This window comes from Phoxinus phoxinus (genome assembly GCF_949152265.1).
Source record: "Phoxinus phoxinus genome assembly, chromosome: 19".
NCBI lineage: Eukaryota > Metazoa > Chordata > Actinopteri > Cypriniformes > Leuciscidae > Phoxinus > Phoxinus phoxinus.
The window spans coordinates 13229569-13373747 of record NC_136894.1 but is presented as its reverse complement, the minus strand read 5'-3'; the positions used below and the strand labels follow the sequence as shown (position 1 = coordinate 13373747).

At 37.2% G+C, this 144179-nt stretch overlaps 9 protein-coding genes across 24 annotated transcripts in view; 7 read left to right on the top strand and 2 right to left on the bottom strand.

Moving 5' to 3' along the window:
- Positions 1 to 880, top strand: part of sema4ab (sema domain, immunoglobulin domain (Ig), transmembrane domain (TM) and short cytoplasmic domain, (semaphorin) 4Ab) — a 52915-nt gene extending 52035 nt beyond the window's left edge. For all 8 annotated transcript variants that reach the window (XM_079591464.1, XM_079591469.1, XM_079591468.1 and 5 more), the window contains one exon: positions 1 to 880. This exon is cut by the window's left edge. The gene's annotated coding sequence lies outside the window, so the exon portion shown is untranslated.
- A 2630-nt stretch (positions 881 to 3510) lies between these two features.
- LOC306987336 (uncharacterized protein) lies at positions 3511 to 12638 on the top strand. Of its 3 annotated transcripts, none has more exons than XM_079591500.1 (9): positions 3511 to 3715; positions 5103 to 5282; positions 5480 to 5596; positions 5715 to 5771; positions 6801 to 6938; positions 8502 to 8552; positions 9234 to 9347; positions 10137 to 10202; positions 11035 to 12638. In XM_079591500.1, exons 2-9 carry the CDS (start codon positions 5187 to 5189, stop codon positions 11167 to 11169), a joined length of 774 nt encoding a protein of 257 aa, XP_079447626.1. In that variant the 5' UTR covers positions 3511 to 3715; positions 5103 to 5186; the 3' UTR covers positions 11170 to 12638. The 3 variants fall into 3 exon arrangements, with proteins under 3 accessions (XP_079447626.1, XP_079447627.1, XP_079447628.1); XM_079591501.1 differs by having other exon boundaries at positions 3712 to 3850; positions 11035 to 12440; XM_079591502.1 differs by lacking the exons at positions 3511 to 3715; positions 8502 to 8552 and adding an exon at positions 3751 to 3850 and having other exon boundaries at positions 11035 to 12440.
- Positions 12639 to 24670: 12032 nt separating this feature from the next.
- On the bottom strand, positions 24671 to 31094 carry LOC306987255 (uncharacterized protein). The gene is made up of 8 exons (XM_079591366.1): positions 30901 to 31094; positions 29932 to 30113; positions 29720 to 29793; positions 28678 to 28817; positions 28347 to 28528; positions 27614 to 27769; positions 26983 to 27060; positions 24671 to 25897 (listed from the first exon to the last, which is right to left on the bottom strand). Exons 1-7 carry the CDS (start codon positions 30962 to 30964, stop codon positions 26998 to 27000), a joined length of 861 nt encoding a protein of 286 aa, XP_079447492.1. The 5' UTR covers positions 30965 to 31094; the 3' UTR covers positions 24671 to 25897; positions 26983 to 26997.
- A 1797-nt stretch (positions 31095 to 32891) lies between these two features.
- Positions 32892 to 37836, top strand: polr3gla (RNA polymerase III subunit GL a). The gene is made up of 8 exons (XM_079591584.1): positions 32892 to 33074; positions 33226 to 33353; positions 34138 to 34267; positions 35064 to 35132; positions 35796 to 35852; positions 36003 to 36073; positions 36347 to 36472; positions 36573 to 37836. Exons 2-8 carry the CDS (start codon positions 33234 to 33236, stop codon positions 36657 to 36659), a joined length of 660 nt encoding a protein of 219 aa, XP_079447710.1. The 5' UTR covers positions 32892 to 33074; positions 33226 to 33233; the 3' UTR covers positions 36660 to 37836.
- A 28228-nt stretch (positions 37837 to 66064) lies between these two features.
- Positions 66065 to 70242, bottom strand: txnipa (thioredoxin interacting protein a). The gene is made up of 6 exons (XM_079591491.1): positions 69645 to 70242; positions 68936 to 69011; positions 68699 to 68846; positions 68138 to 68497; positions 67703 to 68017; positions 66065 to 67407 (listed from the first exon to the last, which is right to left on the bottom strand). The coding sequence occupies exons 1-6, from the start codon at positions 69898 to 69900 to the stop codon at positions 67360 to 67362; spliced, it is 1203 nt and encodes a 400-aa protein (XP_079447617.1). The 5' UTR covers positions 69901 to 70242; the 3' UTR covers positions 66065 to 67359.
- A 2019-nt stretch (positions 70243 to 72261) lies between these two features.
- Positions 72262 to 130554, top strand: thbs3b (thrombospondin 3b). 2 transcript variants are annotated; one of them, XM_079591460.1, is made up of 29 exons: positions 72262 to 72375; positions 89052 to 89121; positions 89471 to 89550; positions 95949 to 96041; positions 97068 to 97250; positions 99436 to 99512; positions 99608 to 99765; positions 116796 to 117002; positions 117136 to 117389; positions 118197 to 118299; positions 119655 to 119681; positions 119790 to 119872; positions 119956 to 120007; positions 120495 to 120643; positions 123312 to 123449; positions 123635 to 123709; positions 123816 to 123968; positions 124160 to 124270; positions 124811 to 124918; positions 125083 to 125242; positions 125329 to 125447; positions 126155 to 126207; positions 126384 to 126577; positions 127163 to 127341; positions 127464 to 127512; positions 127701 to 127897; positions 129069 to 129241; positions 129387 to 129526; positions 129723 to 130554. In XM_079591460.1, the coding sequence occupies exons 1-29, from the start codon at positions 72295 to 72297 to the stop codon at positions 129776 to 129778; spliced, it is 3522 nt and encodes a 1173-aa protein (XP_079447586.1). In that variant the 5' UTR covers positions 72262 to 72294; the 3' UTR covers positions 129779 to 130554. The 2 variants fall into 2 exon arrangements, with proteins under 2 accessions (XP_079447586.1, XP_079447585.1); XM_079591459.1 differs by lacking the exons at positions 72262 to 72375; positions 89052 to 89121; positions 89471 to 89550; ... (2 more) ...; positions 99436 to 99512; positions 99608 to 99765 and adding an exon at positions 111115 to 111425.
- Positions 75216 to 83467, top strand: LOC306987327 (uncharacterized protein). The gene is made up of 8 exons (XM_079591488.1): positions 75216 to 75281; positions 77993 to 78034; positions 78124 to 78172; positions 80663 to 80814; positions 80976 to 82063; positions 82171 to 82326; positions 82424 to 82516; positions 83045 to 83467. Exons 5-8 carry the CDS (start codon positions 80993 to 80995, stop codon positions 83339 to 83341), a joined length of 1617 nt encoding a protein of 538 aa, XP_079447614.1. The 5' UTR covers positions 75216 to 75281; positions 77993 to 78034; positions 78124 to 78172; positions 80663 to 80814; positions 80976 to 80992; the 3' UTR covers positions 83342 to 83467.
- On the top strand, positions 105166 to 108882 carry LOC306986714 (uncharacterized protein). Of its 6 annotated transcripts, none has more exons than XM_079590216.1 (6): positions 105166 to 105719; positions 105821 to 105877; positions 106117 to 106211; positions 106948 to 107211; positions 107245 to 107302; positions 107691 to 108882. In XM_079590216.1, exons 1-4 carry the CDS (start codon positions 105639 to 105641, stop codon positions 107054 to 107056), a joined length of 342 nt encoding a protein of 113 aa, XP_079446342.1. In that variant the 5' UTR covers positions 105166 to 105638; the 3' UTR covers positions 107057 to 107211; positions 107245 to 107302; positions 107691 to 108882. The 6 variants fall into 6 exon arrangements, 5 of the variants coding, with proteins under 5 accessions (XP_079446342.1, XP_079446341.1, XP_079446344.1 ...); XM_079590215.1 differs by having other exon boundaries at positions 106948 to 107302; positions 107691 to 107788; positions 108740 to 108882; XM_079590218.1 differs by having other exon boundaries at positions 106117 to 106206; positions 106948 to 107302.
- A 3307-nt stretch (positions 130555 to 133861) lies between the features above and the next one.
- LOC306986686 (cyclin-dependent kinase 5 activator 1) lies at positions 133862 to 143261 on the top strand. Its single transcript, XM_079590165.1, has 2 exons — positions 133862 to 134417; positions 136644 to 143261. Exon 2 carries the CDS (start codon positions 136764 to 136766, stop codon positions 137706 to 137708), a length of 945 nt encoding a protein of 314 aa, XP_079446291.1. The 5' UTR covers positions 133862 to 134417; positions 136644 to 136763; the 3' UTR covers positions 137709 to 143261.
- Positions 143262 to 144179: the final 918 nt, after the last annotated feature.

Below are 144179 nucleotides of genomic sequence, written 5' to 3'. Positions count from 1 at the left end.
ATATCTCTAAAGCTCCACTGAACAAAGAAAGTCAAAAAGGATGAAACAACGCGAGGGTGTGTAAATGCTGACAGATTTTTAATTTTTGGATGGACTGTACCTTTAACTTTGCACCAATGCAAAAATGAAGCTTTCAAAGATGCTTTTCAAGTATTTTGTGTAATGCATAAAAAAAGTTGTGCTCATGTGTAAGTACGGGTAGTCTTATATCTCTATTGTTTGTATTTCAACATAAGAATAACTCAATGTTAAAAATAATACTCAAAAGTGTTATGTCAGTACCTCGTTCATTATTGACCACTTCACTATAACCTAATGGCAATTCACAGTAACTGCGTCAACACTGGAACTATGCACGTTTGGTTACATTTTTAGCATCAAAGTTGAGGCAAACTGAATTCTTTACAGAACAAATTGTATACAAAGAAACCTGATTTGGTCTTGTCTTAATTTTTTTAATTGGTAGTTGCTGTGTTTTGCCTTTGCACATCAGTATATTGGGCCTGATTGCTACTTCTAGGTGGGAGTGACCTAAACCAATCTTTTGTTTGTTTTCTTTCCCAGCCTGTGATTTGTCACTGAACGGTACGAATTTGAAGTCTTCATTCTGGGGAAATCCCTTGTAAATTGTGATATTGCCAAATCTGTGTTTTATCATTTCAGAATGGAGAACATGTTCTTCATAGTAGTTCAAAGAACAATTTAATTTTCTGTTTGTCTTTATAGCTGGATAACTGAGTCCCAATCGAAGTCCAATATGTGAAGTCTGTCACAGGACTAGATGCATTCCCCTGCATGCCACTGTTATTGAAAGATTCTGTTTATTTTTTTATAGCCTCCAAAAGCAGGCTGTTTTGAAAATAAAAGATATTGATTTAAAGTGTTTACTACAATTTCCTTAAAAAAAATACTTTTATTGTCCACTAGGTGGCATCAGAAGACAAAAAGTGAAAATCTATAGACCATAAATGAACTTTCAAGTGCTCTTCAACTGGTGATGTTTCAGGGCACTTTCCATATTTCTAATGTAAATGTCACATTTATTTATATAGCACTTTTTACAATACAGATTGTTTCAAAGCAGCTTTACAGAGATAACAGGAAAATGCAACAAAGTTTGTTTCTTGAAGAAAATAGCATCACAGTCCAGCTTAAGTAAGTTCAGTGATGTTTCATTTTGTTGTAAAAAAAAAAATATATATATATATATATATATATATATAGTCGATCTGGAGAAAACCGTGATGTCATCGTCCAGCTCAGTTCAGTTCTCATATAAAGGTGTCAATACATGCAGATCAATATTATTGTTGAATATTAAATTAAATGTTAAATGTATTGTCCCCAACTAAGCAAGCCAAAAGCCAATGTCAACAAAGGTGGAAAATGGCGACAGTGCCAAGGAACCAAAACTCCATCAGGTGGCAGAATGGAGAAAAAAAACGTGGGAGAAACCAGGCTCAGTCGGGGCCAGTTCTTCTCTGGCCAACGAACAAAAAGTGTATGATTATGATTATGATTATGATTCAGGCAGCATTATAGGTCAGAAGTCAGATTGAATTGGAACAATCAGAATATTATCAAGTTCCATCTGGTTGAAGATCGGAGTCACGACGGTATGGAGGCGGGTTTGTTGAGGATCAGTGCCGATGGCTGTCGTGTCGTTGAGGCTTTCACAGAGGGGAGTCTAGTTGACACAACCTCTGCTGACACTTCAGGGATGCGTTGTGGAAGTGTAGGTGCAGGTCCTCCATCTGATCTGGATACGGCCCAGATCCAGCTGATTACAGTAAACCCTGGGAAGAAACGGACAGACTAACATTAGCGTAGATGCCATTCATCTTATGATGTAACGAGTTACATAGGAAGTGTTCCTGGTTCCGGCTGACCTAATATTTATCCTAATAATAATTTAACTGATTTGAATAGTAGGAATGTATAATTGTATATGTGTATGCCAGGTTAAAGAGATGTGTTTTATAGATTTAAACTGACAGAGTGTGTCTGCTTCCCGGACAATGTTAGGGAGACCGTTCCAGAGTTTAGGTGCTTAATAGAAAAAGGATCTACTGCCAGCAGTCGATTTTGATATTCTTGGTATTATCAACTGGCCAGAATTTTGAGATCGCAATAGAAGGACTATGATGCGTTAGGAGCTCGCTCAAGTAATGGGCAGCTAAACCATTTAGTGCTTGGTAAGTAATCAGCAATATTTTAAAATTGATATGATGTTTAATAGGGAGCCAATGCAGTGTTGACAGAACCAGGCTAATATGGTCATACTTCCTAGTTCTGGTAAGAACTCCAGCTGCTGTGTTTTGAACAGCTGTTGTTTGTTTATTAAGCGTGCAGGGCAACCACCCAGTAGAGCATTACAATAATCTAGCCTTGAGGTCATGAACTAACTGTTCCGCATTTTTCATTGAAAGCATATGGTGTAATTCAGATATATTTTTAAGATGGAAGAATGCAGTTTTACAGATGCTAGAAACGTGGCTTTCAAAGGAAAGATTGGTAACAAAGAGCACACCCAGGTTTCTAACCGACGACGAAGACTTGACAGAGCAGCCATCAATTGTTAGACAGTATTCTAGGTTAGTACGTGCGGAGGTTTTTGGTCCAATAATTAGAAAAACTGTTTTTTTTTTTTTTCAGAATTAACTAATAGGAAATAACTAGTCATCCAAATTTTTATATCAGCTATGCATTCTGTTAATTTCTGGAATTGGCAAGTTTCGTCGGGGCACGAAGAGATAGAGCTGAGAATCATCGTAGCATGTTCTGAGTGAATAGCAACAGTCCTAGTACTGAGCCTTGTGGTATTCCATACTGAACTTGATCGATAAGACATCTCTTCATTTACTGCTACAAACTGATAATGGTTAGATAAGTATGATTTTAAACCATGCTAATGCAATTCCACTAATGCCAACATAATTTTCGAGTCTATTAAATAGAATGTTGTGGTCAATGGTATTAAATGCAGCACTGAGACCGAGTAACACTAATAGAGAGATACAACCACGATCGGATGATAAGAGCAAATAATTTGTAACTAATGAGAGCAGTCTCAGGTCAAGTTTTTCCACACGAGTTTTTCTTCTGTTAAACACAAAATAACATATTTAAAAAAATATTGGTAACCAGACAGTTGACGGCACCCATTGACTTCCATAGTAACATTCTTTAAAATATCTTCCACCAGAAGTAAGAAACTCATACAGGTTTGGAACAACATGGGGGAAATGATGGCAACATTTTCGTTTTGGGGTGAACTTTATTTATAGCCTACACATTTTGTATAAAAATGTGAAAATAATTGATAAAAAAAAATGATTTAACTAAATTAAATGAATGAAACATTGATTTAAAAAAAGTAAATAAATAAAAATTCTACTACATTACAGCACTGTATTGGTGAAAAAAACAATGTAACAACCCGCTGTTCTATTGTGTCGCGTGTAGATGCGAGTGAGTTTTCTGGAAGTTGCCATAGCGCTGCATCACTTTGAGTCTATCTCCATATCAATGCAGAGCACCAGCCTCCTCCTCACTGCGGTACTGCACGCAAGCCGCATGCTTCTGCTCACACACCCATACAATTAACTAGTTGTTTCCCTTCAACCACGTCGCGGATGGAATAACTGAATGCTGCACTTTCGCCTTTAAAGAGAAAATTAACCACAAAGCAACGCGTTTTACTTGAGCTGCAGAGGTAAGTGACATCACGCATGTATTGGAATGAATCTAGATTTGGGACAGGGCGTATAGGCGACGTGCGTGCGGCCCCACCTATGACAGCGCTGAAGGTTACACACGTTTAGGATTTGGAAACCAGAATAAAGCACTGGTGAGTCGCATCGTGTCTGCCGCTCGGTTTGGCGTTATTCATAGCGCAGGTAGTCTATATGCTCGCTCGTAATAAAGTTGCATGTTCTGTCATAGTGCGGGGCACTGCGGATGAGGGGAGTGATGAAGCTGCACGTTTTGCCCTATGTCTATTTTTGGATGCTACTCTGGCCTCCGACCGAGGCCAAGAAACCAATTCAAATATAATACATCATCACTTGAAAATGGGTAATACGATGCTTAGCTGAAGGTTATATGATAGCCTACATTCAACACACTTTAGCACTAGAAATAGCCTATATGTAAAGATGTGCATATACAGATTGGAAGGGTTAGTAAATCGTCTACTCTCTGCACCATAAATATATTTAAAAAAAATCATAATTCCATATATTAGTATATATATGGGGTTAGGATGGGGGATGATGCCTCCTTAAGAACAATGTGGATTCACTTAAGTTTATCATGTGTTGTATATTCGTATTAATATGTAGCCTATCTTTTTAAATGTCATTAATGTTAAATAGCCTACTAAAATTATCGTTGCCTATTAATTTTTATTTTGATAATAATTGAATAACTGATGACAAAAGAGAATACCAGTCAAATATATTCATCTGAAAGGCAAAATTATACTATGACTTTTATGCAGGCATATTAATATGCATTTAATTGCCCATATTTGAACTGAAGATGTGTCACAAATAGCAACACTATGAATGCAAATTGAATGAGTTCACTTCACTAACCTGTTGGTTTTAATGAAAGCAAAGGTGCCTGAAATGGACAGTAGATCTAATTTATGGAAATGCTGAATAATAACCCCAATTAATTAATTATTACATTTAAAGTTAGTTAGTTAGTTAGTTAGTTAGTTGGGTGGGTGGGGGGTTATCTCACCCCAAGGGTCTAATTTGATCTTTTTACATCTAAATAAAATAATAATAATAAAAACGAACTTACTCAAACTCTAAAATATGAATGTGTCCGCAAATCATTCATTATAATAGAAAAGAAAAAGAAAAGAAATATATATATATATATTCAACATAATTCAGTGTCACCAAATATTTTGGTGGGGGTTGTCATCTTTCCCCATGGTGGCATCTTATCAAATCCTCTCCTTTATGATGGGGTTAATGGAAGAACCACAATCCGTAGAGTTTTTGTAGGAACTTGTGGGTTTAATCTTGTTCCTGAGAGGCTTTTTGAAAGGGTGTTCTCATTTCTGTCTGTTTCCCCATTCACTTTAGGTTCCTCCTTCATCTAAATCCAGAGATCTCAAAGTGTATTTCTTGATCTTAGCATAGCCACATCTCAAACTGCCTGACATCAGCATGGGCATTGAGAGTCAGGGTCCCACTCGCCCTCCAGGAAATCTGACGCCAAATCAGGTCAAGGCATTTCAGAATGTGGAGCCGAAGGCGCTCGGGGTGAGCTTTACATTCAACACCGCAACAAATCGGATGTTGAATGCAGGAAATAGTGCACAGGAGCATCTTTATATACCAGTTATTTCACATGAGCCTCTTTGTTGCAAATTTTTTACAATATGAAAAATATTGAAAACTGAATGAAATCTAATGGCCTTTTGGAAACATACCAAGTTTATCTTGTTGTGTTGTTTCAGTCCATTCAGATCATTATAGGTGTCTTGTGCTTGTGTCTGAGCGTCACCATTCTTCAGCTCTATGAAGAGGTCCACTTCTCTCCTGATGTCATCGTTGTGGTAGTGATTGTTGCTCAGGTAAGATGAATGTACTAATGTTTATTTTATTTGTTTTAAAACAGGGTTTAACCTATTAATGAATCAACTTGTTGCTATGGATGTAGCAAACAATAATTGTTTAACTTGTTGTTATCAGTTGCTTGTGTCTGGATCCATTTTAATCCATACTGGAAGGTTTCCATCATTGTTTTGGGTGAGTACAAATTAAAAGGATTGCAGAACCAATGTAAATACCTACATATTTACCCAGAACCCACCCTGAACCGACCAGACAAATGTTTGGACACGATTGACTCGTTTTTTACCCTCTTAATTATTTTAAAGGTGCTCTAAGCAATGTCACACGTTTTTTAGGCCAATTTTTTGTTTTTGTCACATACAGCAAACATCTCCTTACTATCCGCTAGCTGTCTGTCTCCTGAACACTGTAAAAAAAAAACGCGGTCTCAGTAGACACCCCAGGCTCCACAAACGGCAACAAAAACAAACTGGGCTACCCGCACCACGAAACATGACAAACATTGTTCCAGCCAATAACCGACAAGAAGGGTTTTGGGGCTTAGTGTGGGATGAGGAGGAGAGAGGGTCTAGCTAGCCTCCATTTTGTTTGACAATACTTCGAATGTCAACAAGAAGTGATGGCACCTTTTAATGCACATACACAAATGATTGTTATTAGTTTTGCAAAAAAAAATCATAATTTTGGAATGTTTTGTTTTGAGAAGATAGTGAATGCTAATGTTTAAATGATTGAAATTAGATTTGTAGAAACATTTAAATAGTGCCTGTTTAGGACATCGTTGCCAAGTCTAAGGTTTTCCTGTGGAATTGAGCTACTTTTACACTGTTGCCGCTTGTTGAAGCGAACCCAGGAACTTTTTTATTTTGGAGCAGATAGTAAAGGATAGGCAGCTAACAATGACAAAGCCATCATAAACTTCTTTAAAGATTTCAAGCTAAGCTACAAAAAAGAAGCTCGAATACAATCAAGTTTTGATCTGTTTATTTATTTTTGGTCCCTATAATTCCCATACTTCCATTCATAGTTTGGTCTGATGACTATTCAAATGTGGAAAATAATCATAATAAAGAAAGTGGGTATGTCCAAACATTTGACTGGCATTATATTTCAGTCTTTTCTCAGTACTGAGTTTCCCTTTTCAATGTTTTGACGAATCACACTGAGTTAGCTGTACAGTAACCTCTGTCCCATCGTGTGAAGGTGAAAGCCACACTGGTTGCTCACCTGGTCAGTGCAGCGTTTTCCACTGCTGTTCTCGGGCTGCTGTCCCGTCACCTGCCCTACCGTCAGGACACTTACCACTGTGAGCACTGCAGGAGACTGGAGATCTACGCTGTGGTGAGCTCACAGATCTGCTACTCTGTTACTGCACTGCTGAGCAGCTTGCGTTATTGGAAGATGGATTTGTGTATTTTTGCACATATACATTGACCTGCAGATATAGATCTCACATTTCATTAATGATGAATGCATGTGGGTGTGTTTTGGGTGCAGTGGGATGGATGAAACACTGTAAAGCGGGAATGATGTGATGAACTGGCCACATCAACTTTCTTGTTACAGTTTTTTTCTTTTAAGAAATTTCCTTGATGCCTTTTCAAAGGACTGTACCGAAGTGCAAAACATAGCATCTTCAAAACTTACAATAAGAAGCATAATGATGTTCTGTCTGTCAAAAGGCCAAGTGGTTCAGATGGTTGAAGAATTTAAGAATGTGCAGTGCAGTTAAAGAACTGTTTGTCTTTTTTAACATGAAATAAGAAAATAAGATGTGCTTTCAAAATTGGAAGCTGACGTTTTAGTATTTTTTTTTTAGTATAAATTATACATATGTGATTAAACATTCTATTAATTTCTTTAGTGTGTGTTTTTTTTTTTAACCATGTGATTAAATACAGGCTTGATGAAGTGAAGGATTATGTTTTTGAAATTAATATAAAGTTCCTGAATGAAATATAAAGTGAAAAAAGACAGGTAATGTTGTTATTTGGGGTAGTGACTTATAATTTGATGTGGGTTTACACAACATACTTTATTAAATTGCTTTGAATAGGAAAGCAATTTAAGCAGTTTGCTTGGAAATATATTTTTTGGGGTATAATATTAAGGGGTTTATCAATTATTGAGAAATATAGAAAGATATGAATTGCTGACATAAGATGTACTGTAACAAAATATGTCTATTTATGTGTTCTGCTTTGTAATTTATATTGTGTCTTATATATTTATAACAGAATAGAGTAATGGATATTGATCCTTTGCACTTGGTACAGACTTTGTCTGATGCTGGAGAAAAGAATAAAAACAGTGCCCTTTCAAGGTATTTGGACAATAACACTTAACTTTTTTTTTTTTACACAAAATATTGTAGATCTGTTATGAAACATGCAAAAAGTGATCATAATGACCATTTTATAAATGCAAAAAGGGAGAGGGAGGGGGAGGGGCTATTTAATTTTTTGTGTGTATGCTATTTGTATTTATTTATTTTGATACTGTACATTTGAATTTGAGGCTGCTCATGTTTATAGTATATGTTTATATTAAAGTCCAGCAATGTCCAGCCACCTTACAATGGCTGGACATTGTAAACATACACTCTGTGTAATACCTGAAAAGAAGTGAATAGTTTTTTTCAAAAGAAACATCTTTTTATAATAGCTGTCCAATTAAGTCTGTGGTTTATGGGATTTGTCCCAATCTTAGAAGTCCAAAACCTTTCTGAGGGCACTGTAGTGTCAAGGAAGCCAAAAAACTGTAACAGTTTTTCTAAATTGACCAATTGGGTGTGCTTGCAGCAACATTTGTATATGAATAATAACTTTATAGCTATATTTGTAAAGTGAGCCAGGTCTTTGGCAAAATCCAACATGATTGTTTTTTGTGTCTGCTTTTCCAAAGCAACAATATTGTTACAGGAAGTGCACTTATACTGTCGAGAGAAATTGTAAAGTAAGTAATTCTTACCTTTATGTTTTTCTTTGTGTACATGTATGTGCTTAAATATTTGCTGATAATGCGAGAGAGAGAAAAAACAGGTACATTTCAAATAAATAAAAATTATTGTTGTTTTTAAGGTGAGAAAAATTTAGCAGAAATTCAAGCACAAAACATATAATGTTACTTTACTGTAGGTACATTTAGCCACAAATGTGACAGCCACTCTAACATTAGCCCCAAATGCCTGAATTCACCCTTTAAGGATCTGCTTGTTTTTCATTGTCTTTATCAAAAAATGATCAGTATATTTGTGTTAAGAGAGTGAATGCATGCGGAAGCAGGGTGTGGGTCATTTTGAAGATAGTTTTGTCAGTTTTGCACTTTGGGCCAGTTGTCTGAAAATGCTTCAGAATGAAAGATACCTTAAAATTATTTGCAGATGTGCTATGAAAACTCAAATGGTCACTGTTGCTAATCTTCTGTCCATCTATTTAATGTTTTATATTACAACAATACGTGCCTTACTAGTGTGCTTGTCTGCATGTTTTTAAGAGTTGATCTCTTTGGCAACTTCCAAACATGTGGACAAGCACATCAGTTTTGATAGCTGTTGTAACTATTTTGCCTTTTTAGGTAAATTGACAGATGTTATAACCACTGTCTTGTTTTTCTGTCTCTTTCGGGTGCTGTCAGCTCTTGATTGATGGCTTCTTGGCCACCTTGGTTCTGTTTCTTGTGGTGGAGTTGGTGATCTGCATTGTAACCATTTTGTTTGGACTCCGTGCTCTCGCTAAAGCTGGCGTGAAGGTAAGTTAAACACAATAGTAGAGCTCTCAATAGTAGGGTTAGAGAGAGTATGTGATGACTTGGGATATTTTGTTGTGTTTAAAGGGTTAGTTCACCCAAAAATTTAAATTCTGTCATCATTTACTCACCCTCATGTTGATCCAAACACCCCTTTCTTTAGAACACAAATGAAGATATTTGAATGAAATCTGAAAGATTTCTCTTTCCAAAACTTGGAAATGAGCGGTTTAATTCAAGTCTTCTGAAGAGACATGATCACTTTATATGATGAACAGATTTGATTTAGGCTTTTATTTATAAACATAGATCACTCAAATTTGGTAAACGGAAGTTCAAATATAAAGAACCAATGAGATTCATTCTTCTATGTCATGCCAGCATGATTGAGCTTTCGCAAGAACCAATGAGGTTTGTTCTCAAGCATCAAGCAAGTACAGTTGAGCTTCCGTTTACCATATTTGAGTGCTCTGTATATGTGCTGATCAATGTTTAAGTTAACAAAAGCTGAAATTAGAGTTTTTGGTGAATAGTCTTTCAGTGGGAGGGACAGAAATCTCTCAGATTTCATTAAAAGTAGCCTATCCGTTTGTGTTTCGAAGATCAACAAAAATCTTATTTGTTTGGAACTGTAATTGTTGTGTGAACTACCCATTTAATGCAAATAGTATGGTAAATTTGGTAGACTTCTGGTATAAATGTGATTAGCAATGTGCTCTTCAAAATTGTCTGAGAAAATCCTTTCCGTGATAAACTAATATAATACATTGATAAACTCTGTGTTTTCCACAGTTTCCTGGTTTTAGACAGCGTGCAGCTCCATCTCAGCCTGAGGCGGTCACCCCTAGCCAACCTCAGGTACACCAAGTTCACCTACATTGAGATTTAATTTAGGATTATACCTTCATTGGGTTCGAGATGGACCTAATGTGAAACTAAAGCTTGCTAGAGCTTTAAAGGCATGTTCACACCAACGAAGATAATAATGACAACTATAAAGTTTTAGTAATTGTTCTAATTCTTTGACAATAAGGAAGTCCACACAACTAAAACGATAACAGCACAGAGGAATTATATCTTTGGAAACACTGACAGCCAATCAGAATCCACTCGACTTTAAAGAGCTCAAGCATTTAAAGGGGCAGACGACGTATCTGCAGAGTGTGCTTATAATAAACAGAAAGTTATCGTCCATTGGTGTGGACGCTAGTATATCGCTATTTATATCATGACAACTCTTGGAAGAATCATGGTAATTGATATGACAATGATAATGTACTTTGTCTTGGCAGAATAGATCTGCTACGCTGTTACTGCTATTGCTGCTGCACAAATGGCACATGAAATTACTTGTAGCAGATCTATACAGGTGGAGCTGGGGAAGGTGAAGCGCCCTGCAAACTGCTACAGCAGACATTGACCAACTATTTAAATGTTGAGCAGCAAGCGCATTGGCTACAGATGCAACAGGAACCAATCACCTTGTGCCGTGTAGTTAACGATGCAATTGTCGGCAGGTTGCATTAAGGACACATCAGAATGCGCCATCTAGAGTTTCATGACAGAACTTGGTATAATCATTTTTATAGTAATCGTTCTTGGTGTGAAGGGGCCTTACTCCTTTTTTAGTTCTAGAACCTGTCAACCAATCAAACTTCTGTTTCTTCCCAATTCCATTCAAACCTTATAGGTGGAGGTGTTTGTCTCAGAGGTGGAGCCAATGTCAGAGCACGTGCCTGAACCTCAATCTGAGCCAATAGAAGAAATGCCCAGTCCTCCCACTGAACCTCAAGTGGCCCCCATTGACTCTTTAACAGACGTTTGACACTTCATGCTCATGCGATCTGTATGTATATTGTAGGGGCTTTGGTGATCAGTGAGGTTTTAGCAGCAAGGGGTTTTTATATTTTAGTGGTATATGAAATCGACATGATAGGGCTTTCAATAATATGCTTAAAAGGATGGTTCAGCCAAAAATGAAAAATCTTCATCATTCCAAACCTTTAACACTTTCTTCCAATGAAAGTGGATGGGCATATGAGTCATATAATAGCCTAGTTTTGAGAGAGTACTTTGCGAATCATTATTCATTAAAAATCTTGCTTGACTTCTGTGGTCACCGTTCACGTTAATTGTTTGTAAAAGTGTAACATTCTATTATTTTGTCCTTTTGTTTCAAAACACATGACGTGAATGTTCATTTTGGGGTGAACTATCGCATTTAACATTGCATTACCTGCTCTAAAAAGTTGCAGAGATCCTCTGTGTCTGTCAGCCGATGCACTCTTATTCACGACCAATTCGTACGTGTTTTATGAGGTGGCTAATTTGTACGAATTCGTACGATTTGTCTAAACCCCAGTGACGGGTAGGTTTAAGGGCGGGGTAAGGGGTAGGTCATACGTACGAATTCATACGAATTGGGCAACGCGTAAAATACGTACGATTTAGCAAAATTCGTACATGTGAGGTCGTGCGAATTAGCCACCACATAACATGCGTATGAATTGCCGTGAGATCGGGTTGGATATTCCTCAAATATTCAGGGTCAACCCCTAACCCTAAATATTAAAGATGCTTTTTAATTTTTTTGTATTACTATACTAAAGCATAAAAATACCATAATATGTTTGCTGAGATTTAGGAAACTATGCTATGTTTATCCTGCTCATTGCCAATTCACCCAATAGTATTTCGATACCCCAAGTTGCCAGTTGGTGGAAAACAAAGCGTATCGCAGCCATGGAAGCCAGCAAACAAACTGGGTCAGAGATTACAGATTCTATCCGACCTAAAAAGCTGGTATCCATCTAAAAATCTCTATGACCAGAGGCATATTAAAACATGAGCTCATCAACTTAGACTTGTCGCTTACCACTATCAATTGCGCTCGTTCCGGTTGCGTGTCCTCAAACTGGCAACCCGCGTGAGCTTAGCGTCTGAGAAGGATAGGGTAGGGGAAACAACTCTCTCCAATATTTTGAATTTGGACTGCAGTACCAATTTCAACCGCTAGCTGTCAATATTACATACTGAGCCTATAAACATATATAGTTAATTTAGCCTGAACCACTCAATTCACCGATTTTGTTACCTAAAAAAAAAAAAATTAAGATACAAGTTTAAAAATCTCACATTAAAAAGTTAACTGGCAGCAAAGTTATCATCATAATGTTTGCATAATGCTTTGTGATTGATCTTCTCTCTTGCATCTTTGCATATTGAATTGTGATTGGTGCATGCTTGGGTTCTTCCTTGCATATATTTAAACATTCAGAGCATTTACACTGTGCAGTTAGCCTGGCTAACGCCAGACCCAATTCTCGTTGAGACTTGGGTCTGGGAACCACATGTGCATTTTCTCGTATTTGAGGCGTGGTTTACGAATGCGCCGGCGCCGTTTATTGGGTGCTAAGAATGTCTATCAAATGCACCTGTACGTAGCTCATAGCCAATCGTTTCCATTATACCAGATAACGTATGTAGAGAAATGGTTTAACGCCAAACGCTGCTCTTTTTTCAAAATAAAATTGCGATCTAAACTACTTAGAACAATATCTAGGGCTGCATCAAAAGGTAGCTTCGCGTCTGCTGCCATGTTGAATCCATAGATACTAACAAACTGCTTAGTTGTGTCGCATAGATGTCGTCATCGTCTTGCTGCTCCCTCCCCGTTCTGTGATTGGTTCCCTAAACGAGGCGAAAATCAGGTCCATGGTTTCCAGACTGCCTTTCAGTGAGAATAAAATCGCGCTGCGCAAAGGCAGTCTGGGGAAACCCAGGTTCTCTTACGTAGAGTTCTCTCGTACTGCGTCGAAAGAACGCTACGGGAAAGTATTTCTTTGTCGAGATTGAAGCCTAAAAATTAATCCTTAATTTTGTAAACATGTAAAACGCTTTTCTGTAGCATACAACCTTAGGCGGAGCAATATCGCTCACCCATTGGCTGCTCCGCCAGAAAAGCACAGCCTATGCGAGGCCAGAGACGCTGACCAATGAGGACGCTTCGCGCCCATTCTGCGTCATCTCCCGCCGAAACAGGCGTGGCCTAGGCCTATAAATACGAGCATAGCTGTCTAACACACCGATTTTTCTTAATTCACGAAGCTGCACGCATCGTTGGATTGGATTCGAGCCGCCACAGCCGTCTGAAACAAGCACCTCAGCAGGACGCGCCTCTTACCTGAAGCCGCTGGTCATCGCCGCCTTCAGCCGCCGTTCCCTGCTGCGCTTCTCCGGCGTGGAATATCCTTTACATTATGTGTGTGTGTTTTGTGTGTGTGTTCGCCGTCGCGACACACAGTTTTTCCACCACTAAAAGAGCTGAGCGTCTTTTTCAAGATGCCTCGCACCTCCTGTGGCTCGTGTAGAGCCCCGCTCAGCGACGGGGACCACGTGCTTGTGTTTCCTGCCTGTAAGGATCACGCAGCTTCAGCTCTCGTCGATGGCGGCTGCCATCACTGTGATTGGATGCCTACGGTGACTCTGCGGACTCGCCTGGTGTTCATTACTGAAGCTGCATCTTTCCGCCCGCTGCAGTGCCGCGCCGTGAAAAGCGCCGTGCTCAGCGGAGCCCGGAACCTCCCTCCACCACGAGGTGCTCGCCGCTGCTGCCGCCAGCTTCTCCGCCCGCTTCGCTGGACTCTCTGACCGACGGACAAGGGCCGCTGTGTGCCGCCGCGTCCGTCATGGACGAGGAAGGTGAAACCGCGTCTGTGTAGGACGACTGCTATTCTCTCCTCGCTTCGGGTAGCAAGGGATGGGCGAGCTCCGAGGATCTCCCCTCCCCCGCCGCTCGTGAGCGTCGACGGAGAAAGACCAGCATCGATGCGCTTACCGGCTGGATGGCTGCTTTTCTGCAGAGGAACGTACGTTACCGTCCTCAAGACCCGCGCCTTTTTCTTCCTGAATTCACGAAGAAATCGCGGAGTCCCGGAAAGCCCCGTTTTCAGCCAGGATGCGCACTTCTGCTTCGAGGAAAGCTAACGTTACAGTGTTAAAATCCCGCCGCGGCCGGATTTCACTAAAATGTCTCGCTTGCACAGTCCCAACATACGCGACCGTGCCAGTGTATTTTGCAGTCACCAAATCGGCATCATGGCCCGTTTGCCTGCACACAAACGCCGTTTTCACGACGCCCCAGGTAAATCTGAAAATGTATTTTCTGGTGTCCCGGCCACGGCCGATGGTGTAATGTGTGTATCCGTAATGCCCACGACTCAGTGCCCATTCGTACACACAAGCACAGCCCTACACAACAGGGCTTGCACACATAAAATCGACTCTGTCGATTGTGCGTCACATGTAAGTTAGTGAACGTGCCCGCTTTTCAGTGCCCACAATCACTACACACTGTATGTCCCGTGGTTTCTGTAAAAACGAAACGAATGCACGGTCAGTCGGTTCTGATAGACAGTACTCTCTGTGCTACACGGTGTCCCGGCCACAGCCGATGATGTAATGTGTGTAACTGTATGCCCACGACCAGTGCCCATTCGTACACACAATACAGGGCTTGCACACATAAAATCGACTCTTTCGATTGTGCATCATATGTAGTGAGCGTGCCCGCTTTCAAGTGCCCACAATCACTACAAGCTATATGTCACACGTTTTCTATGAAACGAAACCGATGCACGGTCAGTCAGTTCTAATAGACAGTACTCCCCAGTGCTATAAATGTACCCGCGTTCACGCACCCACATTTATTCTCAAACATGCCGAGCCGTACGGGGCTCGCACCGCGCGCTCTCTCTCTCAGCTGAGAGAGCTGAGCGCGCGCGGGCTGCCCGCTCGATTAAGCGCGCCCCCGCATCACGCTGCAATGGCGCCCATGTTACAGCACACGACTGCTCTCGTGTCACCGCCATTTCGCGACCAGAGCCCGGTTTTTCAACCCGTGCAAGCACAGCCCCGTACAACACAGGGTCTGCACACATAAAATCGACTCATGCCGATTGTGCTTTACATGTAGTGAGCGTGCCCACTGTCCAGTGCCCACAACCACTACACACTGCACGTTCCGCGTTTTCTGTAAAAACGAAACTAACGAACGGTCAGTCAGTACACAAACACAGTGTCCCCGGTGTTATAAATGTGCCCGCCACCAAGCGCCCACGTTTATTCACAATTATAACGAGCCCTACGGGGCTCGCCCCGCGCGCTCTCTCTCAACTCAGAGAGCCGAGCGCGCGCGGGATGCATACTGTGTTAAACATGCCCCCCGCCTCACACGCCACGGCGTCCATGTTACAGCACACGGTTGCTCTCGTGTCGCCGCCATTTCGCGACCAGGGCCCAGATTACATTCAACCCCTAGTCACACGTGCAGATGCATGGGAAAGACTTCCCGGGGTCTCAGAATGGGTGCTAGAGACTATAAAAAGAGGCTATTCGCTACAGTTTCATCGACGCCCTCCCCGTTTCACGTAGAAAGTCGAAACCACGGTAAAAACAGAAGTAGCACACCTACTTCGAGCCGAAATAGCGAAGCTATTGAGCAAAGGGGCCATAGAGCCTTTATCTCAAGCTCAAAGCGAAGGGGGTTGGTACAGCAGATATTTCCTGGTACCCAAGAAAGACGGGGGTCTCAGACCCATTTTGGATCTAAGACGTCTGAACAAAGCGCTAGCAAGGCGAAAGTTCAGAATGCTCACGACCAGAAAAATCCTCGCGCAGATTCGCCGAGGAGACTGGTTTATGGCGATAGATCTGAAAGACGCGTATTTTCACATACAAATTGCGTCACGTCACAGGCGATTTTTGAGATTCGCCTTCGAGGGCCGGGCATATCAGTACACAGTCCTGCCATTCGGCCTATCCCTAGCACCTCGTACATTTACAGTGTGCATGGACGCGGCGCTGGCACCCCTGAGACTCAGAGGCGTTCGAATTCTGAACTATTTGGACGATTGGCTGATTCTGGCTCAATCGCCTTCAGAACTCGCTCACCACAGGACACTAATACTCGATCACCTCGAGTGCTTAGGTCTGAGAGTCAATTGGGAGAAAAGTTCACTGTTTCCCAGTCAAAGGATCTCCTTTTTAGGACTGGATCTGAACTCGCTATCTATGACAGCACAGCTGTCATCACAGCGCAGGCAAAATACCCTGCAAATGGCGAAATCCTTCCGCAGCGGCCATATAGTGCCGCTCAAGAGATTTCAGAAAATGCTGGGCCTCATGGCCTCAGCCTCATCGGTACTGCAGTTGGGCCTGCTGCGCATGCGCCCACTGCAGTTCTGGTTGAAAGCGCGCGTTCCGCGCCGAGCATGGTTGCACGGTCGCTATCGCCTCAAGGTCACTCAGGAATGCATTTCAGCCCTGACACCATGGAGAGCGTCAGACTGGTACCGGTCAGGTGTAAGCCTGGGGACTTCCTCGAGCCTGAAGGTGGTGTCCACGGACGCGTCCACCTCAGGCTGGGGAGCACTGCTCGACGGCAGACCGTTCTTTGGCCAGTGGGCAGAACGGGCCAAACTACCGCACATAAACTGCCTGGAAATGATGGCGGTGGACCTTGCGCTGAGGCGTTTTTGTCCCCGGATAAAAGGACACCACGTCCTGGTCCGTTCGGACAACACGTCGGTAGTAGCCTACATAAACCGCCAGGGTGGCGTGAGATCCCGAAACCTATTCAGGCTGACGGAACGCATACTGGTATGGGCCCAGCACAACCTGCGCTCGCTGAGAGCATCGCATGTGCCAGGCCACTTGAATGTAGGCCCAGACAGACTCTCACGGAACAACGTTCCTACAGGAGAGTGGTCCCTACACACGCAGACAGTGCGTCTGCTGTGGGAAACGTTCGGCAGAGCGGAAATAGACCTGTTTGCAAGCCAGGAAAACGCTCACTGCCCAGAATTTTTTTCGAAGAGCACGAACGCGCTGGCCAGTGTCTGGCCCCGCCGTCCGCTCTATGCTTTTCCTCCTGTCTCACTCCTGCCTCAAGTGCTGGAGCGGATCAAGGAAAGCGGATGCTCGGTGCTACTAGTCGCTCCATACTGGACGAATCAACCCTGGTTCCCAGTTTTGATGCGACTGAAGAGTACTGCCCCGTGGCCGGTTCCAGTGAGGAGAGACCTCCTCTCGCAGGCCAAGGGCTCGATTTTGCATCCTCGCCCGGAGCTCTGGTCCCTACACGTATGGGCCATAAACGGGTACCCGCTAACCTCCCAAAGGGAGTGTTAGACACGATCGAACAGGCTAGGGCTCCGTCTACTAGACGGCTCTACGCTTCCAAATGGTCGGTGTTCTCTGGCTGGTGTTCAGACCAAGGTCTGTCACCGCTCCAGTGCGGGGAAACGGAGATTCTCTCCTTCCTCCAAGAACTGTTGGATAAGGGAAGAACCCCATCCACGCTCAAAGTCTATGTGGCTGCCATATCAGCGTTCGTTAATCCAACGCTTGGCCATTCACTGGGCAGAAACGACCTGGTGGTCCGTTTCCTTAGAGGAGCCAGGAGGTTAAACCCTCCAAGGCCTCCTTCAGTCCCCGTTTGGGACCTTTCTACAGTGTTGAACGCTATGAAAGGGGCCAGTTTCGAGCCTATTCACTCAGTTGACATGAAACACCTGTCTTTCAAGACCGTGTTTCTTCTGGCTCTCGCTTCAGTGAAGCGTGTGGGGGATTTGCAAGCGCTCTCAGTTAGAGCTTCTTGTATGGAGTTCGGGCCAAACGACTCTGTAGTCGTGTTGAAACCGAAGCATGGGTACGTACCTAAGTCCCTCAACACACCGTTCAGGGCTCAGGTCATCTCCCTGTCGGCCCTGCCGGCCTCGGAGGACGGAAATAGCTCCCTTTGCCCGGTCAGGGCATTAAGAGCTTATGTGTCCCGCTCTGCTGTTTTTCGACAGACGGAGCAGCTCTTTGTTTCGTTCAGTGGGCGCTCTAAAGGGCGAGCCGCGACGAAACAGAGTCTATCTCGATGGGTAGTGGATGCCATTGCGCTAGCCTACGCATCTAGAGGTTTGGAATGCCCCCTGGGCATCAGAGCACATTCTACGAGAGGCATGGCCTCTTCGTGGGCTTGGTATAGTGGAATCTCGCTACAAGATATCTGTATGGCGGCAGGCTGGGCCTCCCCGTCTACATTTATACGGTTCTATAACCTAGAGGTTCCTGCGCTGCAGGCTAAACTGCTCTCGGTCTAGAAGACTATGTTTTAGTGTTCCTGCCCCGCGTTGCGGCCCAGGTCACTTCAATGTTTAAGCATCACTCACTGACATGGTGTCCCATGAGCATGCTATTACCCCTCATATATATATTTATATTAATCATATATATGTTATTATGCCCTTAGAGGCACTACTATAAAGGGATGATGCTATTTTAGCCGCTCTCCCTATACTTCTTGGGGTAGGCACTTGTATGCCAGGGCGCGCGCGCCCTTAGGTGTCTGTGTCGGTCCAAGAGCACGCACGGCGTTTTACATGGGATTCCCGTAGCGTTCTTTCGACGCAGTACGAGAGAACTCTACGTAAGAGAACGTAACCTCGGTTCTCTCTAGGAGAGGGAACGAGTACTGCGTCTCATGCCGTGTGTGCCCACGCTGCGTCGCTTTCGTGACGAAAATCGGTGTGTTAGACAGCTATGCTCGTATTTATAGGCCTAGGCCACGCCTGTTTCGGCGGGAGATGACGCAGAATGGGCGCGAAGCGTCCTCATTGGACAGCGTCTCTGGCCTCGCATAGGCTGTGCTTTTCTGGCGGAGCAGCCAATGGGTGAGCGATATTGCTCCGCCTAAGGTTGTATGCTACAGAAAAGCGTTTTACATGTTTACAAAATTAAGGATTAATTTTTAGGCTTCAATCTCGACAAAGAAATACTTTCCCGTAGCGTTCTTTCGACGCAGTACTCGTTCCCTCTCCTAGAGAGAACCGAGGTTACGTTAGTAACCGAGTACGCTACTGTGCAGTGTATTTCAATTGCAAATCAGCTCTAATGTATAGCATTTCATTTACACTGAACCAAATATATGATTAGATTTTAGACATGTGAATTTAGACGTGTGTAAATTAAATTTTACAGAGACTTAAGTAAAAAAAAAAAACTATTTTCAGGGTTTCCACGGACATGGAAAACCTGGAAATATCAGGGAATTTGAACATTGTGGTTTCCAATCCTGGAAAAGTCAGTGCTATTAGTGAATGTAGATCTTTCAAGTTATCTCTATAAATTACTTATGGAAATTCCCCAGAAAATCAAGTTCAAGATAATGAACTATAGCATTAATATTAATGCTGAAAGATCACAGCATGATTTATGTAAATTTAACAACAGCTCAAAGAATTAAAAAATATAAAAGGGAAAAATATATCTAAAAAATGCAAGCATGCACAGTTGGATCCGCTTTATGCAAGACAGTATTACCAGCTTCTGTTAACAGGATGCAAATTTTAGATATAGACTGTAAATCAGCTTTTAAACATCTTCAGCTATCAAAAACTATATTGCAGGTAATATTGTGTTAATTGAGAAATGGCATCTTACCACTGATTGCAATATTAAATACATGGACCTAACTTATCAACAAAAAAAAGCTCTGTATGATGTTAATATACATGATGTAAAATATTCCCTCAATTCATTTGGCCTCTTCAGTGTTAGTAGTAAATTGATGGCATTTACTATCTATCTTGAACTCAAATGCTCACAAGAAAATGTAAAATAGTAACAATATCTTAACAGAATAATATACTGTACACCCAAGTTGGGTTTGATCTTTCACATTCTGTTAAAAGAAAATAATAGTTTGTGTGCTCTCCAAATGTAATATCAAACAGTGGGATGAGTTCTCTGTAGATATGATGTATACTTTCTAATGTAAAGTCATTGGTGCTAGTACACTAGTAAATCTTGAAAATCCATTTCAGTGCCGGATGAGGTTGTGTGAGATCATGTTTTCATCTTGATCAAATGGAGAGAGTTAGAATAGGGGTTTTATGTGTACCCTTTGGCCCTTTCTCGGCTAACAAAATGTGTCCTAGAATTGTTTTGCTAACGTTCCCATTAAGTTATGAAAACATTGTTATTTCTGAATGTTCTCGTTCAAAATGTCTATTTTTCTTTTTTTATAAATGTATTGGCTATGTGAGTGTAAGAGAAAATATTACTGCTAATATTATGTATAAAATATATTATGTATTTTATATATTCTATGCACCAACAATCTGTGATTATTGCTTCTTATTTCACATTTGAATATTTTCAGTATAAAAAGAACCTTATAGCAGTTTGCAATGAAACCTCGAACCATCTGAAAAAGTAGTGAGTACTAAATTATGTAGCCTATAAATAAAAAATAAAAAAATGCTAATTTCTTGATAATGTTATTAAAGACCATGTATAACTTTGAACCAACATTATATTAATGTTACAGGAAGAACATTTTGTTCATAACTTTGAGAGAACGTTAGCCAAAGTTCTGAGAACAGTCCATGTTATGGTTGTTTGATTGCCATTATTGTTTCACAAGGCTTAATAGTAAAGCTAATAGTTATTGTTGTAAGCTACTTACTACCCAGACTCACAGAATGTCAATTTTATTATCTCACTATCTCAATTCATCATATGAAATTAGATGGCATTATACATAATCCAACAAAAAGTATTTTGTTTATCCACTCCATTAATACTTTCATACTTTTACACAACATCTGTATAATTTCTGTTCTGTTCATTGTCACATATTGTTTAATTGTGATCTTAAGCATGCTGCTATTACTTCAGTTTCCACTAGATGGGGATCAAAGAAATTGGTCATTGTAATAACACATTCTCATTGTGTTTGAAGTGCATTGATGTGTATTTTAGGTGCTGAATGGTCTTATTAAACCACTTTTTTTGCACCAACAATGTGATTTTAATGTTTCTTGTTTCACTTGTTTTTTTTCTTCAGTGTAGGCTATAAAAAGAACAGTATAGTAAGTTGATGTTTGTCATGGTGGTTTTGATCAAGGGTAAACGTCTCACATGATTATATTATATTATATTAATGTAGTGCTGTCAAATCATTTAATCAAGATTAATGGCATCTAACATAAAAGTTTTTGTTTAATATATGTGTGTAGTGTGTATATATATGTATGTAGGCGCTATATATATATATATATATAGCACAACTCCTGCTTGAAGCAAGTAAAAATATTGAATGATTTAATAAAGAAATATAATATATATATATATATATATTATATTTCTTTATTAAATCATTCAATATTTTTACTTGCTTCAAGCAGGAGTTGTGACGAATGGTTTAAAAACTTGAAACAGCATATACTATCTTTCTTCAGATACTTTTAAATCTTTGCACTTTGTATTATCAGCTATGATTTAATATTATGTATCATCATCTGCTTTCATCTTGAGCAAGATAATGTGTCAGCATGCCATTCATCTGACACACAAACTCAGCTTAGTTTTCTGAAAAACATACGCACACAATAAAGATGGAGAGATAAACACTTAACATACTTGAGGTTATGTAGAAACGTGGAACAGCCGATACCCTTAAGCTAAAGTAAAGGTTCCTCATTTGTGTTGATTAAATAGCCACATTGATTGATTATGCTTGTACTATTGTGAGTAGACTGTGTTCTTGACTTACAGATCCTTGTATTAAAAAACATATCCTACGTAAGCAACCTGAAGAACCTTTCAAAAGCGACAGTGATTCATCTGCCCTTGTGAAAAAAAGAAATGTACACTTTAGCGTAATTTAATACGGAAATATATACTTTAAAAGAATACACAAGTGTGAACTGAATGTAATATTTTCAGAAATTTTTATAAAAACGTATTATAGTTTACATTTAGATTAAGTGCAAAGTTGAACTTTTAGCGTGCTTTTTTTGACACAAGTAGGCCTACATATTTAAGCACATAATGTCCTGCACTCTCCTTGCCTTTTAATTTATTAATAATAAATTATCTGCAAGCAGCTTTTTTCTTAACACATTTGAAGGACACTACAAGTGCACACTCGATACGCATTCATAAGAAATGCTTTCTTTATAAATAGACTTTATAAATATAGCTGTTTAAAGGTAATCCTTTTTGATTAATAATCCACAAATAATGACTTTACACTTTTTGATTACCTTGTGACGCAAAACTGTTACTAAAGATAGAATTGGGTGCAGCACCTCTGACATAACTATTGACATTATATTGAGAGTCCGAGTTTTTTTTTTTGGGGGGGGGGGGGGGGGGGTGGATTACTCAGCACATACAGGTGAAACTCGAAATATTAGAATATCATGCAAAAGTTCATTAATTTAAGTAATTCAACTTAAAAGGTGAAACTAATATATTATATAGACTCATTACATGCAAAGTGAGATAGGCCTATTTCAAGCCTTTATTTGTTATAATGTTGATGATTATGGCTTACAGCTTATGAAAACCCCAAATTCAAAATTAGAATATTGTGAAAAGGTTTTCATAGCTGAAAACCATAATCATCAGAATTATAACAAATAAAGGCTTGAAATATCTCACTTTGCATGTAATGAGTCTATATATTAGTTTCACCCTTTAAGTTGAATTACTGAAATAAATGAACTTTTGCACGATATTCTATAAGTTCACATTTTTTTCAATAAGTTCCATATTTCGAGGTTCACCTGTATAATGAATTTGAGTGCAGGCACAGCTTACATTAAAGTATTCACTGATCCTTGACTGGTTTTATGTAGACTATACTATTTTATAATATTATCTTAAACGTGAAGGAACGTGTCATTGCAGAGGAAAACGTGGAATACTTGGAAGTGGTGTGAAGGATAATAAACTTTATTTTCTATAACGCCTTTAAAAGTTGCATCTCAAAGTGCTTTACAAGCATAACAATAAATAAGAAATGCATTAATATAAGAGAAAAGCATTCTGATACACAATACAAAATAATTGAAAAAACATATTAAACAGTTCGGCCAAATCTCTAACCGTTTCTCCTCCTAATCTCTTCCATTTCGCTTTACAGAATTCAAATGGGGGCGATAAGTTTTCTGCGCCGACTCATGCATATGATCCGCTCTGAGCATTTGATTGGACAGAAAATCTGATGAGAAGCTGAAGTGCAGAGTGATGTCATCAAAATCATTAATCCATATTGGAGGAAGAGAGACTATAAGTTTTGAAACGTTATATCTTCTAAATGCGAATTTTGTCATTGTATTGGGTGCACGTTAGCTTATATATAACATTAAGGCAAACATATACTAAAAGCCCAAAAACTTTTATTTCATGGGAACTTTAAGGTTAAAGACCTATGTAGCTGGTAGGGTGTGCCAATGAGTAAGTCAGTCTTTTCACACTTTAGACAAAGAACATTTTAAGACATCCATTTGTTTTTTTAATCTCAGAAATACATTGAGAAAGAAAGTCCACATCAGCTACATTATCATTATCAGGTTTTGAATGTTTGTAGATATGGTTTGCATTTGCATAAAGATGAAAGTTCAGACCGAGTGATCTTAACAGTTGACCATCAGGAAAAATGTAAATGCTAAAGAGTAAAGGACCCAACATGGATTCCTGAGGAACACCAGACTGCACCAATCCACCCATAGTAACAAACTGCTTAGCTTGCTATCTAAAGGTGGATGTTGGAGTATTTATTTTTCTTTTATCATCTATGTACTTTGAAATAATTACTAATTCTAACATTTAAGCTTACAATAAGTCTTATGTTGAAGAAAAATACTTGAGAGCTTAATACCACTTTAAGCAAATTAAAAGACTCGTCATCTATAAAGTAAGTGACACTAATTGAAGAGATATTACTCTTGAAACAAGCTGAGGTTAATCACTTCTGTTACTTTGTAATCTCTACCTAAACTTTTGTGCAGGTTTCTTAAGCCCAACCACAACATGTTATACAACATAAAGCTATTTATTGAAGTCCTGATGTCTTAGACCACTACAGAATATTATTCTGTTGTAGTTTTACATTACAATTATATTGTTGTCATAACAATTTGAGTTAGAAGTTGAGTTGCTTGGGTATTCCTTTTATGCTTTAATGACAACAGCAGCATGATATTATCCACAAGTTTGTGTGAAACCTGGTGATCATGATTTAAGAATCTAAAGATTATCTTGCACTGCAGTGGAAGCAAGAACATCAATGTTATAAGTGGCCTAAATAAAAAATAAAAAATAAAATTCAAGACCATGTATAATTCAATTGGAAATTGAATCTCATATTTTTCCACATGTTCTCAGACTATTGAACCCAATAACGTACATATTGCATAGTAAACAACCAGAAGACTTGTTTACATATTGCATAGTAAACAACCAGAACAGAAACAACAAATCTTGTATTGTATGCTGTATTTATTTATAATGTAATATTATTATTTTTTGCAGTAAATATTATTATTATTATTATTATTCCCACATAAAGTGTAAATGAGTGTAAATGTCCATATAGTATGAATGCAAATTACAAATGAAAGGTTTATGGATTGATAACCTTATAATCTGGAGATACATTAAAGCAAACCACTACTCTTCTTCTGTAGCCTAAGATATCAAAGAGACCGGGGCAAGTTGTCACTCGGGGAAGTGATTGCTGGATGCGTTTTATATGTCATTGCAATTCCCGTTGGCAAAACAATGGTTTTAACTTGAGTCATCTTTTACATAATTGCTGTTTTATGTATTATTTTGTTTTATAATTATTTTATTGTTTGAATAAATTTAATCGACATACCAAGTAATATCTTATGACAGAAGGTTTCAAACATTTATATTTCAAGGACCCCCAAATAGAATCATCCTTGTGCCAAATTTTAAAAGGAATCTTTTAGACCCAATTTATTTTTTGAAAAGTTAATATCATAAATCGGTTTAAAATTGTATTTGTGGAAATATTTTGTTTCTATTAAGTTGCATTTTTTTTTCTACTCATTCGTACTGTACTGTTATAGTGCTGTATTTATTCATGTATTTATTTATTTAATTTAATCTTGGCTATATATATATAAATATATTTTTTTACACTTACATTTCCCCTTTGGTTCCCCGGGCCCAAGTTTGAAACCCCCTGTCCAATAGCACATTTTAAATACATGTGTTGTGAAATAAAATAAAATAAACCTCAGATAGTATTTTCATATTTTTTAAAAATGATTTGTCTCACATAAACTAAAAATTTATTATAATAAAGTACATAATTTGACAACATGCACCACTGTAGAAAACAACATATATTAAATTGGCTGTATTTATTTTTGGCGTGATAACAGTGGAGATGTTTACAGGCTTTCTCAAGAATAAACCTAACCTGAGAAATGTTTAGTGAAGTAAAAAGTGTGACAACTAACCCCGGTGTGTTACTGAGTAAGAGATGCAAAAGTTCACAGACCCAAATCCCCATATCTGTGTGACAATAAATAAAGTTCTATCTGAGTATAATACTTATATTAAACATGGTAATGATGACAAGTCCACATTTCTAGAATATTTTTGAAGAAACCAGCATCTTCCACGAGAGAAACCGCTTTACCGCTCTGAACCTCCGTTGCGTCAGTTATTTCATGGCTCTGAAACAAAGACCACATTGTTTACATTAGTATTTATTACATAGACTTGCAACAGATATCGACATTTGATGTCGCTTTTCCTGAAATATTTCACGGAAACTTGTCAGTGTTAAAATACTAAATACCAATACTACATCAGTTGATGTTTTGAACCAGTTTCAACATACTGTTTACTTATTTTCAAGGTTTAATGTTAACAATATTACAAAGGTCAGAGAGGCACTACGTATGTATTAGGTTGTGTATTGTAAACTGTATGAAATATAGCAATGTAAATGACATGTGAAGGGTGAGTTTTAATAGCTTAAGCCACTCCCTGGACTTTGTGTTATTTTTAGTGTATTGTACAAGGTTAATGCACCAGGGTAAATAAGAAAGATAATTTCATAATTTTTTCACCACAAGCCGGACAAGCAGCTTCAAATAGTTGACACATATTGTTAAAAAATCATTACATAACTATTATTAATTAAAGCTAAATCATCACAAACAATTTAAGTAACCTCAAATAATTACTTCCACTTTACTCATCAGTTTAAAGCAATATATTTTCCCAGCGATAAATCATTGCCACTGTCTCAATATTTGACACTGCAGCAACATATTAATCGTATGTGAAAGAACTGCATTCATAGAGTTTAATCCTAATTCAATGCTAGCTTTATGAAATATATTTACTAGCATTAAAGCTCATATTTGTGTTACCATATTGTGCAAGCATTATGGTCACAATGGTAAACAGTTAATTGAATGGAGGGCTTGACCTCATGTTAACTAACCAAGTTTATGTATTTAATCTGCATTGTGTTGCTAGTGTCTCTTTGTTCATAATGAATAGATCTGCTCTCCCAGCAACTACGCATTTCCCTGTAAGCCTTCCTCTGTTAGTAACTCCAAACCTCTCCCTTGAGAAAATGTGAAACTCAATTTTTATTTTAAAGAATCATATTTGTTGTTGCATTTTTGTTGATAAATGCAGTGATTATATTGCCTATATTATATAACTTGTCATATAACTTACATTAACTTGTATATAATATATAAGTTATGGATGTCTATAATGTTGTCTGAAGTTTGTTTTATACCTCGTGTTGTGGTTATCATCTCTGAGGGTTCATCCCATACATCCCGGCTTGGCTGCCATGCTGTGTTTCCGGTTCTCCCTGTTAAAGAAACGATACAATGCTTAGAAGAGATAATAATAATAATAGAATCATAAGCATATTACACTCTAAAAAATGATATGATCAATAAGTTATGACAACATATGTTTTTTTACATTGCTTTAACTCGTCAAAATAAGTTAAGCAATTTTCAACTTTTTTTGTTATACAAGATTCAACTCATCTTTTTAAAGTCAGTTTAATGTAATTTTAGTTGAAATGACTTAACATTCAAGTTGTCTCTGTTCTGAATATTTAGCCGTTTCATTCATTGAATAAAATCTAAACAGTGAAGTTATTGAATATTGTACCGATCTACAGTATGCAAGCATATGAGGATGCACTTCACATATGTTCTGATGATCTGAACGATTCCAAAATGCACAAATCGTAGATAAAAAGATGATTTATGTTTGAAACATGAGTGAATGACTGAATCGCAATGTCTTATGCTGATGTTAACTAAATGAATTTTTAGGATAGAGGTGTGACCAAATTTCTCAATAGATTTTTTTTAACTTATATTTCAGCAGAAATGACATTCAGTTCTTACCAAGACTGGGTAGATTGGGCTTCTCTCAGGTGTGTGTGGCATATATGTGGGATTGGCAAGATGCTCTTTGAAAGATGTCCTCTGATAAGGTGCGTGTTCTATTATGTTGGTTGTTTCTTCCTTTTTGTCTTTTCTCCTACAGGACCAACAGCATATCTGGAGAGATGGAAATGAGACATCACATATAGCACAGCATCATTCTACACAAGGACCTTTTTTCCTGTTATTAACCTTGTGAAAAAGAAGGTGAAGTAAGAGTACATAAATACTTAAGTCTAAAGTGAATGTAATGTTTTGTTAATTTACAGTTAAATAAAAATGTATTCTAGTTTAAATTTAAATGCGATTATTGAATCTAAGTGTACTTTTTTGACCCACTTAACTAGGATTTAAGCACATCTTTATATGTCATTTCAAAATTGCTTTTATTATTTTTGAAATATGGATCAAGTGTACTGCTGAATGTACTGGCAAGCAATAATGCATGATAAATTCAAATATAATTTGATGTAATTTCTATTGAAACTTGTATTTCAAGTTAAGTGTATTATAAAAGTGTGCTCTTTTTTCAACATAATATATTATCAGCAATTACAGTTTCTTAACAATAATTTTACATTTTGAAATACACTATAGTGCACATTGAATACAATTAAGGGCACTTCATTGTCATGAAGGGTACTTTGTGAAACGTGTGAGTTAATAAAGCGAAGTGTAAATGTTAAGTTTTTACCAGTAGTAAGATGATGAGGAGAATCAGTATGATGACGCATGATAACACTAGCAATGCAATGGCCCAACCAGGAAGCCAATGAGAACCACTTCCTGTAAAGTGAGCAGCATTTCCAGCAAAGGGAGTTGCTGGAGCCATAGGAGTTGTGGATGTTGGAGAAAGCCAGGTAGGTGTGACTGTTTCTACATTAAAAATATATTTATAATTTAGGTAATATAGGTTAATTCTAAAATGCATATGCCAGTTTAATTCAAATTTACATTGACAGTGATAAATCAAAAGAGATCCCATTCATAATTCTGAACTTTGCCTGACCCTGATGAATACTTACCAGCAGTGTACTGTTTGTTGAGTGCAAGACCATTTGGCTGAGTATTATTTATGGCTCCCAGGAACAAATATTTGACCACAACATGGTTGATAAAAATGGTCTGAAACTGAATGCTACAGTTCGCGATCATAGGCCCGCTCCTGTAATCAAACAAACAACATTTTGCCAAATTGATTGTAATATATAATGCAGTAACATCACCCTTGTGTCAAAGAAGTATACACTTTAGCATATTTCTGAAATAATAATCTCTTTAAAAGAATATATCTAACTATTGTATGCTAATTGCAATTAAATACAATATATTATTGTATAGGCTACATTGAATTATAATTTAATTGTTATTTTACATGGAACTGACTTCATTTAAATACGTATAGTCTTTGAAATTTGGTAGATTTAAAATATGTTAATTTTAAATGTATCAAATAACAGTTAAAATGATAATCGAGTACTTTATATGTGTTTTTAGTTTATGTTAGTCAACACATTGTACGTCTTTAAAACGATTGTACGTCTTTAATGCATGACAAAAGATTACTAAATGATTTAAACTGTAGCCTATTTTATAATATAAAAAAAATTTAAAGTGCACTTTTTAAAAGTGTATTAATTATGTTAAGAAACAGTTATTAAAGTGTAGGCTACTCCTTATATTTCATTAATATTCCGCAAGTAGGCCTACACTTCTTTTTCACAAGAGCATGCACGTATTCCAACACGATCTCATGAAAGTGCGTATCTACCACGAATGTTATTTCTCGTGCCATTTATACACCAAAAAAAAAAAGTTCGTGCATAGGCTATGCTTCGCACTGAAAACCCTTGGGTAGGATTAGGGCTTAGGAGTGCATGCGTAATAGGCTACACGCCATAAGTGCGTATCATATGCACGCAAAAACTATCAATAACATTTTTAAACAACACGAGAAATAACATTCGTGGTATAGATACGCACTTTCATGAGATCGGGCTGTATATTCTCAGTTCATTTAGGACCAACTGACAAACACCTTTAGAAAAAGAATCAAATGAGGTTTACCTGAACTCTATATTTGTTACCCCTCTGTAAGTTTCTCTTGTGTCACATTTAGAGCAATTAAAGGCCAAGTCCAACTGTGAAAGTCAGACAAAATCATGTTTACAGATCTCTCTTATAGGGTCAACCGCAAATTACATGTATCTACTTCAAATGTTGTTGTTATGTGTAAAATAGCGACATCTACTCAATGATAAATAGCAGGAAACACTTACAACTCCAGAAACCTCGTCATACATCCGCTTGTACTGCTGCGAGCTTGTGTTGAGGAGGGAGTCGTTGAAGACACGGTTGGTGATCTCCATGCAGAGGGAAAACGAGTAAAGGGGTGTAGAGTAGGTCTTTGGGGGTGACTGGAGCCCCTCAATAATCTTTAAAATGCTCATGGGCTGAGCACCTGCAAATACAATATGATTATTCATTGCCATGTTAGTAGCCTAATATAGTGTTATTGTTATTAGATGGTGACTATATAATATATTTATTGTGTTTTGTGGCTGTGTATTTTCCCCAAAATAATTCAGCTCATGTCAATGTCAGGACATTTAAATTCCAAAATGCTATTCTAATGGGTAATTTTAATAGTTTATTCACAAATCTACATGAAAATAAGAGGTTTAAGTAGCCTATTTTCAAATTGGGCATATTATATTTTAAATTGATCAAAAATGTATTGAGATCAGACATTTTTTAAATGGCATAGCTATCATATATATATATATATATATATATATATATATATTTTTTTATTTTATTTTTTTATTATTATTATTATTACAAAAATTCCTGCGATTGTATGGTTTGAACAAACTGGGTTTACAAACATTATTAATATTTTCCAAATACTGGCAATTTAAAATTATTTTAGCACTTTTTTTACTACTGACATGATTTTGTTTGTGTGTGTGTTCTTGATTCATTGACTTGACAAAGTACAACATGTTTGTCACAAACACAGTTTTTTTCCCCCCTCATAATATAAGCAATAAAGCATTTTTTTCCACACATATAAAAAAAACAGATGTAGCCTAAATACCTATTGAACTAATAACTTCAACAAGCTGAAAGTGGGAGTCAGTGAATTAAATAAAAATGAAAAAGTGAGTTACCATAACAGTTTGTTCAAAGAAACTCTAAAGTGATATCCTGAAGATATTTCATTAAATGTAAACGTTTTAACATACCTGTAGCAGAAAACAGCAGGAAGCACAATGCTGCCCCGGTGTAATACAACTCAATGTGCCTCATCCTGAAGAAACTGGATTCAAATGCACTAAAGTTGAGGTATTCCTGTGTCTTGTGTAGAGTTGTTCTGATGGTAAATGAAGTGTAATCTTTTATTTGCAAAGCTTTTATCAAGAGAGTCTGCCAGCTGTCAATCAATCATGGATGGAGGCGTGGCTTATGGGACCTAAAGTTAGTAACTGATGATGAATCATATCAATTATTTTTCATTGTTCTTCACTGAGATCCACGGACCTTCGTCAAAGCCATTTTGTTTGACCTGCGCCCACTGTGAAATATGCTTGCGTCAAAACGGTATAACTTGTGTGGCTGTGTTTAACCAGAGGCGTATGACAATGGTCAGCTGCACCCAAAGGAGAGGGATACATGTGCACTGCAGGATGTGTTGTCATGGAAACATATTGTTAAACATTAAACATACATTGTCAAAATTAATAAAATGAGAAAAATCTGTTTGAAACTGTTTAACTGTTTTTAAAAACTGTACCAAATAACAACATATAAAAATATATATAATCTTGCCCCGACTTGACATTTATGAGAAATGCTTTCATCTTGAGAACACAATATTCAAGCTTTCAATTGTAATCTACCTTCATTATTTAGTGGCCTCTTGTCTTGTCAGTGTGTGTTTGATTGAATTTATTGAATTCTTTGCATCCACAACTATAGGCTATGTACATAGTTTGAGGAAAGAAGTTTCAAGGCAATTGTCTGCTTTTATTCTGTGGCTCATTGGTGAAATAATGTAAAGTTCAAGACTGTACTTACATTCCATAACTCAAATTTCCACTCTAAAATAATCTGATTTAGGCAATAGGCAAAATAATTTTCTCACATCCAGCTTTAACAAAATGGACATTTCCTGTTGCTTGTCATGCCAGATCCATTTGCCAGTTTCAATAACGTTAACTTTAAGTAGAGACAACCATTGTGCCACCTGCTGGAATAAACATAATATTGAACTGTATCCTATGACACAGAGGCCTAGTTCTTCTCCTCCAGGGGGCGCTCGACACACAGAAAGGCACCTTCAAATATCACGACGTTTTTGTCTTACAGTTTTTCACAATGGCTAAGACACATTTCTTGAAACCTTCACCCATTAAGCACAAATCCCAAACTTCAAACTAAATTCACCCCTTACTCTTCTGGCAAAATCAAACAATATCCTCATCCTCCTTTCACTCAAAATGAAACTGCTTTCAGATCATTCACACAGCCAGTCAATGGATAAACTCAACAGATCATGCATTAGAATCTACATAAAAAGAAAAAGGAGAACAAAGAATCCAGAATTAGAGTTTTAGAGAACTCGAGTTTTGCTAAAAGAGTGCATGAGATTTGCAAATGGTGTAACTGTCTGTGAACTTGTTTAAGGTTGTGCAGAAAGAATTACCCCATTCAGAATTTGCACAGTCAATGGGGGTTGTTTTAGCGATTTTGAAAACCCTTAATGCACACTACAGACATTTATTCACAATATTCATACACACTACCAATATACCATATAATCATTTAAATCTATTGACACTTGAATCTTTCAGGATTAGTGTAACTTAAAAAAAAATCTGCGACCACACTACATTTGGTTAAATAAAATATATGTTGTTATGTCAACTGGTGTGTGTGAAATCTTTTAAACACCACGGATTTTTTTTTTTTTAAATAGTGACAAAAATACCTTTTTTTTATTTATATAACTCCGCCCTCCAACAATGTAGCCTACTCTCCTCGTGATTTCTCACGACACTAATTTCAGTGATATCTGTTCAGGTAGCGATATTTTATAGGTGTATTAAAAAAAATAAAGTTTACAACACCATTAAGATCAAATATGTTGTAATATCCTCAGTTGTAACAGTTGTAATAGCAATGTAATGCCTGATGTTAGTGCTAGGAACTCTTTGCCCAATGAGTCTTTCTGGTTGGACTGTAAAGTGAGACGGACCACACGTGTACATGTGCCGGATGTAAACACAACTACCCACGTGTTCAAGTAGGCTCTGGCTCAGTCAGACTGACTGTGTCTTACACATGGCTTTACATTCAGCAGGCAGCTGGTGATCATTGCACATATTTACTGGGGATTGAACCTGAAACACATTTTGAGGTAAGCTAGCTGTTCAGTGACTAAATATCACTGCTTAAAATAAATTCATTCAATAATCATCTTTGTGTTTGTATCTTCCAGGTTTAATCATGGAATGTTTTGTATTGCTATTGGCTAGTTGTATGCTCATGCACATGTGTTGACTGTACAGGTACAGTCATGGCAGGTCGGGGCAGAGGTCGTGGAAGAAGCCAGTTTACCTTCAGTGTGGACGCACTGGGTTTTGGGAGGGGTGATTCTTTACCAACATCTACACATACACCTTCTGCTATTTTTCCCGTAAGTGTTTTAATAGTAATATGAGTGTCTTTACATTGTAATGTACTCTGTTAAAAATTTACAAAATGTATGAAAAAACACTGCCAGCTGTGGTTTAAACATTTTGGATGTGATTTAAACAACATGTACATTTTACAATTTAATCCAGATAAATCCAACAGTCCTTTTCTGCTGAATTAGTGAGGCAACTCTGCTTCTAAAATCAGTTTTTTACCTTTACAATATACTGACATCCACCATAATAACACTGGGTGTAAAGAGAAAGCACATGATGAAGTTCTTATCTTTTCCACAAGCTAAGATAAATACTAATATGAAGACACAGTGTCATGCACACAAATACAAAACACTATCATAGTTACACACACAAGACACACAAATAATGCAATAAACACTAATTTAACAACATACGATGATACGATAATCATAACTGATTACAAACTAAGAAGAAACATAATTATTAAAATAAAAAATGATCAATTGTGAAACGGATTTCTGGGAATGTAAAATCTTTATAGACTTTTTTTACTTCCATAAATGGTATTTTACTGTAAAATTACATGAAATGTAAGGTACAATCTGTTACAGTTTTTCGTAGAGTAAGTGAACTTACTTTTAACCAATCTGAATTACAAATTTGTTTCCAGTCTTACTACAAATGTTGTTATTACACACATATATAAATGCTATACATGTCTTATTTCGGATTTGTGAGAATTGTTTGTTTTGAAAAAAAAGTTTTTGTTCCATTTTAATGTAATTTTTTATTTTATTTTTCTTTCAGCCTATGCAATTTAGACCAGTGCCTCTGCTTACAGGAGAAGAGGTGGACTATATGCTCGCTCTGAAGCAGGAGCTGAGAGCCTCCAGCAAGAATCTGCCGTTCCACATACGAGCAGCCAGAACAAAGACAGGTACGATGGGTTGAGGTAACATGTGGGCAATACTGAGCACACTGAGAGTGGACAATTCTAACCACAAAGGATGAAGATCCAACATGATTAGGCCCTGTTTACACCTGGTATTAAGATGCGTTTTGGTCGATTGGATCACAAGTGGACGACGCTAAATACAGGTGTAAACAGGGTCTAAAACGTTTTGAGCTTGTCCACTTTCAACCACTTCCAGAGGTAGTTGAAAACACATTTGAAAACAGCCACAAAAGACTGCCTATTCTCCGACTACTGATCTAATGCGTAAACATTATGGGAAGCATGTAGCCAGACGGGTTTGGTTTGAAGACGAAAACGTACAAAGCAAGTTCTCTCAGCATTCCTGATTTCTAACACAAACTCACTGCGTGCGGCATCGTCTTGCGCATATCAGAGCAGAAAAGAAAGCTGCTGTTATTTTTACAGTCGTCTCTGAGCGTGTATATATGTAAATTATGTAAGCTTATTTCGTTTATTAGATACATTTACCCGCCCATAGACCCTTCCGTCGAAGAAATCAGGACAGAAGTGGTTGAAAGTGGACAAAAGAGACGGATTAAAATACCAGGTGTAAACGTGTGTGTCTCTCCCTCATCTACTTGTGATCCGATCGACCAAAACCAGGTGTAAACAGGGCCATAGAGAATGAGGTCATGCTATCTCTGGATTTGCATTTGAACTGTGGGCAGTCACTGAAATATTCAAAGCCAACGACCCATCAGGCATGGATGGTTAAAGACCAGGTTTGAACGACTCTCTTCATTGTCTTCTTTTTTAGATGTGGCACGGTACTCTGATAAATATCAAAATGGTGAGCCGAAGAACAACACAATTGAATGGACTCCAGGTGAGACACAACAGATAATAAAGCAGAGGAAATTCAACAGTCAAACATGGAAACCTGAAATCTTCCACTGCATTCAAGTCTCAGGGTGCTTTTTGTCATTTAAATGTGTTTAAAGCTGTGAATTCCAAGGACTGGTCTCTGAATCCAAAAGAACGCCACAAACCAAAGATCAAAAGACATTTAAAATGTTACAAAAGATTTCCATTATAAATAAATGATAATCTTTTCAACTTTCTATACATAAAAGAATCATGGAAAACATGTATCTGCTGTTACCACAAACATATTAAGCACCCCATTTTTTCCAAAATTGATCATCTTGAGCAACAAATCAGTATATTAGAATGATTTCTGAATTATGTAATGATACTTAAGACTTGAGTAATGATGCTGAAAATTCAGCTTTAACACCTCGGGAATAAATTACATTTTAAAATATATTCAAAATAGAAAACAGCTATTTTAAATTGTAATATTAGTTCACAGTATTACTGTTTTTACTGTATTTAAAATATATATATTACCGACCACAGACTCCATGTACCACTGTAGAGGAATTTTATTGAGAAATCTTTATTATTTATTGTGCTACAACTGACTATTAATTTGTATAGTCAGGAAAAAGTAAAAGTCAGGTCTCTAAAATTTTTGATTTCATTCCAGACTGGAGCCGACTGCCAAAAGAGCTTTGTATTAAAGTACGGAAACCCCGAAAAACACGTGAGAAACTATTTTGAATTATTTCTATTTCTAATTATTATTATTATTATTACCATGTGCGTAGGTTCACAGTCTAATGTACTAAATGCTACCCAATTCATGTTAAAATAGGAGTGAACCATATGTCTTTTTAATACATTTGTTCCGTAGTCACTAAGCCACAACTCCAGCGAAAACCAAAAGTAGCGGCTGGCAAAGAAGAGGTTCTACAAAAACTAGAGGTACGTGTTTACTGACACCATAATATGTTGTTATGTTGCATTAACTGTTTTAAACATGATTGGACAGTCAAATAAATCGATTTTTTTTTAAACAGTTTGAAAGACTTTAACTATACCAAAAATTTATATTGACAAATTGTAACAAACGAAGCAAATTATCAATTTGCTTTCTCCCTATTTCCTGTTTTTTTGTTGTTGTTTTTTTATGCAGCTGTTTAATCTTTGTATGTATGCAGCATGTTAGTAATGTTCATTTTATGGAATAACATTTAGACACTTGAGAAAAGAGAACAGGAACAGCATTCTGAGGAAGAGGAGGAAGAGGAGAAGAAGAAGAAACAGAATGATGAGGAGGAGCCAGATGTGGAGGAAGATTATGTTGAAGAGGAGATTGAAGATGTACGATTTCTTTTCATAATTTGACACAAAACTTATTTTTTCAAACAATATTTGTGGTGGCGCTGTCATTTACACACATGACTTATTTCTTTTCTTTTAGGAGACAGACTACATCATGTCTTACTTTGACAACGGAGAGGAATTTGGAGCAGATAGTGATGACAATATGGACGAAGCTGTCTACTAATGTGGACATCACTGGGGGATACATATTTATATGAGTGAGACTGAAAGTATGGATTTTAAGAAGTGTCTTAATTCAAGCATGTTCTTTGTTTCAACTTGACACATACTGAATCAGGTCAATACAGGGGACTGAATTTAATTTCACGACTAATGTAATTAAGATCAGAGAATCAATGCTGCTATTGAGATGCTGTTCAAACGGTGTGATAGACTCAGATACTGCTGCTATTCTAACAGTGTGCTGGAACGTTACTGAAAGATAGTTTTATTCTTTTAATTTAATTATTGTAATTGGAAAGCTCTGCTTAAAAAGGGAACGCACAGAACACACAGAAGCCAGGATTCCTTTTTGTCATATAGGAGCGGACACTACAGACCATATCTCATGTTTACACCTGATAATGCCTTGAATTGCAAATTATAACTGTATGAGAAACTTCATCTGTTTTTTTTTTTTTTTTTTCTGAGTGGTTTTGAGTGTGTGACAAAAAACATCGGGACTACTTTCTTATGATGTTTTTTTTTTATTGTTCTATTCTGGAGTTTGACATTCCCAGTCTTTATTCACTCCCATTACCGGTATATAGAAATGAGTGGACATTCTTACAAAATGTCTTCTTTTGTGTTCCACAGAAGAAAGAAAATCATGTGGGTTTGTATTGACTTGAATGTGAGTAAATGATGACATTTTCATGTTAGCTATTTCTTTAAGAGTAGAGAAACGTCATTCAAACATTTTTAGGCATCATTAGTCAGCCGGCAGATGGCGATATTTCCCTTCAGTGTATAAACTAAATATTATGAGTTCTTTTAAGAAGTCACCTGATTAGAGCTTTAACATCCCCATGTTGTTTTACTGCATCATGACAAGTTTACGTTTCTTGCCCAGCAACATTTGTCAGTGCTAACAGTTAAGGTAACAAACCATACTGAAAAATATCAGCTCCCCTCTAACATCAAGCCTAATTCAGTGTCAAATCAGATGTGCTCCCTATCAGTGGTTTGAAATCAGAACCCACGTGCTGCAACTATCATTACAAATGTGTATTTACATAGAACTACTTGGCTAGTATTTAGTTGCCCTTTTTAAAAGTCTGCTGAAGTACGCTATAGGCTACTTATTTTCATAAGGGGCTGAATGCACCCACCTACATAACTTGCATGCAGAATTTTCCATCAGGGCTTGAGGAAAAACATGTTTTTCAACGTAGCCTATCACGCGCTGTGAAGGACAAGGATGTGAAATGTAAGTCAACACAGAAACAAACTCACCTGAAGGTCCCCCCCCCCCCCCCCAATCTGTGCGGTGACCTATAGCACAACTGAGACATAACTAATGCCACAGTCTAGAAACACGAAAAGACCCGGTTCACTTATTGAATGTATTTGGACCAGCATGTGACTATGTTGAATAAACATGGAGCATTGCTTACAACAACGTTAAATGCTTGCAGTCCTGACGGTGATAAATGCACATTCAACAAAACTGTAGTAACCTACACGCAATATAATATTAATATTTCTTATTTAATATCAATACCCCAAAAGCCCCTTTGTCATGACATGAAATAATAGTCCGATTTAAAAAAAATTGAACAGTTTATAAGCCTTCAGGGGAAAAAATGCATATGTTCTTTATTGAGCATCATATTTGATACATCAGGCTTTTGTCCCATATAGTATGTTTAGTTTATACAAAGATTTCACAGCAAAAAGACATGTACCATGAGCTGAATGGGCTTTTAGAATTATTCACTTACTAAAGTATAGGCTAAACTTCTAATCAGATGGCAGAAGGCATGTAGTAGGCTAGATCGTGGATAACAGGTTTTTCAGGAGGTTTTACAATCATGTTAATAGTTTAGAGACCTTCACATTAAATATGATAACAAGGCTATAGGTTAAAGCTTTGCATCTGATTGTTTTTTCTCCATTTCAGAACTTCCACATAATAGCAATGTCATACAGTGTTGAATCAAGGTTGTGCATTACCCATATTATCTTTCTTCTTTTTAATCATGAAAGTTGTGTGGCTGATGCAGTTTAGGCTAAAATTTTAGTCCATGATCTAGTCTGCAAATGACTGCAGGGAGAAGCAGCCTCTTGTTTGGGCTGCATGTAGGGGTCGTGTGTCTGTAAACTTATAACTTTGAGCAGCACCATATATTTCACAACCCTTCACCCTGTCAGCAAGCTTAACGTGGAGGATCCTGAAAATATCTCGGTACCATGCATTGCACAGACATATTCCATAAGCACGCATAATGCAGGCGGCTTTGACAAGCAATAATTGTAGAGTTAGACTCGTAATAGTAATTTATGATAATTTGTGGGCCATTTGGTTACATAAATAGGTGATGCTGCATGTTGACAACATGTGTAAACGTGTACGTGCACATGTGTGACTTCCTTCTGCACTTTCTGTACGCAGCGTGCCTTTGTGGTGAGACAGCGAGAACACAGTGTACACTCACAGACCTGTGGAAGTAATACAATACAAATGATACAACCGACCTGATTTTGATTTTCAGAAATAACAAGAAGAATGCAAATAATAGTAAGATAAATTATTATAACATACTCTCCAGATCAGAATCAAGCTGAATGCTAATGCTAAAGATGAAATATGGTTTTGTTATCTGGACCGCTTACCCTCCCAGTTCCATTTACAGCCACAAAGTATCAGCGTTAGCGTTACTAATTTCAACATGGCAAATTACCACCAAAACTTCAAGTTCCCAGGGTGGTACTGTAACACTATTATGTAATAGCATAACTCTTTGTTGTTGTTATGGGTGTAAAATCAAAGGATTTGTGTTGGTGAGACACTGTCTGCTCTCCCATTGGTAGTTAACTCATAACATTGTTGCTCATTTGCATAAAGGTAAACTTTGTTGCATCATCAACAACTTTATACATTGGACATCAAGTGTCGAACCAACACTTTACCAAAATTGTTTAACGTGCATAAATAAAAATGTCCTTAAAATCAAACATGTAAATTACAATGAAAGCACAAACATATGCAAAATTGTGATGCGATCTGGGAAAACCCACCACATGGTAAAATTTGACATATTACAGGTATTGATACCATATTAACGCTGATTTCAAGCCCTTTCCAACGCTGTTTTTATTTCTTTTATCGTTTGTCTGTAAGAAAAGTTATGGTTGTCTGAAGTCGGCTGATCGCTATGATTTTCAGGAACGGAATTTTGAGAAAAACAGATTTAATTAATGGTCACGTGACGTCCTGCTAGCGGGACGACTGCCGCTCTATTTTTTATTGCCTTTTTTCACATTACATATTTTAGTAATGAACATAGATTAGGTATCATTCGAAAACTTATGAACTCAAAATTCATCCTGTGAAAACCGTTTTGAAATTGGACGATTGAGGCAAGCAAGATCTTTTAAGCGAGCAGCTACTTTAGACTCCGTTGTTCTCTTGTGCTCTGCTCCGCATCACACAATAACGTTGGATAAAAATAAATAAATAAAAGAAACTTGCATGCCGTTGTAGTTTACACAGGACTGGCAGGAACTTTATTCTGGTATGTGGTTTATTTTGATAAGTGAACTGTATTTGTAGTGTTAAGAGAAGGAGAGCTGTGCGCGATTTTTTATTTTTTTTGCACCTCCGCTCCGCCGTGAGTGTTCAAAGAGAAAGACAACGTCTTTTCAGCTTGCCACTATAAATCGCCATTTTTCTGCACAAAACTAGCGAATTTTCCTAATATATATTCAGAGATGATAGACAAGATGTTATAGAATAATAATTTAATGAAAACCCAATTTTGACAAAAAACTGACATTCAATCTATTTTTTAGACCTTACTGAAAACGTGCATGCCAGCGCGACATCCGACGGGTTTTCCCTGATCGCATCACAATTATTAACATCCCCTTGTGAATAAGTGCACATATCGAATGTGATCACAGTGTACTTAAAAACGAACCGTATTTAAACCATTTATTAAACCGTAGCTACTTGCAGATAATATAGAGGGTTTTCATGACGCGTTATCAATCCGAAAGTCGGCCATTTTGGAGGCACATATAAAATAAAAAGGAATATATAGATGCATCACCCATGCCATGTAGGATGTAGGCTAGGTGGCGGTAATACTCCTATGGAGTGAGCGGCCAGTAACAAGAAGAAGAAGAAGAAGAAGAAGAAGAAGATTTTGGAGGCACTGAACGTAAACAATGCCAATGAACTAAACGGACTCGCAAATTTGGCTGATTATAGCTGCTGAAAAATGGTCGAGTTTTGATCTGTACTAATCGGTCGCATTGGGGAAAAACATTTAGAGTTCTAGACTGTCAAAAGTTATAGAGAAGAGTGTAAAAAACTGATGAAAGACGGCTTTTGTAGTTGAGAGAGGTAAGTTACAGCATCAGTCACAAATGTAACGTTAAATGAAGCGTTGACTATGGCTTAAATATTGACGTAGTTAGCTACATTCACACTGTCAGCCCAAATCTGATTATCTTTGTATCCGATTGGAATCTGATGATCTAAAATGATGTCCACACTGTGTAGTGTGTATCACAACTGTTCAGATCCGATTTGTGTGTCCATGCAGCTCTTTGGCAATATGGCAATGACGTTGGGTTGATGAGTTTGCATTTGCAATAGAGATGTTGTCTTATTTCAGTTTAACAACATAGAAATGTGTAGCCGCCACACTGGTTATGTGTTGTGTCATGTAACTTACAGCTTTTTTTCGCGCTCTTGTCTGCGCCGGTTTCAGAAATAATAATTTTCTGCTCGTCCCAGCACTTTGCAACAATACAGCCTTGTTTCGGCAGAGACTTTCAGCATGTTTCCTCTAACAACGTCTGACGTTTACATTTTACGTGGCGTGAGAGTCACATACCGCGCGAAATCCGATCGTTCAGTCTGAAGCTGATGTCCTGATATGTGATTTGAATAGGATTTCAAACCACATATGCATTGCTTGAAACAGATTTCATGTGCTTTTTTAGACTGACAATCTGTCGGGATAATAAATAGAAGGAAGAATTGCCGTAAGGGCTAGAGAAGCTAACGTTAGCTCGTTCGGATCTTTACCACATAGCCTATTAACTTTGGTTTGTCAAAATTTTGCGCTCTCTCCTGCTTACTAAGTCCTTCTCTATATGATTTCGCACCTACCACGTGTGTTTTTCCGTGGTTTATTAGTGTAACAATGTGTACAGTAGTACATAAACAGTGAAATCCATGCTGTTGTTTACATCCGAGTACCTCCATAATGGCCGCGCATCCGGGTTACCGCCCAGAACGTGACATTGGTGAAAACCCTCTATAATATTAATGGAAAAAAAAAGCCACTTAAGTGAATCCGGCTCCAGGGGGGTTTATAAAGTCGTTCTGAAGTGAAGTGATGCGTTTTAGTAAGATAAATATCCATAAACTATAAGCACTGGCTTCCGGTAATGGCTGTAGCGAGTCGAGATCCGACGGAAGAGTGACCCCTGACCCGACGCATGACGTATTGGCGAACACGGAAGCGTAGAAGATAGAGTAAAACACAACATCAGTCACGATTCACGAATTAGAAGTCTAAAATTTGAATTTCTTAACTGAAATGTCAGAGCTTGAGTTTGTTGCCCAGCCCTGTTTGTTTGAACTGCGAGAGGCATCTGCTCTCACCTAATCTTACGCTACTCCAACATCCTACATCATGCGTCGGGTCAAAGGTCACTCTTTGCCGGGACAATTTTTTCTTACAAAAATGCATGGCTTCACTTCAGAAGGCCTTTATTAACCCCCTGTAGCCGCCTGTATGGATTACTTTTATGATGGATGGATGCGCTTTTTGGGCTTCACAATCTCAGGCCCTCACTACTCCCACTATAAAGCTTGGAAGAACCAGGATATTTTTATAACTCCAATTGTGTTTGGCTGAAACAAGAAAGTCATATACACCTACGATGGCTTGAGTGTGAGTAAATTATGGGATAATTTTCATTTTCATTTAAGAGGGTCAAAAAGCACTATAAAATTTAGCTAACTGCATTGAATATAGATTTTAAACCACAATACATTTTCATTTAATTAACATGCAATAAAGTGCCTGAAAACATTATGTTTAGTTATTTCCATAAGTAGCTCTTTTAAAGTATTCTAAAGTGTACTTCTTATTCACAAGAGAAGACAAGGCTGTAAAAGAATACCAAATAGTTTCCAAATGTCTCCTAAATTTCATGTTCTCATCAGCTTGTAATAATTCACTAGACTAAAAAATATATGGTAGTTTAATGTGGTCTGTTTTCTTTTTCTTTTACCTTGTCTAAATATGTTTGCTGTAAATCAGAGTAGCCTACAGCTAGTCATAATGTGCTTGTAGCTTCCTGTTTTCTCAACTCGACCTCATAGCGCACTTTCAAAAACCACAGTGGGTACCAAAGTGCTGTACATGAGAATATAAAAATAAAAGAACAACTCTCTTTGTCTGTTAATTCTACTTGTAAGGGAAGTGAGGAGAAAATATGAGTTGCTTGGGTGTCTGTTTTGTCACTTTTTGTCATCACCTGACATTCTTGTCCCAAGGTCATGTTTGGTGAACTTCGCAGTATTACATGCACAAGTCAGTTTCAGGGCAAGATGCCAAAATGAGGTCAAGAAGTGCATATTCGACTGTCATGCTGTGCTGCATCAATCCAGTTAGGGAAATAAAAAAGAGGATTCTGCTGTGGCAAGAAGGAGAAAGGCCTTGGAAACGAGCCCTCTCACGTGTGGTACAGCCAACACAACTGTGTGAATGCCTGAACAGGCTTGTGCTGAGATTAAATGTCCTTTAATGTAATTTAATACACTTTAAGGCAAGTGACAAGATCACTCCACTGTCTGTTCTCCGGGTCTGTTGCTTCATCTGGCTTGAGTTTTGCGTATTAAGCATACTCCACCAAGTACACAAATGCAGATTTCATTCAGGTAGTTTATAGACATGTTGTAAACTAGTTTAACTTTGACTGCAGAATAACACAGTTTATGAATGGGCACTATAATGAAAATGCACTGCATGCTTGTTTGCATTATGAATTTTTGTTCTGATGTGTGTCACATCTTGTGTTGTTCTGCTATACAACACAAGTACGAAAATAAAAAAAAGTAGTTTCTGGCTTTAAACAAACGAAATACATCTTCTATATTAGAAGAACTGCATGTTATTTATTTATAATTAAATGAAAATGTATTATAGTTTATTAATTTAAATTTAGTAGACCTTAAAAGTGCTTTTTTTGATACATCTTTATATGTAATTTCATAATTCTGTTGTTTTTGAAAGATGGTCAACTAAAATATACCTAAATGTAATTCAACTTATTATTAAAACAATTATTTAAAGGTTTTTTTAAACTTCCCTCCCTGCAAATTTCTTCCAAGAAGTTGCAGGAGCTATAGGAAGAACTTCTTCCCTTATTCCCTCCCGAGTGTTCCTGCCCAAAACTCTTAATAAACATCTTGTTTGAGTTTCACCTTGTTTGGTCATTTCAGTCTTCTGTACATGACATAAACATATAAAAATAAATACTCAAAACATACAATTTATTAACAAAACAAATTACTCCCACAACCAACAAATGAAGATAAAAATGGAAGGTGATCTGGCACATCAGGCAACAAATGTTGTTCATTAATCAGTATTGCCATCCACCCTCATTACAGTCTCAGTGCAACATGATTCATAAAAAAATGAGGATACAATTACAAATCAGATCCTAATTTATATATATATATATATATATATATATATATATATATATATATATATATATAGACCCAAAGGAAACATGGATTTCAACCGATGTATCCATAGCTTTTCGAAGTTCCACCTCTTCTGAGTTTGTTACTTTTTCAATAAATATATGTTAACGATTTATACCATGGTTACTGTCTGCAAATTGGCATTACTTATACAGGTTTTTAATGGAGCATGTGATTATTGACTCGATATAAAATATTTTTACTTGAATGTGCATCAATAAACTGATTGGTTCTAATTATCAAAGAGCAGAAATGTAATTTAAAGTAAAACTTTTAATTTGACTATTTCAAAGTGCACATTTATAAAGTTCAAATAAGTGGTCTTTTATTTCATTCATAGCCTATATTATCTGCAAGTATATATATTTTTAATATACTTTTAAGATTTGAAGAATTCAAAACTGTAAATGCAATTATATTTTTCACAAGGATGTTCCAATTTAAGGACAATACTGTGTCAGTGATTTTGCAAAGATCTCTCGGTTATGAAATCCTCCCTTCTGCTCCGACTCGGATCACATGTTAGTCATGTGCTGCATCATTTCATTACCCTAGTAATTTCTTGAATTTGCTTTCCATTTAGCAGAAACAAGTAAACCCAAGGACTCCACCAAACCACAAAAGATTTATGTTTATATACAGCAATCGCTTATCTACATTTATTTGCTGATTCTCAGAAAGCACCTCTAACTCCTTAATCCCATGGGAGAACTGACTCAGCGCCACCCTTTCCCTGCTTCCGCATATTCAGGGCCGTCTCGGCTCCTGAATCAACCTCTCTATTGTGCTCTCATGGAACGTGGAGTACTGCAGTATATGCTTCCTCTGTTTGCTTAGTTAACAGTTCTTACTTCCTCATCACTCGTGATCTGTTATTCAATGACACAATGTTCTTGTTGCAATAAACAGTCCAGTTAATGAAACTGAAGTGAAACATTAAACCGTCAGTGTGAGCAACGCTTTGAATGCATTGCTTTTTTCATTACTTGTTTGCAACATTAATAGGTACATTTGTACTAAACTGAAGTCGTGACATATTAACAGTATGTACTTCATTGTACCTCATATTTTGTTTAATGTTTATAGCACAAATGGTACATGACAACTTATGCACTAAAGTTCAATACTTGGTAGATTGTTCAAATCTACATTATTATTAGTGGTAGCACTTTTTACAAGGAGAAAATACTTAATACTTTACTATACTTTAAAAGTGCATACTTAAAGTAATGTTTTTTGGACACTTAATTGCATGTTAATTTCAATTAAATTAAAATCTATTATAGAATACATTTATATTAAATGCAATTAGCTGAACATTAGCGCTTTTTCACCCAGAACGTATTAAAATACATATTGTTAATATTGGCAATTTCTATTGTCTTTAAAACAGTTGCTGTCACGCATTTATGGTGAACTAAGGTCATTTCTATTCAAATTTGTGTATTTGGAATTTCACATTTGTAATTAAAAAGTTGGAATTATTTTAATTTAACACATATTATTAATGTATTTGTAAATATTAACTTTAAATACAATATCAAATACGTGTTAAAAATTTAATTCAAATACTTTACACATGCTTTAGTAAGTTGGTAAAAACATTAAAAAAAATTACTTCTTTAAAGCTCAACAAAAGATTATTAAAACAATGTTTTTTTATGTAAAACCTTTCATTCGACTAAAGTCTACTTGTCTGAACTCTTTTCTGAACTGAACTAAGTTATTTTAGGGCATGTGATCACATATAGACATGTATGAGTTTTCACAATTGTGTTTTTGAGAAAGACACTAAACTCTTGGTTGTTCCAGGGAAACGGTATTTAAAACAGTCTGCCAAATGACTACTTGCTTATAGTCTAAGTATAGGGGATCATGTACAATATAACAGCCCATCAATATTGGAAAACAAATGCCAACATGTGATCCCAGACATGAAGCATAAATTCACAAATAAATTAACATAAAATGTTGCTATGAGTTGAAATAACTAAATAAAGAAAAAGAGCAAAAAAGAGACACAAAAATATCAAAATTATATGAAATCAATTGCTATTAATGCAGTTTAGAATAATGTTAAATGTTGTAGAATGTTGCAATTGACCTGTTTACCGTTGCTTTGACATATTAATGGACCCTGTAATCTGCACTGAAGGCACTCCCATGTTCAAAAACACAACAATAATATTACGGGAAACCACGTGAAAGCAGAGAAGTGTGGTCATTGTTTGCGTAGAGTTCTCCATAGGGCACTAGATGGGAATCAGGTGATTTTTAGACTAAACAGGAGACAGACGTAATCAAGGGCATTGTACTGAACATTATCTCTGGCTTTCTTATTTCTTTGTCCTTCCAGAATCTTAATTAAAGCTTCACTGCTGAAATGTTGACGTAATGTAGGCTGACTACAGGAGGAATTAGCACTGCCCATAATATCCGTGCCAAACATAGTACCAAATCATTGCTTTGGGTCAAACAAAAAGCATGTTCAGAGCCTTGACTTCCTCGTCGTGTCACTGTCAGCTCAGTTCTTACTGACACAGGGCTGTGATATATCATGACACTGTCTTCACGCCAAGGCTTGTCAGCAGCTCATCAGTCCGCGCGTCACCCTTAAATGAAGCCGCAGGTGTTGCTGTTCCTTTTAATATTGGCTTGAAGGACTGACTCATGGCTCATTCAGCGGCTGAGGGAACTGTGTGACCTGTGATCTGAGTTTGAGCTTCACTGATTTCATGTGAAGGAGATTTCATATTATATTATTGAAATGAATATATACAGGTTTGCAAGTTCCCAGCATCCATTGCAGACTGAATTTTGTCAAATAAATTTTGTCAAATAAATAATGGCCAATAGTGGCCAAAAGTGATGTCTGGCCTAGGAAAATGTAAATATTCACAGTTTATTTCGATATTATTTAAAATGTATTAAATATTTTCTGTGCATATTGTATAATTATGCTTGTAGTCAATTGTTTTACTTGTAACGCAATGAAACATGCCAAATTGTGCGTAGTTTTTGGCCAGGCTGTCACAACGAAACACTTGCAAAAACGAGAGAAAACCAATTAAATAATAATAACTGATTATGTTATAGTCAGTGTATGATTTTTCCTGTGAGCTTTTTGTTTTTCTATGCAATTTTTTGTGTGTGGAAAAGTTAAATAAAACCTGTAGCTGAAGTTTGCACTCCCATGCAGATAATTTTGTCAGATTAATACCTTAACCAACCCTGTTTAGTGTTTTGATTCCCCCCCCCCCCCCCCCCCCCACACACACACATATATTGCTCATATTTTGATTGTTTAACCAAATGTGTAGGGTCATAAAACAAACATCACTTTTGGCCACTATTAAACTTTATCATTTACTGCAGTCTAATGGTTAAAGTCACCATGACGATTCCTTGTTTTATGTAATCGCATTATATTATGACTTTTTATTATAAATAATTTCATCATGTACATCATTATTATTTTTTAATTGATGTCCCCTCATAATGTTCTATCAAAATAACTTCCCCTCCCTCTTGCAGTGTCTTCTCTTCTCTGGTGACGTGTTTACTGGCGCGAGGGCGGGGCAACCTGTCAATCACATGTGATTGCAATAGCAACCCTCCAATCAAGTCCCATCCTAAAAAAAAGTCTTGTTCGACTCAGACATTCGACACTTAAAAAAGAAAAATCTATTGCAACTTCTGTTTAATGCTGACTTCAGTGTCATGTTAATGAATGTATGCACACGGGTTGGGCAAACAATTTAGTGGTTACAATTATGTGCTACTAATAGAAAGGGATGCATAGACAGAATGACCCAGAAACTGCAGAGTTGATATCACACTCTTGCTGTCTCAACAATGCTCACTTGAGCCACTTAACCTTTGCCAGCAAGGATTCCCCTCACCATCTGCTGAAACCCTTTGACAAATGATTGATGAAGTCCCTGGTATTTTGAACACCCTAATGTTCTGACCTTTTTAAGGGATACATTGAAAAATACATTTGATAACTCTTTGTATTGTATAAGATTAGAGAGCTTTAAAATGCCAACCAAAAGTAGACACACTTTACTAATTTATGTTTCTCATAACATTTTGATCAGAGGTGATTTTCTTGAAACATTTCTTCTTATTATCAATGTTGAGAACTGTTGTGCTGCTTAACATACCATGGTATATTTTTTTCAGGATTCTTTAATGAATAGAAAGTTCAAAAGAACAGTATTTATTTGAAATATAAAATCTTTTGCAACTTCATAAATGTCTGCTGTCACTTTTCGATCAATTTAACCATTAAACGCAGATCGGGTCATTAGTGACACTACCCTCGTCCTCATTCCTTATTTAAAGTTAGACATCAACCTTTTTAGTATTCCTCAATTAATTAATTACCAACAATATAACAATATATTTTTATATATAGTTGTAAAAATTGTATAGGGTCACTAACGACCCGAGGTGTGTAACAGTGTATATTTTTTTCTGCACAATAATAGTTGAATCTTTGATGACTGAAAAAGTGCAAGTCACCTTTATTCCACAAGGTGGCAATGTCTGATACACAATGATGAAGTGATGTTTCATTCATAGTTAATGCAGGCAGAAAACAAAAGAATAGGAAGTACCATTAGCAAAACTAGAAATGGCTCAGCGATTTACTGCAGAGCAAGTCACAATCAAATATTAGTGTCAGTCACTTGATGGTGGATCTGGTGAAGAAGCTGTCAGCGATCAAAATATTGATTTTGAAGAAGTTGAAAAGTTTTGAGAATGTTGGAGATCGCGATATAAGCCAGATGCTGAATGTATTGGGAAGCTCTGACGAGGACAGTGATGATGGTGTAAAACATCTGCTGGAAAGTAACCCTTCCAAGCTCCAAAAGGTAACAAAAAATGCCTTTTATTTTATTCTTCTGTAATTGTTACTCTAATATCAGGAGAGTTGTATATTATCGCGACAGGTAGATCCATTTGTATTAGATATACATCCGGGTCGCTAAAGTCCCGAATATGAATTTATGATTGGCAAAACATTCATGCTTTTCATGCAAAACATAATTCATCTTTACTGAAATTTTAACAAAATAATAAATATGCATTTTTTTTAACAAAAATCGTACTCCCAACTTATGAACAGTTGTGTACTTTTTCTAATTCTTACCATTGTTCATTTAAATGTAATGTAATTTAGTTAAATTTAACAAAGGCATTTTTTTAAATTCCTCAAACTCTCTGCAGTTCCGCCATAACCCTCTAGGGGTATCAACTCAGTATGAAGTTTGTGTAAAGTTACAATTAAGCAACAATGCATTTTCTGTTCCTGTGCATCGTGATATGTCGGTGTAGGCATTACAGCACAAGTCAAGGTTAGCTGAAAATATATTTCCTCTTTCTCATAGTGTTTTTGCTCCGCTCACTGTAAACAGAACATTCCGATCTCATCCAGAGGCAGCATGGGAGGAGTGTGTCTGCTGCTTTTGCCATGCAGGCCAATAGAAGCGTTCAGCAGCACACAACACAGAAAATCAGAAAACATATCTGTGTTCCTTTCTGCAGCTCGTGCTGAGCCCTGGGGTTATTTTGATCATATCGCAAATTAAATCTGGCACAATGTGTCAATGGATAAGAAACAACACTGCCCCATGCAATAATGTGAGCCTGCAGTGAAGCAGTCAAATTTGTCTATTTGTTAAAGAGAGTTTATCTCTGAGGATTATATAATCAAGTTTTCATCTAAGTTTTTTTTTAATCTACTAATTGAAACACGTATGCTAAGATTACCATATCTTGTTTTGAAAAATGAACACTAAATGTGATGATCTGGACAAATCCCATTTCCCTATTTTTAATCAGTTTATCTGCCTTGTTTCGGTTCTCTGTGCCTGAATTTGTTGAGACATCTATAATATTTAAAATTAACAACATGTAATGTGACCTTCAGTTCCCCTTTTAAAACATTCAACAACTTTAGGGTTGCTGTGCAGAATTGATTTCGACAAACTGTTGGTTTTTACTCACATAGCTTTTTTTACACTCATTTTCAAACGTGTATATATTACTCCAGGCTTCAGTGTCACACAATCCTTCAGAAATAATTTTAATATGCTGATTTGCTGCTCTCAACAAACATTTGTTGAACAAAGATGTTGATCCAGGAACATGTACTTGGTGAAATCACATTCATGACACATATTAGCCTATTATAGTGCTTTACTAACTGTGACTCACAAGTAACCAAAGCTCAGTACATCTCTGCTTATACAAATAAATTAGATAAACAAGGAGCTGTTGGTGTGTCCAGGTTTAGATTTGCTCTCTCCATGTTTATGTCTTACCCAATCTTCACAATCCCAAGACATTGCCACGCTCCATAAAAGGGCTGACACCTGCATTTTACACAGAACAGGGAAGAGTCAAGACACATCAGCCAACAGGGGATGCTGGCATGAATTCACAGCGTGATCACAGCATGCTCAAGCCATCCAACCAATGAGGTGGAGCGGGATCAGAGTCAACCAATCAGAAGTCAGAGACATTTCAGCTACAGTTGAGACTGAGTGTACACAAAAATAGGGGAAGTAATGTTCTCAGCCTCAAGCCAGGGAAGGATGACGTGGGTGGGGGAAAAACTGCAACTTGGCAGAACACAGGAAGAATGAAAGCGAGGAAATGGAACATTTAGAGGAATCTGTGGGGGTATCCAAATGTGCATGGGTCAAAAGAGCGACCTCATAAATAGAGTTCGAATTCTACCTGCTCTGTACATTTTTTGGAATTTAGCATAATGTTTGTCCTCTAAAATCCCTGATGTTTGATAGTTCAGAAAAAAAATAGTATTAATAAAATATTTAATACAATAGATTTTATTATATTATTTGTATTGTATTGCATGATTTTGTATACTATAGTGTATGTATGATGTAAAGTCAGTGCCTCAATTTCACACAGTTGTAGTTCATCATAAATGAATATGAACATAATCCACTAACATGACAACCAAAAAGGGACATTTAGAACATTATGTCATTTATTCTTTGCTAGCCACTTGGATTGATGATACTTTATCTAATGCTGTGAAAGTTTTACATTTTTGTAAGTGTTGAAATACTTTGAATGGGGCCACTCTGATCTATTGCAGGAATTAAACTGCACACCATATGATAGTTGTAAGCCAGAGGAACAGTCCGTTTTCAGCTAAAGCTTATATAAGCACAACAGAATCATTTTATCACACATGATGTTGGAAAAGAACAAACATTTGGGATTCCTTCTTCAAAATAAGATTCATTTTAGAATCTGACCTTCTAACCTGTAACTGTTCTATTTGTACTATATTTGCTAGAACATACAGTAGCCAAACAGAAAAAAGGGTGTGTGTGAGAGAAACTAAAAGATAAAGAAGGAAGACAGAAAATATGGGAAATCCCGAGCATGCATTAGGTGAATGAAAGCTGGCAGAACACTGGGCTCAACCAATGAGAACATGCATGATTATGTATGTTTAGCCAATCAAATGAAGGCACAGTTATGCAACCAGCCAAGAAAGGTGCCGTCATGGGCTTACCGTACTATGATGTGGAAATTTTGAACTTGAACACACATAACTTATAGCGGGACTTTTTGATCACAGCAAGTTAAGTGAAAAGTTGTCTCGAAAGAGTACTCAGAATTCCCATCTAAGTTCAGTCATCAATTGCGACAGGCGTATAGCAGATCAAATGAAACTGAAATTGTGGTTGAAATAGTTTATTCTATCAACCTTAGAACTCACCTAACCTCAGATTCTGCTTCTGAGCTCAGAGAGTTGCCATTAGTACAAATTATTTCCCCTTTTCCTCGAAATCATTTCATGCATGTGAACAGTTAGAGCTGTTTTTGTTTTTGTTTTTTTTGTTACTGTAGTACTGCCAAGTAAGCCCAGAGGTCAGGCATACCAGAGGCGTTTTGTGTTGGGATTCTGGGAAAGCCATATCTGGCCTCTGTATGCTACCGAAATGAACACGGATTGTTTTTAAAAATGATTTTTCAGTTTACCGTTTGGACTATGAATGCACCTAATACTTGGTTTTTCTTTGAATGTTCAATCTATCAGCTAGTAAATGGGAGTGTAGTACATTCTCTGAAATCTAATGCAATTTAACTTGTAATGAAGTTTTTATTCATGACTTAAACAACTGCTTATTTCCATCTTCATAAACAAAGGAGTTTTTACATTGCAGCTGACTAATTTCTCCCTAAATGGCTGGAAGGCACATATTGCCATCATATCCTCATTAGTTCGTTTGCACATGGATGGTTACTTTGTACTCATATTTAGTCCCAGCCAGTTCAGCCTCTTGCATTTATCACTTACTGATGATGAATTATTTAACGCAGTGGTTAGGTTTAGTCAGAATCTTAGGAAAGAGAACACTCTCTTAGGTGTGACATTACATGATGACGCACACAGTGAAACTACATCAGCTACCAAATACCCAAACTAGTTAAAAACCACTCTATTTAGAGGGGTGTTGTTAGCTAGAATTCTATAGCTTTAGCTAGAATTCTATAACTCATGGTAACTCTTATAGATAAGGCCTAAATTATTTTGTATATGCGTATCTTATGTTATGCTTTTATCCAAAACATTTTACAGTGCATTTTAAGGCTTGCATTTACGTAAATGCGTCTAGCACACAGTGTGCAATTTATACGCGAAAATTAGTTTTTACGTACATATGATACGCAGTTTTCGTGTGCATTTGATACGCACTTAATTGCGTGTAATACACGCACCCCACACCAATAATTCTACCCAAACGTATAATACACATGCACCCCACACTACTAAACCTATACCCTAACCAACCCATGCGTGTCCTATGCACGTAAAAACTAATTTTCGCGTATACATTGCACGATAAACACACTGCGTGCTATAGAGACGCATTTAGTGTGATCGGGTTGGTATTTCTGTGTTTTCTGGTGACTGAATCCACGAATGTCAGTTTACTGGTGTCATGCTCTACCAGTTAAGCTGCAGAAACAGGTTACTGAACTTGATGTGTTTCACATTCAGTGATCCAAAAAGAACAAGCAGCAGTTCATATTAATCATGCAAGTTGCTTCCAAGTGTAGTCAATCAGTATTTTACATGACAGAATGAAGTAGGCCAAGTGATAAAGGGTATGTTTACAGTAAATTAATTTAATTAAAAAACATAAAACTGAAAAAGCAGCAGTAGATCACCCAAAAATAAAAAAAATCTGCAATAATTTCCTCAACCATCCTTCTGTAATTCTAAACCCATATGACATTTGTTTTTCCCCCACAGTGGAATGGAGCTTTACGACACAAAATCACCATAAAAGTACTCTTCTGAATCCATATGATAGTTTTGTGTGAGAAACTGAATGCAAGTATTTAATTATATGGTATATTTGCTGAACAGTCTTTACATTTTGTCTTTGGATCAGGGGTGCAGAGTTTATCAGGCTTTCGGAATTGGACATTATTCATAGTGTCACCTTATTCAAACATTTTTCGTATCATACTGTCACTCGGTAAAAATAATTAGAATAATAATTAAGGAAATAATGTCACAATATAAAATTAAGCATAATTTTCTAAATACAATTTTTGAATGGTGACCTGGACATGTTTTTGTGATGGTCACCCTTGTGGTATTGAGATGCCTGCACAAGCTGTAAAAAGGAAAATGGTGTGTTGTGATTTATGCTTAAAATGGGCACCATACATGTAAGGATTTGGTCTAAATGTCAGGGTTCCTATGTTTCATTGTTTTTCCCCCTGTGACCGTTTAAACTTTGCCGCATTCATGGTGTGGGTGCTGGTGCTGGTGAACAACAACTCCCTGTTCACCATCGGCTTGGCAGAGGTGCACCAGACTCCACATCCAGAACACCAGACTCCACATCCAGACCTGTCATCCGTCAACGACTGGCACGATGGAGATAAGAGAGTCCACCAGGCAAGGGAGACCTGCCTGCCACGTTTGACGAGCCTAATCCAACAGAGAGGACAGGAGAGGACATTGACCCGATCCTGCGCCCCTCAGAGAGTCTGACCAAGTTGCGTGAGTCGGAAGCTCACTCCTCGGAAGCTCGTCGTGGCGGCTCCACCTCTGTCTCCAGTGCCAGTGATGGGCTCTTCGGTTCGTCTGAGGAGAGGAGGAGCTGGGGATGGAGGAGGGTAATTAGCTCCTGAGAAACGCGATAGCTGCTGATAATACTGAAGGAGCTTGTATATATGAATACAGTGATAGGCTTCGTATTCCAGGTACGTGGATCAGCTGAGAGTCAGCTGATGCAAGCTTGACTAACGTGACCTGCCAGAACTGACACTACGTTTGATTATTGTAATATTACCATAGCTAAGTTGTACATGGGAAACCATGAAATAACAAAGAGAAAGTAATGTTGGTCGGCTTATCTATAGCAGGATTCATGACCTCTGACTAGAGATAGTGCTTTAATTCAAGTGTATACAGATCTATGGAAACTAAACAAAATACTTTTAGAGAGAGTTAGCATGAGAGCAGGCCTCTAAATAATATAGTCAATTTCATCTGTCCAGTGACCAAGAGTCGCAAGTTTGTGATTGTGGGGTCCGCGTTAAACGCCCGCCGCAAGACCCTTAGCGAGATTGATATCTGAATGAACGAGTAAAGAGTTTAATAGAATAATCAAACGTCTAGATAAATTATCATATAAATGATCAATAACTAATTGGCATTCCATCGTACATTCAAGGTCACGATAAAATAGAGTCAGATAAAAGTAAATTGGAATTAAACAATACGGAAATGATCGAACGTGAAGTAATCCTTCACTTGCTTCTCGCAACCTGTCATTGGGCCGATTTGGTGGAACTTACACCTTTTTTTCCCTGTGGAACTCATTTGCACAATCTAAAGCACCTTTTTAAAGTTTTACCAATGCATTTCTCACTTTACAAACCTTTAGCAATATTCTAAACAAATAGAGTCCAAACAAGATGGAAAAAGATTGAAATGTCATGCATTCATTAATTTGTACATTAACTGCTGAATTTGTTTAAGATGTTGCACTACAAATAGCTGTCACTGAGAATACTTATTCCTCTAAATAAGTATGAAATGGATGTGTGTACTTTACTTCAGTTTTACGGTTTCCATAAAACATAGTTTGGAATGGATTGGATCGATCATTGTAGCCTGCCTTTGTTTCAGCCATTGCTCTTGCATCCAAAAAGTCCTAAAGAATATTTATGCGGTTATCTTCAATCTTAGGGATTAGTCTCATGATGGGTGCAGGGCAGAAACTGTCTGTGGACCAATGAAAATTCCTGTCCTTCCCGTGCTTGAGGTGTCTGTCAGTTGTCCTAGCATCCTTATCTGATGGTGTTGGACCGCCAAGTCCACCTAGATCCAATCAAAATGTAGCAAACCTTTCTCCACTGTTGCAGTAAGAGAGGACCCTGCCATAAAACTGGAATGTGCTGTTCCCTATGTGGTAGAATGTATTCACATAACAAGGTCAGCATTCTTTGTTTCTAAAATGATGTGCATCACATGCTTGTATACAGAAGCTCCAATAAAGCATATGCTATGATGAGGAGCTACAAACAAGTAGAGGAAAAAGAACAGCCGGCATTTCATTACCTAACAGGAATATCAGATGAGTTTCCATTACAGTACAATGGAGAATCACCTTTGTTCCACATGGCTTGATGCCAAGCTGGCATAATATGACATCAAGACAGAGATGCCAACCTTGCAATGACCCTACCGCTCAGCAATTGCCTCTATCTACATCTAAAAAAAAACCTAAAAAACATTGTTATGCCAATTATGTTTTTTTTTTTTTTTTTTTTTTTAGCAAAAATAGACCCCTCACAGGCCTTTCAAGACTGTATGTGATCACATCCGCTCACCTCAGCACTGTTAGACTAGATACAGAAAAACAGACAGAGAAAGCATGATACTTTACTTAAAAAAAGCTAATTTAGAAATAGGAATAATTGCCTGATATTCAGATAATAATAATAATAATAGTAATAAAACACTTAAAGGGATGTTAAAGGGCACAGATTATGCTTTTTTATTATTATTTTACCATATACCGTTCCTTTAGCGTGTAGCTGTTTGTGCATGTAAACTATCTTCAAAGTTATAAAGCACAAAGTCTACGTCAAAAGGACTTCATCTTCCCAACAGAAAACACTTGCCTGAAACATCTCGTTTGTTCTGCCATTATTTCCATGACTTAGCTGTCACCATGTTACACATTTGGGAGCTAAAACCCTGTTACGGTAAGGGGCCTCACATTTCTGACCCATGCAAGTGGTTAACCAATTGACCAACGGACAACAGACTGGGCTGGCTGACCATGCTTTTTGGAAAGGTGGGATATAAAGAGAAAATAAGCTAAAACAAAGGGTGAAAAGAGGTGCTGCAGCAATGTACAGTATATATAAATGATGGGTTTTTAAATCATGTGAATGTATTCCGGAACTTGAGCCAAATGAGCATAATATCTGCACTGTACTAACATCATTGTTTGCTTGTTTTGAACAGACAAGTGTGCAGTCAGATTACTAAGTCTATAAAGATCAATATACCGTCTATAAATAGCTCTTGTACTATGCCCAGACTGGCTGACATGGCTGGCTAATGATGGAAACAAACCAAACAAGCATTGTACCCATGGTGTAGATAGACGTCTGAGCTGTCCTGAGTGACAGCTGACCGAACTCATGAGTCGTTTCGCTTGTTGCACAATTTATTTTTGAGCTCTCTAATGGAACATATTCAAACAGGCGCACAGGTATGACGTTCAGCGCTAAAAAGTCTGAGCATCTGATGATAAACAAACAGTGTGCATCATTAGTTATATATATTTCAATTACGGGAAGTCCTTTGCGTGAAACTGTTGAAGAGGTTGTGTAAGGTAGAAAAGAATGAAAATGTCAAGTGGGGTGCTGTTACAGTACTGTAAATGAAATGACTTGACTTTCCCACTCATGAATGGCAGATTAAGGATTGGCTATGAAGCAGTAAGAATGAGGGGAAAGGTGAACGGAAGAGAGCAGTTTTTGAGGCTGTCACATGTGACTTCCTGGTTTTAGAGGCAGCTGGTAGCTATGTTGGCAGCAAGCTCTAGTTTCTTATGATGGACTGACTGGAGTAATATACACCATTCAAAATAAACGTTCTTTATTGGCATTGATTGATGGTTCCATGAAGAATCTTTAAAATCCATGGAAACTTTCAATTGCACAAAAGGTTTTCCTGTAGTTGAAAAACTTTAGACTATTCTTTATTCTTTTCTTCACACTAAGGAGATAGCAGTTATTTTACAGTAAGAACTGTTCACCAAAAGGTTCTTTTGGGAACCAAAAAATGGGTGTGAAAAATCCCTTTTGGTATACCTTTATTTTTACAGTCGCTATAGGACACATTTCTCAATACTTAGGTCACTTTTTCAAAACTCTTCACACAGTTCTCTTAACCAACTTTCAACTCGGCACAGCAGTTCATTTCACATTCAAAATGCACTAAAATGACCACATAACTTCATACATGTCTCAAATCAACATATTCTTCCATAACACTAAAGGTGTTATGCACACTTTCTCACCCACAAAACACTGACCTAAAAAACACTAAGCAGTTCAATGTTTTCCTCTGTAAATGCTTTCTTTCTTCAACCTCTCTACTGTTTAGAATTAATATAATGTTACTATGAATCAGACATGATGCAGTATGCTTCAATACTTTATATATTTTATGTCTTTTTTTGTTGCACTAAGTAATTCCAAAGTACAAACATTTGTCTACACACCATCCACTGAAACAGATACAATAGGAATCAGCTGTGGTTGGTCCAATTGTTTTTATACCATTTAATTTTTGGATTCAAAATATTATTCATTATACAGTAATATTACTGTAGAAATGGGGCAAAATGCTGTCATATACAGTTTTGTATTATGTTATTGTTTTGAACTTAAGTTTAACAGTTTTGAAATCAGTATGTAAGCATGTGCAAATTGGCCTGTAGGTACACAGAGTTTTGGCGGTTCTTGTGTCGAAGTGAGAAAATAATTAATAATTTAAAAGATGTAGTCATTGAATGCATTTTGTGCCAAAGCAATGATAAGTGATCCACAGTTTAGCCCACATAAACTTCTGTTGTGCTCACTGTGTGAAGAGTTTTGAAAAAGTGACCTAAGTATTGAGAAATGTGTCCTAGCGACTGTAAAAAAAAGTGTAAACTGAGTGCCTTGAATAAAATTGTAGAGCCATGAGACAGTTTCAAGTCCGGATTACTGGTGTGCTTACTGATTAATAGATAGTTTCACACTGCCTGAAGCATAGTTCGACCAGACATGTCAAAACCATAGCACTCAGTCTAGTATTCAGCCAGAGGTTATAGATTTTTTTTAGCCTGTTCTCACGTAAATGCGTCTCTATAGCACGCAGTGTGTTTATCGTGCAATTTATACGCGAAAATTAGTTTTTACGTGCATATGATACGCAGTTTTCGCGTGCATTTGATACACACTTCATTGCGTGTAATACACGCACGCCACACCACTAATTCTACCCAAAAGTATAATAGCTACACACGCACCCCACACCACTACTAAACATAGGCTACCCTAACCAACCCATGAGTATCATATGCACGTAAAAACTACACGTATAAATTACACGATAAACACACTGCGTGCTAGAGAGATGCATTTAGTGTGCTATACCTGAGAAATGTCACTTGAACACTTGGGCTTATATATAATAAACTAGATTTATTTTTAAAGAAAATGTGCAGTAGCACAAATAGTTCATGATTTATGCTTGTTTAAATCCCTAAGAGCTAAGATGCTTACATTAGCAAAAACCATTAATCAATAAATTAAATGAGAATTTAAAAAATCATTATTCTTAATGTAGCCTATATTATTTATTAATTCAAATGTATTTCATAAATGTAAATTAAATGGAATAATCTTATTTATAATTTAATTTACTTTCAATTATATTATTGTATGTAATTTGCAAGTACAATTAAACAAATAAAAATACATTAAACAATAATTAAATGAATGAATCAGATATATGCTTCCAGAATACTTTGGCCAGCTAGTATTATTAGCTCTCTCTTGATTGGTTAGCACATGCATAGTTAAATGTTCTGTATAGTCAGGGGTACAGGGGTAAATATGTTTCCTCATGGAGGGACCTTCTCCTGTGTCATTGTCAATTCTTGGAAATGCAGCACTGGGTTGCAGACAGTGATGATTTGATATGGCCAAACTGGACAGGATATTTTCTCAAACTTTATGACTGTCAAATACCCTGGAGATTTAGGGGAATATCTTTGATGTAGCATAAACTAATCAGCTTAAATGTTTTGTACACACACAGTGTCTTCTCCATTCTTTCTCTTTTGTTCTCAACCAGCTTTGTTGCTCCATCCATTTCCCATCATGGAAATGCTATTCATGGAGTCATTAAGCCAAACTAAGAATGGAAAATTAGTTCTGCCCTTCTTCGAAACTTCAGGGCGAGCACATCAACAACAACACACACACACACACACACACACACACACACACACACACACACACACACACACACACACACACACACACACACACACACACACACACACACACACACACACACACACACACACACACACACACACACACACACGCACACACACACGCACGCACACACACACACACACGCACGCACACACACGCACACGCACGCACACACACACACACACACACACACACGCACACACACGCACGCACGCACACTTACGCACTCACACACACGCGCGCACACACGCACGTACGCACGCGCACGCACACACACACACACACACACGCACACACACGCACACTTACGCACTCACACACACACGCACACGCACGCACACACATGCACACGCACACTCAGTTTCCTGGTTTTATGGGTACTTATAGACATAATGCTTTTTATAGCCATTACTGCTTCTATCCCCTGCTGTTATGCATTTTTACATTTTCAAAAAACATCAAGTAGGCTAGTAGGAATTATAAACTGACCAAAAAAAAAAGGGAAATTTGGTCCTCAACCTCCCTTCCACAGAGAGTCTTATCAGTTAACTACAGGCATGAGAGATACTTCAAATCATGCCACTGTTTGAGAAGATGTTTACGTGATTGGACTTTTGTGAAGGGACAAAGGAAGGGGCTCTGTTGATTGATTATTAACCACCCATAACACCCAAGCAACGTACCTAAAACATTTTAAAAAACCTTAACTGCATAGACATGGCTTGGAAAGCACCCATAAGACATTGCATTGAGTTTTGAATGGGCAAGCACCACACTACAAAAAAATTATCTTAAAGTCATCAATTTATGATTACAATTACGCCTACACACTCTTACAGTTTTTTACACACATTTCTCAATACTTAGGTAACTTTTTCAAATCTCTTCACACAGTGAGCACAACAGAAGTATATGTGGGCTAAACTGTGGATCATTTATCATTGCTTTGGCACAAAATGCATTCAATGACTACATCTGTCAAATTACATTAATTATTTTCTCACTTCGACACAACAACCGCCAAAACTCTGTGTACCTACAGGCCAATTTGCACATGCTTACATACTGATTTCAAAACTGTTCAACTTAAGTTCAAAACAATAACATAATACAAAACTGAATAAGACAGCAATTTTCTACATTTCTACTGTAATATTTTAAATGAAATATATTTAGAATGATATAAAAACAATTGGACAATTGAACCAACCACAGCTGATTCCTATTGTATCTGTATCGGTGGATGGTGTGTATACAAATTCTTGTATTTTGGAATTACTCAGTGCAACAACAAAAAAAGACATAATATCATATAAATCAAATCATATTGAAGCATACTGCAGAATTGTCTGATTACAGTAAAGGTTACGTAATGTGCTGATCTGGTGTTGAAGATAATACTAATCTATAAAAAAGTTTAAAAAAGTATAAGCAGCTTTTATTTACATTTTTAGAGTCGAAAAGGCTGGTTTGAGAAAGAGCAGAGGATGAGATTTGTTATCACCAGCTTATGAACTTTCACATTGTTTAAAATACTCTGAAAAACGTTTCTAAATGCTTCTTACGGTCATTGACTTCTTATTTGTGAAGCTTTAAATGGCAAGAAAGGGCTTGTTTCCTCCCAGAGGTCAAGCAAATATCTGTTTGAAGTCAAAGGTCAAGAGTGTTTGACCTGTCTGTCTAAATATTCCCACTGAACTATTTTCAGTCATGAAACAATATCTATTTGCTTTTCAGCAATAGGTGTAAATCTACATCAAAAGTGAGCCTCCAGAAATGTGCTTACAGGTAATTGTATTAAATGTGTTTGTAGTGTACTTCAAATCATCAATGTATATTTTTAACTATACTTGCAGATGATATATAATACTAATGAAATAAAAGGCAACTCAAGTGTACTTAAAGGATACACTTTCAAGACTCTTAACCCCTGTCAGTCCCATTTTTGGGGCATAGATCCCTAAATTACATTTTAAAATCTCGAAAACTTTGGAGCACAGACTTAAGTTTGGTCTCATTTTTAAAGAGACAATTGGCAGAAAATTGTAGAAGTGGAAAAAAAATGAAAGTGAAAAGGGTTTTAATTATATGAAATGTAAATATTAAAAAATAGAATTATTTTTATTTTACATAAAATATATATATTTTACAAAACATGTTTTACTTTAAAACTGCATGAAAAACAAAGCCATTAATCTGAACTATTAAGTTTTGTTCCAAATTTGAGGTTGATACCTCAAAAAATTTGCTTTGAGTGAGATATTTTTGTTTGGGGCGCAGTACCAAATTTTTCCACTATTACAACCAGACTCCATTGGTGACCATATAAGGACTCTTTCATTTCCATATATGGTTGGAATGATCTGAACCATATATTTCCATAATTTTCATACTATTTATGAAGTAGACCTAAGTAATATGTGCAGTTTGACAGTATTTGATTTGAATTCAACCTCTAGCAAACACATAAAATACATCCAGAAAGAACGCGTGTTAGGCCTATAGCTCACAGAGCGAGAGATATATTAATATCTTTAATATCTTATATTTATATATCTTTATATTATAATTTTTTCTCTATCTCTATCTGTTCGTGTAATTACAGCAGAAAATTACATTTTAAAAGTAATTCTGTTCCCTTCATAGTTTTCATTTAAAATATTCCAGCTCATAAAATCATTTTCTTTATTATAATTAGCCTATAAAATATATTGAAATGTATTATCTTCTAATTAACACAATAGGCTACTAAATGTTAAATAAAAGGAATTTTTAATTTCCAGAGGAACAGATATTGTCAGGACAGTCATTCACAACCTCGAAAGAGATAAGAGAGGATTCTATAAAAAAGTGCTAAGAGAAATTCAAGTTGATATGAAATATTCAGTGGTTGAAAATTGCCAAAACAACTTCTACTATGCATGTACATTACAGTAAACTCTGAACAAACTATGGGCTAAAGCAGGCCTACATAAATGGTTGCCTTCTCCGGGAGAGAGCGAGACAGCGAGAAACATATTGGCCTAACATATCGCACAAGGTTTTAAACAAGGTTTAAATAAACATATTAAATAGAAGTATGATTATGTAGAATCTTATAATCACTTGACACGCACATCATTGCGTAGTGATTTGGTTTGTGTAGGCTTCAATTTGCTGTCCCTTGGCCCAGCTGTTATTCAGTATGCTAAACGGCACAATGATTTTTTTCTTATTATGCGATAGAATTCGTTATTCATTTTGAAGCCATTATCCGTTTCCGAATTAGGAATTTTGGTCTCTATATGTAGAAACAGTGAATCTTCCATTTTTTCACGTAGGCTGTATCACTGAGCACGTATGACATGCACCTCTGTGCTCCTGAGGCTTTTTCAGAGGTGTAGTCTTAGAAAATAATGCTAAGCATTTCCCAAAAGGCATGTGAAAGGCATCCAGCATATAATTGAACACAAGACGTGCCTTGTCTGGTCTGGTCATCACCTGGTCATTATGCATGGGCAATGATCAATGACACCTATACCTCCCCATGTGTTTACGCACATCTGACCTCACTGGTCTTACATAGCAAGATCACAGTCCCATATACCCTTGTGAAAAAAACTACCACCTTACCTTTACAAATAAATAATATACTTTAAAATAATACGCTTGAGTGTGAACTGAATGTAATGTTTTCAGATCCTTGATGCATGTTCATTTAAATTAAAAATTAAAATGTATTATAGTTGACATTTATATTAAATGAAATCAACTGAACTTTAGAGTGCTTTTTTAAGAACATTTTTTTTGTGTACTTAAGTGTGTTAAGAAACATAGTCATGAAAGTGTACTCTCTTTAAGTGCACTTAAAGGGATAGTTCACCCAAAAAAAATTAAAAGTCATAATTTACTCACCCTCAAGTTGTTCTAAACCTGTACGAATTTCTTTCTTCTGCTGAACACAAAAGAAGATATTTTGAAAAATGTCAGTAACCAAACAGTTAATGGCCCCCAGTGACTTCCACAGTATTTTTTCCCATACTATGAAGTCAATGGGGTCCATCAACAGCATCAGCTCCTAAAAATAATACTAAATTCTGTGAAATCTGTGGACTTCAAAGTCAAAATCTCAAACACTTGGTACATCCACTTGTCCTTGATGAGGCTGTGTACTGCATCTGCAACGTACAACAATATGTTAAGCAATTTAGAAAAGAACAAATAAACATCTCTGAAATAACCTAGCACATATATATGTCAGTTACACAATCTGGGGGAAAAAACACACACACTGACACACACACACAGACACACACACACACACACAAACACCAAACACACACACACACACCGTTGTTTGCATTCTAGAGTATGCCCAAAATACAAGAAACACTGGATTTGTCAGTTAAACCATGTCTAGACAAAAGAGATTTCGTCTGTCAAAACAGCGTATGTGTAATATGGGCTGAATTAATCTGTTGGGAACCACATATTTCATACAGATATAAGAGAGGAAGATTTAGATTTAACATTGGTATTACGTAAAGCAGCCATGTTGGGAGAGGGATTGCAGATTGGGCAAGTGCATTAAATGTGACAGGGTTTTCCTGAGGTAGATGAACAGAAGGAGCAAGAAGGACAGAGCGGGGCTCATTCAACAAGTGTTTTGCACAAGATAAACAGTTTTGCGCTTATCGCTTATTGCCCTGCCGCAGCAGGGCACGTCTCAACAAATGCTTCATGCGCACAAGAAAGAGAGCAGCACAAAAATGACGTAAATGACTTGACCCCTCTCCAAGTCTACAAGACTGTAAGAAAAACTGCTTAAGCAAAGAAAAACAAGGTATGAAGGCTGAATATGATTCATGTGATAAAAATTGTGCATGTGATAAAAAAAATAAAAAAATAAAATAAAAATTCTGACCAGCAGTGTTGGCATTTTTCTCGCAAGAGAATGTAAAGTACATACAAATCAATAATCACAAATAAAACAACGACATTATGGGTAAATTTGGATGTGTTTTACCAATACCAGGGTCCTGGAATCCCTATAGCAACATCCCTGGTTTTATTGAATAAGCCTTATTTTCTGTCATCGATCAGATCCTGGTGTTTGCCTTGAACAAATATGAACATCCATGTCTGTTTACCTTGCATTGATTCAAAATTCATTTTTGGTCTCCTGTTTTTTTTACATTTAAAGGGATAGTTCACCCAAAAAAAAGAAGATTCTGTCACCATTTACGCACCCTCAAATTGTTCCAAACCTGTATACATTTCTTTGTTCTGCTGAACGTAAAGGAAGATATTTGGAAGAATGTTGGTAACCAAACAGATCTCGGGCCCCATTAACTACCATAGAAGGAAAACAATGGTAGTTAATGGGGCCTGAGATCTGCTTGGTTATAATGATCTTCCTTTTTGTGCACAGCAGAATAAAGACATTTATACAGGTTTGGAACAATTTGAGAGTGAGTAAACAATGACAGTGTTTTTTAATTTTTGGGTGAACTATGCCTTTAAATCTTCTCTTTAGCCAACCACTGAAAATAAACAATGACCTGTGACATCGGAATGATGGATTTTCTATCAGCAGAATTGTTTTTGATTGGAGAAAGAGAGCGTTTAAGGGTTTTTGTAATGTGTTGCTATCTTCTCAATCTGACAGTCTATATCAATAAAAAATTATGTCATAAATTGTTTGTGATAAAGCTCCACCACAATGCTAATGCCAAATAGAAATTTGAATGGTCAATTACTGGCCTAAGTCAAGAGCTCACCAACATGTTCTGACATACGGGTCTCTAGATAGACCTTCAACGCAAATATATGGGATTGTTTTGCTCGCTTGATGAGCTAGGTGGAAATCACAAATCTGATTGTTTAGAAAATAAAACTTCCACTCAATAAGTCACACTATTTGAGGTGTGATTAATGTCCATAGCACAAACTGGACAAAGTTATAAACTTTAATACTTTATAATCCCAATAGCGATGCTTTCCTAAGAAAACACTAACAGCCTGTTTGTGGTTTTAATTTATGAATACTTAGAATGCAGAAATTATTATAACATCTTAAAACTTTTATTGAAAATGAGTGCTCATACAAAAAAACACTTTAATTTACATACAAAAAGGATACTTTACACGATTTATAATAACAGTAACAGTCATCTTACACTCAAAAACAAAACAACACACAGACACACACACGAGAAGTTAAGGAAGATATCCACAGGAGAAAGTGTTGATCAAAATGTCTTCAGGATATGTCTACACACAGTGCAGGTTCTGATCTCGCATTTGAACACGGTCAGGGCTCGAAGTCCATACAGACCCTAATTTTGGCACTTGAAGTATTGAGTTCTTTTTTGGCCTAATGTTCAAGTCCACAGTGGAAGAGGCAACATCAGTGAAGCCCTTTCTTAGGACAAGGTTTTGAACGCATTACAGTACAGTCTTGAATTGAGCATGCAATGCCTGATCCCTCAGCGAACAAATTTGGAAGACAAGAGAAAAACAACACGAAAAACATTATTTTTAAATCTCCCTGCGAGTAGTTATACAGCAACTTGCATCCATAAAAAGTGCATTCAAATGAAAAACAAAACACTGGTTCATTATAGACTGACACTGCATGATTTTTCCCTTGATGAAAATAGCGATATACTACATTTCTTCTTTACATTTCAGTAATTTAGAATAATATATATCTGCCTAGCACATTGACTTAACCTTACAACCAACATTAACAAAAAAAAAAAAAAAAAAAAATGCATTTCTAGAAATGAAATATTTCATCCCCACAAAAAAACAAAACAAAACCATTGGGTTGTAATGGAATGGTAATGAAAATAAGCTGAATGCTATTGAATGATATGTTGGGGACTATTGGAAAGTACATGAACACCAATGGGGAAAGTCTATGTGTGCTTAAATGGCTATAATGCGGCACAATCAGTTTGCACCTCAGCAGTAATCTCGTATCAAGAAAGAGCAGCTCAAACATAATAAAATATGAATCGCCAAACAGCTCTCTTTCAGACCCTGAAACAGCATCAAAAGTATGACAGAAACATGTTTAACTTGAGTGATGCATTATATAAGATGGCTGTCAGCAATGCAGGCACAAGTGAGCTTGGACTTCACTCCTTTTTCCTCTGAACTTCGACTAGCTCATCCTGCAGAGGGGCCACTCGGGTCCCAAAATCCTCCGCTCCATCTTCACTTTCATACATCCATACGACACTTCTCAAACCACCTCTGATCCGCATGGTGAAAGCCCGGAGTGCTTAGAGTGGGAAAAAAAACCCTTTTATGATGGGCATCAGTTCAGTTCTAGAGCTGCTGGGTTGGTTCAGCAGACAGGAAGCATGCGGGCGTTTCCGTTGAATTCCTCGTCCACCTAAACGACAGAAAAACAAAAAAATTGATCAGTTTTTATATTGATATTCAATAGCGACTGGTATTTATATTGTATACACTAAAGGTGCAAACACATTAATGCTATTTTGATAAAATTTTGATGGTTGGTCAGGTCAGCACCACGATGCCACGTGACCAACTTGACCATGAGCAAAATCTGCATGGAGGGCTTTTCCGCCCTCATGTGACACTCCCAAACGTGCAAATTCTTATTGAAATTAGGTCAAGCAAAGGTAAATGTGACCGCACCTTAGGCGAATATACTTTGCACTCACCTCAGAATAAGTGGGGAGTATGGGGAACTGGAATTGGGGTGCATTCATGAAGATGGGACTGTCTCCTCCATCATAGTCATCTAATAGAGGTGTGAGAGGTTGATCTAGGCTGCAGTCGCGTGTAATGTCACAGTAGCTTGGTGGGGCGGACGACGGCATTCGCAGGGACACCCAACTCGCCGACGCTGTGCTGATGGAACCATCCTGGCTGCTCATACTGTTGGTGCGGCTACCAAAGCCATTGTAGGGAACGGTCCCAATGACCAGAGGCAACTCCAGAATCAACTTATCACTGCCAGGGATGTGCATATAAATCTGTAGATAAAGAAGAACAAAGAACTCTTAATAAGTGCCTACTTTGTAGATGAAAAACACAACATCATACAACTACAGTAACTGCAATATACAAAAAAATAAATAAATAAATAAACTCACCATGAGCGCATATTCCACTCTAATGATATTGCAGCCTAAGATGGAGGGCTTGATCTTAGGCACACGAATGCTCTTCCCCTGCCAGGCGTCGCACATGCCAGATATGATATGGTTGCCACGCACTGAGGAGAGTTTTTGCCTGAAGACTTTGGTGCGGCTATTGGCCTGGTAGGTGTGCTTGGCGATGATCGCCGCTTTTGGTACCACGATGCGAGAGCAGGTGTTCTCAAATTTGGCATCAATGCAGATCTCTTCGCCCTCGCAGAAGCCACGCCTGTCAATCTTGGCGTTCAGAGAAACCTGGCCATCAGGGATGAACATGCAGGTGACCTTCTTCTCCTTCATGCCTCCAGTAGGGGACTGCCGATTGATGGAAAAACAGATATGATTAGCTTGCACGCCAGCTTCATGAGGACACGGCTAATTATTAAATTCATAAAGGATGTTTTCCTAAATGGACAATTGGAAGTGAATAGAACAGCAGCCTCTAGAATTTGGATAAGCCCAACCAAAAGTGTTTTGATATCAGTCTAATACAAGATATTAATATGAGGAACTCACCAGCAAGTCTGGAGTGTTGACATCCAAGGGCTCTTCAACTTCAAAGTGTTTCTTACACTCCAGGGCGGGCTGAGAGGGTCTTTCCATCAGAGCCTTCACAAAGTATTGAACAAACCCAAACTTGCCCTTGTAGGAAGACACCAGTTGCCTGTTGGGGAAATTACAGTTGTATTAATTTACAGGCACATGTGACAAAACGGAAATGAATGCCTAGAGTTTGTCAATTAGAATGCTTACCCTTGTTGGGGAAGCTCAAAGCCAAATGAGTATTCATATTTGTTGCCAGGACGGAGAACAACTGAACCATCTGTGTCTGTGAGAAGCAAAGATAAGCATATTAGTTTTGGACAGTTCAAAAGATCTTCAACAAATAAGACAAAACAAACCCACTTAAAACTTTAGCAAAGGAATCCCCTCACTATGAATCTTACTTTGCTTTCAGTTAGGTGCTATTGTTTAAATGTTTTGCATCTGACATGACATTTAGGACCACTTTCATATGGCTAACACATTGTGGTTGTGGTATAGTTAGGTTTAAGGGTGGGTTAAGGGTCAAAAGTGTAATTATAGAATATTAGTACAATATTAAATATGTTTGTACACAATAAGTACATTGTATCAAATGTTTCACTTAAACGGTAGCACTTTATTTTACATACCATAGTAATTGCAATAACTGGGTAATTCTAGGTACTAGAACCCATGTTACTTTATATTAACCAGTAGTTTCTTAGGAAAGTGTAAGTGTAGGCTACGTAATGTAAAATAAAGTGCAATCACTTAAATGTTAGTACATAGTGGTTGAAGAGAAGAGTGTTTACGACTCCTTTTTGGATATCCAGTATTTCACAATGAACTGCCACATTCCAACATCAGTATCATCCCAGCAAATGCATCTACCAGAGCAAAGTCAACATTAAAAGCAAGATAAACCGTTTTAAATCACCTGTGGGATGGTCATCCAAGTGGACAACCTCTTCATACTTCAGATAGTCAATTTCTTCACGACATCTCTGTTTGCCTTTCGCGTACTCCACTTTAGCGCATCCAACTCCCACGACCCTCATGGCCATCACCTTGGTCACCTCCGAAACCTCCACCAAGATCTTCCCAGCCACTTTATCTCCACTGCAGTAAAATGTCTTGGATGGATCGTTGAAAACGACCTCAAAGGCCTTGACTCTTTTTGTCATCGCCACCATAGTGATTTACAAGCTAAAAAGAAGAAGGAAGATACGCGTCTCTAAGCAACTAAATGTTGGTAAATCAGCCAGATATATAGTAGTCCTTCAAAAGTGCATCCAGTGTTCAGTCCAAACGAATTAAGGTTTGGTAGGGAATGAATTGCAGCAAATTAGTGCTTTATGCAAATTCACAATTCACACTGCTGGCTCGCATGGTTAGTATAGAAGCTTTATGCACGCTGGGCTAGGCTAGGGTTTTATACTCAGACACTTCAGCCAGTGACTCACTAGGCTTGTTTACCACTTCAGCTGTTCATGTGGAAGTGGAATGCACTGCATGGCTCAGCGCATGCACAGCGCTCCCATTGGTCGAAATTCGGTGTTTATGTCGTCACTGGCCAATCAGCGCCCAGAAGCGGCGCGTGGACACCTCGTGGCTGAGAGCGCCGAGCGAGTGCACAGCAGCTGCGGGAAGGGAGGAGGCACTGAGGAGGAGTGAACCTGATGATGATGACGAGACGTTTCTGAACAAAGCAGCGGGATGTTGCAAGGGCATGCCCAACAATTTGGAGAACCAATGAGAAATTCAACCGAAACCTTAAATGTGAGCTACGTGCAACGTTTGGTTGTTGATGATGAGTACCAGGACACAGAGAGGAGAGAAAAATTCGTATTTCCCTTGAAAAATAAATAAAAATAAATTGGGTGTGTTGAAGAAAACTGATGCCTATGCTGGTACAAACTAGGTTAACATCCTAAGTTAAATGACTAAGAGGCACTTGACTTGACTATGTTTACAAAATTAGGGCTGAATATGTGTGTGGTTACGAAATCAGCACAGATTTGTATGATTTATGTTCTGTGTGAACAATTGAATGCACTTTTACACTTATCAACATGTTTGTCATAGCATAGGTCCTAGACGAAGTTGCACCCCTACCTTTGCCTTGGGAGAGAGATTCTGCAGGGCTTTGATATGTAGCTACCTACTGTATATGATATGACACGTGGCATCACAGAGGGGACTAACACACTCTTGTGAATGTAAGAACAACTTTTGTTTTTTTAACAGAGTTTTTTTGTTGTTGAATTTTTGTAAAAAAAAATAATTGTAAAAACGTGCCATGTGTTATCTTTGGATCACAAAAGGCAAATGCATACAGCTCCTGGAGCCTTGACCTCTAAACACATGTAGGCATTGCTCTGACTCCATCTAGTGTTCAAAGAAATATACTACAAGATTGGAATGTTTTTCTAAACTTTGAGTAGCAAATCTTTATTTATTTATTTTTCAGATAAATACAGATTTTTTTCTTCTCCAGAATATGGATTTGATGTGTAACTTGCAAAATAAACTGTGAAGCACATGTAATCACATTCTATCCTCTCTCTTAGTTTTGACCAGGTTTTGACCCAAGAGACCATTAAAAAGGTAAATGTGATGTTTGTTGGGCATGGTGATCCGCTGCTGCCACAGAGAACCACAACGACTCGTACTGGAACACGAGATCAAGAGATTTTTAAGTTGAATGAAACATTGGCTCCCTCTGCTCTTCATCCCCGTTTATAGAAACATTACTATTTTTAATGTTTTTCAGCATATTAGAATAATTTCTGAAGGATCATGTGACACTGCTGAAAATTCCGATTTGCATCACAGAAATAAATTATAAAGTAGCCTATATTAAAATAGAAAACCATTATATTTAATTGTAATAATATTTTACAATATTACAGCCCCCCCCCCCCCGCCCCTGATTTTTTTTATCAAATAAAAGCAGGCTTGATGAGCAAAAGAAACTTCTTTTCGAAAACATTAACAACAGTCATGTTTAATGTTGTATATATACTCCAATGATAATCTTTCTGTAGCCTATTGTGTCAAATACACCACAAATTCCATTTAAAAAATGTATAGGCCTACTAAAAAAAAACGTATCCATTGTTTCAGGGCATATTAATGAGCCAGCTATGTGCTTTCAAATTCAGTAAACTATAAATAGGCTAATACAAATATTTGATGCTCTATAATGTGGTGTGATAAAAATCTACTAAATTACATTTTACATTACAACATGTTAGTAATGTCAATCTTTTTAATTAATCTTTTTGAAATGTTTATTATTTCAACAATTGGAGGAAAATAATTATATCTTTAAAAGGTTGAGGTATAACTGCCACATGTAGCTACAGTCTATTGAATATTAGTGTCACTTTGCCATTTTATAGTATAAGCAAGAAGTGTTTTTTTTAACGTTTATTCCTTTAATAAGTGGTTGAAAAGACATCATACAAAATTCATAATTTTAATAGAACCACAATAGACTGGAAAGAAAAAACAGAACCACACAACTGACAGTTGCCAGTAGTAACCATAGACCGCAGTACTTCCAGGTGAAAAGTCACTCAAATATGGCTGCTCCCTTGGAGTTGTTCTGTTGGAAAGGCGACTATGGATTACCTTCAGTAGATATCGACTGTTTAACGGTGCTGGTAAGAAAAACACATCGGTTGGTTGATTATCACATTAGTTTCTGTTTTATGCTTTGCGTTATTTGCCGTAAATGTGTTGCATTTGTGTGTCGGTTGTCAGGAAAGATGGGAGGTGACTTCAAGCACGCGTTATTGATGGTGCCAAAATCGCACACATGTCTAACGTTATGGGTTCAAACTTCAAACTGTCATATGTCAAACCGTTGTATTTCTGATAATATACTGAGCGGTCGTCCTTTTGGTTCAGTGGATGGGGTACGTCAATTAGCCTACAGTAATTTAAAGGTATAGTTCACCCATAAATGAAAAATTCTGTCATAATTTTCTCACCCTCAAGTTCTAAACCTGTTTCCTCTAAACCTGAATTTCTTTCTTCTGCTGAACACTAAAGAAGGTATTTTGAAGAATGTTGTCAAACCAAACAGTTGTTGGGCCCCATTGACTTCCATAGATTTTCCCCATACTGTTTGGTTACCCATATTCTTCAAAATACCTTCTTTTGTGTTCAGCAGAAATTCATATACGTTTACAACAACTCGAGGATGAGTAAATTACAGAATTTTCAACTATCCCTTTAAGCATCATTTAATGAGATTTATTTTCCTCTAAAGTTACACCCCTCACTTAAAGTAGAGTTTTACATCTACTTTAAAACTTCCATTGTTTTACAAGAAAGAAAGAAGACATCAATAATAGTGTACAGTGGCCATGTGTGTCTTTTATCACTTGTCTTTGTTTGTGTATACTACTCATTGTGGATGACAGTAGAGAAAGACAGGATTATCTGCCTGTCCGCCACAGCTGTCTAAACAGCCAACAGTTTGTGTATGCTAGGAAGCGAAGGGTCCCTTAGTGTAGATATCCAAACTCCCCAAATGCAAAAACAAACAGTGTACCCGAGAGGTTCTCATGTGTCTCGACAATGACAAAAAACAAAAACAAAACCTTCAGGACAAGGACAACTTTTCTACATGAATGGACATGCAGTGATCCAGCTATTTATTCAGTCTGAGTTTCTTTTTGACAGTGTAACTTGAGTGTTTCACTATTGATTGCTTTTATGTAACTAGGGAATATTTATGTATATAAATTAGGGCTGTAACGATTAATCGCGATTAATCGAAATCCAAAATAAAAGTTTGTTTACATAATATATGTGTGTGTGTATAATTATTTTGTATATATAAATACACACACATGCATGTATATATTTGAGAAATATTTGCATTTATATACTGCATATATATTTTTATATGATTTATAATATATATAAATAGAACTATTTTATATATAAATAACACATTTTTATTAAATATATACATGCATGTGTGTGTATTTATATATACAAAATAATTATACACAATACACACACATTTATTATGTAAACACAAACTTTTATTTTGGATTTTGATTAATCGCGATTAATCGTTACAGCCCTAATATAAATATATACCGGTAATTATGTAACGGAGCCCGAACGTTTTGAGTGATGAGGTTGTGGAGATTGCGATCATCAAAGCAACTGAATCAGCTCTTTAAATGGCAAAAGGAAGCACAACTACAACATAAGCCTGGATATTTGACTGTCTGCTCTTGTCCCTCATTTGATTATTATTTAATAAGTAACTGTTGCCAATGCCATAATCAATAGAAAATAAAGTAATGACTAAAAAGGGAACGGTTAAGTGAATGTAAAGGATTGTTAATAAAAGGGCACACTGTTAGCACTGATTTTGCGGTGTTAACCATCCATTGCTGTGGTGCCAAACTTGTAGGATACAGTGTTTCATTCTTAAAGGGGTCATGGATGCAAAATTCACTTTTTTTAAGTTTTGCATATAAATGTGTCTTTCCAGTGTGTGCACAACCATAAAATAGGCTAGTTCTAAAAATCATTCTAAATATAAATTAATATAAAAGTCCATACCACAACTATTACGATACAGCACAGAGATATTATATTGTTGGAATCACTTTTAGAATATTTTTTTCTTGCTGATGATGACATCCTGTCGGAATCAATCATTCTTTAAAGAGCTGTATTGCTCATTTAAAGCGGCAGAATAAAGAATAATTTATTAGAATAAACAGAACAGTATTGTGTGTTGTACACACAAATAGTTATCGTTATAGTTGTCTTTCTTGGTGTGAACGAGCCTTTACCCTTATAGTCTGAAAAGTCCATTCAGGATAAACTTGATCAATCTGCACAGCAGTAGCCTATATAATATGAGGATATGCAATGGTAGAGCCTTTTTGTAAACATTTTCGTATCACATACAGCGTTTGTCCGATCAGTGACACTGACACCGCAAAAGAATGTTAACCCAGGGTTTAGGAATGTACAGTGAGCAATGTGAAACATGAAGGAAGATAACCCAGGATTCCGGTTACCTGGGGTTTAGAAGGGATACTATTTTAAGTGTGAAAAGCGTCTTATGTTTTTTAGGTCTTCATCATTAGTCATAGTTTCTGAAAAACATGAAACAATTGTTTTGCTCTATGGTAGAAATGATATAGGCAGCAGAGGTTTTTGCAATGGTGACGACTTTCCTCTTTTGTCTAGCCTAAACATTCTCATGGAGAACGGGTGGTTTTATGGTTTCTACACTCAAAAAAATGATTCAAGCCCTTCTTAGATATGACACATTTAAATTGTGTTCACTTTATTTAAATATTTCTAATTAGGAATAATACGTATGTATACTTAATAAGTCTAACGTAAAATGTATAAATAGTGTCATCTATGAGATTTATTTTAATTTGATTAACTCAAATTAATTTGGCTTCGGATTCGGAGCGCGCGCAAAGTTAAGCTGAGACCCACCAGAGAAGAACATGCTCAGTGTGTGGCTGCCATTTTGTCGTCTGCCGCCTCAAGGACTGCTACGTCGTATTCGTTATTGGTAAGTATTAGTTTGTTTGAGTTTTTGTAGTAAAGAATTTACCTCACTCACTGTAAGAGAATGTGTAGATCACAATTTTGAGTGAAATATGCTACATGAAATTATGCGAGGTGATTTGTTCTGTGTCCCTCCGATCGCCCACGCAACGTGCAAATTATGTGTTGTATAAGTTACCAGTGTAACGATTCAGAATTTGACTGTAACGGTCCAAATTGGTTCTTTGCTAATTGGCTTGCTAGTTGGATTGATATAACGTTAACTTACCCGTCATAAAATTAATTGGCGGCTTTCGATCGTTTCGGCGACGAGCCTATTTTTGCTGCGTCACTCACGCTGAATTGGCCACAGTGCATTGGTCTTGACCAAAATGTACCTGCTTAACATGAAAAATAAGACATTTCACCATGAAATCATGAAGTGAGGTGTTCCGTGTTTTACAATCACCTGACATTAAGCGCTGTAGCAAAATAATCTTAATATTGAGATATAACGTGTACGTTAGTTGGGTAGGTAAGAATTGTCTAAAGAACTTTTTTAAAAAAATTGGCTTAAACTGTCTTTATATACCAATACATAATTCAAATGTAAGTACTTTGAAAAAGAGAGTATAAAAATTGAGTGACTATAGTGTATTTAATCTTCAAAAAACACGGCTCATTAATTCCTACCGGGACGAAACAAGTGATTGGCTTGCGCGACTGTCACTCTCCGTCGCCATGACTACCGCCTCTATGACTGGCTCTGCTCACGTGCGCGCACTCGCGCACCCGTTTTTACTAGAGGTAACGTATATCTCAATATTAAGATTATTTTTTTATCATGTGAACTACTTATTTATAGCATGCATATATACTGCATTTGCGTGGGACAGAGGGAACACGTTCGCATCGCAGCTGAGCTCAAAGTAACAGACAGGGTCATCAGAACACCTGAAAAATGCGACAGAATGGACGATAGTCGTCTGTTTTTGCAGTAAACATATACGCACGTTTGTTGAAATTATAGCTCTATGTTCTCATTCCTTTCTCATAAAAAAAAATATATATATAGGCCTATATATATATACACACACACACACACACATAAAATGTGCAGTGCACAGATAAATGTTGTGGTTATAAATTATAATCTCCAGGAACAGTGTTTAAAATAAATTTGAATCACTCTAAATTCGTTGTAAAGTTGTTTAAATGCTGTGAATTTCAGTTTATCCTTCATTTTAACTTATTTAACTTATTTTGCCTCACTTAACTAAAGGTAAAAATACATTTCCATTATGACACTTAATCATGAATAGCATAAGTGTTTTTATGTAACTAACATTCAGAAACTGTATTTGAAACGAATTAATAAGGATAAATAAGTAATGATAAAAAAAAAAAACATAAGAAATAACATTGATAACAATGATTTTATGTGACACACAACACAGACCGATGGGACAGATGTACACAGTGGCGCTCTGTTGGACGGGTGCGTGTTGATGAGCCGCTAACAAAGCAATCTATTCACATAATGTTCTCTCTTTTAAAATGTAAGGCAGTTTAAATGTCAGCATTATCATATGGCTAAATAATTTAAGTCTGTCAGGTAAAAGAAGAGCTTATTGATGCAGTTCAGTCTGCCTGCTATTTTAGTCCAACCGTTACTCCTGATAGGTGTAAATATTTAGTTGGAACGTAGAGTTATGTTTTTAAACTAATTTTAATGGTGCAACGCAAAAATATTTAGGAGTGCGTAAGCTGTAACTTTAGTCCATTTACCAAGTAAACATTTTAAATTATTTTTAAATCAATTTAATTACTTGAGAGAATTGGAAAGTGTCATATTAAAGGGTTAGTTCACCCAAAAATGAAAATTCAGTCAGTAATTACTCACCCTCATGTTGTTCCAACCATGTAAGTCTTTCGTTCATCTTCGGATCACAAATTAAGATATTTTTGATGAAATCTGAAGGCAGTCTCACTCCTCCATAGGCTTTCAGAAGGACCCAAACTCGCCGGCCCAGAATAGATATTAAAACATCGTTACAATAGCTCTGCATTAAGTTTTATCATGCGAAGACAATACTTTATGTGCGGAAAAACAACAAAAATAACGACTTTATTCCACTATTAATTTCCTTCTTTCTGGGCCTCGAGTTAGGCTAGTTCACGTAGTGTTTTAGCGTAGCGCATCTGTGTTGCGCGTCACCACGCATCACACACATGACCAGCGTCGGCCAATAGTGAGTCTATGTGGTGACGTGCAACACAGACGCGCTGCGCTTAAACACTACGTGATCTAACTCGAGGCCCAGAGAGAAGGAAATGAATAGTGGAATAAAGTCCATGATAAACTTAATGCAGAGCCACTGTAGTCACTTGGACTATTGTAACGATGTTTTAATAACTATTCTGGGCCGGCGAGTTTGGGTCCCTCTGAAAGCCTATGGAGGAGTGAGACAGCCTTCAGATTTCATCAAAAATATCTTAATTTGTGATCCGAAGACGAACGAAAGACTTTTACTTACTAAAGTAATTACTGACTGAATTTTCATTTTTGGGTGAACTAACCCTTTAATATGACACTTTCCAATTCTCTCAAGTAATTAAATTGATTTAAAAATAATTTAAGTGAACGACTTGGGTAAAATAGAACCAAGTAAACAAAAAGCATATTTTCATATGAGTACTGGTTCCCACTCCTAAACAACATCTTCTCTTTCACAGTTTGATGAACATGACCAGGTGAACAGCAACCTCCTAGTTATAGTAAGTCATATTCAAATATTCTGATTTACTTGTGTCATTTGTTAAATATGGTATCTAATAATGCTTTTTTTTTTTTTTATTCTTTTTAGGTTTGTGAATGTGGCAGTGCAAAGAATGTCCTTCAAAACTAGCTAGCAGGTATTTGTTGCTGCAGCATTTTAGGCAGACTCATGTGTGTTTTAGGGGCAGTTTTCACTATCCATGTCCATACACAGATTGCCCATGCACGTTTAGTACCTGGAGTAAGCTTCTTAATCACACGTACAAAACACATGCTAAACAGGAAACTCCAAAGCCAGAAGAATTAACAACATTCCAGTGTCATGTGTGCTCATGCAAGGAGCTAGCAACAGAAAGAGATTATTTTCAACACATAAATGGACATCTCAGGCATAATGAAACGGTTCAGTGTATGTTTGTAGGATGTGCATTTGAAAGTAATATTTACAGCACATTTAACACCCACCGATATCGGAAACACACTCCACATTCATTAATAGACTTCAAACCCATTGTCGTCAGTTCAAGTGGTCAGTTGCATCAGTCAGACAATTCTGTAGATAGGCTAGCAGAGTCTGTGGATACAGATTATGAATTTGAAACTCTAAGTGGTGATGATACTGTAGGAGTAGACCTGCCAAAGTCTATTGAAGAAAAGGTTGCTTGCATTTTATTGAAGTTGGAAAATATTGTTCACGTTCCAAAGTCAGCTGTTGATGAGGTCCTTTCTGAACTTCACTATATATTAAGTACAGCATCTATACCCGTCACAAAAGCAGTTGTGTCTGATCTATTCCAAAATCACAATATTCATGTTGAGGAATCTGTAGTTGATGAGCTTTCCACTGTTATATGCACATCTAATCCACTGGGCAGAGCTATTTCTAAGGAGGGCCCTCTTGCTACTGCATATAAACGTAAACAGTACTACACATCTCATTTTGGTGTTTTAGAGCCGGTTGAGTACATTCTAGAATTACAGAAGAGCAGGACGTTTCAATATATTCCTATTTTAAAGTCTTTGCAAAATCTGCTCAGTCAAAAAGGTGTCCTTGATCATCTTGACATTCAGAGAACTGAAGACCATCAATTGACTGGTCTCCAGTATTACAAAACCATAAGAGATGGTGAGTACTGGAAGCAAAATCTGTTCCTTTCTGGAGAAGATTTGAGAATAGCCATTAATCTTTATGTTGACGATTTCGAGTTATGTAACCCACTTGGGACATCTCGGAAAAAGCACAAACTCTGTGGTGTGTATTGGGTCTTGGGTAATTTGCCACCAGGTTACCATTCAACTCTATCCTCAATCTATCTTGCTGTTCTTTGCAAATCTGATGATGTCAAGACTTATGGCTATGGAAAAGTGTTGGAGCCTCTTTTGCAAGACCTACAAGTATTAGAACAGCATGGTGTTTTCATTTCTCAGCTTGGTCAGTTGGTTAAAGGAACTGTCCAGTGTGTAATAGCGGACAACCTTGGAGCCCACTCTATTGGTGGATTTCTTGAGAGTTTTTCTGGAGGTTCAATATGTAGATTTTGCACTGGACAAAAGTCAGAATTTCAAACTAAGGATGTCGGGTCAGGGGCTTTCCAACTTAGAACCAGAGACATTCATGATGCTCATGTACAGACAGCAAAGGAGAATGAAAGTTTCTGCTGTGGTGTCAAAAGACAATGTGTTTTAACTGAGCACCTTTCACATTTTCACGTCACCACTGGCTATCCTCCAGATATTGTACATGATCTCTTTGAGGGTGTTGTTCCAGTTGAACTGGCACGTTGTATTAGTTTGTTGATCTCCAAAAAGTACTTTACTCTTGAAATTCTCAATACATTGATACAGACATTTCCATACAAATGGGGAGACAAAACGAATCGCCCACATGCCATACCACGCTCTTTCGCATCCAACAACAGTATAGGTGGTAATGCACATGAAAATTGGACCTTGCTAAGATTGCTTCCTTTCATTATTGGGCAAATATTGCCAGATGATGAGCCACCATGGCAGGTGATCTTAGATCTTAAAGACATAGTTGAACTAGTCGTAGCCCCTGTTCACACAGAAGAGACCATTGCATATCTTGAAGCCAAGATTTTTGAACACAGACAGCGCTATCTTGAACTCTTTCCTCTTGTCAAGCTCATACCAAAGCATCACTTTTTAGAGCACTATCCGCAAATGATTCGTTGCTTCGGACCTCTAATTGAACTTTGGACAATGAGATTTGAGGCTAAACATAGCTTCTTCAAGCAGGTTGCTCGTCATACTAATTGTTTTAAGAATATAGCTCGTTCACTTGCTATTAAACACCAGTTCATGCTTGCCTATCACACACATTCCTGGAGTCTCAAGAAGTCATCCTTGGATGTCACTGATGTCTCAATTATGCCTGTTGATGTCCTTAATGAAAGGGTAATGTGTACACTGAAGCAAAGATACCCAAATGTGACTCAGGTTCATATGGCAAAAAATGTGTCGTGCAGTGGTATACATTACACTGAGGGGATGCTTATTGTACATGGATCTGTAGATGGACTGCCTACATTCAATGAAATCCTGAAACTGTGTATTCATAAAGAGAAGTTGTGCTTCCTTGTGAAACCTTTATGTGCTTGGTACAGGGAGCATTATAGAGGGTTTGAGTTGACTGCCTTACCCACTACAGAGGTTGCCCTGATTGAGCTTGGTGACTTGAAAGACCCATATCCCCTTGTGGCATACATGGTTGGAGGTTTACGAATGGTGAGCTTGAGAAGATTCATCATCATTAAAGGTTAGTATAATCCTTTTAGTCTAGTCTGCAGTCTGGAGGCCAATGTCTACCGTAGTTCTTATGCTATCTCTTGCTAAATCTAAGATTATATTTTAATTTCAAATGAAAATAAAAATATAATTTGATAATTTCTTGTTCTTTTCTCCTTTTCTCTCTTCTAGATTAAAGGTGTTCCATTATGGCGGGTCCTTTTGCTCTGCGGATTATCTTTGGTGATGAGACTGACTCCAGGAAACTGTCCCTGATGTCTGGAATTCCAGATACTGTGGAAGAACTTCATGCATTTATAAAGACAGTCTTTCAGTTGAATGAGGACTTCAGGTTGCAATACATGGATGCTGACTTCAAAGAGTATATGAATCTAACTTCAGTTTCTGAAATTGAACACAAAAGCACACTGAAGGTGATATACCTGCCTGCATTGTCACCTGTGGAGCTCCGGACCGATGAGCCCTGCATCACATTGTACCCAGTAAGTTCATTTACTGAGACGCCCACTTATTCAGAGCCACAAACCTCCGAGCCACAGACCTCATCACTTGTCTTATTCGGTGATGATGAAATACAGTATGCATCTACTTCTCACTCATCTACAGAAACTCCCTCAGGTTCGTCCCCATGGCCCAAAGCTTGTGTGGTCCCTAAGTTTACTTACGACGCAGAATTTGAGCTAAACTTAAAGGATACTGAGTTTCAGGCAAATGGGACATACTTTAACCCTGGCCCAAAGCTGAAAGGTATCATTCTTAATGGCCTAGCCCAAGAAATGGTAAAATATACAAAATATCCTAAAGACTATCAGTGTGAAGAGGTAGCAGCAGCTTTAATTAGGGTCCATCCTTGTTTGGGGCAACTTGGTTCCAAGACAGGATTTTGGGGATGGAAGCAGTCACTTAAGTACAAGATGCAAAATTATCGCACAAAGCTTGGCCGGCTTGGACATCCTGAAATCTGTGTAAATTCCTTAAAGTACAAACAAAAAGGACAAGGCAAGGTTGCTGCCAACATCAAGAAACCAAGGAAGGCTGAGGTGAACTACATTCCTCTGCACCCAAAAGGTGAATCTACGGAAAGCTTGGAGTACGAGAGAATTTCTTTACTGTCGGAAGTGAAAAAGCGTGACAATGAAGTGATGATAAAAGGAAAAATGGAAAGAACATTCTCCCACAGACGTCAGCAGATTGTGGAGCAAAAGCCCATGATAGAGGAGTTCAAGAATCAATGGCCAGCTCTTTTTCAGCAGAGTGAAGTAAGTAAACATGTTATGTAGAGTTTTATTTTAGTCGTTATTAGGTTATTTTTGTAGTACGAAGAATTAACAAAACAAATTAATGTGTTTTGTTTTACATTTTGAAGGTGAACGCAGAGTTCATGCGGATCACTACTAAGCCCCTGCAATCAACGTTCCTATCACAGCTGGACCACTTTTCAGATAAACTGATGCAGATCTTCAAGAACAAAGGAGGAGTGAAGGGGCAAAAGATCAAAAACGCCCTGGCGATCACAGACTCTGTTAGTAGAAATGAATGCAATGTCTTCTGTTTTGTCTAGTTATTGTACAGCTTTCTGCATTTGGCTAATTTCAGTCTTTATTTTCCCCCTGCTGTAGTGTGACAACATTAACATCAGGAGAGAGTGTATCCTGAAAGGCCTGACCATCTACCTCACTGAAGATCCAGACACTTTCTTCAAGGAGTATGTGGTAAGTTCATTTCACAGTAAAATAATATGTATTAGTGGAATAATAAGATTTTGTTTTATTCATTTTAATTAAGTAATATTTTTAATAATAATAATTTTGCAGGGGGGAGGGTCTTTTTGTGTGTGTTTAGCTGATTACATGCCTGGTAGATTTGAGTGAATAGTACACTCAAAATGAAAACTAATTTATTCACCCCTTTTTCATTCCATGTGTATGCCTTTAATAAGTTAGTAATATGAACTGACAATGAGCAGTTTGATTAACTATCATTAACAAATATGAATAAATCTTGTAACAAATGTATTGCTATTTTTTTAGTTAATGCATTATCTAATGGAACCTTATTGTAAAGTGTATTATTGATATATATTCTATCAATGTTGTTTATGCCAAATAAAACAGTCCAAGAAGTTAAGGAAGATGTTAAGTTTCAGACTGAAAAGTAGCAATGCAATTTGCTGATTACTTTTAAAATATAAAGAGTCAAATTCACCTGGGCTTAACCAAAGTGTTTTGTGTTTTGTCCAGGCCACTGAGGATGCGGAAAATGAAATCCCAAACACAGTCATGGGGATTTACACAATCCGAAGAGGAGATTCTACTGATGACATAGGAGTTGTGATCGAGGGCATTAAGGTTTTGAGCAACCTAGACTGTGTGATCTTGGCGTTCATCATGCTGTTTGGTCTCATTTATGCACTTGATCTTAGTTTTCCTGACAACCTCAAGCATACCTTCGAGTTTATCCAGAAAATCCTAATGAACTTGGATGGACATAGGTTGAATGCAAAGATCCAGCAGCTGAAAATTAAGCTGTTTGCATGAGATGTGCAAAAAAAATATTTTTTGAGAACACAATGTATTTGAGAATACATCGTTTTATATTGAGACGTTTACATACTTATGCACGCACACACACACAAAAGTACATTATTTTTTTACACACACTCTTACACATTTTTTGTGTGTATTTCTTGTTAGTGGTTCTTGTCTTTAGGGATAGTTCACCCAAAAATGAAAATTCTGTCATCATTTACTCATCCTCGGGTTGTTCCAAACCTGTAAAATGTCTTTGTTCTGTTGAACACAAAGGAAGATATGTTGAAGAATATGGGAAACTGAACAGCCCGAGGATGAGTAAATGATGACAACATTTTCATTTATCCTTTTTAAGACAAGCCATTATGCTTATATATGATTCTGAAGTATATTTTAGAGTCAAGTTTATTTTTACTGTTTTTAATAGTCAAGTTTTTGACTTTGGAATTCCATAAACTGTTCATGTGCCACAAAGGCAAATTTCCAGACTGGAAAAAATACTTTGAAGAAATACTCCACTGTTTTGAGTCGTTTACATACTTATGCACGCACACACCACACACACACAAAAGTACATTATTTTTTTACACACACTCTTACACATTTTTTGTGTGTATTTCTTGTTAGTGGTTCTTGTCTTTAGGGATAGTTCACCCAAAAATGAAAATTCTGTCATCATTTACTCATCCTCGGGTTGTTCCAAACCTGTAAAATGTCTTTGTTCTGTTGAACACAAAGGAAGATATGTTGAAGAATATGGGAAACTGAACAGCCCGAGGATGAGTAAATGATGACAACATTTTCATTTATCCTTTTTAAGACAAGCCATTATGCGTATATATGATTCTGAAGTATATTTTAGAGTCAAGTTTATTTTTACTGTTTTTAATAGTCAAGTTTTTGACTTTGGAATTCCAGAAACTGTTCATGTGCCACAAAGGCAAATTTCCAGACTGGAAAAAATACTTAAAGGAATACTCCACTGTTTTTTCATATTAAAAAATGATGAGGTATGTATCAACTTGTCTTAGTTAAGGGAATAACAGTTTAATATGAAAAAACGGTGGAGTATTTCTTTAAAATGTGTACTTGCATTGTCGCAACTAGCTTGTTTGGTTAAATAATTTTTAAAAGTATGAAATATTTTTCACATTAAATCAATATTGAGTTTTAAATAAAAACATCTCGATAAAGATTTGTCTCTTGTCTTTATGGTGTACAAAAGAAGGATTTCCTAATTGATTTTTCAATTAAATGTTTTAATTACATTTTAAGAAGCATAAAACTTATTTTATAAATGTTTCCATTTAATTTAAACTATTTGATCAAATTGAGTTGGACCAACTCACTTAAGTTGTTCATAATTGAGTTGGACGAACTCATTTAAATTGGTCAAAATTGAGTTGGACTAACTCACTTAAGTTGTTCATAATTGAGTTGGACGAACTCATTTAAAGTGGTCAAAATTGAGTTGGACTAACTCACTTAAGATGTTCATAATTGAGTTGGACGAACTCATTTAAAGTGGTCAAAATTGAGTTGGACCAACTCAAATACATTTCATTGTATGAATTTGTTTTTTATGAGTTGGGGCTACACATATTTATTGGATGGAAATCCTGCCCTCAATTAAATTGAGTTTGTCCAATGAGTTATTTTTTTGAGTGTATGTCTACAGAAAAGTCATCACAGAGGCTCAAGTCTCCAGTTGCTCTTGAGTATTAAAGCTGTAAGCAGATGCTGGGAAAGGGAGCTATATTTATTGAAAAATGTGGGTGGATTTTCACTATCACAAAATTGCTTCATGGTTTAAAAGGTTAGATAAAACAGTGTAAAAAAAGGCCAATTTTTATTTATTTAAAGCAGGGGTGAGTTCAGTCAATTGCGCTGGTAGGTACTGCTTTTACTTATTTTCTGAAGTTTGACACACATTAATTTATGCATTTGTCAGACGTTTTTATCCAAAGCGTCTTGCATTGCATTGCTTTTATTCATGCATTGCATTGCTTTTTTTTAGTTCATGCATTTCCTGAGAATCGATCAAACTCATGACATTGGCGTTAATAGCGCCATGCTATACTGTTTGAAGCTTTGAACTATAGGAACACATCAGTGTATAGTTTATATAAATAATATTTGAATAGCCTATCTGAACAAGTTCAACCCAATCTCATGAGAAAACGTAGGCTAACTTCTATGTTAAAAAAATAAGCATGAAGGTCCACCCTTAAATCTAGCTAACCCTCAGTCGGACGTAAGCAGTTTGTAGCAATTGAGATTATACCAATTCGCCACCAATTCACCAAAACTTAAAATAGTGTCAAATTCCTATGATAGGTTGTTGACAAGTCTTTTGAAGGGATAGGTCACAATGGTTGACTACCAATACAACTTTAAAACATGCTTCGAGGCCGCTGCATTCTGTTATATTCCGTTGCACTTTATCCGGCTGTTCTTGAATACAAAAATGCATCTTTCCCTGGCTATGCCATATTTTGAAATTAGACACAGGGCTATTATAACTGTGAAATAGCATAACCCTCTAAATACCATATACATGTTTTTTTTTTTATATACCGTCCTTATATGTAAGGAATAATTGACGACAGGCCGTTGAATTATTATAAAAATAATGCACACCCGAGGTGGTAATGCGGTCACGACGCGAAGCGGAGCCTGGAGTCAATTATTCCGCTTATACTACAGTTACCACACCTCGAAATATTGTTCAGATGATGTATTTCAAGACGTTTGTAAAGTTTTTGTCATTAAAACGCTCTTGTATGTAGGACTAATTCCTTGCGCATCTAAACCCATGCTCCGTTGCTAATTCCAAAACGTCATTTTAGAGTTAGTAACGGAGGTTTGAGCCGCTGATAGCAGAGTAATGCTGGACACACTTAACGACTAGAAACATTCTCTGACTGTGAATGCAGCAGATTTTAAACACCACTGTGAACACAGACTGAACGCGCTGAAAACGCGTGCATGATCAGTCATAACATAAGTATCAAATTACATTCATAACCGGCCTTAGAGAGAAGCATGTGCGTCAATATTATTATTTATTTATTAATTCAATTCGTTTTAATTAATTCGTTCATTCTTTTTTTCTATTAGTGACAGTAATAAATGAAACACAAAGCCCTTTTAACAAGTACAGGCCTATCAATTTTATTTATTTGTTATATTATCTTCAATAATTACGAAAACCCGTGCAACAGGACTATCAATTTATTTAAATATTCAGTTTAATTTTCTATTGATTATGAATAGGACTGTTTACTTTATTTATTAAAATTAAACTGCATGTTTTCATTGATTGTGAAGTTAGACATTGAAAATTGCAGATCAAGCGCATGGGGCTGCAGCTTTTTCTTGTTATGAATTGTATCGTATTGTTCGTTATTACAGTTGACTACGCGAAGTGATATGGAACTGTAATGAGGTCAAGACCTGCCGGAACTACTTTAGCCGTGCGGTTCCCTGAAAATAATTGCACACCTCAGAACGTTCGTCAACCAATCAGATTCAAGCATTCAACTGCCCTGTAGTATAAATATATATAATATATATACACACAAACGGTGATTGGTCACTTTACTTGGGTAAACTAAGAAAGAAAAAAAAGTTACCAAGGCAACAGTTTGACTTGATGTAAATGACTAAAAGCGAAACTCAATTTTTAATAAAATATAGGCACAAGACATTACAAAAAACAAATTCAGGAAAAAAACTAATATAAATGATTGATACAGACATACTTGAATACTTAAAATGACTACACACAGTGATACTGAATAGAACATATTTTTTTAACGTCCGTGAAGTAGTTAAAAGAATAACTTATAGGCGATTTTGAAAGCACCCATTCAGAGCCGCATTGGCTCAGACCGCAACATAAATGTGCAGACGATGTTAGAAAAACATGAATGAAGGTTTTGAGACCAGTAGCATGGATAGGTGGGGCAGCTGGCTTGTGTGTGAGATTGAAAAACATAAGCATTACTTTAACTGCATCCAGACGCTTTCTCAGGGCACTTCTCAGGTTACCAGCTGTGCTTGCAGCCATTCAACTCGTAATCTCAGAGATGTTGTATTTATGTGAGCCTGTCTATTATTACTGCTTTAAATTTTTACTGTGTCCCATGATCTCATCTTGTATTTTGGATACATGATTCATTTCTGTTACAAACATGCTATTATACTTACTCTCTTAGTTTTCCATAAACAAAGAAAACATAACACTATGAATTCTTTTCCTGTTAAATGCCTTCTCAGCACGGCAGTCAAGAGCCGCAAACCACACTGGAATTTACAGAGCGGCAGCGCTGTTGTTTGATGTTCTTTAATAGTACATTCGTGATGGGTTGGAAATAAAACATCACTCTCTCTCATCTGATCTTTCCTACTTACCTTCGTCTATGTTCAGTGACTAAATTCCACTAAGTGTGAGAGCTATGATTGGCGTCTTCATGTTCAATTTATTGCAGCTGACTGCAAAATGTACTATCCTGACTTGGAGTGAGTCCAGAATTTGATCTACTCCATTTGTAAACATAAAACCCTCCCAGGCTCAAGTCAGCACATTTTTGGACGGCACAATTAGTGACTTACCCGTTGAGCCCCACAGAAATGTCTCAATAGCAATGTAGCAATACTCAGATGATCCAGCCCTACTATTACTCATCCGTGTATTATAAATTAACATAACTTTTTTTTCTTCATAAAATGCATAGCAGTCTTAGATGCTGAATGGTCATTACATCGTTCCACCTGTGTCGTAATTCATATTATATATAGGGTCAATGACATGACTTTTATTTTATGCTCAATACATTAAAAATGCAATTCACACCAAGGTTATTGTAGTAAACTAAAATTAAAACCATTAAGAAATGTGTTATTGAAATTAAATAAACATTATCTGAGATCAAATATAATTAAACTTAGGCTATTTTGTCAACTAGCTAGTTGTCAAGGCACCATTTCTCATTTTCATTGAGTTTAACTTTAATAACACTAAAAATAAAACTGAAATATAAATTAATAAACTATAGCCTATAGACGATTAAAAAAAACAACAACAAAAATAATACAACTTTTAGCTAAAATTAAAAATATAAAAATGAATTCAGAATATGAATAAAACCTAGTATCTCAATGATACTAAAATAGCACTGATTCACACATAAAATTACTTCTTCTTTTTTTTTAAGCGAAAATTAAAAGGGTGATACAATTTTCCTGACATTAAAAGGAAGGAAGAAAGAAAAAAAAGCCTCATTATAAGAATGACTTATAAGTAATTTTGCATTATTGTTAGTTCTTAATGTAAATATATATTTTAAGGCCAAAAAGGACAGAAAAAGACTACTTAAAAAAAAAAAAAAACTTTTACTAAAAACCATGTTCATATATAGCCAATAATGTTGTTATTATTATAGCTATAGCATCTTGTTTGTTTATATGAACGATTGTAACAATGTTTGACTTGTTTGATTGCTACTCCAGGGTCTACTTTATAAATGTCTGTCATACTTTTTGAACATATCTCATGAACTACTCATGTTTACATGAAAAAACTATTTCTCTGTTGATAAATTATTGGGAGTTTACTTCCAGAACTCATCTGTTGCGCTTCAATGTTTTGTTTGTATCTTGGGAATACATAACTGAGTTCATTCCATGTTTTCTCTTTCTTTTTTCCTCTAAGGCCTATGCCAAGTTTGCTGGAGCTCCTCTCAAAGTTCACAAAATCACCAACCCATGGAGAAGTCCTACAGGTGAGTTTTCCACTGCAGTGCAGAAACCTAAATTCTGCCAGACGGTTCAGTGGTCATCTGATACATCAAGCTGTTAAAGTGAGCTACTGCCAAGGACTGAAGACTGAATGACAGCGCATATATATATATATGCTGTATGAGGGAACCTTAGAGTGACCCAAACTGAAAGAGGGTGTAATGAGTTCAACAGGTCATAGGTCAATGTGTCAAGCCTCCAGTGACTTCTAGAACCCTGCGTGGAGTGTGTTTGGTTTGAATACACCTGCACTTAAGGCAGTGTGTTAAATTTTTCTCATATTTTCTCCTGCAGGCCAGGGTTTAACATGCGAGTTGTTTCCTCCTCCAACAGGTACTCTGCCTGCTCTGAAGACTAGGGAAGAAGGAAGCATCTCCCAACCCAGTAAGATCATCATTCATCTCCGGAAACAGGTGAACGACCCCCCCAACCCTTCAGAGGCTAACAACCTTTGGGGGCAAGATGAACTCTCTCTCTCTCTCTCTCTCTCTCTCTCTCTCTCTCTCTCTCTCTCTCTCTCTCTCTCTCTCTCTCTCATGCACGCACACGCGCACACTCTCTCAACAGGTGAGGATTAGATTCTAAAGCTTCTCAGCATCTAAATCAAGATCTGCATCCTCTGAAAACAGGTGAAGGATTTTCCTTAAACCAGTTTATGAGCAGATGCTAAGTAGATTGTGAAAGGGTGTTGAGTGATGTAAAGACAGCTGTTCTGAAGCTCTTTTAACAGAATGTTGTTAATTATAGTAAATGTATTTAAAATCTTATATATCTATATATATATATATATCTATATCTATATATCTATATATATATATATATATATATATACATATATATATATAATATATATATATATATATATATATATTAGGGCTGTCAAAAGATTAATCACGATTAATCACATCCAAAATAAAAGTTTGTTTGCATAATATATGTGTGTGTACTGTGTATAATTATTATGTATAAATACACACACATTCATGTATATATTTAAGAAATATTTGCATTTATATACTGTATATACATTTATATAATTTATATTATATATAAATGTGTTATATATAAATATAACCAATTTTTCTTAAATATATACATGATTGTGTGTGTTTTTATATATATATATAAATAATTATACACAGTACACACACATATATTATGTAAACACAAACTTTTATTTTGGATGTGATTAATCTTTTGACATATATATATATATATATATATATATATATATATATATATATATATATATATATATATATATATGTATATATATATATATATATATATATATATATATATATATATAATACACTTTTTACTTTATGAAGAAAAAAGGAAGAAATAAAAAGTCATAGTTTCCACAAAAATATTAAGCCTCAACACTGTTTTCAATATTAATAATAAGACATGTTTCTTAAGGGGTTAGTTCACCCAAAAGTGAACAAAAGTTCCAACCCTGTAAGACTTTCGTTCATCTTCGGATCTCAAATTAAGACATTTTTGTTTAAATCTGAGAGCTGTCTCACTCCTTCATAGGCTGCTAGGTAATTGCATCTGCCGGCCCAGAAAAGTTAGTTAAGACATTGTTAAAATAGTCCAAGTGACTACGGTGGCTCAACCTTAAGTTTATCAAGCGACGAGAAGACTTCTTGTGCGCAAAAAAACAAACAAAAATAACGACTTTATTCAACTATTCATTTTCTTCTGTGGGCCTCTGAGTGAGTTCACGAGAGCGCCATGACATATGTGTGAGAACTGAGAAGATGACGCTCACGATCATTTGATGGGAAAGTGTAAAATGTTAAGCCATTCATTTTGCGGCATTGGTAAGGCACTTTTATGTTTTCTCGTTGGTTTCTCATGATTCGGACATCCAGGAAATGCACACTTTAGAACCATTTTAAACACTACATCGAGACCCATCTGCGTCATCTTCTCAGTTCTCACACATACGTCGTGGCGCTCTTGTGAACTCACGTCAGAGGCCCACACAGAAGAAAATAAATAGTTGAATAAAGTCTTTTTTTTTTTTTTTTTTTTTTTTTTTAACTAACTTTTCTGGGCCGGCAGATGCAATTACCTAGCAACCTATGAAGGAGTGAGACAGCTCTCAGATTTAAACAAAAATATCTTAATTTGTGTTCCGAAGATGAACGAAAGTCTTACGGGGTTGGAACTAGGGCTGGACCCGAATAATCGAATATTCGTTCGGTGGGTTGGTATTCGATTTGAAAATTTGACATTCGAATATTCGTTTTTTGTTGTTGTTTTTTGCACACCTGGGATCCCCCGCGAAACGGTTCTCATTCGCGCTTGAATAAGGCCGGCGACACACTGGCTAAATTTAGTTTTTCTTTATTTAAATTTCGTTTTTTCTTTATTTAAATTTCGTTTTTTCTATATTTAAATTTTTGTTTTTCTTTATTTAAATTTCGTTTTTTCTTTATTTAAATTTCGTTTTTTCTATATTTAAATTTCGTTTTTCTTTATTTAAATCTACCCTTTACTCTGTCAGTAATTTGTTAGTCAGAAAAATATTAGACTACCTTAAAAGTATTGCTTAATTTAACAGACCTGTGTGTGTGCGTTTTATATCACTATAGTGCAGTGTCCGCGTTCTCAGTATGGAGCTAAATGAGTCTCAATAAAGATAAATGCACACACTACATTCACATATGCACACACAGGATTCATACATGCACACACATGATTCATAAATACACACACAGGATACACAAATGCGCACAAAATTCACAAATTCACACAAAATTCATAAATACACACACAATTTAGAAATACAAACACAATTTACAAATGCACTCAAGATTCAGAAATGCACAGGGCAAGATTCAGACGTGTATTTCTGATGCACACACAAATATATATTGATTTACAAACTGCTTGCGGTCTGTGAACTTCACTGCATTTGTGTGTGAATTTTGAGACTCCCTTGACTTGGCTCGACACACAAATGCCTTTTTTTAAACAGGGAATGATCAGCAACCAATCAGATATCTCCCTTGGTTTAGCCAATCACAAGAACGCACCCCGCGTGGGGGATTGTTTACTCATAAGCCAATCACATGAATGCGTTCACACAGCGCGATATGCATGTGGCGCGGGCGCGGTGGAGTTCTGTCTGTCAGTTGGTTGAGACATAGACATCATATAGATAGACGCCCTATCGACCGCTACTGTATGGGAAGCCAAACAAACCAAAAGTGGGACGAGACAGCGGGGGTTTACAGAGCTCGCGCCGCGCTGACATGTCATCTGCGCGGTTCAATGGTCCGAGCCGCGCGGCCGACTCGTCAGCGCAGCGCGGACGTGTTTCCTAGCGACAACCAATGGGCAGCGCGACGCGAACAATCCTCACCAGCGCTGCACTGATCAAACAGCGCAGCGCAAACCATACATGCAAATAAATGTACAATAAAGAAACCCCAGCTTCCTTACAAAAAATTGGTTCTCTGCTGAAGTTTAGGAGTTTTTCCCTACAGAAGACAAAGAAGAAGAAAGACAAGATGAAATGCATACATTTCTTATGTTTATTATAGCTATTTAATACTGTTAGTAAAGAGTAGTGTTGTGCGTCGATACTTTGAAGAACTGCACATATATAGAGGCTACGGAAAGAGCTGTACAAAGCAGAAACTTCAATGACTTTCAATTTCGTAGTCGTCTTGAGGAGCACGCCAACCTTCTGGAAATTATATCGGACAGTTTACATGTTCAGGTAATGTATGTTAGTAAGTTTTGCATTCAGCCATCATTTGTAGACTTTAAGCTTTTTATGTCTGAATTCCATAATCATTTGTTAATTTTGAATAAAATGTTAAAACTAAAGATCAATTTTATGTTATTGATATTTTGTGATATTGATTTATAGGGTGAATTCGGTGTGATTTGGACATTGTCAAATTTGTTATTGTCTTAAGAATAGTGAAACCATAACATTTTAATTCTAACTTCCAGATATCACATCACAGTGGTGATGAGGTCAAGGTCATTCTAAAACATTATACAGTTTTAGACTAGGCTATATATAGGCGACCAGGTTGATTGGGAGGGACACTTTTTCCAATTAATCTCAATAGCAAAAAGTGTCCAAATCACACTGAATTCACCCTAAAAATCAATATCACAAAATATCAATAACATATAATTGATCTTTAGTTTTAACATTTTATTCAAAATTAACAAATGATTATGGAATTCAGACATAAAAAGCTTAAAGTCTACAAATGATGGCTGAATGCAAAACTTACTAACATACATTACCTGAACATGTAAACTGTCCGATATAATTTCCAGAAGGTTGGCGTGCTCCTCAAGACGACTACGAAATTGAAAGTTATTGAAGTTTCTGCTTTGTACAGCTCTTTCCGTAGCCTCTATATATGTGCAGTTCTTCAAAGTATCGACGCACAACACTACTCTTTACTAACAGTATTAAATAGCTATAATAAACATAAGAAATGTATGCATTTCATCTTGTCTTTCTTCTTCTTTGTCTTCTGTAGGGAAAAACTCCTAAACTTCAGCAGAGAACCAATTTTTTGTAAGGAAGCTGGGGTTTCTTTATTGTACATTTATTTGCATGTATGGTTTGCGCTGCGCTGTTTGATCAGTGCAGCGCTGGTGAGGATTGTTCGCGTCGCGCTGCCCATTGGTTGTCGCTAGGAAACACGTCCGCGCTGCGCTGACGAGTCGGCCGCGCGGCTCGGACCATTGAACCGCGCAGATGACATGTCAGCGCGGCGCGAGCTCTGTAAACCCCCGCTGTCTCGTCCCACTTTTGGTTTGTTTGGCTTCCCATACAGTAGCGGTCGATAGGGCGTCTATCTATATGATGTCTATGTCTCAACCAACTGACAGACAGAACTCCACCGCGCCCGCGCCACATGCATATCGCGCTGTGTGAACGCATTCATGTGATTGGCTTATGAGTAAACAATCCCCCACGCAGGGTGCGTTCTTGTGATTGGCTAAACCAAGGGAGATATCTGATTGGTTGCTGATCATTCCCTGTTTAAAAAAAGGCATTTGTGTGTCGAGTCGACACACAAATGCCTTTTTTAAACAGGGAATGATCAGCAACCAATCAGATATCGTCGAGCCAAGTCAAGGGAGTCTCAAAATTCACACACAAATGCAGTGAAGTTCACAGACCGCAAGCAGTTTGTAAATCAATATATATTTGTGTGTGCATCAGAAATACACGTCTGAATCTTGCCCTGTGCATTTCTGAATCTTGAGTGCATTTGTAAATTGTGTTTGTATTTCTAAATTGTGTGTGTATTTATGAATTTTGTGTGAATTTGTGAATTTTGTATGCATTTGTGAATCTTCTGTGCTTTTTAAATTTTGTGTGTGCATTTGTGAATTTTGTGCGCATTTGTGTATCCTGTGTGTGTATTTATGAATCATGTGTGTGCATATGTGAATGTAGTGTGTGCATTTATCTTTATTGAGACTCATTTAGCTCCATATCTCAGAGCATAAGCCCAGCCCGCGTTGAGGCGCGCCGCTTCCCGCTCACGCTGTTCTGTAGTTTATTAAAAGTTTATTAATTCTGAACGTGTCGCGTCTCACGTGTCTATCTCTATATTGCATCAAATCGACACTGCACTCCCTTGTGAAGTCGATTGGATGAACGGTTCTCGAAATAATCAAAATGCAAACAGACATACAGACACATAGAGATTCCTGCTTTTATTAGAGAGAAGATTATGTTCAGCACCCTCTCTCCAAAGCTTCGAATATTCGATGTTCATTACTACCGAAGCTTCGAAGCTCAAAAAATGGTATTCGGACCAGCCCTAGTTGGAACAGCATGAGGATGAGTTATTAGCCTACTGACAGAATTTTCATTTGTGGGTGAACTAACCCTTTAAGCAGCAAATCAGCATATTGAATAATTTGGAAGGATCATATGACACTAAACATTGCAGTAATGGCAGCTGAAAATTCAGCTTTGCCATCACAAAAATATATTACATTTTGCAGTATATTCAAATAGGGAACATAAGAATAATTTACAAAATTGTTTTTACTTTATTTTTGTATCAAATATATGCATATGTAAGAGAAAAACATCTTACTAATCTCAAATGGTACTGCATGATTCATTGCTGCTAGTTTATGTAGAGAAAATAAACTCTACAATAATCAGTCGGTCTTATTTGATAATATAACACTAATCCATTTTTTTACACTATTGAATACATCTTTATGCTAATAATTCAAAAGATTGTTACCTGACATACAAATGGAAATCCACCCAGAAATCTCAGTAAAATGATTATTGAAGGACATTTTAAAAGAGTATGACAGTATTCTTGACTTTGTTGGTCATATTGGTTGTTGTAGCCGTCATGAGTTTGAGAGCAGTTTCCCAATAACAGCTTCTGGTTTGTGTTGTAAAGGCGGTGGGTATGGCATGAGCGGTTATAGCTTGTTAGTGGTGAACAGAGCATGCACAGCATGTCTGAGTTACTCCCATGAAAGAACTCTGGAAATTGACTTATTTTATTGCTTAACCTTTCCTTATTATATCCATTAATCCTTGAGAGAGTTTTTTTTTTTTGGCAATGTGGTAGACATTCAGAGATGTCTAAACACATCATGGTCAGTTACATTCACTGCTAACATTCACACTAACAACTGCTGGCATTCTGCAGCTGCTGCTTTGATTGTTAGTCACTGCTTACTTCACCCTTACAGTAGATGAAGAACGCAATGCAATGTAAATGTGATGAGTGCTTTTGAAAGATGCAGATAAATAATTGTCTGTCTCTTGTTTCAGAAGTACAATGCAGACTATGACCTATCAGCAAAGGAGGGTGCAGATACACTTGCCTTTGTCTCTCTACTGGAGGAGAAACTGCTACCTGCACTGGTGAGGAGTGAGCAGCAAAAGACAAGGGCGTTTTCACACTTGTTACGGGACCTGTTCTACTATCAACTTTGACTTATGATGCTTTTGAGAAATGCAGCCGTGGTCTCGGCCCACTTAAAAAAACTAAAACTGGAGTGGTTAGCTTGTGGTAAGAAAGCAATCCGACCCAACGAACCAGGCTGTATTACAAATTATTTACTAGTAAATTACGTAAGTTGCATAAAAAGCAGCAGTGTTTGTATTTCTAATGCCACTCGAAATGAATCGTGGGTTAACCTAGAGCAAAGACGAAGTGAAAAGCCTAATTTAAATTTGGTCGGATGAACACCTGTCCAACACGCATGAAAATACAGAAGTTTACAAGGTGTTTAGCGAGCGTCTCAAAGAGATGTGCTTTAATCGCTCCATGGAACAGTGTCGCGCGAAGGCTAAAAAAACGTTGTCAATACATACATACATACATACATACATACATGCATGCATAAAAGTTTGAGATTCACTTCGCAAGATTGGGAGTCCAGGAGATGAAATGGAGAAGTTTGTCAGGTGCACTCTGACCAATGAGAGGACAGTTTACTCGCACGTGACTTGTATAAACAAATTCCGGTCTGTTTAGAAATGCTGCCTTGTGATAGCAAACCAAACCAAGAAGAAATTGTAACTATTTGAGCTCCTGTTTCGGAACCAAGCAAACGATCTACAGGTCTGAAAACTCGCTAAAACGGATACCTCTGTCTGGGAAAAACATATTCAAAGCCCTTATATTGTATCCAATATTTTCTGTTCATTACAAAGCTATTACTCTTTGTACAGTCAGTCATTTGTACTCTCTGCATGATGACACCATTCAAATGCTGATGTTTGATCTTTCACTGTCCCCCTGCGGACATCCGTCATGTTTACTGATGTGCCACACATCCTGTTTTCCCCTTTAAAACTGTAAAACGGAGACATTGACAGTCTTAATGGAACTTAATTGGAGTTCTGAGAAACTTCATATGTCTCTGAACCATTCTGTCTGGGTAGGTCTACACACTGTGGATAGATTCGAAAAACTATGTGGATGTTACACGGGGCTGGTATGCAGAAAACATCCCCTTCCCTCTTAACTTCCTGCTACCCAACCGCATGCACAGCCAGCAGCTGGAGAAGTTGAGACTCGTGAGGGGAGACGCAGTCCTGGAGCCCGGTGAACAGCTGGAGAAAGAGGTGAGATGGGAGGAACAAACACTGAAGATTTTAGTTCTGTTACAATGTTCTCCTTCCATGATTTAAAATTGAAAGGAAATGCTTGTAAGAAATATGTGACATGAAAAAAACATACAATCTACGCTACTGTTCTAAAGTTTGGGATCAAGTAAGATAAAAAAAAAGAGAAATTAATTAGTTAGTTCACCCAAAAATGAAAAATCTGTCATTAATTACTCACCTTCATGTCATTCCGAACCCATAAGACTTTCGTTCATCTTCGGAACACAAATAAAGGTATTTTAATGTCCCTCCATTGATAGCCTATACAACTACCACTTTCAAGCCCCAGAAAGGTAGTACTGTAAATCCATCATAAAATGATCTCTAAAGCGTGTTGATGAGAGCACCATGACGCATGACCTGAGAGCAGATGTCATTGCGTGAACGAACGTGCATTAATTTTTTGTATATAAAGTGGTAAGTGGTAATTATGTTTGTTGTTTTGTTTTTCACAAACAAAGCACTCGCGTTGCTTCGTAAAATTGAGGTTGAACCACTGGAGTCATATGGATAACTTTAAAGATGTCTTTATTACCTTTCTGGGGCTTGAAATGAGTAGTCTCGTAGGTCATAAGTGGAGGGACAGAAAGCTTTCCGAAAGCCACCATAGCCAAAGCCACCATAGACTGCAATGTTATTTCCACTTTTAAGGCCCAGAAAGGGAGTAAAGACATCTTTAAAATAGTCCATGTGACTACAGTGGTTCAACCGTAATTTCATAAAAAATATGTTAATTTGTGTTCCAAAGATGAACGAAAGTCTTCCGGGTTTGGAACGACATGAGGGTGAGTAATTAATGACAGAATTTTCATTTTTGGGCGAACTAACCCTTTAATACTTCTATTCAGCAAGAGTATATAAAATTGATCAAAAGTGACAGTAACACATTTATAATGTCACAAAAGAAATGCTGTTCTTTTGAACTTTCTGTTTATCAAAGAATTCTGGACAAAAACATCATGTATCATTGTTTCCACTAAAATATTAAGCAGCAAAACTTGTTTTTAACATTGATAATAATAAGATATGTTTCTTGAACAGCAAATCATCATATCAGAATGATTTCTGAAGGATCATGTGACACTGAAGACTGGCTTAATGATGCTAAAAATTCAGTTTTGACATCACAGGAATAAATTACATTTTAAAATATATTCAAATACAAAATGGCTATTTTAAATTGTAATAATATTTCATGACATTACTGTTTTGAATGTATTTCTGATCACATAATTGCAGCTTTGGTGAGCATAAGAGGCTTATTTCAAAAGCATTAATTCATCTTACCAACCCCAAACTTTTGAACGGTAGTGTATGAGATACACTCTCATCCCTGGTCCAAAGCTGTTTTAAATAATGTATCTGAAGCTGCGCAAACTTGCTAACCAGTTTCTAGTTAGCAATTTAAGCGCTGTTTTAGGTGACTGTAACAGGTTATACAACCTTTCTAAAAAGCTTTCACTATTTAAGTGTAGTTTAACCATAATCAATACAATAAAGGTGTAATCTGCTAAAGTAAAATCTTATCAAAATTCATGTCATTAAGGCCTGGTTTCACAGACAGGGCTTAGATTAAGCCAGGATCAGTCCTTTAATTGGGACATTTAAGTGGCTTTTATAAACATTACTGGTCTCTATCTCGAGACAAAACAATGGCACTGACATATTTTAAGATATGACAGTGCAAGTTGCTTTCAGTTAAAACGGCTCAAACATGCATTTTTTAGTCTGAGCCTAGGCTTAAGCCTTGTGTGTGAAACCAGGGGGAATAACTTCTTTTAGCTTATCTCAATATAAGCTTTTACATTCAAACCATGAGAATTTCTATACATGGGCTTTGTTTTTGACAGTCTCTTGGTGGTCTACATTTGTTTCAAAGACACTCCTGAGTCCTGGACCATTCTGCAGGATCTCCGTCATATGTTTACACAACATAGAAAGAATTGGGTCAGACGACTCATTGCCATGGCAACATGTCTTCATGTTATCACTGCTTTGTTGGGTTTAGAGGAAGGCTTTGGAAAAGAGTGTGATTAATGTTGAGTTATGAGCAAAGACAGATGTACATGTCCTTTTTACAAAACAATTGGCAGCAGTTTTGATCGATCAACTTAATCTTTGTGTTTGTGTTTCTGCTCTGTAGCTTTGTCGTGATGCATTTGAATGTATGACCCTCCTATCGCAGAGACTGGGGTCACAAAAATTCTTCTTTGGAGAATCGTAAGCAACACCAATTGTGTGTAATTGCATAATTTGTGTATGTATGTGTCTGTGTGAGAATGTGCATGTGACCATGATGTTTCATGTGCTTCCAGTCCCTCGTCGCTGGATGCGTATGTGTTTGCACACCTGGCTCCTCTGTTGAAGATCAAACTGCCTAATCGAAAGCTTCAGCAGCACCTCAACTCTCTGAACAACCTGCAGCAGTACTGCTCCAACATCCTAGACCTCTACTTCCCCTCGGATGCACGAGGTGGATATTGCTGTATTATATTGTGTTAAAGATTTTGATCTATTATTATTATTATTATTATTATTATTAGTAGTAGTAGTAGTACTAGTAACATTTTTTTTATTAGTAGTAGTAGTTAGTACATTAAATAATTAATAATGTATTATTATTGTTATTATTATTAATATTAGCTGTAGTAGTGGAAGGAGGACTAGTAGTAGGCATAATATAAATATTATATTATATGAATGTATTACTATTATTGACAACAACAACAATTAATAATTGAAAGTAAAATGTTAAGTTAATAATAAAAAAATAAAAAAATATTATTAATAATAATCATGAATATTCAATTAAGGAACGTTTTTGGTATTATTCATATAATAGTCACACTATTATTAATACATTTTATTCTTATTAATTTAAATTAGCCTTTTTTTTTTTATCATTATACGTTATATTAATTTAAGAAGTATTATTATTATTAAAAACAACAACAATACTACTATACTAATGATGATAATATAAATTATAAAAATAATTAAAAGTAAACATTTAAATTATGAATAATACAAATGATTATTATTATCATATGAATATTATATGAATAATATTACGAAAAACCTTTCCTTAATTGAATAGGTATTATTATTCATAATAATAATAATAATGATGATATTAAAACTTAATAATTTAATTTTATAAAGGTTAATTTAAATTAATTAAAAAAAAATCTTATTATTATTAGCAGTAGTATGAATATTATATAAATAATAATACCAAAAAAGTTAATTTAATGTAATGCTTTATTATTATTACTAATCATAATGAATATTTTATTTTATTTTAATAAGGTTCTAAAAACATTGATGTAAATGTAAATCTTAGTGAAGTAAACTTAGATCTGAGCCTCCTTTTATGACCTCTGATAGTGTAAATGCAGAGAACTGGGTTCCTTTTATTTCTGTTCACTTTTTGCTGCATTTAAAGGGGTCTGATTTTGGCTCAGTTAAAGAGGACTCAAATAACCCTTGACATTTGCTGAAACGAACTTAATTAAACTTTACCTTCCCCCCTTTTCAGAGGCACCAGGTCACAAGATTCATGTTCAGCCTCATAGCGGCGACTTCGACAATGAGCCCCACAAGCGCCGTAACCAGATTCTTTCTGTTTTGTTCGCTGTGGGAGCCATGCTGGGTTACGCCATCTTCACTGGGATTGTTAAGATCAAGCGTGAGCGGCCACAGCTGAACAACTCTAGCCATCACGTCGAAGACGAAGACGACGAGGACTAAATGCAAAAGGAAAAGTGGGATGGGGTGCCAATAGAGACAAGTAGCGCACATTCTAGCTCACCAGCCATTCAGAGCGGAGCCGCACATACTATTACCTCAGTTCTTTTTACATCATGCACGAGTGCGCTCTGCCAGAATCGCTCACTTGATGTAGCCTCAAGCGAGCCCCATATTGGTGCTTTTCCTTTTTATTTTAATTATTGTTCATATAATTGTTACTACAATAGTGATTCTTCAGTGACCTGTAATTTTGTCAGATCTCACACAGGCAGGAATTTTAACTTGTTTTTTAGGTCATTAAAAGATATCTCACAGTTTTATCTCCTGGTCTGCATTCAAGTAAACATGTACTAAACGTGTTTTACTTGCATTACAGGGTTATTGGTTTGCATGTTAATCGGGACAACAGGTTAATTCATTAAACTGATTTTTGGGAGTTATCGGCGTATCGGTTTTAAACACACTAATATGAGCAAATCGCTCTATGCTCTGTTTTAACTGTACAACATAGCAATCCGTATGCTCGTACACTGTACAATACATCATAGATCATCGATTCGTGGAAACCGACTGTTACCAGCTCCGAAATTAGATCTACAGAAGAAAGGCTGTTAACATTAACAGCATTGTTATGCTTCATCACTTTTTTACACTCTAAATATTACATTCATATGGTGCAGTGACCTAATATGCTGTCCTGCAGACTAAACATACTGTCAAACTCTTAACATTTCCAACACATTGCAGAGTAAGCTTGTCAGAGACTTCTTATCTTAAACCAACCATATTGGAGCTCTTTGACCACTCAAGATGCTAAGCTTTATAAATCAGCCAGATTTTAGAGCTCCCCAGAGAACTGCTGACGAGAACTTTATTTTTACATGCCAAACACTGCAGTTAAGTTGGAGTCTGTGGCCATTATACAGCTGGTCTTCTCCATCCCTATCTCTCACCGGAAACCCAAAGCACAGTGGGCTCGTCCGTTTTGTTGCTCTGAGGCCAGACCTAAGCTGTACCTCGCTGGGTTAAACCTTCTCAAAGTTCCTACAAAAGTATTTTACTGTCAGTAACTTGTGCAACTGTGTAATCATGACAGGATTCCACATTTAATGACACAATGTTTTGTTTAGAACAAATAGGCTGATGTGCATTTTCAGTGTTTTGCTAGTCCATAAATAATAATAAAAAAATCAACATAAGTGTACTTTGAAGCAGCGTTTAATGGTTATAACAAAAAGTACACCGTTTTAAGGGCTTTTTTGTTTTTAAATTCTTTTAGCATTAAAGCTGCAGTCCGGCACTTTTTTGGGTTTAAAAATATCAAAAAAGACATTTTTGAAAAAAAACGTAACCAGCCAGTGTTCAAAACGATCTGCTTGCCTTGCCTCGATTCAAAACGGTAAGCTTGTAATAATGATTTTAATTCCAGTGGTACTGGTGGATTTCCGCGGGAATTTCGAGCATGTCTTTGCGTCATTACGTCACTTCTGTACACATAGAGAAGGAGTCCCCGGCTAGCGTGTGTGGATGATGGAGGTGGAGATTTAGCTTAGCACTTGGTATGGCGGATCCCGAAAGTTTAAAGCGACAATCACCAGTGACAACTGGAGATTCACCAGTTGTAAAACCCAAAGACTTCGGACTTCAGAGTGGCTACAGAAAAAATATATTTTTCACGTTTTGACGTGATATAAGCAATCGTTAGATTTAATCAGCATGATATAGCTACTGCAATGCTTCCCCCCACCCCCCGAATTTGGTCAGAACAAAAGTGAATGTTACTTACTTGATCAGATGACATTTACCGATGAAAATTCTAATGTTGACACTTTCAAAAGGTATACTCTGACATTGCTGATGACAGTACAGTATCCACAGCGACGCGACAGGTTCTCCTCAATACATTGTGTTCATCCGCGCTGTTTCATGCCGATTTACTACCCACGCACAGTTAATAATTCCGCGAATAACTGCAATTGCAGATTTCTAACAGAGATGGCGACAAAGAGCAAAAACGACGGACTGCAGCTTTAAGTATCAGGTCATCATCGTTGAGATTAACATAATGTTGATGGTTGTTTACATGGCTTGCATGTGTTTAAGTTTATCATTTGTTTTATGATCTTCAGACATATCTTGATCTAAATTCTTTCTGTAGTCTTGTTCCAATTATGCTGCTGTTTAGCATCAACTTTAAGATTTAGTTGCACATTTCTGCCTCCTACTTCCCATGGGATTTAAGGTGTTTGTGTTTTATATGTAATGTGAGAGTGTTTCAAATCTCAGTTTGGTTAAACCAATCAATTGCAAAGAGTGCCATAGGGTGCGTTTGAAACTATTTTTGACATGATCTTAAAGTTGTATTCCAGAATCTCAGGGGCTGTTTACACCACACTATGTTTAACAACAACAACAAAAAGGACGCTTTTGATCTGTGTTAGCATTTATTTACACAACAACAGCGTTTTGGGGGCCATGTAAGCGCAAACATTTGAAAATAGGTTTCAAAATTAAAAGTTTTTGAAAACGTTATCGTTGCTACAAAAACACGAAATCGTGACGTCATGCGCATGCATATGTGTTGTCAATTGGCGTGTTTTTTTCTCCCTCTCTCTTTGACAGCATTGCCAATCTACACGAAAAACGTTTCCAGTTTTAGTACATCATTGTTGTGTAAACGCACGTCGTGGCATGTGTTTTAAAGAAAGATAACATTTTTAGCAGTGCTGCTAGCTGCATATGAACATATTCATTATCATAGTTAATGTGATGGACTACTTGTGACTACTAGGACACCACCAGTATATCCATTATGAAAAAAAAGTTAGCTGAGCAATTTGTCCAGATGAGACTTCGTTTTGTATAGCCTACAATGAAATGATGCTCTCATTTCACACGTGTCAAGAGACACACTTGACTCCGGCCCATACCCGAAGATAAAAGGTTTCCTAATCATCCCCATATACTGATTGGCATCAACACTGTCTCCTCTCCACCCGTCCCGTAAGCTGGTGTGTGGTGGGCGTTCTGGCTCAATAATATGCCTGCCGTCACATCACTCAAGTAGCTGCTGCACATTGGTGGTGGTTGAGGAGATTCCCCCGTTCTATGTAAAGCGCTTTGAGGTCTCAGAAAAAGCGCTATATAAATGTAACGAATTATTATTATTGTGGATCTTTAAATGCAGTGGTGTTGCTCGGTTTTCTGGGCCCTTTGTACCGTTTGCATTGAGCCCCATATCTAATTTTTTATTTATTTTTTAATAGAAAATCAACATGTAGGTTAACCATAAAGGTTTTTTTTTTTTTTTTTTTTACAAGCTGTAAAAGCGTGTATTTTTTGGCGCCAAACAAACGCTCGCGAGGTAGCCATAGCAACAGTGAACTACACTAGCGCTTTCCGCTAGTTTCCCGCTGCCAGAACGACACTTGGAAAAAACATTTTAAAAAAATAAGCCCTTATGTCATTTATCACAACTAAACAAGTTTTTTTCCCTTTCTAAATTTAGATAAGCGAAGACAGCGAGCTTCGAATTCCACCCTCAACAATTATCAAAACGTTGTCATAGATTTAATTTACACTCTGTCGTCTATGCTTTATGGGCGTCAGTTTGGTTTGAAATGTGCTGGGGACAGAGACGCATTCGGAAGTGCATTTTCAGAAGTGCTGGGTACAATGACGCATTCATTTTTTTTATCTTTCGCTTAGGTCATGTTTTGAAAGAAGATGTCCTGAAGCTTACTAATGTAAGCTCTGCAAGCTACTAGCCATGCAGTGGCGGCGTTTCACAAAAACCTAGAATGGCAATTGCCTGGGGCCCCGCATTTTAAGGGGGCCCCCGAGGGCTGATCATTTAAACAATCAGAAATATTATAAATATATAAAGACGCAGCAACATCAGTGGGGCCCCTCGCTACGCGTTATGCTTTTACATTTTTCAAACTGGTGCAGCGCTTATAGCTACTCGCGGTAGGTAGAAAATGCATGATTTGATTTGTTAAACATGAAAAGGACTTATCCGTCTGGCATGGCAGCTTGCTCTAACTTTAACCTAGATAAATGTTCGCTATTAGCCTATATGGATATTAGGTGCATATCCAAAGTGTGTGTGCGGAGTACCCAGCTAACACACGACGTAACAGTTACGTAATGAATTCGTACTTTTTGGTCATGTCATGACTTACTAACTGACAACGTAACTACAACGTCGCATGCTCGAAATTTCATTACCATCATATTACCAACCCACAACGTCGTCAGTACGTCCTCATAAGGTTATAAGATAACCAACAACGTTCCAGATACGTACTCTATTCGTAATAACTTGGTAATTTCATGACTTACTGGCAACGGAACTGCAACGTCACTGGCCGGTAATTTGATTACCATCTTATCAGACTGCATTTCTATGAAATATTTTATTTGTTTCAATTGTTTGTTTAGTATTCCGTACGTTTGAAAGACGTTCATTTTATTCAAGTAAGGTTATAATTCTAGATGTTTATGTTTGTAAATGTTGCGTGGCTTTGACGTTTTAATGGGCGTGCGCGTGAACCTTCGAGTCGACCTAAAACACTGGAGCGGAGATGAGTTGCCATGGAGACGGCGCGGCACCGACTGACTCCAACTGACAAGCTGCAGAACTCCCTCTCTCGCTGTTGTTTTCAGTGCTTTCAGGTGAGTTTAGTCTCTAAAATCACACAAATAATACACACAACTGTTCTTGACACTTCTCTTACTTGTTATTGACACGCTTCTGTTGAATATTTACTTTATAGAAATGGTTTAGTGTCTTCGAGAAAAGTCCGTTAGCATATCAACCGTTTTCAGAAGAGGTAACGTAACGTTATGCTAACTTCAGCTTGAGCTTTTGATATGAAAGTTTAGGCTTTTAATCACATCTTACGGGTAGATGAGAGGTTTTGATAGTTTTGTTAGAAATAAGTTAGTTTGGAAGTGAGTTAATTTATTTAACATAAACGTACTCGATGACGTCACTTACATGAAGTGTGAAATTCAGCTGAAACTAGCAGCTAGCTAACAAATAGTGATCAAAATAGTTCTGTGGTTTCAGGAGCAACAAAATAATCCTTCTACTACAGAGGGGAAGCTCCACTACTTCAACATTTCTGAAGAAAGCTGCTGCCAGAGAAGTTGGAAACAGGTGAAGTGAGGAACTTCATTAAATAACTTCATATCCATTTTCTCACAATATTTTGTCACCTACTGTATCACCATGCATATGTATTTTAATTTCTCATATTTACATTTACTTGTTTAATTTATTTTAAGAACGTTTTGACATCCAAACGTAAGTGACACTGTATGAGCAATATGAATTAGTGAATAAGTAAAACTAAAAACATAAATTAAACATTTATGATTATTATCAGTGTTGAAAACAGTTGTGCTGCTTCATATTTTTGTGTTTTTCAGGGTTATTTGATGAATGAAAGAAAAAAAAAGCAGCATTTATTTGAAACAGAAATATTTACTCTCTCTTCTGGTCAATTTAATGCATCCTTGCTGAATAAAATTTTATTTATTTATTTATTTTTTACTATATTGAACCCAAACTTTTGAACAGTAGTGTAAACTACTGTTTATATATGTTGGGTCTATTTAACAATGAATCCTGGAGAGAGAGAAAAGAAAATGGATTAAACTGTTACACTGGTTTACACAAAAAGATTAATCAGCAGCACAACTGTTTTTAACATTGATAATACTCAGAAATGTTTAGGACGTTTGCATTGTAAGAATGTATAGTATTAAAATATAAAAATGCTGACTCGTTAGGTCATGTTTTCTCATTAAAATCAGATGATTTCCTATTACAGTTTTTTTTCTCAATTGCCAAAACACAATTTCTGAAACCTTGCTCCATTTTCTGAAAACACTGAAGGAGCTGTCGTTTTGCACGCGGGGGTGAACGACATCAGGCTGCGGCAGACGGAGGTTCTGAAGAGGGACTAGAGGAGCCTGATCGAGACGGTACGCAGAACATCGCCTGAAGCAACGATCATCGTGTCTGGACCATTCCCACGTACCGACAAGGACAAGAAAGGTTCAGTAGATTGTTTGCACTAAATGAATGGTTAATGTCATGGTGTAATGAACAGAGACTGCTCTTTGTAAATAATTGGAATCTGTTTTGGGAGCGACCTAGGCTCTACCGTGCTGATGGCCTGCACCCCAGCAGAATCGGAGCGGCTGTTCTGTCGGACAACATCTCCAAGACGTTACACACCATATGACTAGTAAGTCAAAGTCCAAATCACATTCCTTGCTGTCCCAAATTACAGACGCCTGTCTATAAATAATGCCTGGAAAAACTATCAGTCGAACGCAGCAGCCGTGTATTGGCATCGGTAAAAAAACCCGCAAATATCGACCTGATATATCGGTCGATCACTAAATGTAAGGGAATAACTCTAGAATAACCTTCCTGATAATGTTTGGGGCCCAGAAACACTATCCTAATTTAAATCATCTCTTTAGCCAAGCATTCAATTACGGTAACACATCTCATAATCTTGCACTATGTCATGAAATAGTAAAAAGTTCACATGACCATCTTTTGCCTGAAATAATATGAACAGCAGCAATGCTAATCTTTCTCCTGTTGTCTCCTTGTTTCTATCTCAGGATGCTCAGCATATTTTACTAGAGATTACAGCAGCTCCAGTTCGGATCCAGCCTCACTTGGGAAGACTTCTAATGACATCAACACTCTTGAAGACAATGTGTTAAAACAATTTTCAGATGTTTAATGATATTTTAAAGTGTTTAAACTAATTCAAGTTTTTATGTCAGGCAGTACAACAAAAATATGATGTATTGTAGTTGTACCACCTGACATGAAAATTGTACCACCAACCTACCCATACTTGAAATTAGCAGTTTTTATCAGTATTTGAGAGAGCTTTACAAACTTATTCACTCTGCCAAAGAGATCAGTTAGGCTACTGTGGATGATGCATTATCATGTTTACTGTTATTACCTTAAAATTCATAATACCATTTGAGAATATACAAATTGCTGGACAAAAGTTTCTCAATTATCTCAACAGCTTTAAAACTACTGATATTTATAAAAAACAATAAATTAAAAACTATGCCATCATTTTAGGTTTGAAGCCTTTCATATCATTGACAATTATAGGAAAGGCTTCAAACTTAAAATTATGGCATAGTTTTTAGTTTTTTATTATTAAGACACCATTTTAAATTATTTTCTTTTAGTCTGTTCATTTGTTCAGACAGTTGCACCACCACCTGACATTTTGGGGGTTTAATGCTGCCTTCAGGAATGATCATAAATAGGCCTACTAGTCATCTAGTTTTTAAAAAAATGGACATCGTAATCAAGACTTCAGAAGAAGAAAAACAAAATAATATGTATTAAATATTTCAAAAGTATCAAATTATTTCTAAGATTCTAACTAAGATTTTATAGAATATAGTGATACGTCATGAAGTTATCAAATTATTTTAAAAGGAAATAATGCACTTGCCACAACATAATTTTGTGACCATGGTTAGAAAATATATATGAGCGATTTAAGAAAAAAACTCTGCTTATACAGATTCTATCTTTCAGTGCTTTGCTTTGTGTATTTAAATGTTAAATGGGAAAACACTCAACTATTCTTTTTTCTTGCATTTTTCTTTTCTTATTCTTGCTTCGTTATTAGGGCCACCAAAATGAAGACGTGTAGGAGCAGTTCGATGTTCAAGCTTTTGGGGAAAACCTTGTTCATTTAAATGTATAACCTGTTTGCATACTGTTTTTGCTGTTTGTGCTTTGTTCTATAGTAAATGGACTGAATTAATCACATTTTGAGTCTGTATCTTTCATATGTCGTTGAAAAAGTCTCTAAAATAGTTTTGGGCAAATGAGGACAAGTTAAATTAGACCACTGCATGTCCGCCCATATTATTAAAAAACTAAAATGACCAACTGGTTACCAACACACGACTGTCGATCCGCAACGTTGCCACGACGTCGCCGTTACTTACTGACAACGTTACAAAGTTACGTCGTGGCAACGAATCCAGGAATTTCACTTTTCCGGTTGCCACGACGTAACTAGTTACGTTGCCACGACGAAAGTTTGGTCACCAGATTACGTTGCAGTTACGTAACAGTCACGTATTTGTGTTAGCTGGGTATGTAGCGCGCACTGCATGGCAGGCGTCGGCGCGAACACTTACATTTTCCTATCAACAGAGGAAACAACTTTAAATACTCAATCTTTTTTGAGGTCCAAAAGGAATAATGCATCAGTCGCAAGTAGCCTACTTTTATTTGGGTAAACTCACAATTACAAGAAAACGTTTTGCTTTTGTAAAATAAAATAAAACAAAAAATAAAAACTAGAGCGCGTCTCAATAATGAACTGAAATGCAGTGTAGCCTATAGCCTCAAAAACGTGATGAATATTTCTATATAAAGCTCGAAATATCCACTTTTAAACGAAAAAATTTGAATCGAAAGCAAATACCGGCTGATTAGGCTGTAATCCATATGAAAGGTGCATTTCTATCTAAAGGCGCATCCACTTTACAGTGGAGATGTATATAGATAGCCTATGTTTGGAGCCGACACTGATTTAGAAATTTATATTTTATTAATAAACAATAAAAATGCCTCATTATTTTTCAGACATATAGCCTATCATTAGCCTGCTTTTGCCGGTGCTTTGCGGCAAGATTTATGCATGCGCTTGAGCGCGGAATAAGCTATATTCCTCCATACACTCATTATTTAAGCAGAAATTAATATAAACGTGAGAAAAAAATAAAACGAGCTCCACAGAACATAAAATATTAATTTTATTAATAATTTTATTTAATTCGCATTTATGAGGAAAAAACAATGTTACGGACGTGACCTCTCTGAAATCGGCACTAAAATAGGCTATGCTTTAAAACTTTCACAGACCTCAATCAGAAAGCACAAAGCCTTTCTTTAAAGTGAATTTCGTTTTGTATTAATTGTATCTTAATTTTAATCAATGTTTCATCAACCAATTGCCTGGATTTAATAAATAATAAGTAACACAGATAATAGCCTAGGCTATATCACGACGACACGGAGGCGCCTGCGCATGAACTGGAGCTCGTCTCATAAATGAACCGAAACTCAGCACAGCCTACTTGCCTCACAGACCTGAGAAATATATCTATTATCTACAGAACGCTTTAAATCATACTTTTTAAACATAACAATTCAAAACGAAAGAAAACTATGTTATCCGTATGAAATGTGCATTTACTCTCTGCCGCGTTCATCGTCAACTTGATCTTTGCAGCGACACAGAAAACACTTGTTTATTAATAAAAATGTCTCCTTGCTATATTTGACATATTCAGATTACTTTTGCCAGTTGTTTGTGGCAGCTTTTAGGTGCTTTATTGGCAGCGCCATCCTTAGCCTACTTTACGCGCGTAACGCGTCTTTGCATTGACTTAACATTGAAATCACTCGCGCCTGACGCGCTATTCGCGTCCGGTGTGAACGCACCATTAGGCCTATATGTTACATGAACGGGTCACCACTGCATCAGCACCGAATTTCTTTTTATTTTATTTTTAAATCCCCCAAAAAATCGTAATACGAACTGAATCGTGGGTCAAAAATCGTGATACGAACTGAATCGTGGGTCAAACATTGTGATACGAACCGAATCGTGGGTTTGGTGTATCGTTACAGCCCTACTAGCAACCCTAAAAAGTGGTGGGTACAAAATGACTCATGACGAAATCTGGTGGGTACGCGTCCCCCCCGTCCCCCCCGAAATCGACGCCTATGGCTTTATGCAAGTTAACGTTATTTTTGAACTCAAATAACGTTATCTATTTTTTAGTTCACCGAAACAAAAACTTTCATAGATTTTCATTTGCACGCTGAAACGGGATGAAATGCAATAGACGAGCTCAGTGCGGTGAGCTGAAGTCGCAGCGGGAGAGCCCGCAATAAATACTTGTAAGTTGATTGGCAAGGCTCGTTATCTCTCCCCCTGCCGTCCTGCAGCTCAACTTCTGTTTCTCATTTGGGGTAGAAAGTGTTGAGCGCTGCAGAGTCTCAGAGGACCCGCAGAGTCAGACTCACCCGCTCAGACACTTTGAACCCCGGGCCGTTCAGGTCACAGCGACTCTCCGGTCAGCGGGTTTATGTGATGTTATGAAGATATTGGGTGCTTGGAGCTGTTCGTGTCTTTGGGAAACAGGACTTTAAACTGGAATATATGCGACTCGTTTTATTAAACAATATTTGCTGGACTTTGTTTAAGAGGATGGAGTTGAGGAAAATTGTGCCAAACATGCTTGTCCTGTATGTTGCGTTTGGTCACTTCTCCGAATCGTCGGAAATTAAAGGTGGGTTTTTATACATCTTAAAATGTAGGCTAATATAAACACTAATTTGTGTGGGGTTTCTTCCATTGAACTTGAATCCTGATTATTTCCCCCACTGTGGTCAATGAAAATAACAAGGGATGGTGCACGTTCAGTGCTATTAAACTTTCACATTCGTGGTGTCATGAAGGGTTCAGCTGGTTAGTCGCACAGTTAAACCGTTAATTCCTCCTTTTAAAACTGTTCTTTATTGGCTCACTTAATGCTTCCCCCCAGTGACCCAGTCATATAATGGGTCAGACAATGTCCCCAAACAATGAGATGATAATATTATGCAAAGTGGCTGTGCCTATTATCCAGTACAACGCTGACTGTAGAATTAAATTAAATGTTTATTGGGGCCTTTTGCCCCTTATAATTGATTTTCATGGACCTTCTTTGTCTTTGTGGCATATTGTTCAAAAGCTCTAGTTTATTTCTGCAATGTTCTGCATTATACCAGATTCTGCTTTAAATAAAAGTGTCTGCTGCTTAATGCATTTATTTTAAATGGAAAATGTAATTATTAACAAAATCAACGATGGTTTTCACAGGATTGTACATTTATTTAGGCTACATTTATTGATTTTTAGCATTTAACGATTTATTTGTAATAAACATTAGGCTATTCAAAAAAGTGTTATTTATATCTTGAATTATGTTTTTTAAACATATGAGTGCGGCAGAGTGTGGGCATATTGTGACCGTTGCAGTGTGAACAGCTGAAAGTCTGTACATTTTGACAATAAACCTGATTTGCAAATGGAGGTTGAATAATTTCGATTACAACTGTATATATTTTCCAAACTCTTCAGTGTTGTCTGTACAGCCTATGGAGTTGCATCATTATACGGATCACTAATTTGTTGCATCACTAATTTGTTGCATGTTAGTCTATTATTTTGGTCTCAGCCATTTCAGGCTCACCTGCCCCTAAATGTTTTGGTCCACCTGCACTCATAAATGACTGACTAAAAGCATTTGGCTGGTCATTTTACATGTTGGTCAGACACCACTTGGCCAATTATACTCAATCTCATACAAGTGCTTACTTATGTGCACAGGTTTTCATTCAATATTTACACCTGACTGTAAGCGTGTAATGGGTGCTACTCTGCAGTGGTACGACCCGTCTATACAATGTCTAAAATAGTCTGAATATAAACACTTAATATAGGTGCACAGTAGTGATTCAGGATAAGACAAAAGCATGGTTTGGAAAATGGATTCTTGATGAATTAAAAAGTATTTAGCCTAAAAGGTGTCTTTTTTCATGAATCCTATTTCTATTTCTGAACCCTGAAATGCCTCGATTATAGTCTTGAGTTTTCTTCCAGGAATATCCACGTCACAATATTCCTCATTTAAATAATTCCTGCCCTAGGCATACAGTACACAGCATGGGCAAGGCCTGATCTATTTGCAGTAGTAGTGTGGCCCTGTCCCAAATGGCTCACTTCATGTGCACTTGCAAGGTTTTTTGAACTTACAATTTCTGCAGTGTGCACGTTTCCGTTAAGTGCACAAGTTGAAAGACTATCGATATAGGAAGACGGTTCAGTCCTATTACTTATGAATTGGCGAAACTGCAATGCATACTAGAACGTACATTTCCAGAAGAAAATGTGAATGGTGCTTGCAGTGGCAAAACTCGACACTCGGTTGCTAGAGTGTGGTACATGATTGCGTACGAGCCAACAACCATGTCTGTACGATGTTCTGCTGCTGAGATATGGCTTATTCATGTTGTTCAGGTGGTTGCTAGGGTGTTCTGGGTGGTTGCTAGGCAGTTGCTAGGATGTTCTGGGTGGTTGCTAGGTGGTTGCTAGGCGGTTGCTAGGGTGTTATGGGTGGTTGCTAGGGCGTTGCTAGGCGGTTGCTAGGTTGTTCTGGGTGGTTGCTAGGCGGTTGCTAGGCAGTTGCTAGGGTGTTCTGGGTGGTTGCTATGCGGTTGCTAGGTGGTTGCTAGGCGGTTTCTAGGTTGTCCTGGGTGGTTGCTAGGCGGTTGCTAGGCGGTTGCTAGGGTGTTCTGGGTGGTTGCTAGGCGGTTGCTAGGGTGTTCTGGGTGGTTGCTAGGCGGTTGCTAGGATGTTCTGGGTGGTTGCTATGGCGTTGCTAGGCAGTTGCTAGGGTATTTTTGTGGTTGCTAGGGTGTTGCTAGGCAGTTGCTAGGGTATTCTGGGTAGTTGCTATGTTGTTACTAGGTGGTTGGTAGTTGTCACAGATGGTTACTATGGTTTTTGTAGCATTTTCTTGGCATGATTTAGCACTTAGCTAATCAAAATTAGCATGTAGCTATTCACTGCTAGCATGTGTAGTATGTAGCAAGTCCTGTTTGCTAGCATGAGTCAAAAGAGCCAACCCCCATCTCTATACGATGTTCTGATGCAGAGATATACGCCTTGCAAAATGGTTGCTAGGGTAATCTGTTTGGTTGCTAGGGAGTGGCTTGGCAGCTGCCAATCATGAAGCTCCAAAGTCAGTGTGAATGTATAAACCAACCCCCATCTCTATACGATGTTTTGATGCAGAGATATAGGTCTTGCAAAATGGTTGCTAGGGTACTCTGTTTTGTTGCTAGGGAGTGGCTCCGCAGCTGCCAATCATGAAACTCCAAAGGCTGCTTGTCAGTATGAATGATATACACCAACTCCCACGTCTCTGTGACATTCAGAATGGAAGATATCCCTCTTTGGATTTTGGTTGCTAAGGTGCTCGACAATGGTTGCTAGGGAGGGGCTAGGATGTGTTGAGGTGATTGGGGATTGGCTGTTTGCTGCCCCGAGTCAAACAAGCCCACCCTCATGTTTCTATGACACTTATATCCTGAGATATCCCTTTGATGTCTTTCAATGGAAGTCTATGGAGCTTGTTGTTAAGGAGCTTTAAATGGTTGCTAGGGCGTGTCTTGAAAGCTTCACAATGATCCTGAGAGACTGATTGGTCGTCTGAGTAAAATGAGCCCGCCCCCTTGTCTCTATGACACTGTGATCCAGAGTTATGTTCAATACAAATGCGGTTTCTATGGTGTAGGACAGCCCATTTCATGGGCTGTCCTACACCATAGTACGTGAATGGGGCAACTTTGGGCCGGTCCTGCCCCCCAGGGGTGCAACTTTTACCCCATTGTGTGGTATGTTGTTACAGAGCCTAACAGCCTCTTCAAATGTGATCCAGAGTTATGTTCAATAGAATATCGCTTACTATGGTGTAGGACAGCCCATTTCATGGGCTGACCTACACCATAGTACTTCATTGGGGCAACTTTGGGCCCCTCCTGCCCCCCAGGGGTGCAACTTTTACCCCATTGTGTGGTATGTTCTTACAGAGCCTGCCAGTCTCTTTAAATGTGCCAAATTACACGTTTCTGCGACATCCTTGCTCTGAGCTATGAGTCTGTGAATTTTGGTTGCTAAGCTGCTCGACAATGGTTGCTAGGGAGGGGCTAGGAAGTGTTGATGTGATTCATGATTGGCTGTTTGCTGCCCCGAGTCAAACGAGCCCACCCTCATGTTTCTATGACACTTATATCCTGAGATATCCCTTTGATGTCTTTCAATGGAAGTCTATGGAGCTTGTTGCTAAGGAGCTCTAAATGGTTGCTAGGGCGTGGTCTGATAGCTTCACAATGATCATGAGAGACTGATTGGTCGTCTGAGTAAAATGAGCCCGCCCCCTTGTCTCTATGACACTGTGATCCAGAGTTATGTTGAATACAAAATCGCTTACTCTCTCTCTCTCTCCATTTCATGGGACGTCCTACACCATGTTAAGTCAATAGGAAAAGTTTGGGCCGCTCCTGCCCCCCAGGGGTGCAACTTTTACCCCATTGTGAGGTATGTTCTTACAGAGCCTGCCAACCTCTCCAAATGTGGTAAATTTCATATTTCTACGAAATCCTCGCTCTGAGCTATGACTCGTCAAAGTTTGACGTAATGTTAAGTCTATGGGATTTTTCGTCGACTTTTTCGCCCCTGGGGCGAACACCGCACCCCCGATCGCTTACAAAAGTCATAGCACACCATTCCCAAATAGGCCGCACGATTTGACACCTCATTCATGGGTCTGTGACAAAAGCTGCGGGAGGAGTAGCGCGCCAAAAAAGCGGCGGAATAAAAAGAAGAATAATAAGTATGACGGATAACAATAATGATGCCTTGCTAAAGCAAGCACCATTAAATATGGCAGAATACATTCCGCCTTTTAAGTAAAAGAGCCAATCGCTGATTGGTAAAGTCATTGCGTCACATTGCGAATACACATGCTGGTCTAGCCTGAAAAAGTAGTTTTTTTTAAAACACTATTTGAGTAATAAGAAACAACATTTATGGGACAGTTCATGAAAGATTTTGTTGCTGATTTGAAATATGTTATTTAATTGTGAGTTTAGCAAGTAGTTTTTGAGATTTCAGGATTCCCTCTCTCAAATAGATAGGACTTGGTCTTGGATGCTCAAGTAGCTGCCCGGAGGTGTTGCAAATATGGCCGCCGAGTTAACAGACTTTCCTTTAAAAGAGACTTTTACAAAACCATAGGGTGTCTCATTTGTCATTTTAGATTTCAGAAGGGGGCTTGTGAGCACCCCCTTTTCGTCCGTTATGCCCCCTCGATGCGCACTTTTACAGAGCCCATGCCTGTGAGCTCTGCAGCAGACCTCTACCCGACAGTCAAAGCAGCATTACGTCACAAAAGTGTGGACTCAGAGGAAGATCGCGAGGGCTTAGGGTTCCATTTGGAACAGGGCCCTATATTGAATAAAAAAATGGACAGCACATCTCCGCTTCGTTCCACTGTATAGGGAAATTAAGCCAAAATATTCCAGAAACGGTTGTTGCCGATTACGTCATTCGGAGCTTGAGTCTTCACAGTAGTGATCCTGAGGTGGAGCTGTGGTATCAATGCCCTTACTCCCGCAGACACTGCTGTCAATCATGACGTTACACCCCATTATCAAATAACTAACTGAATCCAAACTTATTGCAAAAACGAACACTTGAACATATGTCTTTAACAGGTAGTGTGTGGCACACTTGGGTGTTGAAAGTCGCGGTTTTGGTAAGGGGCGTGACATTTCCAAACACGCTATAACCAATCACAATTCATAGAGATGCAGAAACTAAACAGAGCGTTACTGATAGACTTTGCAGAGAGGTGGTCCAACAATGTCAAAATATGTGACAAATAATGTGTTTTTTGAACATTCAAGCATGAAAACCTATTCTAGTAGACCCCAAAACCAAAATCAAGACTTTGAAAAAGGGCCTAAAATGCATATATTTAACAAAATGATTTGTGCATAATACCTGCCTGAAGCAAACAAATGTCTTAAAATCTGTCCGGTCTCTCTCTCAGTGATAAATATTTTGGAGCTCCGTGATGCACGTCAGACAGCTGCAGCTATAGAGAATCTGTCTGGAGCTCTGCAGACAGTGGGAGATCTGTACATCACCTCCACCTTCATGCTGCCACCCAAACTCGGCGGCGTTTTGTTCGGCCTCTATGATAAGGAGGACAACAAGAAGTACCTGGAGATTGCTGCCGTAGGCAAGATCAACAAACGTAAGTGCTTTTGCCAAATACCTTTGCAAACATTCCCCCAAATGTAGTTTGTGTTTCAATAGGTTCTCAAGTAAGTAAGTCTTTGTTTATGATTCCTGTCATTGGAAAGATCAATTCTCCTTTCTCTCCTCAGTACTGGTGCGATACTTGCGCTCTGATGGAAAAGCTCATGCTGTCAATTTACAAAATCCTGTCCTCGCTGAGGGACGCACCCAGTCACTTATTCTCAGAATGAGTGGACTTAGACGGAGTCACATAAACCTAGAGCTTTATGTAAACTGCCGATTGGTCGACTCTGCTCAGGGACTCCCTTCCTTTGTCGGCCTTCCATCAGAGGCAGAATCTGTGGATGTTCGCACCGGACAGAAGTCTTATGCCAGGATACAGGTGATTAATTTAGGTCAACAATTAATCAAATTTTTTTTGTTTGCAGTCTGTATGAATCAAAGTAACTGTTCAGAAAACTTGAAGGTAAAAAAATAAATACAATTTTGTCATGTACTCAATGTTGTACCAAACCCATAAGACTTTTTTTCATTTTCGAAAACACAATTGAATATATTTTTTAATAAAACCTGAGAGATTTCTGTCCCTCCAAGTCCACGCAATCAAAACTCGGATGCTTCAAAATGTGACATTGTAAAGATAATTCTTTTGAATTGTCTTCTGAAGAGACACAATCTCCTTATATGATGAACACATTTTCATACATATTTTCAAGACTTTGGTTGGCTAAACCACTCGATTCATATATGAATTGCACTCATATATTTTTTGCTTTGTTAATGCATAAAAATGTAGTAAAATGATGAGAGGATAAAAATTTCTTCATTTGTGTTTCGGAGATGAATGAATGAGTTTGAAACGACATCATGAGGGTGAGTAAATGATGACAGAATTTTATTTTTTAGGAGAACTCAACCTTTAAAATAGATGCACAGCTCATAAATGCTATTTCTAATTGTGTGGTTTGTACTTTTTAAGTGACTAAAATACTGTTCTGACGGATATTATACATTTTCCTGTGTGCACAGGAGTGAAGGTAAGTGTGTTAAATGGTGAAGTCTGGAAGAAGAGGCATAAGGATAAATGTGTAAAAATACCTAGTAATGAGTATGTTTCATATATATATATATATATATATATATATATATATATATATATATATACGTGTATGTACTGTATACATTTTAGGGCTCAGTAGACTCTGTCAAACTGGCTCTCGGAGGCTCTCTGGCTACAGCTGGTCTTCTCATTGACTGTCCATTTCAAGGAGATTCAGCTATAAACAACACAGGTAAGGACTTCTTACAGCATCAGAGGAATTTTAACTATGTGGTAACTTACTAGTACAAGACATCTTGAAAAAGACACAATTTCAACAGTGCACTCAATTCATCCTTTCATTCACATTGTGACAAATAAACTATAAATAATATAACCACCTATATCATGTGACAGCACTAAAGCATGCTACTTTTTGTCCGACCCTTATCAATTCATACTATAATGTTTTTCAGAAATTTAAAAAAAATAGTAGGTAGGACAGTACAAACTGCACAGTATACAATAATAGGCGGTATAGTAATCCATTATCATGTCATCATACTGCCCTCTTGTGGCAATGCTGAAATTATGCCCATTATAGATGGACCATTTGGGAGCAGACGCCACAATTATGTCACTTTCACCTGCATGCACTGGGAAACTGGCAAAATCCACAGAATAAGAATTTTTATTTATTTATTGTGCCTCTGGATGTCATATGTATAGAATATATATGATGTCAATGTATATATAGACGACGAGAATTCCGTTGTCAAAGACGCCCTTTAAAACTATGCAAAGACATATGTTAAAAACCACAGACTGGACTGATGAAATGATTAGTCTACTATTAAAGCATGAATGCAGTTCATATATGCAGTTCAAATGGGACATAATGTATTGGGCCTACAGTTAAAGCATGAAATTATATTATAAACATATAACATTTTACATAGATAACATTTAAACATCTTTTTTTTTTCATCTCGCAAATTCTGAGGAAAAAAAAGTTTGAATTGTGGGATATAAACATGCATAATAGTTTCCCTTTCATAATTGTGAGATATAAACTCAAAATTACCTTTTTTATTTTTCTATTCTGTCGCTTCCGTAGACTTATCACTGCAGAACTGTCATTATCTGACACCAGGCAGGCTACGCCCACAAAAAATGTAATTGCTGTTTGCAAACACCTAAAATGGTCTATATATATATGGATATGTGTATATATGCAGAATAAACAGTTTCCACTAAAATATTAAGCAGCACAACTGTTTTTAACTTTGATAATATTAAACTGAGAATTTAGCTTTCACATCACAGGAATAAATTGTATAAATATATAAATAAATATATTCAAATAGAAAAGTATAAATTGTAAGACATTTTCACAGTGTTACTCTTTTTACTTAATTTTGTGAGCATGAAATATATGGATTTTTTTATAATTAAAAAATAACATTTCACAACTCATTTAAAGATTTTTAAATAAAAAAAACAACAACATTAACAAAAATTACAGACTTCAAAATATTTGTATGTATATTATTTTGTTTTAGAACAAGATTTTTTAATATATAAAATGTTGATGCTGTTTCTTTACAGTAGCCAGTGACATTAACGCCATCCTTGGTAAATATCAAATATTATCAAATCATGTGAATGTACTATCACAATTGAATTATCTCCATGCCTGTAATGCTTTTCTGAGATAATAAAAAGACCCTCTCATATGGCCAGGTGATCACACCAAAGCTTTGATTGGACAGCTGATAATCTTTAACCAGATCATGGGAGAGCTGAGAGAGGATATCAGAGAACAGGTATTGTATTGCACATTTCTGTTTTTAATTGGGATAAGGGGATTTTATCAAATCAAATTCTCTCTGCTTTTCTGTGTTTTTAGACTAAAGAGATGTCTCTCATAAGAAACACCATCCTTGAATGTCAAGTGTGTGGTAAGTGGTGGTAAAAAAAAAGCAGAAACAGGAAGAATAATGGCAGATCAGGTTTTGTTAAAACATGTCTGAAGATTGTCATGGTATACACCTTATATTTCAACACTGAAGTAAGCTGTTTTCTGTGAATATGTGAGACTTCCAATTCCTTAGCCATTATAGCCAATATTAAAAAAATATCAAAGTGGAGTAAATGGTAAAACTATTTGAGCTACAAACCAGTGGGTTTATAATTTTGACAATACATTAAAATAGTATAGTAAGAAATAACCAGTTTGCAATATCAAGCAGCATAAAAAGCTGTTTTGTTCAGCTAATAATAACTGGAAGAGGATGACACATGAAGCCAGACACATGAAGAAATTTACAATTCATGAAATTTACAAATTTCCCGTTGAAATGGAGTTGATGGAAATTTCATGCCCGTTCTTTCATGAAAAATAAGGTGGAGAGAGGTAACCTGTATGTTGCTCTCTCTCTTTATCAGGATTCCATGAGCCTCAATCACGGTGTCATCCTAACCCCTGCTATAACGGTGTAAGCTGCATGGAGAGTTTGACGTACCCAGGATATCAATGTGGCCCCTGTCCCGAGGGCATGACAGGCAACAGAACACACTGCCAGGACATTGATGAGGTTCCTGCAAAAATCACATAGTTTATTATTATAATTATTAGTGTGTGCTAAGGCATTAATTAAGTATTTTTTATATTGTTCCAAAAATACCAGAGTCATACACTTAAAAGGACACTTATTACAGAAATAATATACACAAGGGAGGATAATCAACAGAACATGGAAAAGGTGTGTAACTTAATTAACAACCATGGAAACTAACAATGACCAGGAACACAGGTAAAATTTAAACATTACTAAACATAACTCTGACAAAACACCCCCCGCCAGGGAGGTGCGTCATTGTGCCATAACTAACTATAACAGTTCAACATATGAGGGAGGGTTGGGGCTCTGGAGGTGGTCAAAAAGCTGGAGACAGACTGACACTAGGAGGTGGACCCACCGGTGGAGCCAGGAGAGCAGGAGACACAGGCAAAGGAGGAGACACAGAGATTGACTGACATCATTGGTCGTGGAGGCCAAGATGGAACTGTGGTGACAATCGGGCAGAAGGAGCCAGGGCCGGAGGACTGAGGCTGAGCCGGTGGGATTGAGGCTCAAGGTGGAGCTGAAGGCAGGGAGGAGCCGGACGGAGCTGAAGGGGTGGAGGGACAAGGTGCAGCCAAAAGCCCGGAAGTCCTGTGGCGTAGGCAGTGATGACTGACCAAGGCGGAGCCGTAGTGACGAGGGAGCCCGGTGGAGCCGTGAGGATGATGGTCCCAGGTGGAGCTGAGGGGGTGAGGAGGAACCAAGGTGGAGCCGACTGGTTAAGGGGCCGAGGTGGAGTGACGGGCTTGCCGGCCCAAGGCAGAACCAGGGAATCCACGTGCCAAGGCGGAGTTGGAGGCTTTGGGGAATAACCCATTTCCTCACAAACATTTACAGAGGCCAGGCACATCTCACCGTCAGCATCTGGAGTATGGTCAGGGTTCCAATTCATGCCCTCGTGCTCCACGAAAACACCCACTGGGGCGGACGGTGTTGCTTGCTCGCACACCTGGTCAGACTCCGGGATGAAGTTGGGCTCAGGCGTCAACTCTGGCTCACCTGTGAGGCAGACAGTCAACAGCGTCTTGTTATTAGCCAGCTCCCACTCCACAAATCTGGCAAAAATGTCCCTCGAGGACCATCTTCGCGCAGTCGTTCCTTCGCTTATTTTGGCTGGTCCTAAAATTAAAAAACGCAAAGGGAGTGATCAAGAAAGTACGTAAGGTACGGCGGCTAGATTTAAAAAGTCACTTATGTGGTCCTCGAGGGTATGAGATTCCTGCTCCAAACAGAGCAGGTGGACAGCTGGTGAGTCCATGTCTTCTTTTTTTGGTTCAGTGTTCTGTCAGGCGTGGTTGCAATAATCGTTTGATGACAAGGAATATAAACAAAAACAGTCTGTAATAAATCCAACAGTAACATGCAGGAGATAACAGGAATAAAAATGTAGCACAATGACGACCCTGAGCAAAGAACTGGGAGAACTGAGGGCTTAAATACACAAGGGAGGATAATCAACAGAACAGGGAACAGTTGTGTAACTTAATCAAACCATAGAAACTAACAATGACCTGGAACAGGGAAGACAACCAAAACACCATGAAACTAAACATGACTTAACATAATATTGTAATATTGAAAAACAGACTACAGTTACAATTAGAATCAATCAAATTAGAATGTTAATCAACACATCAAAATATGTGTATTTCTTTAAAGCACAACAAAAGATTATTAAAATATGTTTTAAAATGTACTTTAAAGTAAAACGTAATTTGACATTATTAAGAAGTGCACTTTTTAAAAGTGTACATAAGTATTTTTAGAAACAAAAAGGAATTTTTTTTAAGTACTCTTAAGTGGACTTTTATTTTATTTATGTTATATTATCTATAAGTACAGGTTATATATATATATATATATATATATATATATATATATACATTACACACACACACACACACACACACACACACACACACACACACACATATATATTCTTTTTCACAAGGGTATCTAGAGATCAGAATACTGTGGAGATTTGCTGTTGGTCAATTTGACTTTGGCCGGTAAGCAAGCAGCTAGCAACCACATAGCCAGACTCATGACATCTTGGTAAGTACATAGCATTTCTGTCAGGATCACTATCGTCATATATGATTGAAAGTTAGCATACAGTTTGAATTGGCGGTATGGTTCCGTTCTGGGCGAGAACTCCCTGCGCATGCATGCAGCCTAGCATGGATAAGAGCAGGGAGAGCAGCAATAACCCCCCTTGGGGTAAACAGAACAGAACCAACATGAATGTATTGCAGATATCATTAATTCAAAATTTTAAGTACGACATAATTCGAGAATTTTGATTCAAGGGGAATCAGAATGGCAAATCCTGACTGGCGAGAGGAGGAGCTGGGGAGGGAGGAGGGTAATTCGTCCTGAGAAACGCGATAGCTGCTGATAATACTGAAGGAACTTATGTATGTATACAGTGATAGGCGTCGTATTCCTATAGGTAGACGTGGATCAGCTGATAGTCAGCTGATGCGAGCTTGACTAACGTGACCTGCCAGAACTAACGCTACGCTTGATATTGAGATATTTTTTTTATGCTGCAGCAGAAAATGGAAGTTACAGTTTTAACATTATTTTTTCTTTAAAATAATTTTATTTTTTCTCTCAATATCTCCCTTTGTTATAGTGTACTGCTCAGCCCTGTTTCTCTGCAGAGTTGTGTGTGAACACAGCTAAAGGCTTCACCTGTGAGTCCTGTCCCATAGGATTCACCGGTACAACACTCAGGGGGGTTGGTTTGGAGTTTGCCAAGAGCCACAAGCAGGTAAAAATGTGTCAAAAATCCACTTAAAATCAAAAATAGTGAGGATAACAAAATGTAAAGATATAGCCTATTCAGACCTCAGTATTTTTTATTTAATTGAACAGACATTATGTCTGCGATTAGCATTACTGTTTAATGTGGTGTGAACAGGCTTTTACCTTGAGAATATTGTTTATTTTTTTCAGGAATGTGTTGATATTGATGAGTGTGCTGAGCACTCAAGTGCCTGTGTGCCCAACTCAGTCTGTATAAATACAGTGGTGAGTAAACTCTCAAAACTTGCATTTTAAATAAGTTAACACCAGAGCAGCCATAATTGGTGAAAAATAAACGTACCACTATCAAGAGACTTCTCTGTTTTCATAGGGATCGTTCAAGTGTGGCCAGTGTAAAGCAGGATTTGTGGGTAATCAGACTGCAGGCTGTTTTGGAAGGAGGACGTGTGAAACTCTGGGCTATAACCCCTGTGATGTAAATGCACACTGTGCAATGGGCCGCAATAATGACATTTCCTGCTTGGTGAGAATCTAGAAATTGATTTTCCCACCTGGAAATTCTGAATCTAAAATCTTCATTTGTAATTAAAGCACATGCACAGTAAAGCACAAGTGAGATGACAAATTATTTAATGTTTTGGATTGCTTCTTTGCTTCTTTCAACTCAAAAATTGTCCAAATGGCTGATCCTTCTCTCCATTTTGTGTCCCGCAGTGTAACGTTGGCTGGGCAGGTAATGGGAACATTTGTGGCCCAGACTCAGACATTGATGGCTACCCTGATGAACCACTTCCATGCATTGACAATGACAAACACTGCAGAGCGGTACATACTCATTCACTAAAAATAAATTGCATCCACTGACAGTTCTTTAAATTGCTCATCTGCCTTGTTTAATCACCCAATTCACTAAAGAAATTAATCATCAGAAGACAAACACTTGTGCTAAATAAAATATCCATTCCGTATTGCACTGGCCAGATCAGAATTACTAAAATACTGCGAAATACTGGTTATAGCACTTTTCTTTATCAATTGATGAATTACTACCATCTTGATTGATACAAAGTGTACAAAATCTTGTTGAAACAATATTACATTGGCCATCAGAGTATTACTTAACTTAACATACTTATTGCATCGCAACACCAGTCCAAATATTACCTGGTTAAATTAGCCAAAACTGTATTGAATTTGCCACATTCTGTCAAATTCATTGTTTACTTCCCTTTAAACAGATTTCTGCTTAACTGATGACCGTTTTTCTTTAGCAAAACATACATTTTGATTTCTGTTGTGATTTTTTAATCATGCTTTTTAGTATAAAATGTGTATTACAGTAATAATTTGAATATCCCTGTGCAGGATAACTGTGCGAATACCCCAAACTCTGGGCAAGAAGATACAGATGGAGACGGGATTGGTGATCCATGTGACGAGGATGCAGATGGAGATGGAATCAAAAATGTTGAGGTTTCTGATCAAGTGGCTAAGAATTGTTGAAATATTGAGCAATAATTGAATACCACAATGGTTTCATATTGGCTGATGTCCTGATGTTTTTTTATTATTATTTTGAAACCAATTGTCTGTAGGACAGATCCTAAGCAGTAGCTATTCTAATTGCATGTTTCTAGGACAACTGTCGTCTAGTGCCCAATAAGGACCAGCAGAACTCTGACACAGATTCGTATGGCGATGCTTGCGACAACTGCCCTAACGTTCCCAATGGAGATCAGCTTGATACGGATGGCAATGGCAAAGGAGATATCTGTGACAATGATATTGATGGAGATGGTACTCGCCTACTCACATTTAACTGTTCTGTGGTTTTACAGCATTGTACAATATCATCTATTCCTGCCACTGTATTCTCCTCGCAGGCATCCCTAACGTTTTGGATAACTGTCCTAAGATACCCAATCCCATGCAGACAGACCGAGACGGAGATGGTGTGGGTGATGCGTGTGACAGCTGTCCTGAGGTCAACGATCCTTTGCAGGTTTGACAAAGGGATCAATATAATGGTAAAGGGAAGGGAAGAGGGAGCACCATCCAGAGATCTAGCTGAAGGTTCTTCATCTCAGGTTGAGATGTCTAGGAAATGGAGGCAGAGATACAGCTGAGATAGTGGGGCCGGAATGACGTAAAACTGTCTATCATTTGTGTACAACCATAGGAGAAGTAGTGTGCTTTTATGTTAGTGCCTAGTGAGGTTATGTATATCGAGAAGAGTAGAGGTCCAAGCACTGAACCTTGAGGCACCCCAGGGTTTTTAGGTTACCTGACAAAATATTTTGCATAAATTGTTTAATTGTTTAATTTAACTCATTTGAGCAGTCAAATTAAAATGTTGCATTTTCAATAGCCAAATTCCACAACATGACTACTTAAGCAAACTTGTATCATATTCCTAAAAATAGATTCAAAATGAACATGATCAACCCATCACTAGTTCAGAACTGTTGATAACTACAGAAACAGTAGCTCATGTTTGTGTTAACTTCTGTTAATTTGCAAGAGGTGAGTGCTTCAATGGCATTATTTGAATGTATCAACATTTCTTCCATAATTATGAAAGAGACATCGATTTTGTGTACAAATAGTGGCACTTAATCCACTGAAGGCAATGGAGCAGGGAATATGGCCACCCTGCTTTTTAAATATGAATGCAATGATTAATTCTCATATTTTTCTTTTTTTTTGCAGTCAGATATGGATAACGATTTGGTGGGAGATGTGTGTGATACAAACAAGGACATGTAAGTACTTGTTTTGATAAATGTTTATTTTACCCAAGAACACAGTTATCTTAAAGTGTAATAGTTGTTTTTTCTTTTAGTATAAGTCAGTTTCAATTTCTGGTGTAATTCATTACTCAGAGAAATCTGCTTATTTAGTGTTTAAAGACCTACTGAAAATGATTCTCTGTGTGTAGGGATGGTGATGGATATCAGGACACGAGGGATAACTGCCCTGAAGTGCCCAACAGTTCTCAGCTGGACTCGGATAATGATGGGATTGGGGACGAGTGTGATGATGATGATGATAACGATGGAATTCCAGATATCCTCCCTCCTGGCCCAGATAACTGCAGACTTGTTCCCAACCCCAGTCAAAAAGACGCTGATGGTCTGATTCTTAATTCTGTATTTTGGAAAAGCATATTACACTTACTGTTTCTGCAGTATTATATATACAGTGCACAGTATGTGAATTTTGGATGACCTACTATTTTTGCCAGAATGTGCTGTAACAGAGCGCATTGCACGAAATACTATATCCCACAATGCTATCTATTCGACTTGGCTTTCTATTTCCAGTGTGACGAAGAAACTCAAAGTAATATCAACCACAACTTTAAACATATTTGCTTGACTCTGACTTCCGGAGGTCATAATGTTTTATTGGAATGGGACATTTTACACAGAATTTGGTTAAAACTGCAAAATAACTTTTTATTTCTGAGATATCTGGACCAACACTCACTGAACTAAACTTCTGAAGTAATGAGATTATGTGACTACAATATAGTATAGTATAACATTTTAAAAAACAACGTGTTCTATTTCACAGACTTTTCAGATTGTAAAATTATGAAGCAGTAACCAGTATGCTAGTATTCTTTTCCAGAGATACCTGTCACATATATACTTATTGTCTTATTAACACAGTCTGGAAATTAACATATTTGTTTTGTACCTTCTCTCCTTTCAGCCAATGGAGTTGGTGATATGTGTGAGACAGACTTTGACAACGATAAGGTGAGTGACTTGTTGGATGCGTGCCCTGAAAGTGCTGAGGTCACTATGACAGATTTCAGGGCGTTCCAGACAGTCATTCTTGACCCTGAAGGAGATGCTCAGATCGACCCCAATTGGCTGGTACTAAATCAGGTGATCATTCATTATAATGGCTTTTATTTGATCAGCTGGTTTCTGAGCTTTTCCTATATTGTTGTACTTACTGTAGACAAAGACTTTGAAGTATTATAAAAGCAACATTGGTGTTTTTTTAGGGAATGGAGATCGTGCAGACCATGAATAGCGACCCTGGTTTGGCTGTGGGTATGTACACTGAACAAAAATGTATGTATGGTTTAGGCCTACTTTATAACAATTTATACTCAGAAATGACTAGTAAAAGTCACACAGTTGGTGTTTTGTGACTTTTACAGTTCATTTACTTCACTTTCAACAGATTATTTGACATTTCTGTGTCTCAACAACTATTAACCTCTTTATTTTTGATTTAGGTTACACAGCATTTAATGGTGTTGATTTTGAGGGCACGATCCATGTAAACACGGCCACTGATGATGATTACGTGGGCTTCATCTTTGGCTATCAGGACTCTTCCAGCTTCTATGTGGTGATGTGGAAACAGACAGAACAGACGTACTGGCAGAATTTACCCTTTAAAGCCTCAGCTCAGCCTGGACTACAGCTTAAGGTAAAGTCAGTTTAAAATATGCATTACAATTAGGGCTGTCAATTGATATGCAACTGAATTATGCACCCCTTACAAAAAAAATAAGTTTAAGTGTGCTACTAGTATACTTCTTTTAAACTAAAAATAAAACTTTCTGTCTACTTTGTATGTACTTCTCAGTAAATTACACTTAAGTATACTTGAATCATAAATGTCTAAGTACATTTGGCCTATAATTGTACTCAACCTTTTGATCGAGATATACTTAAAAGTATAATTAAGTATTCTAAGTATACTTGGATTGTAGTTGTTTACTCTTTTGATTGAGTAACCTATTAATTCGTATTTTCTCATAGTTTTACATTGTTTAAAAAATATTGATTTAAAAAGAAAACAGATATGTTCCTAATTCTGAGTATTTAAATGTTTATTGTCCACTGGTACAAAAAGTACTGTGAAAAGTATATTTAAAGTATAAAAATGAATACCTACCAGTAAATAGAAATATAGTAGTATACTTAGAGTATAAAAGGACACTTACAATGATACTACTAGTGAATTGATGTTAGTATAATACATAAAGTAGCCTATACTTCAAAATATACTTTAACTTTACTTAAGTATGCTTAAAGAAGTATACTTATTTTTTGTAAGGAACTTGATGTACAGATTAATGTTAATGAATTAATTGAATGTGAATATTTGCTGAGAAAAGCAAAGCAAATGTAGTACATTATTGTGGCAGATAAATAAAGCATTGAATACACAAAAAATCGCCAGTGTTGCATTTTTACGATTGTGAGAAAGGAATGTGGAGGAAGAGAGGAGAAAAATGGATTTGGGATATAATGAAGGCCTGATTAAAAAAATATTTAAAAGTTTGGCAACAGTAAGATAAATATATATATATATATATATATATATATATATATATATATATATATGCTCACTAAGGCAGCATTTATTTACGGTAATCTAAAATACAGTAAAAAAAAATATATCTGAATATATTTTTTAAAATGTAATTTATTCCTGTGATGGCAAAGCTGGATTTTCAGGATCATTACTCCAGTATTCAGTATTACATGCTTGCTCCTTCAGAAATCATTCTAATATGCTGATTTGCTGCTCAAGAAACATTTATTATTATCGATGTTGAAAACAGTTGCCTCTTTTTACCTCACTCTTCCAGGCAGTGAAGTCTCGTACAGGCCCTGGTGAGTATCTGCGTAATGCCCTGTGGCACACAGGAGACACATCAGGGGAAGTTACTTTGCTTTGGAAGGACCCAAGAAATGTGGGTTGGCAGGACAGAACGTCCTATCGCTGGCACCTCACTCACCGCCCACAGGTCGGCTACATAAGGTGAGAGCTGATCTGATTTAACTTTAAGAGATAGACAACACATTTTTCGATGAATGAGGACTCACACAAGCATATCTCTTACTATTAGAACTTGAAAGATTTCGTTTTGTAGAGTCTGACTGGGTTCTTTATATCTACGGGACAGATTAAGACTGTATGAAGGTACAGCCCTGGTGGCCGATTCAGGAGTCGTGATAGACACCACTATGAGAGGAGGGCGGTTGGGCGTCTTCTGCTTCTCCCAGGAGAACGTCATATGGTCTAATCTTGGCTATAGATGCAATGGTAAGTAACATGATGTGAGATGCATTCTAAATGGAATCTCAGTATCTGAGGGTGAATTTGAAAATTAGGCTATATATATAAAAATATAAAATCGGAATTGTAATGGTCAGTGTACTGTGAGCTTCAAATTGATGGCACATCTCAATACAGTGTTTTAGTCACAGAGTGACTTTTTTTCTCCTGGTATTTTCCACAGATTCCATACCCGATGACTTTATGCTGTACCAAAAGCAGATGAATCTGAGGACATAAGCCTCGCGCTGAAATCGCCTCATCATGTGTGTTCGTGTATATGTGTGTGTTCAGAGAGGTAGGATGAGATCATGGTTAAAATTAGTTTATTATCTTGTGAAATTTTGAAGGGTAGAAATATTGTCAATCAGATTTATACACTACACTGCACAAGTTTGCATCGTGCACCATCATGTACGCTTGAAATGTGAGTGTGGTATCTGTGTGCGATTCGGATGAGAATCAGCAAACCTTAAAACGCAAAGCTAATGGAATAAATGTCCTTACGGTTTCAAAGCAATTAATAAGGTTGAGAATTGAAAAAGGCAATAAATATAAAGAATAAAAATATCCTTATGTAGGTAAACTACATTTACATACATTTAAAAATACACACAGTAGTGTTTAATTGTAAACCCCATAATGTGTTATTAAATTCAGCGATTGTGCTTTTCTCGTGGTTTTCCCCGTCTGTTTTTCATCCAGAGGCTGTGGTTGTGTGGTTATTTAGTTCATTTCAGCACCATGGACAGTGATCTACTACTGTATGTACTTGTTATTCAGTGCGCTGTAAGAATTTAGTGAAGAAAACGAATAAGGACATTTACAAAAATGCACAACAGGTGTATTTGTATGATTTATCCCAGACATAAGCCATTTGGTATTGGTTTTGGTGTGAGATTGGAAGCCATGGGAGTATAAGCAAGACAAGGGCATGCCAGCAATAAGCTAAAAAAATTCACCGATCTAGCGTTTTAAGTTTCAAACATATTAACAGAATAAAATAAATCTAAGCCAGACATCTGTACTGTTATGATTTATGCACTTTAAATCATGCTATCCAGTGTAATAATGTAATATTGATGTGTGTCGGTTGGAATAGGCCTGGTTTCACAGACAGTTCTTAGATTAAGCCTTTAGTTCAATTAGGACATTTAAATATCTTTTACAAATGTGCTAAATGGATGCTGTCCCAAAATGTAATATCTGACCTCTCAACTCACACTTGTTGATATTATATTGATTATAACCCGTCAAGGTGTGGACATGAGCGATATTTCAAATATTCATGTAAAAATAGAACTCCACAGTTAAAAAATGTTATGAGAATAATTTAGAAAAAATTAATTCAAAAATACCGGTATGAATGTTATATCATACAGAGATACAAACCAGTTATTTTGATAGAATATTTAGAAGCCTTTGATAAGTTATGCTGCCTGGCTTTTGCCTCGTTCTGTCACGCAGTGGATGCAGCAAAAACAAAAATAAAGGGCTATTTTAGGACTTTTTTTTTTTTTAAATCAATGTTCAGATCAATCAGTATGTGTTCTTCAGTGTTTCATTTTTAAAATATTACATTTGTCCCTGTACAAATATTTCTTGCAATACTAGCAAGAGTTTCTTTCTCTTTTAGATTTTCAACCAATGAAAGAGAAACTTGATCACATAGGCTAAATGAGGTTAATCTTGGAAATTGGCTCATGAGGAACATTTTTGCTCTATTTAGTCTATCTAAACATTTCTATATTATAACTGGGTTGCCGTTTGACTCAGATCACTTGATTTATGGATCTGATGTCACTGAGACAGGAGAAAAAACAATATGGTTCATGTTAGGAGAGTAATTATTTCTTATTTCTTAGATATTACTGTATGTTTACGATGTACATAGGCTATAATAAAATACAAATTTTTTATTTTTATTTTTTTTAACAAAAGTGTGAGAGCATGTTTTAAATGTCATTACAATGTTTTAAATAAATAAGCATCTAGGTTTTCCCCTACTACATACATTTATTCAATACTTAGCATTCATAAAAAGGATTTTTATAACTTCTGTATAGAACATACTACAAGGTCAGTTTAATGTCCTTCTTTCTCCTCTTTCACTTATTCGTCATTCATGCTCTCTCGCTTATGGTCAAACAGGCTTGAACTGGATACATTACAGTAATACAGGCTTTTCTGAATGAGTGTCCCAGATTTAAAAATACATTGTGTCCCAGATTATGAAAAAAGGGTCACATTGTGTATATATATGTAGCTTATATATATGGGAATATATAATGGCACATAATAAACAAGGCACATAATGCTATGGTGAATTTAATGGGAATATATATAGGCTATATATTCCCATTAAATTCACCATATAGCATTATGTGCCTTGAAACAAATATTCTGTTGTTGCAAAAGAAATGGAACAACACTAGGTGTGTTTATGTTTCAGCAATTGACATTTGGAATTATTTATTTCAATAATTTCTTAAAATTATTTTGTAGCTACTATTTGTAAGTGGTGAAACCCTTTTCCTTTACATATTTGCCAAGGCAATCATTCAAATGTCTGGCCATGGTATATGATATCAGATGTAATTTCTTTATATCTCATTCCATAGAGCAGAGAAAGCAGCGTCTGGAGTTCAAATCCTTTTGATTTGTCAAAAAGCTTTTGACCACTAGAGGGCAGCATATACCTGAGTGTAAAATACAACTGTAGAAAACAAACACATCTCTGGCAGTCTGTTTTACTCACTTGATTTCACTGTCTTTGAGATTGCAAATTCAGTGGTCACAAGTCACTATTCATGTCCACTATCTGTCAGTCTCACTCAAATGTGCTGTAGTGTTTAAGGACTGTAATCTGAGTAGCTCCATTTCCAAAGTTACTCTTATTTACCAACCAACCCCATTACCAACCTTTTTGAAAAAAGGAAGAAAAACATTTTTCACTCTCTTGCAAATCAATATCTCTCTTGCATTTTACCGCTCGAACACAAACAGCACGTGAAATTGCATGACAACAGGTACAGTATGAAGACCAAAAAAAAAAGAGAGAGAGATTTCCTCACAGCTCCTTTATCATTGCAAACTGCACACTCCATGCCCATTCACTAACACACTGATCTGAAGCAAATACATGAACTGCCATGTGCTGAACCCTGCTCATAAATCCTTCTTAGGCCGAAGGGGAAGCATGTGCAACAGCAACCACACAGAATTACTTGTTTGCTGAATGGTGAAAATGTCTACTCTGACAAAAAACACTTACTGGGCACCTGTGAGCTTGAGTTGTTCCAACTCACTCTTTCTGAGGAACATTTGTATTTGCTGAGCCGTTTTGTAATCAAGTGACCATCTTATGCTGTTATTACTCAACAAGGGGCAATTGTTCTCTCTATGCCGGAAGACGCACAACCTTAGAAAGATCCTACATTGAGATATTTGTTCACTTTTATATGAAAAGCTCACAATTGTAACATGCCTTTCAATTAATTATGAGACAGTATACAGTAGCTTATTAGTAAGGCCTATAGGCTAAATTGCATTTCAGCTTTAGAGTGTAGTTCTACACACACACGTTTTATGAAGACATTGCATACATGATTTTTGTACAAACTGTATATTCTAACCCCTAAACCTATACGTGTGTGTGTGTGTGTGTGTGTGTGTGTGTGTGTGTGTGTGTGTGTGTGTGTGTGTGTGTGTGGCCTCATCGAGTTTTTCATCATCAAAACGTGAAATAATAATATTGAGAAATATTACTTTAAAAAAAAACTATTTTAATATATTTCTATATCTGTGATGGCAAAGTTGAATTTTCATCATCATCCAGTCTTCAGTGTCACATGATCCTTCGGAAATCATTATAATATGCTGATTTGCTCCTCAAGAAACATTTCTTATTATTATCAATGTTGAAAATAGTTGTGCTGCTTATAGGATGGGAAGTTATTTTGATTAAAAATTACGAAGGTATATGAATAAAAAAATGTGCATGGATCAATATTTTATAGGGTAAATACCATAGACTGTAAAAAAATAGGTAAATACTTTAGAAATAGCCTATTTAATCAAAACTGTAACATTCCAAGTAAAAGAAAAATAATTAGCCCAATGGTCTAACGTTTGTACACGTTATTAATATAATATATATTATATTAGGAGGATATATTTATATATATATATATGGGGCTGATGTAGTATTTCTGTTTACCTATTGGGCTCTACATGTGTTCATGATGATCTACAGAGCTGTTGTGTGCCAGTCAGTCTGACGAGGAGGAGGTCACGTGTCGCGAGGAGGAGTCTCCGCTGAAAGCAGAAAGCCTGATGTGTAGCGAAGAGGACCAGAGCACAAACTCCTGCTGTCAATACCAGGACTGGAGTCTCTATTATAAAGACTTAGCCTACATGCGTGCGCCTTTGCATTTATAGGATATATTGTTGGCGGATTTTCTGTAACTGGCCCAAACATAGGCTACTCGGATTCATCAGCTGTTTGTTCAAAGTGCATAAGAGATGGAACTGGAATGCCGTGAAAGTTTTATGGTGTAAATCCTCTTCTTCAAATTAATTCGCGCAACTTCAAATGAGGACACTTAAGCAGCGTTTCTGGATAATATTTGATAAGGAACGACATCAGTGAACCTGAACGACTTTGTTTTTAACTGGAGCGGACACAGAACAGCTCCTGTTGGATGCGCTTTAGTTTACTATGTTGTCAGATTCGGGTTTAGTTGCGCGACGGAAGGATTTAATGCAAACATTAATGCAGTAAGCGCGTGCGGCGCGTTTCAGCGCGTGCGTGTGATGTGCAGGACGCAGTCAAGACGCAGGGTTGAACTGATGCGATCCACTGATGTCCTCCGAACAGGTGAGCAAAACACTGTCACCTAATAGTGATAACCTAAATAGTACAGTGACCATTGCTACTAATGTAAATGTAAAGCCAAAATAGATTAAATTGGATCTCAGAGTGAGAATCCTTATTTAAACTTTCTTGATGACAGTGGCATCTAAGACCAAATTACCAATTTTATTGCAGTGGCAATAACTTGTCAAATACAACAGTTTGGTTCAAGTATTCAGGTACTTTAATGTTGATATTTTCACAACATTAATAACAAAGCATAAACAATAAACAATTAATAAACACAGCTCTCTCTGATGAATAGCCTATAGGACCGTAATATGTAAAATCAAGCAAAAAATAAAGATGCGTAACAAATAGCCTAACACAGAAAATTGAGCTGTTTAGAGGTTTGCTTTTAGGGGTTTATTTTAGTTGTGGTTCAGAACAGATGACCATCAGTCCAAGTTAAGTGGGTCAAATTTTGCCTGTTCTCTCAACAAGTAACAAACACATTTTATCTACAAAAAATTCTGAGAACAGTGCAATTTGATCGATTTTTACAATTGAATAAAAATGTCTCGTGTTGATCCAAACCGTGCGACTTTTTCTTTCTAATTTTCATGCAATTGAATGGGGACTGCCGAGATTTCAAGCTTCAAAGCGGACACAAAAACACCATCAAATAATAGCCTAATAATAAAATGAACAAACCTTGTTTATATACAACTTCTCTTCTAATGTAATTGAAACCAGTTACTTTGTGTGAGGAACAGACCGAAATGGAAGTCATTATATTAGCCTACTGATAATATTCCCCTGCCTCTGAGCTGTAACTGCTACGACTGCATGATTAAGTCAGTGAGTCTGATTTGTGAACGAATCATTCAGATCCGTTTTGTGAACTGTTCAACTGATCCATTGAAAAGAACAGACGAATTTGTGATTCATTCACGAGTCTCACTCAAATAATATTTCTGTAAATTATTATGAGGAGAGCTACACAGGACAAATAACAAGATTGTTTCATATTTCAATCTTTTTGTCACACAAAACTATTGCATTGCTTCAGAAGAGTCAGATATAACACATCGCGTGGATCACTCTTTGGAAACATTTAAAATGTTTTATGCATATTTTGTTCCTTTTGAATCTTGAATGCATCAGTAGGCTACATATTCCTTTTTCAATCTTCCACAGATAAAGAGAAAGGTTTGAAACAACACGAGGATAAGTAAATGATGATAAAATAAATAAATTAACAAGGTTAGAAACAAACTGACTTTATTTGTGACCGAAAGAAATAGTGGAGAATCTTAAATATTTGCCATTATTTTATACATGGTGGTAAACATTTGCCTGATTTTTTTTCATTACAAAAAAATATATTATTGTTCAGCTTTTTATATATAGCTCTTTATATATGCATTTCTGAAGAAAAAAAAAGCACTTTAAGTTTGTGTATTTTTCTTGTACATTTTTCAATGTAAACAGTTCCAAAAGAAGTCAATCAAGTTTGAGAATCAGAACTGATGCATATTATTAGGGGTGTAACGATACCCTCATGTCACGATTCGATACATATATCACTATACTAAACTCACAATACGATAATATTGCGATACATTTGATAAAAGGTTAACAAAAAATGTACTCTTGATTAAAATGCTAAATTTGGTATTACATTGGGGTTAAATGAAACGGTGACACCAGAATAAAAATATTTATAATTCTGAAGCTGAAAATACAGAATTATTTTAGACGAATATGCTTACACTCTGTCAGTGACTAGATAATACAATAATGTAGGACACTTTTTACTGAAAACAAGACATTTGGCATTATCAGGACCCACAAATATTCCCCCATTGCATTATTATACATATTCAACACATATATATATATATATATATATACATATATATTAATGTAGTACTGACACTAAAACTCTGTAAACTTGAATTTTTTCAAACAGTAATTTTCATTTTGGGTAAATTATACACGATACAGATTGCCACTATCCACTATTTTTGTATTGCGATAAATTGTGACACGATACATTGTTACACCCCTAATAATTATAGATGAAAATTACCAATATAAATGCTGCAAAAATACTTTTCATTGTTAGTTCATTCGTGTTTCCCAAAACTGCATGTCATAGTGTTCTCTCTTTATTTACATTAATGTGTATCTGTCATTTAAAAGTGTCCTTTATTTATTATAATGCTCTGCATATAATCTTCTCAGGAACTCATCCGTGCCCCTCACCAGCCCAGTCTTGACCTTCCAGCATTCAAACAGTGAGGCACTTTATTTGTGAGCCACATTAACCCACACTGCTGGTCGCTTCACCACCTCAGTGGACTCATGGGTACCGTACTATCCCTCTCGCCGGGTGCTCGAAAACCTGGTTATTATGACGACCGGCCCGGTTCTCTAAGCCATTACCCAAGCCTGAGCAGCCGCTCGCTGAACACTCAAAAGGACCGCAACCTCAAACGCCATTCCATTTTCCTCCCCGCTCTCACCTGGAAACGGCTGGTGGCCTCCACCAAGAAGCGGGGTGAGTCCAAAAAAGCCTATCCTGGAGGTCATGGCGCTTTTGGGGCTCCTCTCAACAATAATAACATCTACCAAAAGGATCCAGTCTTGCACCTAAACCACGAAAATGTGAAAAAGTCTCTCTCCTGCGCCAATCTCACTAGCTATGAGGGTCCAGCGGGTCTAGGCCTGGGCTTGGGTTACGGAAAACCGCAGCAGATTTCCTCTGTTAAGAAGATCGCGCCTACATGCACTTCCACACCCAAGCGTGTGATCGTCCAGGCCTCGACTAGTGAGCTGCTTCGCTGCCTGGGCGACTTTCTGTGTGGCCGCTGCTATCGGCTCAAGCACCTTTCCCCCACAGATCCGGTTCTGTGGCTGCGGGCTGTGGACCGGTCACTCTTGCTCCAGGGCTGGCAGGACCAGGCCTTTGTGACCCCAGCCAACGTGGTGTTTGTGTACATGCTGTGCCGTGACGTGGTGGATGGCGACGTGGTGTCTTCAGAGCATGAGCTCCAAGCAATTCTACTGACCTGTCTGTACCTGTCCTACTCCTACATGGGGAACGAGATCTCATACCCGCTCAAGCCCTTCCTGGTGGAGGCGGGTAAAGAGGCATTCTGGGACCGTTGTCTGGCCATTATCGACGTCACCAGTGCCAAGATGCTGCGCATCAACGCAGACCCGCATTTCTTCACGCAGATCTTCGCCGATCTGAAGAGCGAAGGAGGTTGCGCTTTGCAGGACTACGCTAGAGTTCTGGATCGGTGAAAAGAGGACATAACAGATTTTCTCTGCGAAAGTGACACCGTCAGCATCCCTCACCTTCATTCTGGCCCCCCATATGCCTTGTCACAAAACAGTGGGACTTTTACAAGTCTCCCTTTTCCTGAAAATTCAGCAAGAAACAGAAAGATGCAACATATTCCTGCTGAAAAGACTAGCTTAGACCTGTATACATGTCCAGGCTGGTTTATGTTGGTTAGGTTTCTGGTCTAGCTGGTAAACTACACACTTTTTTGTGGTTACGTTAGGTAAGAAGCATGCTGATGACTATCTGTTGTGGTCTTTTCAGCAGGAGACGAAAGACAGCATGAAAAGAACGTACACTCGTACAATTAAGGTTCATTGTTGGCATTGATGGAGAACCTTTAACATCCATGGGACTTTTCCATTCCATAAAAGGTTCTTTAGATTATTAATAAGTTCTTCACACTTCACACAATGGTGCTTTTAAGAACTGTTGGTTCTTTGAGGAACCAAAAATACTTCTTTAATGGCAAACCCACTTTTGGCACCTTTACTTACACAAAGGCTGTTCCCAACTTATTTTTCTCATTCAATTCCCCAATCTTAAAAAAATACACATACTAATAATTTAGGGATGAAAGTCAAATTGAAGGGAGTAATTGTCCATCTACAGATTACGTTTGTTAGTTATGCTTTTGTCAAAACCAGCCTTTTTCAGAAGTAGGTACGATTCCTTTGCTAAACCTTTCGCTTCCTCTACTTTTTCAACATTTAGTCTGAGAGAAACTGCAACAGAAACCATACAACAGCGAAACTTTTAGTGGGAGTGCACGTGTATGTGTATGTGTGTGTGTGATGGGCAGCAAACAGTGAGCATCAACAGCTGTTGGTTGTTGTGTGTTGTCCTTCCTTTATTTCATGTGCTGGACGTTAGGGCACCAGCTGCAAAGGCATTAACAAGATTAACAGATTAGTGTCACACACACATACACACAGTTCCCAATGCCTCTCTTTGCTCGCCAGCTCTATAGGTTGAATGGCTAATCCATGTAGGCCATACACACTAATATATGTTCTGTCTTGCATGTCTTGGCATCTACAGTACGTAGCAGTGCAGTGTCATTGAAAATTTGTATCCGGTTTTAATGAGTCTATAAGAAAGTCCTATCCCTCTAGAGCAAATATTTAAACAAAGAAGCCTGGATTCTCTAAAGATAGATTTAGTCTTAGTGTCAGACCACTGTTGTTTACTTGTGTCTGCATCTTCTCTCTTTAGAGTTTTTCAGTTTCTTTGAAATATCAGATTTCTATGCTCTAAGGTCAACATGAAATCAAAATTGACCCTACTTTACATACACTCATGGTCTTATTTTTGCACGATTCATCAGTGCACATTATTCCTAAAAAAAAAAGTTTGTATACGTCCATCAAAGCCACCTGCCTCTGAAGCTACTTGCAAAAATAATAAAACGTGTAATAGATAAAACATGCAGATACAACAGATGCCACGGTTTCAGGTGTCAGACAGAAGAGCATGTGGCACGGCAAGCACTCGCTAATCTTATTGTAGAGTTTTAAGGCAGGGTCATGGGTGCCATACTCCAACTCCCTCGCAAAAGTCGACTCTAAACGCATACTTCAGCCCACACACGCTCTCATATACGTGCACATGCTCACTCAAACAACCTGTGACCACTATGCATACATTTTCAGGCTAGGGATCGCAAACGCACTGATACGCATGTGCATATGCATGCAACTTCTCCCTCACGCCGAAGCGTTAATCCGCTCTTGATCCTTGCCAGCAATTAGACCGAGTGAACTGAAAATGCCACAATAACAAAACGCCATTGATCAGAAGAGATTTCTCTTCCTGAAACTAACAAAAAAGACACATCTTGTATTTTGACTGTGTGTTGAACAGATGTTATGCAACAAACATGGCAAAACAGAATAGTGAACTTTTAACAAGTACTTAAATGCAAGCTTAATTGCGAGGGATTGAAAGAAAAAACTAGGTTTCACTTTAAAATGGTTTACCCTTGTGAAAAAGAAGTGTGCTTCATTTTATTGAATGCACAATAAGTGTACTTAAAATCTAAAAAGTATATGTTTGTATTGTTCTTGCAGATAATATAATTTAATATTAATGGAACAAAAGTGCACAAGTGTACACTTTCTTACACTATTAAACGCAAAATTAAACGTTGTACTTTAAAGTAGGCTATATTTTAAATTATATTTCACTTCTGTAATGTATAATTACAAATATGTTTAAGTGCATGACAAGTACATACATACAATCGGTACAATTTGAATTATGCTTAAAAAGTACTACCAAATCTATTGACAAGCATTTATAAACCTTGTATATTTCTATAATATATACTGTATATCAGACTATAACACATTTTAATTGAATATGCTGAAGTGTACTTCCTTTTCACAAGGGTAGAGACCTCACAAAATCCAGCTTAGAGTTGTTGTGGCTTTTATTTCATGTTCTTTAGCTTTGAAGCATCTATAAGCTAATGTTCTCAATGGGCAAAATAACTTTTAGCAGATATGCAAATTAATGTTTTTTTTTAAAGTGCATTTGCATAGTGTAATACTATAGCAGGTACAGCTACTATGAGAACACAATTTGAAATATGACCACGTACACTCTAAGCACGAGTTGTTTTCCTAGCAGTCTTAATTTGTGACCCCCACAGGCTTGCTTTGTGGTCACAGTAATTATTCCCTGCTAAACACAGTGGCATAGAGCAAGAGATACAAACCTACAGAGAGTTGATGCATCTACATATCCATTTCAGCCTCAGGGGATGATGTTATTTAAAGGAACTTGTGGCCATAGACAAAAAATTGGCATACTATAGGGTGTAAATATCTCTCCTGATCCGCTGTGATTCCCCCATCCTTCTCGCCTTTCACAAACATATCACTTGTTTTCCTCGCCCTGGTTAAAGTGATTTAGTTTGCCCCTATTGTGTACAGAGAGCGTTGACAGAGCGCCGTTGTTGTATTGCTAGCGTGCGCAGCCTCAGCAATGGGCTTGCGCGATGTGTTGTCTGCTGTGTTTCCAACTAGGACTGTTTGCTCTCACACTCTCGTGTCTGGCTCGTCTCCATGCTCCTCTGCTGGAACTCTTTCTCCATTGATTCCCTCCATTGTGTTCTGAAGCTCTGGGATTTCTCTGGAATATTTGCTGCCTTCAAGTTCTCCGGGGAAGTTCCTAATTATGAAGTTTTATGACATGATGTACGTTCAAGTGCTTTTGGTTAGAATAAAATGGATGTTTTACGCATATTTATTTCCTTTCCCCCCCTCCCCACTTCCTGACAATATAAAGGAAGCACAAAATGTGTAACTCATTGGCTTTATTGCTAATCCTCATCATCATTACACAAAATGAATTGTATATTCAAAATGACAGCTTATTATGATAAATATAGTCATGATTCTTTCATTGATACGACCTCAACTTTGAAAGCAACGGGTTTCTACTCATAAATACGGCATTAGTGGCGTTCCTGTGAGCTGGTTTGAAGGCAGCAAGTATTCTAGTTTCCATACTTGCTCTGAACTTGTAATGAATGGTGATAAATATTTCTGATGTGAAACGTTTGTGCCTTGTTTTGGATAGAAACTGTATATCTAAAATTTTGAGATATTGAAAATGTCCGCTTTGTTAACAACACACACATACACACAAGCCCTGACCCACAAGGAAAGCCGTGACTCAAAAAAGGATTGATTATCGAGACGAAAACTTTAATTTACTCAGGCTAGAATAATTATATCCCATGAGCCATTTTCTCCACTCCATCAATGCTACTGTTTGGCAGAATCATTTCTTCTGTTGCCAGTCAATCAAATGGACCTGGAACCGCGTGCAAACAACCTTTGAAGGACGTGCTTGCACAAGCGTCCTCATTACACCTCAAACGCTTCATAGACTGCTGTACGTGGAGATTTTTAATGTGACAAGCACACAGAGACCTCACATCGCTATGGATTGTCCATCGCAGAAAACTTCTGTCATTAGACAGAGAGAAACTTATGGATGGGATGACTGTCTTGTCCTATTCTCAAGTTTAAAACTACTGAATTAAGACACTACACAACATGTGGCTCTTTATTTGGACACTCAGGATCTGGATGTTGAGTAGGCTTCGCCGTTACTCTATGAGTCATGGCTACTTTATCAATGTTTTCTATGCTGCTAAATGTATGTAGAATACAAAAGGAACGCCATGTAGAGTCTCTCACCGCAGAGACAGAAGCATAACTAGTGTGGTGTAAATATGTTGCTTGTATCAATGTGAAGTTACTGAAAAAACTGCATGTATATCATTCAGGAATTGCTGCTGTGGTGGTGTACATGTAAACTTGACTCTTTTTTAAAATTAATTATCCTTTTTTTCTTTTCATTTTGTATTTCAGTTTAAGGTTAAAAGGAAATTCCAGAATGTTTTGTTTGTGTTCTTATTATAATGATAATTATTATTTTTTACTGAAAAAGATCCTATCAGCTCATCCCAGGTTTGGGAAATATGTCAACAGTGTTGTCGTTTTTTGATGTGGTTGTTTCAGTGACAGCTTGTTCTGTGCACTTTGGCAATTATACTTGGTACCTTTGCTCTGAATACTGATATTTATAGAAAAGAAATCCAGCTTTGATAGTGCTAAGGCATCATACACTACAGCCAGGGCTGTTGAAGTGTGAGGGTCAGGGTGAAGGGAGTCAGACAAGCATGCTTTCGCCAAACAGAAAGCGACAGACATTTTGCTGTTGTCATTTCCTCTGTGGCGATCATGAAATTGAGGCTATCATGCAGTCACTAACACATGTTTTAAAGCTGCTGTGTGTCATTTCTGCACCAATCTCCACCAATGGAATTGTGAAAATATCTGCCATTGGTCAGACAAGCATTTAGTCCCACCTTTAACCATTGGTTAAGTCAATGTTACTGTGCCAATAAGTTCATTCAATGAGCGACAATGTTTGTGATCTTCGTGGGAATCAACTTGCACATTAAACTATACACACCAGCTTTAACCAATTCATCAGAAAGACTTTGACGCAGTCTCAATAATCATCTCTCCACCCCTGTCTTCACCTCTATTTCAGCACAAATGGTATTCTGGTCTTGGTAGACATCAATTTATTTCTACTATCTATCAGCTTTCTTTGACATCTTCAAACGGACGAACAGTATGCTGTGCCACAAAGGCCTTTCATTGAGCAAGCCAATCTGGATTATTTTGGACTGAGCTCATTAATTGTGCACAAAAGCTCTCTGGACTGTGGTTATATAGCTCCTGGACTCTCCTTATCAGCCTGGGTGTAGCTTCTGAAACCTCCTGTGCTCTTGTAGGCACAGCGCAGTCCAGAGGGTTGTGCTTTTTTTTCTCTGGAAGTAGTACACATGCATATATTGTAGCTCACAGAGTGATGCTGTTGTTTCTAAAACTTGAAAAGAAAAAAAAAAGTTGTGAAAAATGGGACTTCTGATGGTGGAATTTCTTTTTTCAGTTTGATTATAATTATTTAATAAAGTATTCAAATGATATTTTGTCCCTGCCTTGATACTGCATAAATCTCACGAAACTAGTCAAGGTTATATTTCATCCCATAATCAAAAGAAATATGAAAATGTATTTTTCATAAAGAAAATGAAGTCTGTTTTTATGACTAGGCTATTACAACTTTTTTTTACATCAAGACATTTATTAATATTTATTTATTAATATTTATTCAATAAATATTTAATTTAGTTCTGTTTAAATCGATTAATCGTGATTAATCGCATCTAACATAAAAGTTTGTAAATACAGTATATAATTTGTATTTATATATAAATGTATAATGTGACCATAAAATATATACACATATATATAAATTTGACAGCACTCATTTATTTACATTGTAAAGAATATATACATTATGGTAGTATATATTTATTAAATTATGCTTATTTAAATGAGAAGAGTGTATCGCCCTAACAAATTGAATAGCAAAATTATTTTATTACAGTAATGCAAATCTAATAAGAATAATTTATAGTAATGGAAATAATAAATCAAAATCAAGTAAAATAGCTGCAATGTCCTCTAATGAGAATCTAGGGATTAAATAGTCATTAAAATGTTAGAATAGAAAAAAAGGCCTGTGTTCTTTACGCAAAATATAATTTCCTATTATTTATTTTTAACTTTGAAGTTGTTGTGGGTTAAAAGCTATACTTGCTGATGACATTGTTAATGATAACATTGTTTGGTCGAGCATGAACATTTCTCTCTCTTTTTTTGGTTGGAACATAAAAGCAAATTTATTACTGGTATTCACAGACAGGCTCGTATATTCTACACAGTAACAATTCTGTGCACCTGTTGGGTTTGTTTATTGTTCATTTTTGAAAGCTTTAACTTTGACTCTTCACGGCATGTGCAAGATACATAGCACTATTGTGTCCCTGCTCCATATGA

Excerpts from the sequence above, each read along its gene's own strand:
- LOC306987336 (XM_079591500.1), top strand. The coding sequence starts at position 5,187 with ATGGGCATTGAGAGTCAGGGTCCCACTCGCCCTCCAGGAAATCTGACG. Across the intron at positions 5,283-5,479 it reads TGGAGCCGAAGGCGCTCGGG|TCCATTCAGATCATTATAGG; the intron begins GTGAGCTTTACA and ends GTGTTGTTTCAG. Across the intron at positions 9,348-10,136 it reads TCGCTAAAGCTGGCGTGAAG|TTTCCTGGTTTTAGACAGCG; the intron begins GTAAGTTAAACA and ends TGTTTTCCACAG.
- LOC306987255 (XM_079591366.1), bottom strand. The coding sequence starts at position 30,964 with ATGAGGCACATTGAGTTGTATTACACCGGGGCAGCATTGTGCTTCCTG. Across the intron at positions 30,114-30,900 it reads CCTGCTGTTTTCTGCTACAG|GTGCTCAGCCCATGAGCATT; the intron begins GTATGTTAAAAC and ends TTGTATTTGCAG. Across the intron at positions 28,529-28,677 it reads CAACAAACAGTACACTGCTG|AAACAGTCACACCTACCTGG; the intron begins GTAAGTATTCAT and ends TTTTTAATGTAG.
- polr3gla (XM_079591584.1), top strand. The coding sequence starts at position 33,234 with ATGGCAGGTCGGGGCAGAGGTCGTGGAAGAAGCCAGTTTACCTTCAGT. Across the intron at positions 35,133-35,795 it reads CACAATTGAATGGACTCCAG|ACTGGAGCCGACTGCCAAAA; the intron begins GTGAGACACAAC and ends ATTTCATTCCAG. Across the intron at positions 35,853-36,002 it reads ACGGAAACCCCGAAAAACAC|TCACTAAGCCACAACTCCAG; the intron begins GTGAGAAACTAT and ends TTTGTTCCGTAG.
- txnipa (XM_079591491.1), bottom strand. The coding sequence starts at position 69,900 with ATGGTGGCGATGACAAAAAGAGTCAAGGCCTTTGAGGTCGTTTTCAAC. Across the intron at positions 68,498-68,698 it reads TCAACACTCCAGACTTGCTG|TCCCCTACTGGAGGCATGAA; the intron begins GTGAGTTCCTCA and ends ATCAATCGGCAG. Across the intron at positions 67,408-67,702 it reads TACTCCCCACTTATTCTGAG|GTGGACGAGGAATTCAACGG; the intron begins GTGAGTGCAAAG and ends TCTGTCGTTTAG.
- thbs3b (XM_079591460.1), top strand. The coding sequence starts at position 72,295 with ATGGCTGCTCCCTTGGAGTTGTTCTGTTGGAAAGGCGACTATGGATTA. Across the intron at positions 119,873-119,955 it reads GAGAGGATATCAGAGAACAG|ACTAAAGAGATGTCTCTCAT; the intron begins GTATTGTATTGC and ends CTGTGTTTTTAG. Across the intron at positions 120,008-120,494 it reads CCTTGAATGTCAAGTGTGTG|GATTCCATGAGCCTCAATCA; the intron begins GTAAGTGGTGGT and ends TCTCTTTATCAG.
- LOC306987327 (XM_079591488.1), top strand. The coding sequence starts at position 80,993 with ATGGCGGGTCCTTTTGCTCTGCGGATTATCTTTGGTGATGAGACTGAC. Across the intron at positions 82,064-82,170 it reads CTCTTTTTCAGCAGAGTGAA|GTGAACGCAGAGTTCATGCG; the intron begins GTAAGTAAACAT and ends TACATTTTGAAG. Across the intron at positions 82,327-82,423 it reads CCCTGGCGATCACAGACTCT|TGTGACAACATTAACATCAG; the intron begins GTTAGTAGAAAT and ends CCCCTGCTGTAG.
- LOC306986714 (XM_079590216.1), top strand. The coding sequence starts at position 105,639 with ATGGAGACGGCGCGGCACCGACTGACTCCAACTGACAAGCTGCAGAAC. Across the intron at positions 105,720-105,820 it reads GTTGTTTTCAGTGCTTTCAG|AAATGGTTTAGTGTCTTCGA; the intron begins GTGAGTTTAGTC and ends TTTACTTTATAG. Across the intron at positions 105,878-106,116 it reads ATCAACCGTTTTCAGAAGAG|GAGCAACAAAATAATCCTTC; the intron begins GTAACGTAACGT and ends CTGTGGTTTCAG.
- LOC306986686 (XM_079590165.1), top strand. The coding sequence starts at position 136,764 with ATGGGTACCGTACTATCCCTCTCGCCGGGTGCTCGAAAACCTGGTTAT.